We start from the raw sequence: 144,179 nt of genomic DNA on the forward strand, positions 1-144,179 counted from the left end.
TAACATACACCTTTCATTGGGTGCATGCCAGTTTGTCCTGTTTCCACACATTCCTACCTTTTATGTTTTATCCTGTCAGTATACACAACTGCCATTGGTACATCTCAGGTAGCTTAGTGGTATGTTATTGTGAAGAGTGTGTACATGGTTGCTTGTTCTAATCCTGGCAGTGGTATTTTACCTCTCAGAGCAGGCACTGGTAGTGCAAGGGTGATTAATGCACATTTCAGCGGTTGTGTGTTCCACATGTTTATTATTCTGTGGAATACTATCTATATATAAAAGCTGTGTTTAAGGTACACTATGTAGCATGTAAACATCTGAGAAGATTTCTGTCAGGGATACTCCCCATTATTTGGAACTACATCCCTGATTACATTATACAAAACCCCTCACTAACACTGCAGGGAATCCCTGCAGAGTGGGTGGGGAACTGTGGATACACCACAGGGATCCCACAACTGGCTCTGCTCCACAGAGTGACAGTTAGTTAATCGATGGTGTGGTGACAGCAGACACTTTTTGCCTATGCTTATGAGTGGCCTCGGGCAGTTAGGTATCCACCTACCTATGTATCTATGAACCTATACATACAGCATGGACATATGCTGATAGCTTAATTTACTGTTTAGGTATTGACTTACCTTGTGCCAATGGCAGTTGAGTGTAAAATAGTTGAGGGCTACCTATGTAGGATGCACACAGTAGACCACTTATACATGACAATTTACAGGTGGTCGTGTGTGTGTACCATCCATGTTTGCTGTGTGTGCAGGTGGAGAAGGGTGTCAGTCCATGAGTGCCTACACTGTCAGTGTGTGTGCTATACATTCCCTCTTTGCCAAGGCATGGGCATTCTGGGCATGCCTCTGTCTGCCTACTGGGGCTAGCACAGGGTGTTCATGGTCTGAGTCCCTCTGTGCCTGTGGGTCCCTTGGCAATGGTGGTGGGCTGTGAGGGCCTTCACCATTCTGTCCATGCTGCAGCTGTTTCCGCAGGATCATATTGTGTAGCATGGCACATACTATGAAGATGTGGGCACATGTGCCTGGAGAGTACTGCAAGGCTCCACCAGATATGTCCAAGCAATGGAACCATGATTTCAGCATCCCAAACACGTGCTCTATGATGATTCTGGTTTCTGCATGTGCCTCATTATGGCGTTCTTGCATGGCTGTGTGTGCATTTCTGATGGGAGTCATCATCCACGGTTCCAGTGCATAGTCAGCATCTCCCACCAGGTGGCCATATGGGATGTCCCCCCGGCAAATACCTGATACAGCTGTGAGGCATGCCAGATGTGGGAGTCGTGATAGCTTCCAGGGTTGCCAGCACACACATCCATGATAAAGCCCTGGGCATTGCACATGACCTGGCAGTTGATGGAGGGGTATCCCTTGTGGTTTATGTAGCGCCTACCCTGTTCACCAGGTAGTGACTTGATGTGTATGTGCATGCAGTCTGTTGCTCTCAGTACCTCCGGGTAGTCTGCCACATGGTGGAAGAGATGCATATTGCTGGCCAACTCCTCCTGCATTTGGGAGAAGTATATGTGCTCATTGGCATGTGGTAACATGACATCCAGGAACAAGTGGAGTACCCTGGATGCTGATGCCTGTGAGATCCTCATGATACCCCCAGTTGGCCTTTGGAAGGTACCTGTGGCTAGTATTCTCAAGCTTACACATACCTTCATGTCCCCTGGGATGGTTTCCCCTCTGTTACTTCTGGCTCTGAGGCGTGGCCGGCACAGCTCAACAAGTTGCTATATGATGTCCCTGTCCACCCTGTAATGCTCTACTATCTCCAGATCATGTAGCCCCTGGTAGGTTACCCTGGGTCTGAACACTCTTCTCCTCCTCTGGTGCCTGAGATGGTTGTCAGCAGCATCCTCCACACCACCGTCAGTCTCCAACACATGCTGGTGAATCAAAGCTATGGTGGCCCCTAACATGCCATCCTCCACCCAGGTAAAGTCAGTAACAACTTATCTCTGTCCTCAAGAACCTATCCTTCTCACAATCAGTCACCAACTGGTTTCAGAGTTACCTGTCCTGTCGCCAACAACTGCTGTATGCAGAATGACATATCCTCCCCAACTACCACTTGTCTGTTCCCAAGTTCCCATCCATCCCCCTACTCTGAATAAATAAATAAATGTACATATTAGAAGTTCCTGTCTGTATACACCAATGGTGCAGAGTGTCTGGGAATACACAAGTGTGTGTGGGGGGCTTTCACACCTTATACTATTATGCAATGGATGCAATGGATGATGCTGGTGTAATTGGATGTGTATGTGCAATTCCAGCTGTGGGGTATCTTAATTATTGGTTTTACAGCAGGTGCTGCTATTGTGGGGCCTTTGGTGTTGACTTACACTTGGCTGCCGTGATTCATCTATTGCCCTTTACTTAACTTTTCAACCTGATTCCCCTCCAATTGTCAGGCATGCATCCAGCTGCCAGCTTTCACAACCCAGGATTGTGTTGGGAAATGTGTTATGTAGCTGATCTACTGCAAGTTTGCTTTGTTCTGCTGTGACAGTTCTCTTTTCTTTGCTGTACAGCACCTCCCCTTGTTAGCTGTTGTCAATGGCCCACTGTGAGTTCCTAAGTGTTAATTACTAATTACTAATTTGTACTCCAATTACCATGCTGCAGCATTTCCTTTTTGTCTTCCCATATCCTTCCTGTTTCAGCTGTGGTGCGCACCATACACAGCCGTTTACCGGATTTCGAGTGCATTTTCATCCATGTTCACATGCACTTTTGGTTACCTTCTGTGCTCTCAGCTAAGCAAAGCTATGGCTACTTCCACACCCCTATCCTGCAGCTTTGCTTAGCAACAGGCAACCTGGATTAGCAATGATCCAATGTACTTACAGCTACGGTGGTGCACCCCACTCTTGATGTCATGTTTACCTCCAGGCCACTCCTCGGTGTTGTACTGCTACATTGTGTGGTACATCCTTATGCCGGTGGGGCATTTGCGATTCAGTATTACTTGACTAATTTGCATGGTGTTGACTACTAATTCCTAGTTACCTCGCAGAATACTGTCACAGACCCTTAGCAACCCTTGTGACATGGTTGTGGTGTAACATGCGTGCCATTGACTATTATGGGAAATTCATGAATTGTGTTACATTACAGTTTTATGACATCTAAATATATTTTCCTTGTGATCCCATTTGGGCACAGATGCACTGCGGTTTTACTTTGCATTAGTGTGGCCATGACATTAAATGTTATTTTTTATGTGTTGTGCATGTTTTTTTATGGCATTGGCTATATATTTAGCCATTGGTGTATATTAACATTATAATACATAAGTTTGGTCCGCTTTCATGGCTCCGATTTTATGTTTGAAAAAATGTAAACCATTTTTTTGGTTTACATTTCTTCATGCTTATGCTACACCTGCACCACTTCATAAATCGCTATATACCATCATTTGCATGTTACACTGCTGTGCACGGGGTAATTAGCATACATCCGCCGGGAGCTGCGCAGCTCTGGAGTACGCTAGTAGTGCACGTGGAAACAGCTCCTACCTGAATCGCTCGTCAGCCATATTTGGCACTAGATCGCCGCCGCTACTCCTGCGCCTGGCGCAAGCTTCATGAATCCTGGGGAGATACTTTTAATGTGCCAGACAAAAGAAATGAAACCTCACAAACTTTCTGCAGAATGACAATTTCATTTATTCAAGTACTCTATGCTAAGAATCTTTAATTTAAGTTTTAACGGTTTATTACATTTTGTGGAACAGCATTTCCTGATGTAATCAGTTTGAAGTGAAACAAAGATTATACTTGTTCTGTTACTCTATGAATGCTTCATATTAAATATGACAAACCATGGGAAGAAAATAAACAGTTGTAAATATGTTTCCTCTTTTATTTATAATGGCATTGGAAATTCTATGGTAGTAATTTAAACAGTTAAATCTGTTTTATTCACTACATTGTTCAAACAAGCTGTATTAGAAATTCACAGTGACTCAGGTGAAATAAAGAAAATATTGTTCTTCACTATGTTGCATCATAAGTCCCTTTGCAAAGGCAAATAATAAATTAAATCTGCACATGGGAAACTATGTTTTCTCTCGACTGTGATTTTATACAGGGTATAGCTAGTTTTAGAGCCCTTTTAATTTTTTTGTTCATAAGAATAATTATAACTGAGCTAAAAACAGAGTAACATGTAGTGAAAAATGTTCGCATATCTGAAATTTCTGGTGATGCTTTCAAGATGCACAAGGTATATAGCCAAAATATATTATCAACGCCATAGAAAAAAATGTACATCACAACCATTGTAACTACTCCTTTTGCAACACGGCCTTCAGTGGAGTCGCTTTGGATTCGTGAAGAATTCAATGTATGTTTCATATTTCGGTTATGCCGGTACAGAATAAGAACAATAAATGTGCTTGCTATTACCATTAGAATAAGAAACAGAAAGTCTCTGAATATACGAACTGCTCCAATGGTCATGAAATACGAATAGTTTGGGAAAATAATAACACAGTATTCTAAATCTACTATGTTTTCTGATTCAAATGACTCTGCATCAGAATATGAATAGGGTAGTATCCAAACATAGATGAATATGTTGAAACACCACAAAAGTGAAATAATTTGAAATACTCTTTTGAGAATATTATTTTTAAAAATTGTTATTTTACTAGAATGAGGGAAAATAATAATTAATTGATAACAGCTAAGTAAAGAGGTAATGCAAATAGACATGCCTCTTGTAGAAAAGAAACTGAATATTACAATCATGCACTCAACATCACTAAACAGTCTGTGCAATCCAAAGGCTGTGAGACACTGTGGGATAGCCTCCGAAAGTATAGTTATCACATTAACAAAAGCAAGGTTTGTGAGGATGAGGTCAATAGGAAGTAGTTTCTTTGTGGAGATCCTTATGTGGGCAAACAGTATCAAAATTGTTAGATTCCCAGGTATTCCAATCACTATCAATATAATGTATCCCACTGCTTCTAGGAGTAAATGTAGCTCCATAATCAAAATATACCAGAGCCAATAAGGAGAAAGAATGCTTCATAATGCTGCAAAAGAAAAAGACACAAAATGTCAACCATGGAATGAATTGGATTAGCAACTTTAGATGTTAGTCACAAATTCAAACAGTATTTAGCAAATGTTATCAAACTGCCATATTTTACTTAAAGTTACTACAATGTGAGCCATACTTCTCAACTGTTGAGATTTAATGATGCCCCTAATTTGTGCTTGTACTTTTGCTACATCTTTCCTTAAATTAACAATCATTTGATAAGTTCTGAGTTACTAGTGCCAGCATTTAAAAAGTGTGCCTAGCTTGTTTTTTCCCACTTATAATTGGTTTTGTCTGTAACTCTAGTTATAAAACTTGATTTAAACAATGTGTTATAGTTACTGTCAAATAAATTGAATTTACTTGAAATATAAATGTTCTGCTTAGAAGAAACACACTTAAACAGGGCCTGTGCTAATATTTTTTGTTTGTTCCAGAAATTTTACCTTGGTAATTAACTAGCATGGAATTATTCCACATTTCCCTGTATTACTCATTCATACCCTCCCTTCTTTACTTCCTTCCGTCAATGTCCTTTTCTCCTTCCCCTATATGTATGTTTCCTAAGTTTACTGTAACAAAAAACAAGCTTCTCTGTTAAATAAGAAGCAAACAAACCAGCTCCATGGCATAAAGGGATGATGAACAAAACTCTGATCAACATGGCTAAAAATGAACTATAAACTTTAATAAAACAGAAAACATAAAATAAAAGGTAAGTGCTTTCACAGATACTCAGTCTGCTTCTTCTGGCCATAGTCTGACACTGTGAAGAGACATGAGAGGTGTAGAATAAGTGGGAGACCTTGTCCACAGGTGAAATACCACTACTCTTATTGTTTTTTTCACTTACCTGATGAGGCGGGGGGGGGCAAGCCCTATCGGGGTTCTCACTTCTGGCTCCAAGACCCCAGGTGTCCAGGCACAACCCGCTCCGGGGACAGTGTCAGGTGGGGAGTTTGACTGGGACAGTATACCTGTCAAAGAGTTATGTAGGTGTCCTAAGGCAAGCTCGGGGAGGACAGAAACCTCACATGGAGCAGAAGGGCAAAAGCTCGCTTGATCTTGATTTTCAGTATGAATACAGACCATGAAATTGGGGCCTCACAATCCTTCTGGCTTTTTGGGTTTTAAGCAGTAGGTGTCAGAAAACTTACCACAGGGAAAACTGGCTTGTGGCTGCCAAGCATTCATAGCGACATTGCTTTATGATCTTTTGATGTTGGCTCTTCCTATCATTGTAAAGCAGAATTCACCAAGCATTGGCTCGTTCACCCACTAATAGAGAACGTGAGCTGGGCTTAGACCGTCATGAGACAGGTTAGTTTTACCCTACTGATGATGTGTTGTTGTGATTGTTATCCTGCTCGGTATGAGAGGAACCGCAGGTTTAGAATTTGGTGTATGTGCTTGGCTGAGGAGCCAATGGTGCAAAGCTACCATCTGTGGGATTATGACAGAATGCCTCTAAGTTAAAATTCTGCCTAAACATAATGATACCACAGCACTGTGGATCTGTGGTTGGCCAGGGATAGATGGCCGCATGCTTGACGAGGAGCACTGCTCATCACTGGGTCGGAGCATGGACTGAAGGGGGCCGCCTCTCTCCAGCAGTGCACAGCATGTTCGTGTGGAACTGGGTGCTAAATCATTCCTAGACTAAATGAAAAGCATTTAAAAATCTGACAAGATCCAATCATTGAAACACATGCAGTTAGCTGACTCATGAATGAATCAACCAATCCGGTGTTCACTGTGGGCCAAGCCCCCAAAAGTGTAATTCAATGACATGGGGGCAGGATTTCAACACTGGCTTCAATGAAATCATCCCATGCAATCCTGGTGGAAGGTGTGCTTGTAAAAGTAGTATCCAACATAGCTCATGGTACTTTGTTATATTATTTTGATCTCCACCCCACACATTCAGCTAAGTCAGCTTCAGCACAAAAACTTGAATGAGTGATCACTACCTTTTCCCAATATATGCTTGGACAGGGCATTAGCAGCTTTCATTTTATTTATATCATTTATATGCTCCATGAACCGTTCTTTTAGCATGCAATTCATTTTGCCACCATAGAAGGCTCTGCAGGCCGCACAGTCTGCATAACAAACCAGATCTTTACTCTTACAGTCAGCCTAAAAGTCTCTCTCTATTATAAAACCAGTACTGGGTTGCAGAAATGAGGTGTTTGTTAGAATCTATTTACATGCTCTACAAGTGTGGCATTTAAAAGTCGCTTTTCAATCTGAGTGAACTGTAGTTTATGTCAAGTTATTCTGATAGCATAATTGTCATTTAAGGGAAAGGTTATTCCTGAAACAAAACCTAGGAGAATCATCAATAACCTTTCTGATGTCAGGATCAGCTTGTAAAATAGACCAATTCTTTTACAAAATAGTACATAGTATGTTCACATCACTCAAACAGGTGATCTTGGGGACTGGAAGCGCTTGTGCTATACCCCTGTCCATCAGAAAGGCAAAGTAGGACATTCCTATATTAAATCTATTGGTACCCATCTATGTGTGCCCATCAAACATCATGATTTAATTTGAAGGATGCTAGGGTGTCCAGCTGTTCTACTTACACAAGCAGTTTTTTCCAGAAGTATGGTAGGCGTTGGGTAATAAATAAAACTGGAGAGACAAATTTATGAGCTATTTAACTTGCAAAGATACAGGAGATCAAGGAGGACGGTGTCCCTAATGCTTTAGAAAATAAGGCATACATCACCAGGTAACAGTTTATAAGAAACTGAATAAGGGGATAGCACTTCAGGGCTTATTGGTAGAATGGAGAATGCAGATCAACTACCTTCTTGGTTAGGAACTGCTGGTGACTTTTAAGTTGCATAATATGTCTTAAAAGCTAAACCCCAAAGGAAAAGTTGTCCTAAATAATTAGTCTATTTAGGGCTGCATAGCAAAGGAAATTAACTTCCCTTCACCTCTTTGACATGTGTTTAGGTACTAATTGTCCTAAACAGCAAGACTTTCTGACTACTGCTGCTACACTGCACTTGAAGGAACGGAAGTGTATCAAGCTAGGTTCCAAATCAACTGATAACCAACTAATGACTAACACAAACCAAACAAAAAAGAACCAGGGATGTCAGGAACCAAAACTAAACCTAGAAAAAAATACAACTAGAAAATGTATTAAAAAACATTATGCGAACTTACCTCTAGTATTAAAAAAATATGGTTACACAAATAGTTCCTATTAAACTATGTATGACTTCAGCCTTAAAATGCTACCAATAGAAATGTGGTCATTAAGTCCAGGGTCGTGGGTGGCATTTAACCTAAGTTGCCATTGTAATTCACGAGCTCTATCAAATCTTCCCAGAGACCTCCCCTGGGATTTTTATCAACATGGTCTAGGCCAAAAAACAAAAAGAGGTGGTCAGGATATTGGATCGAATGCTTAGCTAAGGGATTATTGACATTTTATTTCCTAATGTCCAAGACATGTTCGTAAATACATTTTGTTTAAATTTTCTTTGAGATTTCCCCGCATAGAAATTGTTGCATTTCTGGCATTTAGCCAAATAAATAACACCTACAGAATTGCAGTTACAGTGAAAAGTAGCTTTAACTATTTTCTTATTGACCAGTACGGATATTGCCAACAATATATTTTTGCACTGGTTGCAAAAAACACACTTAGCAATGTCAAATTTTTTATTGGTAGCAAAGAGGACAGTGGCAATGTCCTGTTCTCAAATATTTTTCAGGGACTTCCCCTTACAATACACAGCAACTGGTCTCACACCTATAATGTTTTCCAATTTGTTGAAGACAGAAAAAATTGTCCAGTTTCTCAGTAATATTTCTGTAATTAGACAACAGTCAAGGGGAGTATTCTAAAGTGGAAGCAATATTATACGTTTTGTCTTTATTAGCTGAGGTACCAAAAAGGTTATTCACAAAATTGTAGAAACTTTTAAATAGAGGTACAATACTGTCCTCATGCCTCTTCTGGATGACAATATTCTGAATACCCATGACCAAAGGAATGGGATAACCCCTGGCACAAAACATGTCTTTCAAAGAATGGCATTCTGAAATGAATTGTTCTTCCTCTGATACCATTCCCGCCAAATGGATGAACTGTCCCTTGACAGTGCCTCTTTTCTGATGTTCGGTATGGTTACTGTTGTCATGTAAGAGGCTGTTGGAATAGGTTGGTTTCCTATACGTGTTATTTATTAGGCTAAATGCCAGAAATGAGAACATTTTTATGTAGGGAAACCCAAAGAAAATTTAAACAACATATTTATGAACATTTTTTGGAGACTGGAAAACAAAATGCCAATAATACCTTAGCTAAGCATTTGATCAAACATCCTGGCCACCACTTTTTTGTTTTTTGGCCTAGACCATGTTGATAAAAATCCCAGGGGCGTCTGTAGGAAGATATGATAGAAGCTTGTGAATTACAATGGCAACTTAGGTTAAATAGCACCCATGAGCCTGGACTTAATGACCACATGTCTATTGGAAACCTTTAAGGCTGACGTCATACATAGTTTAATAGGAAATATTTGTGTAACTATATTTTTAAATACTAGAGTTAAGTTCAGATAATGTTTTTTTATACATTTTCTGTGTGTTGTTGTTTTTTAACTTGCCGCTTAGTAAAAATAAAAAAGAAAGTACCCAAAGCACTTGTAGTACACACTTTATTTTCATTTAGCGCTTTCATCTGCAAAGTGTTTGGACTTCTTCAGAATGATAAAAAAATAGCACAAAGCCAGCTTAAATACTATTGAAAATCACATGACTAAGTCATTATTAACCTATTATTTCACTTAGAGGTACCATATTTAAATTACTTAAACATTTTTAATTTTGATCCTATACTTTTTTAAAAAAAATAGATTCCTTTTTTTAAAAACAATAAAACAACATTAAAAAGACATTAATAAATAGCAACTATTTCTATGTATGTATTTTTGTCTAGTTACCTTAAGCTAAAATCAATGTTTGTTATTTAGTTAAGTCTTTTTAATGTTGTTTTATTGTTTTTAAAAATGGAATCTATGTTTTTCTAAAAAGTATATGATCAAAAGTTTAAAAGTTTTAAGTATTTTAAATATGGTACCTTTAAGTAAAATAATAGGTTAATTACGACTTAGTCATTCATTTTCAATTGTACTTAAGCTGGCTTTGTGTTATTCTTTGTCATTCTGAAGAAGTACAAATACTTTGCAGATGAAAGCTATAAATGAAAATAAAGTGTGTACTACAAGTGCATTGGGTACTTTCTTTTTTATTTTTAGTTAGATTTATGCTTTTTTTGTTTTTCTAACTTGCCACTTAAGGCATAAACTTTTGCAGTCTATTGGTTGGATTTATCAGGTGATCTTTGTGGAAGGGTATTTAAAACTTGGTTTTTACATTTGCATTGATTCTGAAGAAAGAAGTCTGTATTAGTAATGGACGAAAGCACTAAATCCCATTTTATTATTTTTTTCTATTAAAAAGTTGTAGTTTTTTCTCAGTTTAGTTTTGGTTTCTGACATTCCTGTTGCTTTTTTGTTAGGTTCTAAATCACTGACTACATTAACATTTTTGTAGTGGAAAATTGGCGATACTGTATGTTGAAACAGAGAAAGAGTTGTTTACCAAATATGATAATGTTGCACATTTCCACATTTAGTTTTACCCCTTTACCCATATAACACTTGTTTTTGAGCGTTAGTTCCTGCTGTAATGAATGTGTGTCAGAGGGATATTTAACATTAAAACCCAGATTTCAGTCATTTCTAGACTTAATGAAACAAAGGTAATATTTCTTAGTCTAAAGAATTGAAAGTAGATGACAAAAAAGGGACCATCAATACTTACTTTCATTCACTGTGTAAACAGGATTACCACTGTCGACAGCAATTGTAACTCTGAAGAAGTTAACTAAATTGAGTAGGCAAGATAATACTTTGACAAAGCCAGACTGATGTGGGTCTAGCCTGATATGGATTTTGACATCATATTTTATGAAGCCAGATATGTCGAGTTCCATGGCTTTGCAAATCAGACTAGTCAGTCTAATGGGTGTATAGTCACCTGTATCAGTGATAGTGCTGCTCTTGTATAAGGGCATCATCTCTTTGGTGCACTATACTTCAGGGACAAATCATTAAATAAGCATGGGTTAAACAATTTAAGGAGACGCTCCACAAGGATACTTGTGCTATTTGTTAGGATTCAAGGTAATTAAATCACATATTTATTGAAATCGTAAAACCTTGCTTCACTACAAACTGTTACCCTGCATAGTTTAGTTTATCGTGTACACTGGTAATCTGAATTTAATGTCGATTACATCAAGGGATGCACGGGAATTGTTTCATCAGTTAACTGCTAGCAGGGAATCCATGTGGGTTAAGATGGTAAGATAAACTATGAAAATGGAAATGGAATACTGAGGCTCACTTTTTGTCAAATAGTCATTCACATGTCAGTGTTCTCTGTTCTATTTTAATTTATTTTTAGTATAAACCGAAGTGTTTGATAATATTAAAGTGGTGAACATAATGTTACTATTTCAAATGTTTTATCTTATCAGTATTGTTGTCACCCTTCTGGCATACTAAATACACAAGAATAATTATTTGTCAAAATTAAAAACAAAAGTATCAGGATTCATATAACCTGTTCTGGTTGTGTTTCACACTTAAGTAAGGGGGCTTCTAGTAGACTTTCAGTTTCTGGTCTCTAAAATGTGTTCAGAACTTAAGGAATAGTATCAATTGTTGAGGAATATCACAGGGGATTAGAGAATAAAAAAAAGGAATGGATAAGTTTTCCTCATTTTCATCAGACTCAAAATGACAGCAAACAAGTGTGGGAATGACAAAGAAGGAAAGTGGATTATGATTGGACAGATAGGGATGTCAAATCATGTGAGAGTGGCATGACCATCTGCAAGCTAAGGCAGAAAAGAGTCTCCAGTTCCATGAAGATGATAACCAAAATAATCAAGTACTAGGTTATGTATCTGCTTGCAGTCCTGCCTCATGTTTTCCGCATATTCCATAGCAGAGATGAAATATGAAAGAAATGTGAGAGCTGCATTATTCTCATTGTACAAACAAGGGTGCAGATTCAGTACTGCTAACTACATACTTGTTATTTTTACATCTCCAGAAGGCAAAGTGATGGAAAAGTTTATAAGCAAAAAAAAAGTTATGTGTTTGGATTACATTAAAATGCATGAAATGAACCAGTGTGGATTTTCAACAAAAATATATTGCAATATTATCCTGATTGAGTTCAGTGCAACTAAGTTCTGACTGAGCTAGAGACACATGCCAGCAGAAACAGTCCATCAAGAGTTTAACAAGACATTCAACAAGGTTCCACAATGAAAGCCCACTGAGCAACCCTATGGCATACCTAGTAAAGAAATGAATGATTAAGGGATTAGACATGTGAATGGAATACAGCTTATAATGGGTGGAGGAGAGAAGTACTCTGCAAAAGGGGTGACTAGTGGTGTTCCTCAGGTGTTCTTGCTTTGTTCCATGGTCTTTGTGGTATTCCTTTGAGACAAAATTATGGGCATTAAAGAAAGTATTAGCCTGGCATTGATCTGTCACACAGATGAGTAAAGGATCTGAATATGCCTTAGAGACAAACCAGGATAATCCAGTGTCTCAGGGTACTGGAGGACTAATGCAGGCTAAGTTTGGACTGAATGGATGCTGCAGACTCAGATATCCTGGTAGAAGGAGGTGTTGTGATCCACTAGACCACCAATCCCAATAAATGAACCAAGAGACTGTTAGAGGCAGTTATCAGATCAAGTGGCTCACATAGCATGTACATCAGGGGACCATCCTTGGCATGAAAAAGAACCCACAGGAAAGTGTTTAGACTGTCATGCAAAGAATAGGACACACTAAGTATGGTAGTAGTTTAAGGGAAAGGAAAAAGAAAATGCAGGTGATATTCAAGCAAGATTATGAGGGAACTCTGAAAGAGTTGAATTTCTTCAATACAAAGGCCAAAAGCTATTAATTTATTTACTGATATTTGAATATCAGAGAAGTTCAACTGGGTAGGTTCTCACTTTCACTGAAGCCTTGTGAAGAAAAGCTCCAAGGTATTACAAAAACATTCAATGAAAATAATTTTACAATCTTCAAAAATATTGCAAAACATCTACAGTTTAAATAACTATACCAAATAACACAATGAAAAAACACTGTTTTAAGAATAGATACAACTTATATCACAAAGATTTAATATTTAATGACATTTTAGACAGTTTAAGGAGAAGGTAAGTAGGTATAATACAAACAGAAATTGCAGTATAAAGTGATATTAAAACAGGGTTGTGGCATATTTAGAAAGACAGAAATTTATTGAATTAAGGACGTTTGTGAAGAAGGGAGAGTAAGGAGGTGTGAGATAGGAATCGGTACTTATTCATATTTAGGGATGTGGTCAACTTTTAGGTAGGAAGTCGTTCAGAATGGTTTTAAAGGACTGGAGGGAGGGTATTAAGCTGCTGTTTGTAGGCAAGGAGATCCAGACCTTAGAACATGGTATGACTGTAGATCATACCCAACCAATTTGATCATTTCGCAAAAAAGAGAGCAGTTTTTAGCCATTAGATTGAATGACTGATTTGGAACATAGTTGTAAATAATGGTATATAGTGCTGGACACACATATTGATGCTGGATAATTTTATAGATGGTAAAAAAGCTGTGTATATGTAAGCTGATGGGGTAGTTCTAACCAGTTTAGGCTTTTTAGTGTTATACACTGGTGGTGGTGGTTCGATCCTCAGCTCGGGTGTCTTCTGTGCAGAGTCTACATGTCCTCCCTGTGGTTGTGTGGGTTTCCAACTGGTGCTCCAGTTTCCTCCCACATCCCAAAGACATGCTGTAGGTGGATTGGATGCTCTAAATTGGTCCTAGGCATTAGTGCGTGCATGTGCGTGCCTTCTCTGGAAGGTTCGGCACTGGGCTGGCAACTCAACACAGTAAAACTCCACTGCCAATCATGAGCAGACAGGTGATCCACTGTGGAAACCCCTAACCAGGAAAAGCTGAAAGAAGAAGAAGTGTTATACACTGGTGGGTTGTGAAAGGGGTATTTGCTGCAACTTTAGCCACTTTATTATAGCATTGTTCAAGTTTTGATTTTTTGTGTTGCCTGGAGGTTAATAAGGATGGCGGTGCCATAATGTAGTGAGGGGAGTACGTAGGTTGTGGCAAGTGTAGTTTTAGTTGTGTTGTTGAGAAAGATTTTGACTGTGTAAAACATCCCTAGTTTTTGGTGATTTTTTTTTTTTGCAGTTTTGTATATGCAGGCCAAATTTAAGCTAACTATTCGAAATGTCAGGACCCGCTAGATTGAGTCCCAAAATTCAGTGGGAGTGGTGCATGGAGAGTTTAACTCATAGGTTCATAGGTTCATAGATTAGTACTAAGCTAACTGCCCTTGCGAGCCATTTTAAGCCTAGCCAATTATCCCTTATGAAACTCAAACCCTGCACCTTGTGTTTGTAAGGCAAACACCTTAACCATTAGGCCACCCTCCCAGAAAAAGAAGTTTTATGGAGAAAAGCGATTTTAGTGAATTGTTCTTCTCCTGTCTTTTCAGTCTTTCTTTACAGGTTTTTGGCACTCGACATTTCAAATGTTGACATTTCAATAGGAAGCCCAAATTTAAGATTATCCTCCACTATCATCTCTAATAATTTGTTATGAGAGTTGACCTCAATGGTTGCATTATTAAGAGAGAGAATTTTAAATTTAGTTTTTTACTTGAGAATAGCATTTGGGGAAAAACATGAGCTGTGATTTTCAAAGTCACATTTTAGTGGCTTTTAAAGCTTCCTGAGTAATTTTTATAGATGTGCAGGTTGGCAGGTGTTCATATGAGAGTGGAATCATCTGTGTATAGTATTATGGAGGCCTGTTGTGTGGATGTGTAGGTAATGATAGTGAAAATGTGAAAGAGGAGGTGACCAAGGACAGAGCCTTTTAGTACATTGTTGGGGGTTCCTATCGTGTGATCGAAAATTGTAAACGGCAAACGCGTATTGAGTGAACCCGATTGGTTGAAACGTCGAAATGTTACACGTGTAACATGGAAATCGAAGTAAGGAATATTTTCCCTTTACTTCAATGCAGTACGATCTCGGAGTAAGAATATTTAAGTAGTGGGGGTGTGGGGGCGCAGCCCTCCACATTGGGGGTGCAGGTGGGCTTGCCCCCCTGCCTACAGTGTTTAGGTAAGTATAGTTTTTTTATTTTTATTTTTTTATTATATTTTTGAAATTTCAAACATCGCTCATATGGTGTCGACCATATGGTGTTCGATGTTTGAAACTTTCAAAAATATAATATAGACCCCATTGGTGGTGACTGTGAAGCATGGTGAGAGGGTGGAGTGACATTTTTACTGACTGATACCTATTGGACAGGTAGCTTTGAACTACAGTAAGGTGGCATGAGAGAGACATAGTGAGGACATTTGAAGGAAAAGTTTGCTATCATAAACTGTGTCAAATGCTTTAGACAAATCTAGTAATAAGGAGAAGGCAAGTTTGTCATTATTTCTAGCTTTACTGTCAGAATCTATAAAGGATATAAGTGTAGTGTTGGTACTATGGGAGGGGGTGGAACCCATGATGTGTGGAGGATATCTCTTCCTACACAGGATAGCTTCAAATTTGTTTTGAACACATTTTTCAAGTATTTTAGACAGGGGAGATGAGATTGTTATAGTTCTAAAGTTAACACTGTTGAATTTCTTCCTTTTTATAGGAGAGTAATGAGAGGGGAAATACTGGATTTCTGAATGGATAGATGTATAAGAACTGACACAGGATAGGCAATGCTACTGTCTGCTATTTTAAGGTACTTGCTTGGAAGGTCATCAGTCAAAGCTGAACATGGTTTCAGTTTGTTTAAAATAGTTTTATATAGGATTTAGGCACAGATTTGAAGGTGAAGGTGGATGTTCTGATATCTGGCTATTGGGCAGGATTGTGATTCGATATTGCAGATTCATTGTTTAATAATGCTATAGTATCTAGTATCTACACTATCTATGAAATGATAGTTGGATTCTAGTTTTAGAAGTGAGTTATTTAGAAAGCAGTTAAGGTTGAATTTCTGGCCAGGATGTAAGATTTCTGTAATGGCTGACCAGAACTTTTTACTAGTCTGAAAGATGTTATAGTATTATTTTGTCTTCCTTTACTTGATTTTTAGTATGGTTGTGAGAATAATGCAGTTTTTAAGATTTGGGGGTATTTTACATTTTTGCCATTCTATACATGTTTTTTTCTTTAGCTTGCATTCTGCTCTTTTTGGCAAGCCAAATTGCAATATATGTTTTTAGTCTGTTCCTCCTATGAGGTGCAAGGCTAGAATATTTAAGGAAATGTGTATTGACTTCATTTACAGCATCAACTAAGGGGGGATTTTAGGATGTTCCTGTTAATAGATGATAGTGTGATAAATATTTATGGGTTAAACTTGGACAGGTTGTGTGTTGTTTTATAAACATTCTGCTTAAGTGGATGTGAGAAGTCTGGTTGTATAAATTGGTAGAAGGTCACTGAGAGAGTCTGACATTATACTTGAGGTGGTGAGTTTGCTAGGGTCTGATACTAGGACTCAGTCTAATAAGGAATTTGATGTCTTGATATTTAAATGAGATTTGGGAACAAACACATTGATTATGGGGTATCTTCTGTTGGTATGGAGGGTAGGTGAGCAAGTGGAGTGGGTGGCTGGGGTAGGAAGGGATTAGGTAGGGATTGTAAACTGAATGTAATTAAGTATAGGTAGGGAAAGGTTAATTTGTTGTAGGATGGAAGGAGGAAGTGAGGAAGTGTAGGGTGGGACTTAGAGAAGTTTTGAGTATTGGTAGTTGGTTAGGGAACACATTTTGGTGTCATTTTGTTGCCCACCTGGCCCTCCCACCTTTTACAGGAGTTGTTATGATTGCTTTCTTGGGTGATGGGTGCTTGGACAAAGAAGAGGGGCAGGCCTGTCCCTCTTCTGTTGCCCCTCTGATGTTTATTTTGGTGTAAGGAAGTTTGGAGTGGTGAAAGTGAGTGGGTCAATGTTGCTTTTACATGGTGGTTTTGGATGGATGTAAGGAGTTGGGCTGTAGGTCAGTAGTTGGACTCTGCCTGATGTTTAGGAATAAGTGAGTGGAGGGAGGACACTGCTTATTCGGGAAGGGTAAGCAGAGGCACGCGCCCCTGATGGATGGTTAAAGGATGTTTTGGTAATTTGGTAAACAATAAATGTATGATGCATTAAGATTTGTTTGTGAATTTAATAAAGGTCATCAAAGGTATTTTAGTGTGTTGTCTCTTTATTCAAGAGGAATGTAATAATTTTATGTTTTGCATTTCAGAGTTTGCCATATCAAATAATATTGAAATTGACATGTAACAGGCATGATAGATGCCTGAAGTTATGACAGACTATACCATCATTTCAACATTCACTAATGCCATATCTATTTTAATGTTAATTACCAAGAAGTCATTACATAATTACATGAAACAGCCATATGATGCAAGGAGAATTCTACATTTAAATATAATTGGATTCTACAAAATAATTTTCTTCTCAATCACGCCAAATAAACAACAGATATAGTTCAGATAAATTGGCTTTTGGAATAAAACTGTGTTGTAAGGTGAGTAAAAAGATCATTGGTTTGACTGATACATAATTTATTGGCTGGAGTTAGTGAAGATTAATGATTATGTTATGTTTGGGTGTGAGTTAACTTTGGCTTCTCAGAAAAAAAAAAAAACAGATCATCATCCAAGAGTCACATCTTTGTATTTAGGAAATATTTTCTGAAGTATGTATTAAATATTTCAGAAAACAGATACAACTATAACAAAATTACTCAGTAATGCAGAATCAGTCATGCACTTCACTGAATTTCAAAGTTCTAACAAAGAAATGTAAGCAAATGATCTTTGTAAGAAATGCATAATAATTGAATCATGAAGCAAGGCAATTCCATAACTACTTCAGTTTTAATTAATGTTGATATCATTTGCAGGCTATCTGACTAACTATGTGACTTTTACCTTTGAATGACTTTTTAAAAATATATTATTTCAATCTACCTTTCCTCATCTGATGACACATTTGACATATTGACTAGCCTGTATGAATCATTTCTCTTTGCATTTGGCATATAGGGTACTATAACTCTACTATTAGTGCTTCTTTAGTACTGCAGGCTTTGAGTTTATCCTGTACTAGTTATAATGCAGTTCTTCCTGCACTTCCAGTATTTTATTACAGTTCTGTCTATTTACTGAGTAGCATATTCTGATAAACAGACATCCATCCTGTACCTTGGCTTTACTAGTACTGTGGTCACTACCATGCAGCTGACAGTGACCACAGGCCTACAAAAAGTATGACAAGGGTGAACAGCCCTACATGCAAACTTCAGAAGCCCCAAAAGTTCCATGACTTCCTTAACCCTCACTTTATCCCTAGCTTTCATCCAAGTAATCTTTTCATTCAAATGGTTTATATTCTCCCTCAGTAGACAAAACACTCCATGTTCTATATCCACCAGGAATCCAAGGAAATCTAATGACTTTGCTGGACCTTCCAATTTACATCCAGCCAATGGGACCCCCAATTCTTCATGCATTCCCAGAAACTCTCACATAGCTGCCAATGCTCCCTGATGCCCCTCGTCTGCCAAAAGGAAGTTATCCAATTGATGAACAACCTTCTGATTATCCAGCTGCTGCTGCCAAATCCAATGTAACTCCAAGCTAAACTTTGCAAAAATAGCACAGGCTATTGAGCAGCCCATTGGCATAGCCTTGTCAAAATGAAACATACCTCCCACCACTATGCCCAACAGTGGCCAATCCTCCTCCTGTACTGGCAGATGACAAAAAGCAGATACAATGCCCACCTTCACCAAACATGGATCCTTAAACTCCCTAATGACACATACTGTGGCATCTAATGATGCATAACTCACCTTAGCCTCCTCTGCCAAAATGAAGTCATTTACAGAGTTCCCTTCAGGGTAAGACAAATGGTGAATCAACTGAAATTCACCCAGCTTCTTCTTAGGCACCAAGCCCAATGGTCAAACCTTAAAACTGTCAAATGAGGGGGGCTATCAAATGGACCCAATATCCTATCTGCCTGACACCCCTTCTCCACCAGAGCTTCCAAAATATCCCCTCCCCTCCTCACTGATCTCAAATTTTTTCCAACTGTTTCATCTCCCCCACCTTAGCTTTAATAGAAAATCCCCTTGAAAATCTCTCAGTTAATTCCTCTACCACTACTACATGTGGATATTGCTGCAGTATTACACACAGAGCCTGTACCCTAATGGGAAACTCTATCCCCAAGACTTCCTCTTGCTCCCCACCTTTCTGCCCATGAAAATACCCCTACCATGCATACTTTGAGGTCCCTGAAAAGCTGCCATTAACCCACTCTGAAGAGAAGAGAATGAAACTTGGCCAGTCATGTTACCCTCTTGCCAGCCACACTGCACAGCTGGGTGGGAGCCTGCACACTTTGAGCAAGTGTGCAAAAATGTACATGCCTACCATGAACATCTCCCCATGTTAAATGCCCAACACACTCTAAACCCCTCTCCTCCTATCTTACTCCCCTTACTAGCCACACTGACACCATCCATCATAGTGGCCAGCCATATGTCCAAGTGCCTCACCTCCGAATGCATGGACCAGTCAACTGCTTTCCTCTTGCAAAATCTTCGGTCATACCACAACCAATCATTATCACCCCTGAACCACTACGCCTCCCATATTGTCAAAAAGTACACCAAGAGTGGCAGGGCCAATGTACTATCCTTCTTCAACCATACTACCATATAGTAGACAAAACCCAACACCCAGTTCTCCCACATTCTTGGCTGCATTTTACCCAACCATCTTCTCCCAACAGCAGCTAAGGCTGCTAGGAGGTCTTTACCATTCGCTGTTTTGGTTTCAAGCAAATGCTAGAACCCTCTGTGTCAGTTATAAATATCAGCATACTCCCCTTTCCAGATCTTTTCATTATCTTTCAAAGGTATATGAGGAGTCAAGAAAACTGCCTCTCCCCTGCCCCAGCGCCTGTGTAGCAAACCAATCACCAGGCCAAAATCTGAAATCCAGCTCCACCTCCTGCAAGTAGGAACTGAATTTCCTCATGGACAATATCAAACAAGCACCACCCAAGTTTGAGATATCCAAATCAGAAATCTGCTCCCTGAAACAGTGTTCCTCTTCACCTAAACTCTGTAGGCCCTCAAAAGTACCTGCACAATCAACTTGACTTGACCAGCTAACACCTTCACCCAGGAAGAGTCCTTTTTGCCCCATATCTGACATGCCTACTGAATCTTACAGTAATAGAGCATTACCTGTAGAAGCAGCATGTGTTGTGTCCACAGCTGAGGCCTCTGCTGCCATCATATTGCTGGACTCCAACTGACATGTTTTCTTCCCTGCCTACTTGCCGTTCACTGTTTGCATTCTGTTATGACTGGTTTGGCCCTGCTCCAGTAGCACCCTAGTCTCACTGCTTGCATCTCACAAAAAAATGTCCTTGACCTGCACCACAATATCTGTCCATCTCTGGCACAGCGTTTGAACCTCTGCCATTGATAGCAGCTGTCCAATAATGCACCCTGCAACGAGAAAACTATAGAAAACATAATAACAATTTATTTATTTATTTATTTATTTTTAGATATACACTCGCCTTTCTCCTGTTTGCACCTCTGGACTAACCACCACCTCTACGCAGAAGTAGCCACCCCCTCAAACCCTAAAAAACTGTTGGAGCTCCCCCCCAAGGAATAAAATTTTTAGCCCTGGAAAAACAATTACTCATAGCTTCCCCCCTCCAAGCATCCTCCAAGCACACACAACCTTGCTTAGCATCCCCCAATGTAGGGCCTAACATAGCTCCACTGAATCAGAAATAAACTCTGCACCCTGTATGTAAAGACAAAGCTCTTAGCAATATGATATCCCATCTCCAAAAACTAAAATGCTGGTATCTTCTTCTTCTTTTTTTTTTTACTATGAAACCAGACTATACCCCTACATCACCAGCCTACCTGTGCAAGAAGTGTGGCAACACCTGACCAGTGAGGAACAAGACCCTAAGAGTTTACTAATAAGCTCAACTAGGACAGTCATAGTATGACAATAATGCTGTATTCCAGCTAGCTCCTCCACAGTTAATATGATTCTGGTCTATTTACTGTAGTTCAGCTAAAAGTCCTAATACTGAAAGTTTGACTGAGCCAGACAATGTGGAACCCCGAACATACATAAACTTAAAAAGTTGCTATATTTACTGGGTTTGCGTTACCCTGCAAAGGTACCCCCATCACCCCACTACAGCAATCCTGTCGGCCATGTGTCAGTCACAACATAGTGTACAATGCTAGTAAATATCCAGGTGACAAAGGCCATAGTAGGAGATGGCAGTATGATATTAATCCACCTCGAGCTTCAGCAGTAGCAGACGGTAGCAGACTGCAACATACAATTGAACAAGTGAGCTTACCATCTCTGCCCTCCCCCTCCCAACAGTTAACAGCATACTGTGCATGTGCAGTGCTCAGCTGTTATTTGCAGGCAGATCATGGCCGGCTGAAACACCAGTAGGAACAATCCATGTTCTGCTAATTAAGCATTCCAACATGAATCCCAGCAAAGTCCTGCACCACACGCAAACATAAGGGCCAGATAACTCCTGACAGACCCCCCGCACAAGACTCGATGAACTCACAAACCAGACTAGCACCACCATCCATACTGCCACAGAAACTTCTGCTTCATCAGTCACTACAGTCTCACAATTCATTCTAAATGCAAAAAATGGAGCTGAATGAATACCAAGAATAAACAAACCAAACAAGGCATGAACCGGGGAAAAGGAAAGAAAAACCAGCATGACTCCATCGAGGAATGAATCGCTTACCCTCCAGTGCCAGCAAGTTAACAGCAACTACTACAGCAATATTTTATAGGTACCAAGTATTTAACAAAATATATATACAACAATGACTGAACCACACCATGAAACCGGTTGATTAGCCCACCTCCCAGCACCCGTTGACACATGCAAAAAAAAAAAAAAATACCCTGTCTCAAACTGTACTCACATCCTTTTATACCAGACCACATTTCTTACTGAAAGCCCCACCATAGCATTGTTAGTCCAAGGCCTACCTGCATCAAAGTGCCTACAAGGTTGCCATGGACGTGATGCTTGCATTAACAAGATCACACCAAAATGTGCTCCCGCACCAACTACCAACACCTAAGAATTGCTTTAAGTCCCACCCTACACCTACCTCACTTCCTCCTTCCATCCTACACAGAATTAACCCTTCCCTACCCAGACTTAATCCACCCCCAGTTTACAATTCCTGCCTAATCTCTTCCTCAATACCAGCCAACCCCCCCCACTTGTACATCTACCCGCTCCCACTGAAGTTGTCCTGTGACAAATTTGTTTGTTCCCAATCCTCATTTATTTTCAAGACTAGCAGAAATAAAATAAAATATCTTGTAACACAAAAGCTCTGTACTTTATACCCCTTGTATAAGGAAATACTATATCTATAACATCTCCCAGACTACAGATGCCAAATGTTTCTCAGTCACATTTCTCCTTGGAAGAAAAAAAGAGCTTACATGTTGGATTTTTCTTCTAGCATTGTTAATCTCTACCTGAGTCATGGACAAGTTGTGTCTCAGAGAGAGAATGCATCTCATTTCTAAAACTAAATTTTAAATGACTGTTTAATGCAATTAGTGATTCAAATTTACAATTACAAATGTCTATCCTATTTCTGATATAATCTAGAGTCTAGATTCTAGACTGTACCTTGACCAGTGCTCAAGGACATAATGGAAACAAGAAGTGTATTGTATTTACATTATTTTCCTGAGACATGCTAATCTAAGCAGGAAGCAGGCTTTACCTTTCTACAGTGGTCATTGAATAAATTCTTTCAGCACTGGAATACCCAGGATATATTTTTCACTCATGCTCTCAACCTCTGCATTTCTACTGCCCCCTCCACATTAAGAGTATATGCACCTTTCTGATTCAAGATTGTTTTTATGAAATCAAACTTAGAGAACAATATATAAAATCAGGAAGGGCAACTCCATGAAGGCAGATTGTATACCCCTAAATACATTTCATTTGCCTGTTTAATATTTGTCCACTCCTCAATGTAGTCCTATCAGCTTGTCACTTTCTGTGGTGCCTTTCCTATACTTTGGAAATATACATTTATCTTCTGCAAAGGAAGAGAACAGTAAAACATGCCCATTTGTAGAACAGTATCAGATCTGAGCTCATTGGCTAATGTTCTGAAAAAGAGGTGCTCTACCACTTTACATGCGACTAGGAAACATTGATTTATTTGATATATATCTAAATACACACACACACACACACACACACACACACACACATGCACACACACACACACACACACACACACACACACACACACACACACACACACACACACACACACACACACACACACACACACACACACACACACACACACACACACACACACACACACACACACACACACACACACACACACACACACACACACACACACACACACACACACAAAGAAAAGAATATATATGCTGGCATGGATGGATACCTCTGTCATAAATACTTCATAAGCAAGCATTTCCTTTATCCAGAACTTAGATCTTATATACAAAGCATGCATATTCTTAGCATTACATAAAACAACTCAAACAGTAAACGCTCAGTTAGCCAGAACTCAAGCAACCAGCACTCTCAAGTAACCAGCAAAAAATAAATAAATAAATAAAAAATAAAATACAGTATAATTTTCTTGTGTTGCACTTTCTGCCCCCCCCCCCCGCAGAAACATATTTTTAGAGTTTTAAAGTTTTAAAAAGGAAGATAGGAATAAATACCCTCACTCCCCAAACTGAGAACATGTCAAACCAAGCAAATAGTACAGGGCACAGTATCAGTCAGGCCTAATTTTAATAGTAACTCTCAAGCAACGGGAAACTAAAGTTATCCGATATCTACCAATTCCCACGGGTGCTGGTTATCTGAGAGTTTACGATACTATTAACTGAAAAATGTTGATATTCTGTGCTGTACACTTTGTTCTACCCATTGCTTTGCTCCTGTATGGGAAATGCACTCTTATAAGGGCAGCAACACTTAAAATACATTAAGCTGACAATCAGAATTATAAACAAATAAAAATTATTTACTTATTTATCATAGGATCATAAGAGATTACTAGGTTATTGACCCAGAGGTCATTTTAAGCCTAGCCATTTCATCCCAATATAATAGCATAGAAATGCTAGTCAATACCCAAGACTGCATTAAGTGATGACTGCCCATGTCCAGGAGATTTATGGACTCTATCCCTGGTAAGAATTTACAGTGCCCCACCCATTCATCCAGGTTTCCCTTGATCAGTGTCATAGAGGTGCTCTGTTTCACATGAATTGGTAGCCTGTTCCAAAGACATGGCAGTCACTGGGAAATAAATCTGTCCCTCCGGCGTGTCCTGTTTAAGTCATAGGCAATATTTACCTCCCTGGAATGAGTAGACCTAGTCCCATTTGATTTACAGATATGCAGCAAGTTCATTAGGTTTGGTCTGAGATTGCTATGTAAGCCGCACATAAGTCTCCCCTAAGAAGTATATATGATACAAAGTATAGTGACAGGGACTTTAGATGGTCAGTGTAAGACACATGCTGGAGCCTCTAGATCTTCTTTGTTAGTAACTTCTGAGGTCTCTCTGATTGCTGTAGGTTCTTAGTATGGTTCATGCCAAATGGGGGTTATACTGAATTATTTGTTTAGTTAATAGGAATAGATGTTATTTAATCCTACTTAAATACACTTGTGTGAACATCTATTGGAATTTCATGTTTGTTACATTACTTCTAATAACATGTTGTCACTATTTCTAATAACATTTTATACCAGTTATGCAAACCACAGATAGAGCCAAAATCTAATTTGCACATTTCTTCTTATTATTTTAATGTATTAATTGGTAAAAAGGGAAAACCCTATGTGAGGTGCTATTTATAGGGAAAGCTTGTAGAAATAAGATAAAATATTCCATTATACACAACATTAGTATGACAAGTATTTGAAACATAAAATACTATTACACATCGTAATATCAAGGAAAAATGTAAATTCCAGAAGATTAAGTGAAACATACATAATAACAGAAGTACCAATTGCAGGCATAACTTGACATGCACCATGTATGGCATGATATGCAATTAAGAATTATATATTTTGTGTTATGGATTTAAATTGTCAATTAACCCAACTTCATCATCAGAGACATAAAACATGTGAACTTCAAATCACAGCATCACTTTACACATGGAAACCAACCAATAACAAACATGATGACCACACAAACCAAATCTACAACAATGCAGGACAAGAGGAGAGAAACTGCAGGACTCAACACCTGATCTCCATGGCAGCCACAACTGTGACTAGCTTTCTCCTCACTTGGCTAGATACTTCCCACTTAAATCTAAATAGCACCTCTGTTTTATCATCATTTACTTTTTATAGAAATACTATCAACAATCAAAGCTGCCCTCCTGAAATTCTTATTTGTTGGCAAAAATACTAACATCATCTTTGCTACACCAGCATGGCCCTGCATGGCACATGGACATTCACTCTATCGATGGAAAGATTAGTTACATCACATGCAAGCCCTGAAATGTAGCCACCTTCTCTAGTATGGTCAACCATCAATAGTATGCCTATCTTAAAGGAAAGCCAGAAGGGGAACATACTATCTGTTTAATTTTTGTTTGTTCTTTCTTTCTCTCTTTTTATATATAAAAAAGTTTATTCCTCAGCTATATACCATTAACAATCACTTGATGTAGAAATTGCCAGTAGCCTGACTATAACTATCCTGCCTAATCCAATCCACTCTATTACCTGCTGTCACTTGTACTGCCTCCTGCACACAAAGCTACCACATAGGATCTAGCTAAGAATATCCAGTACACTGCTCCTGACTTGTTTGATAAGTACTCCCTGTCACCTGGCACACCCCTCACTCTCCCATTGTCTACCACACACACACACACACACACACACACACACACACACACACACACACACACACACACACACACACACACACACACACACACAAGCCCCACAGCAATGTTCTCTCCCAGCGTATGGGCCAACAAGTGTGTATGCTACACAACTATAGTAAAATTCTGCCTGTCCACCATAATAAAGATGACTTACTTACCTCAGTTATAGAGCCTCACCATACCTGTCTCCCTTGTTGGTTTCTTTATGCTGGCAATGCAAGAAGTAGACTTCAAGTTCAAAAATTCCTATCTCCCACCCTTAAATATATTTCCTTCTCCCCTCTTCTCCCTGACTAATGACACTCCATCATAAGAATGACAGTTTCCTGCTACCCCTTCTACCAACTGAACCTTCTCTTACCAGTCACTATGCTACATCCTGAACCCCGATTCCTACTAACCTCCATTTTTTCCAGGTAGGTGTTCATGTACAAAAATGTCTGACCAGTGCAAACACTAGAAATCACTGACATGTTTATTGCAGTTTATATATGTATAGCTGTATTTTTATCTATATTTATCTATCAGCTTCTATAGGGAGATACTTGAAATTGTGTTCTGTTCTCAAATATCTAGCTTTGAGTTTAGGGGATTCATTTCTGTATGGAGGCAGTGGATAAATTTTACAATTTGATATTCCATTCCAAAATTATTTACAACATCACAAATGTCATAAAGGTTTGTGTAAGATGTTCAGAAGGTTGGAGATTATAGTAGAACTATAAATGTGCACTAGACAAATAACTGCACAAAAGCAAGTGATACTCAAACACATCTATACAACACATATAATCAAGGCATTACTTGTCCATGGGGGATTGAACATTGACTACATTCCAGACATACAAAGTTCAATTAGCAGCTCATTGAATGGAAAACGTAGGCAGATGAGGAAGACAGTGATAAGCAAAGGCCAATCCCTCTACTCTGGGAGAAGGAACTTCTGGTCCAGTAGCATCACAGCCCTTACTAATGTGGCTGGGAGCACTTGCATGCATGGGGAAAGGCATATGATGCCCTCAGTGAAGCTGGTGTTCATCACAACCACCATGGTGAAGACTTGGGGTCCTAAAGCATTGTCTGACCCCCCCAGCTTCACAAAGTGAATCAAAGAAGACTTTGGGTCTATCAAAACTAAAAATCTCTGATGGCTATATCACTGCTGGTCTCTGTACTCAACTATCAGCCTATGTCAAATGAGTTTAGAAACAAGTTTTAAAAACAAAGTATATTTTCTTTTCCAGCTCTAGTACTAGAACAAAGCTTTAAATGATGTAGAATTGTCTTATCAAGTAAGGTCTGCATGAGACATATTCCCCTTACATTACTAGTAGCTGTTTCAGACAGAGTCGAACAGTTGTCCTGTGGCATTAACATTTATTAAAACATTTGCTAAGTTGGGTGAGAAGTTGGTATAATGGTTAAGGCCTTTGTCTCACAGATGCGGTTCAGAGTTTGATTCTGACCTCTGGTTATTGATTATGCTTGTAATAGCCTGCAGATTGATAGCCTTGTACTTGCCTATGAACCTGCTAACTGAAAAAGTATTGATTAGAAACTGGGACTATCACATGCATGAAATGAAGACCGAGAATGGAAAAAATATGAAACAGAAAATCACATATAGAAAGTACCAATGGAAAAATAAAGACTGTCCAGTGGGCTAGAGTAGAGTTTGCCTTAAAACTGCCAATGGCACATTACTGAAATGTGCGCTTGGATGTACTTGGTCATTATTGCCTTCATACTTAAATCAAAAAAATGTACATCCACACTAATGTTTCCTACAACTCATCTATGGCAACTGCAATACTCCACTCTATTGCTGGGATTGTCCCCTGTGGGTCAGCTTAGTAGGCAGTATTCATCAACACTATCACTGACTGGACTAAAGTCTTCTATTAAGTTTATCTTAGTTGTATGGCTAATGACAGGACAAAGTTAACAATTTAAAATTGTATTCATTTGTTTGCTTCTTTGCTTATTTATACATTTGTTAATTGGGATAGTTTGATGGAGTCACTGTCTCTTTTACAATGGAGGAAAGATAAAAAAACTCCAGATGTGAAACATTTGTAAAAAAACAGTACAGTAGTGTGTTTCATCAAAGTTACAAATTATAAAAACTTGAACTTCAAAATTCTTCAGCTGGGAGAAAGGAAATTCACCCCGGGGATCACATCAGTCGCCCTGCTAGACAGGGGTCCAGGGAAGTAAATAGTGTGGGAAGAAATAGCCAGGGAATTGTTATGGCTAGGCTTGTATAGGCCCTAGGGCTGATAGCCTAGTACCATCCTATGAACCTATGAACAACAGTAATGATATTGAAGAATGTATGTGAAAAAAAAATCATGTGTTGCAATAAATAAAAAAACAATTCAAAATTGCAGTCATAAACATTGCATGGAGATGTTACTTGTAAGAGACATTAGCACAGTGCAGAATTTATGCAGTATAGATTAAGATTCTGTAAAGAGAATTTAACATGTGCCGAAGCTGTTTTGTGGATTCATGCCTTATTTTTATTGCTAAATCCACATATAACAATAGTAAAACAACATCAGTTCTTGACTTACAAAAATAAATGAAGCATAGAAATGGTTAATAATTATAAATGATCAAGAGTGGGAGGAGATGAAAGATTCAAAGCAAAAATGATAAATTAAGAAATTACAAGTAGATTGAATGAGAAAGGGTTAGCGGGAAAAATAAATTATAAAAGCTCTACTTGGTGTTATGTTGTAGATCAGTAATGAATTAGGAAAGTGTGGTGAGTGTTAAATAATTTACGTTCTGCATGAACAGTACAACTTTGTAGTTTGACCTTGCATTAGATTAGTTATGAATGTAGCAATGCTACTTCCTATAAGTGTTTTTAGGTGGTAGGGTGTCCAAAGACTGTGCGACAAGTGCAGAAAAAAATAATCTCCAAAGTCATTATTTATATCTGGTTTTGGATTGCATATATTGCTGGTATGTTTATATTTTATTTTTGTATTAGATTGGTTTATTAAAGGTTTTATGTACTATTACGAGTTGGGAGAGAGCTGAAGAGTTTTGAAGTTCAAGTTTTTGCATTGTATTTTCGAATACTGAACAAAACAGTGGATGTGAATAGGGAGTAGGAAGTAAAGTGTTTGATCAAGCATTGGTCAAGAAGTCTCTAATAAAATGATTTTGATTTATAAAACATTTCCAGAGTTTGGATTGCATTGCTCACTACATAATCTGTATATCTATGAAACTTCAAATTTGAGTTAATGCTTATCCCAGGACTTAATGTGTGAAACCAGTTCAATTAGATTATTGATAAGGATAGTAATGGCAAAAAGTAGATTTTTCTGTAGTTTCAGGACAGAATAAGTTTCATTTTTTTTAGCATTTATAAGCAGTCAAGAGCTTGACAGCAATACTCAAAAGTATAGAAGGATTTTTGTATGAAACACTGCAGATATGCCAAGAAGGCTGCATTGTTTATGAAAGCAGAATCATCAACAAACAGAATGAATCATTTATAAGAACGTTTTCTTTATGGAACATGTAAAAATAAATCCCATGAGAAAAATGTAAAAAACTGGTACTTCATCACAGAGAACTAAAATAATACCTACTTACCTGAATTACTCTTTACTCCTGGACTACATCTCTTCAGTCTACACTGGACTATGGCTAACTGGCCACAATAATACATATATAAACTAATTAATTTATTAAATAAAACACATAGTGCTTAGTGCATGCTTAGTAGTCATTGCATAAATAAAGTCTTGGGTGGCTTTGATAGTAGTATGAAGGGTAACACGTATATCTAACAAATATAAATACATTTCAACAGACATTCCACTTCACAGGTGGGACTCCATAAAAAAATAGAAATACTCATATTCTTTCTAAATTCACATAACTAAACCAGTGCTGTCAGAATCCTTTCTTGTTGAAACACAAAACAAATTGTTTAGCTCTTTATTTATTTTTTTTGTACAAACAAAACTGATTACACCATTCAAATGTTTGCTTGTTTGTATATTTGCTTGTTTGTTGTTTCTATTGAAGAAGATCTAATTAGGACAAGACCATCTTAGGGAGAAAAGCACTATGACAAATCAAAGTTACAAAGTGCAAGTATAAAGCAAACAGTTATATATTTAAATATAGAAGTATGCGTTACTGCACTGATACACAGAATAAAGAATAAGGTCAAAAAACTCAGGGTTTTGTCTATTAAACATGAACACTGCATCGGTCTTCTTTATATTTGTTGACTGCTCCATGTTGTATGGATCATAGAAGAAACAAAAATACTCTTATTCTTTGTACCTGATTTATGATTTATTTAGCCATACATCATGAGTTCCACTGTCTCTCTCTTAAATGGGTCACATAATTCTCTAGATTTCTCTACTCTTAATAACTTTCCCACCCTGCCATATGCACTTTTTTTTCTATACACCTTACATACATACATACATACATATAAATGTTTCAAGCACGGGCATTAAATACTTTCTAGCTTGCCAATATGCCAAAACACTTGATCCCATAAAAAATGTACGGGCTGTTCTTAAAAATATCTAAACTAGTACTTGCCTTAATGTAATTTGGTAGTCTGTTCCTTAGTTACTTGGTATTATGCAGATTTCTGCCTTCCTGAGATTCATTCTGTTGAGTTCATTTTTTGACTAATTCTTTTTTAAGTTATCTGAAAGATTAAAACCCAGACTTCCTCATTGCATTTTATTCCGCCTTGATTTCGACCTGAACATGAAACTGCATTCGTAATTATCCATATTTAAACCCTGGCAATATTGGTCATATGAGATACATTACTTCTTCACATGGGCACTCTAAGAGACCTTCATTTTTAAATTGAGATTCCATTTCTGTACTGTGAATTCATCCCATTCTTTATTGTGTATTTCACACTATATCATTTCATCTGTGTTGAGTTTATTGGCATCAGCTTACATGGTGTGTATTATGTATTTATTTATTTCAGGCCTTTAAGTAACTGGAAAATTAACCTTATGCCAATGCACAGCAATATTAATTCATTTTATGGTATAAGTTTTATCCATAGGCTTTCAAATGAGGTAAATACATCACAGTACTCAACAGATGTAAAGCAAATAACCAGCTCTTTATAGCATACTTGTCCCTCACAGCAGTGCTTCAAATAATTCAAATTTATATTAATAATATAGCTCTTCAAAAACTTCAGATGTCCTGTCATTTTCTTTACTTTGTCTACAGTTTTTTATATGGTAAATATAGGCTTACAGATTAAATAGTTCGCAAAATCATGCATAATGAGGCAGAATGAGCAAATTGGTTTTACAGACTTAATTGGCATTTCAAGCTTATGTCCGATTCATCTTAAAATTGATGTAACAACACATATCACAAAAAACATATGTAATTTAGACATGGTATACACTTGATTTCATTTCCCCTTAGAGCTATTTGCATATACACTGGTAGATAATCTTTTTGTAGCTATAGGAAAGTAAATGGATACATCCTGTAGCAGTTATCCCAACAAACAGGAACATTATAAATGAGGAAGTCTACAGTCTGCTTGTCAGCCCTTCACTGAACATGTACAATAACTACTTAAATCACAATCATGGATGTCCTGCAATGAAGTTATGTTCTCAAAATACAGTAGACAATGATGGAATTAAAATGCTTAGCATATTCTATAATTTCTATGATTTATTGATTAATATTTCAACCTACAATATCATCAGAAGGGGTAGTGTATCTTAAGAGAAGAAAAGGCAAGCTGTATTTGTTTTAACTTTTATCCAAATATTTGTGTGACATTGCCCAGCACTTAAAATATCTGCATGCTCAGTTAAAGCAATATTATGTACATTTTTACTTTTGTGTAATATCCTGCAAAATGCACATACCAAATTTGTTCTTACCATCAGTTCATTGTAGAGCTGCTCATGTAAAAGTGCTCCAGGATGTGTATTCATTACACTTGAATTAACAGTAAATTATGCAATAAAATTCATCCTGGAAACATACATATAAAGAAGAAACCTCATAACATTTTATAAAATATTAAACAACAGTATTGGCATTCAAAGAACACTTAGTGTACTCAAAGTACTGTTTATATAACTCTACTGAAAACACTGTACAAGGCATGGTTCAGTCCAAATTTATACCATGTCTCACTGCAATTCCTTTAGGAATCATTCAGTTAGGTGATGTAATGTTATAATTGGAAAGTACAGCCATTAGCAGTTCTCATACAAAATGTGTAAATGAAGCAATTATTTTGCTTTTAACATAAAAGCACATAGTGTATGAATACATTTAACTGGCAGATTTAAAAAACAAATAGTCTGATGTTAGAACTTATCGATATAAAACAATATTTTTCTGGTTGAAAGAAGACTGTCCATAGGCACATAGCAATTTATGAGCATGTGGAGAAAAGTAACTTCACAAAATACCACCACTCACTGAAAATGTAATTATTTTATCAATGCAACACCAAAATAGTCTTACATAATAATATGCTTTTCTTATCAAAATGCAAGAATGATAAGAAAAATCGCTTTTTCAGAACTTGGCAAATCTCAAGCTGGAGGTCACCCAAAGAAACCAATCTTTAGTGATTTGTTTTCCGATTATTATTATTTAGGTTTCCTGTCATTTGAATTAATTTACTTCACACAAGATATGTATTCACATTCACCTTTGTTAGCAAGCATGTACCATGTATGTTATTTACACATTTGAACTTAAGCTAAGCAACATTCTTATCAGGCTGTCATAATTAGAAATGTGAAAATGCATAGCAGTAAAATGTATCCTGCTGAAGAATTTATTTTAAAGTCATTGGAAATTAAAGAGACTGATTCTAGTGCAATGTCACTGGACACCACACAGATTGTGTCCACAGCAGTGCTGTACTAGGTCAAAGCAGAACCTGGCTGGGGAGTTATGAACATTTCACATATGATACAGTAGGCTAATTAGATAAATAATTATGTCATCCCAGATGTGGCAGTATGAGTTTACGTTAACAGTTTAAAGCTGCATTTGCACAATCTGGCGATTTACATTCTGACAGCCTATTAGCACTAATGAATGAAACTGTACCAACAATAATGCAAGCATTATTTTGTTAGAAAAAAGCAAATACCAGAAATAATGTTTATAAAAGTATGCACTGTTTTATGATATGTTTAGAACACATCTTTGAATGCTGCAGAGGTAGGCACGCAATATATTTGCATTATGACTTTTAGTACAGATTTAAAAAATAAATAATTATAAAATAGTCAAGAGATCAGAATATTTTGATAGTACCTGACATTTATAGTTTATTGAAGAAAACAACAATATACAATCTCTGATAATGCACATTTCAACACCTTGAAAAATAAATTGTGATTCAGATGGAATAACAGCATATTCCAAAGTTCACTTTTATACATTTCCAACATTTTGCATGTGAATTCTTTCTCATGAATCAGTTAGCTTGAGGGCTTTGCCCAAAATTCAGAGATTTGCACTCCAAAGAAGGGGAATCATTCAGAATACTGAAATATCAGATTTAAATTATATTCCCACATTCAAACCTATGGAGCTTTGTTCCAAGGATAATAATAAATGTATTCTTGAACATGTATAATGTTCACACTTCATCACCTACCATATATAGCAAGCTCAGGGTCCGAATAGAGATAAGATAGAGGTCCAAATAGAAAGATGCTAAAATCAGCAAGCAAAGGAGGGAAGTATTGCTTGATCTGAATTCATCCTCAAGTCTTGGTGAGTACCCTCATGAGGTGGACCTTCGTTTTACAAAATCTCACCAAAGCGTCACTGAAATATAGACAATACTTTATATAGTAAATATCATGGAGGGAAGATGATTACAAATAAAAAAGGCAGTTGGATGCACAAGTTCCAGGATAAAAAAAAATACCCAATCTTGGTAGGTGCACTGATGCCAGGATTGTAGAAAATGATAGTGTAGAATCCTCAGGACATGCAAACATTCCTATAATGGAGTTAGGCTTGGCTCAGGGGGAGGATGGTCCCCTATTGTAGAAAGAAGTACTAGTCCACAAAAACTGACAGGCCAAAAAAAGAACCATAAAGATGATAGAGTGAACTATAAGAAAATAATCATGTATTGTTACTGTTATGCAAGAAATCCAGAATGTCCAGATATAATATATTCAAAAAGATTAATAGAGAAATTAGAAGAAAGAAAGTTGCTTGCACAAGAACTCTCAAAAGCTTCAAATGCAAATGTGTGCTTATTAATAAAACAGATTCATGAAAAACATAGAGACCAAGAAAGTTTGGACCATTTGGAAAAAGAAGTGACTCAGGAAATGTAAAAACTTAAAGAACAAAACCTAAAGACTTTTGAAAGGTATAAAAAAGAAATATAGACATTTGAAAGAAAGAGAGATCTAATATGGTGGGATATTTTATGCAAAACTAATCATTACAAAAATATAGCTTCAATGATATTTGAAGAGAAGTATAGACAAAGGCACCCAGATATGGAAATTTTCACAATACAAAAAAATAAAATCACAATTGAGGATCACAGAACAGAAGATTAGTAAAGTTGAAAATAAACAAATAGCTGAATTTCTGAAATTTATTTTATTTATTTTATTTTACATTTGTTGACCAGGCTAGTCTAACTGGATATATGTCCATTTTCAGTGGAGGCCCGGGGAGATAAGCTCCAAGACAGATAAATGAATAACTTAGTAATCAATACACACAATATGACTAAATAAAAATATTCATAATAAACAATGCAGATTCCAGGTACAACAAGAAAAAAAAATGACTAACTAGCAGCATTCATTGTATACAATGCATATTACAGGTTACAACATACAATTCTGTGAGGACAAAAACAAAGTACTTATAGTGCAAGAATGCATATACTATACAATATGCAAGTATAATGCATAAAAAGAAGGACTATAGTCAAAAGAGAAGACAGGTTAATTATAAACAAATAAAAAATAGAAAAAATATTCTTCAGTAGGAAGTATTTAGAGAAGACTGGATACAGTGTACTTTAGGAGGGAGTCTGTATTTATTGGTAAAATAATATATACTAGTTCATGAGTAGTCTGGGATAGGTAGAGCTAAGTTTAAGCAGATGGATAGATGCCTAGTCAGGTTTAGTACAAGGGCACAACCAGTGTGTTCTAAGGTAAAGTTTAAATCTGTTTTTGAAGAGTGATAGAGAGGGAAGAGAGGAAAGGTCACTGGGGAGAAGATTCTAGGTTTTCCGACAGCATTGGAGAAGAGAGAATCCCCAGCCTTGTTGTTAGGTTTAGAGGTGTGTAGAAGATGTTTGTGTGAGGAACGTAAGGACTTTAAATTTGTATATGGGGTGATGTGGGTAGATAGAATAGGAGTACTGGAAGGTTTACAAAAAAAGTTTCATGGGCAATGGTTAGTTGATGGAATTTAATCACATTTTGTAGCTCAAGCCATCCAAGCTGCTTTATATTTATGCAATGGTGGGTTCTGTAAGGGTTTCCTGTTGCAAATCTAGCAATGTTATTATAGGAAGTTTCCAGTTTGCTGAGGTTATTTTTAGAAAGGTTAGTAAAAATAGGTGAGGCATAGAGGAGAGTAGAGATTAGATGAGTGTGAGCTATGGTTGTACCACAATACCTGTAAAGTGAAGGATTTGGTGTACAAAGTCTAGCACAAGTTATTTTATAGCATGAAGGAACAATGACTCCCCAAAGTAAGGAGAAACAGGTGAAGTATGAAACATCTGAAGAAGAACTATGGGAAAGAAAAAGAGAATTAATAAAGTACGATATTTCTGCAAATGAGAAAGTAAAACTAACCAATGCAAACTTTAACCCCCCACCCACTAACTAAACTGACAAAGTTAATAGTCATTTAGAAGAAAACCCAGTCATGGCAATAAAACAAAAGGTTAACACAATAAAGTCATATGGAAGAAAGACTAATTTGTTGTTAAATAAAGTCATGATGGAGAAGTGTAAAAAGTGGAAGAATCTACGTATGGAATCGATAGATTACAAAAAAGCATTTGACAGCAGCCCACACTCACGAATAAAGGAGTGCTTACAGATGTATAAGATACACCCTGAATGTGCCAAAAAGCCAAAGAAAGAAAGAATATAAGCAGCAGGATCAGATTAGAAGGCAAGAAATGTAGAAAAGCCATAAATATAGTTGCAAGTACATACAACTTGAACAGTTTATGTCAATCAGGATCTGACACAGGAATGGTTAAAGAGAGGTGAATTTAAACCAAAAGAAGAAAAGTTTATATTAGCGGCCTGGGAGAGTGGACTATGTACATAGTTTACAAAGTTCATTGAACATGTGAAAGAAACAGATAAATGCAGGTTCTGTAAAACAGAACTGGAAACAGTTACACATGTTGGTGCTGGGTGTGAGACATTAATAGCAGAAGGCCTGTATACTATATGACATAATGTTGCAAGACTGCTTCATTGTGTTTTGTGCAAACATTACAATATCGAAGCATCTAAGAAGCACTCGAAACGTAAGCCACAGAACAATATAGGGAATGATGATGTTTATATTACATGGGGTTACAAATTACCAACACTTCAAAAAACAAGTTATGAGATAAAGAGATACAGTAGCCTGTGAAAAGATGATAAAAGCAGCACTGATCACTGAAATTGCTACACCCAGTGATTACAGTGTCTTATGTACAGAGAGAGACACAAAGTCATAATATCCCAGGATTTGTAGGCAGAAATGAGGGCAATGTGAAAGAAGGATACCCAGACAGTTCCAACATCAATAGGAGCAATGGGTCTCATAAAAAAGAATGTACAGTCTTATTTAGATATGCCACCAATACATGCATAACTTGCAGAAGGTGTCAATTCTGGGCACATTGGGGTGCTGTGAAGAGCACTTTTTGCTAATATCAAAGACTGAATCAATATCAATTTCATAAAGATTAATCCTACTTTGATATAGGAATAGGATCCACTCCTGTTATAGGTTCATAAGTTCATAGGTAGGTACTAGGCTATTGGACCAAGGGCCTACGTAAGCCTAGCCAGCAAGGTTCCCTGGCTTACACCACTCAAGAAAGTTATTTTCCTGTGACACTGTCAAGCAGAGACACAGAAGTGATCCAAAGCAGGGACAGATTGTGTTTTTAACATATTATGTTCAACATATTATACTGCATTATATCATTTTTATTTTATTTTTCATTCATTTATTTGTATGTATTTTTTTTATGTCATTTGTAAATTGCTAGTACTATTTATTAGGTTAGGTAAGTTGTACGAATATGTGTTATACCTTTAAGGGTGAATACTTTGAAATCCTTTTTTCCTCTTAATGAGTATCAATTAAGTTGTTATTGGTTGTATATATTTGACCATTTTGTGATGTTATTTTGTCTGAAGAAGTTAGTAAATTAAGGCAAACAAAAAGCACTTTACATTAAATTATTCTTCCCGTGTGTTCGGGTTGCTGTTTTTCATAACATTAGTTCATCTGTTTATTTGTTTTTGTATTCTTTCTTGTTTTTTCTCTACAGGAATCTATCCCTCCAGCATGTCCTGTTTATTGTGGTGACAAGGTTTAGGTCCCTAGACCGTGTAGCTCAGCGGGATTGGGATTTCTTTAGGTGTAGCATGTCCAACAGCTCTGGGTTTGACATAGCTTTATATGTTAGGCGGAGATCACCTCGGAGTAGGTGATATGCTACGGAGTAAAGCTAGAGTTTTTTGAGACGGTCAGTGTAGGGCATTTGTTTGAGACCAGTAATACTCTTTGTGAGGTACTTCTGTGGCCTTTCCAGCTGCTGCAGATGTCTTGTGAGGTACATTCTAAAAGGGGCCTTGTACTCTATAATCAGTCTAATGTGTGTCGAGTAGAGAGGAACAATGACCTCTTTTTCCCGGATGAGAACCGTTTTATGATGAGGTATGCCATGTAGAAGGACTATCAAAGGAGAGACTACTGTCCACCTGGGTTCCAAGGTCTCTTACCACAAATTCGGTATTAAGTAGATTACTGCCTATGTGGTAGTTCATGGGTACAGAGTTTTTACCAAAGGGGATGACACTGCACTTTTTGGCATTGAGCTTGAGGCCATGGCTCTGACCCCAGGCATCTGTCTCAGCGAGGCCCTTCTGTAGGATGTCCACATCATTTGGGGACTTGACTATGGCTCCTAGTTTGCAGTCATCTGTGAGCTTCATTAGCCAAAGGCCTTCTGTGTTAGCCTGTACTTCAGAGAAGTAGATACCAAACAGGAGAGGTCCCAGGATAGAACCCTGTGGTACTCCACTTGTCGCTGCTTTGAGGTCAGATTTGGAGTCTGCAACTTTTACAGTGTGGGTTCTGTCAGTAAGCCAGTTGGAATCCCATCTTGTGACATAGGGATTTATACCTAGTTTAGTGAGTTTAGCTATAATTCCAGAATGGGGGATGGTGTCGAAAGCCTTGGCGAAGTCAAGATAGGCTGTGTGAACCACCTTACCCTCATCTACGGCTTCGGTGACTGCCTCAAAGAAGTCAATCAGGTTCAGGAGGCATGATCTGCCTTTCACAAACCCTAACTGGATGGGATTTGGAGTTTGGAGGTTACCAATGTCTTTGTTTATGAGTTCCATGATGACACGTTCCATGGCCTTGCAGACCAGGCTCATCAGGCTAATAGGTCGATAGTTCCTGGGATCAGTGCTGGCTCCCCCTTTGTGGAGTTGGATAACTGTTGCTGTGCACCATTCAGTGGGCACAAATCCTGATGCGAGGCTATTATTGAACATGGTGCTTAAGTGGGGAGCCAGTTCATTCTGAAGTTCGTGTAAAACATAGCCTGTGATGTTGTTTGGTCCCATGGATGCTGTGTTTTTGGCTTTAGAGAGTGCAGCTTTTATAGGTTAATAGGTTCATAGGTAGGTACTAGGCCATCGGCCCAAGGGCCTATGTAAGCCTAGCCAACAAGGTTCCCTGGCTCACGCCACCCAAGAAAGTTATTTTCCTGTGCCACTATTGAGCAGAGACACAGAAGTGAACCTGTGTAGTTGTGATTACAGGGACTCTGCATTCTTCCTGTATAGATATGGGCCCTTTAGGGGTGGGGGGGTTAAAGTTTGCACTGAACCTATCTTCCAGGATGTTGGCAATATCAGTTGGTTCTGTAATTTTCCTGCTATTGTGCTGTAACACAGAGCAGATCTGGGTGTTGCCATCAAGATTCTTGACATAGCTATAAAATGCTTTGTGGTTGTCCTTAGAATTAGTGGCAATTTTGTTTTTGTAGCTAGCTTTGGAGGATCTTATAAGGGATCTCATCTTCTTACTGAGGCTGACCAGGGAGCTCCTCCACTTATGGGATTTTACTCTCTTTTGCAACAGTTTCTTCTTTCTGTTGTACAGTTTGTTTATGGCAGGGGACCACCAGATTGGCTTCCTTTTTTTGGAGGATAACATCTTGGTTCTGTTTGGGATAGCATGATCCATGCACTCGTACAAGTGCTTATAGAGTGCATTTGTGTAGGATTCAGCAGTCATAACTGTATTGTCCATCTGCATGGGTGTCATGAAGTTCACCACTTCTGTCTTAAGAAGCATGAAGTTGGCTTTGGAGAAAATTTTTATTGTGGTTTCTTTAATGGAGGGGGGGTGTGGATATCAAGGGTGATTAGCTTATGGTTGGATCGGAACAATGAGGAGTTGACTTCAGGTGTGGAACACTGGAAACTCATGTTGGTAATGACTAGGTCTAAGATATTGTTTCTCCTGGCAGGGGTGAGGATAAGCTGATCTGGGGCATTGGAGTTTATGAATTCCAGATGACGTTGAGCTAAGAAGTTGGTACACGAGTAGTTTTCCCAGTTAATGGTGGGGTAGTTGAAGTCGCCCATTATTAGGGTGTTTGGTTGAAACCTAATATTTTCCAGTACATCAAGAAAAGAGGAGTGGGAATCCTGGGGCATGGTGGGGGATCTGTAGCAAGCTACAATTTGGATTGCAGTTTTGCCCAGAGTTAGTTGCACTTGGAAAATCTCGGATGCATTATGCTGAACAACTAGCCAGGAGGTGTGGATATCCTTAATGAATATGGATACACCTCTGCCTTTGGTATCTTGGTCCAGGTTACATGGCTGAAAAGTGTGGTATGAGTTATAGCCTGGTAGTGCAGGGATGCTCTCTGGAGCCTTGAACCAGGTCTCAGTCACTGCACAGATATTGATGTTCTCCATTTTAAGGAGTGCCTCGAGTGAGTGCATTTTGAGATTTAGACTTCTAGCATTGAGTAGCATTACCCTCAGTTTTTGCTTGCCTGTTCCTGCTACTGTGGCGAATTTGTCATTTGACAACTAACCTCAACTGAGTGCATTTTGACTTCTAGCATTGAGTAGCATTGCCCTCAGTTTTTGCTTGCCTGTTCCTGCTACGGTGGTGAATTTGTCATTTGACAACTAACATCAACTAACCACAATCTTAATTACAATTACAAACCATTTACTCAGCCTGTTTGTTCTAATGAAGGCTACTGCTTATCAACAAACTACATGTCAGATCATCCCCCTTTGAACTAAGACACATCTCCACTGATGGAATCATATTGCTAACTTCATCTTAAAAACATTAATAATTAACATTAAAAATGACATTGTGATTAGAGACTGGGTAGCATGAATTACATTTTTTGTCCCCTTGAAATTTCCCTTTGTCCACAACTAATCCTTTTCTTCTCCTGTTATACTTAGAACCCATTTACTCAGCCCGTTTGTTCTAATGAAGGCTACTGATTATCAACAAACTACAGGTCAGATCATTAATATTAATATTTATAGAGATACATGTTTACTGGTATGAGTCTCGCTAGCATATTATTAGGTAATAAGGGGTAGCCCTATCTCTAACTTGAGTATAAGTACCCCCTTGGCTATGTCTGATCTGGCATCTGGAGTGAGGTGATTAGAGACTGGGTACCATGGATTACATTGTGATTAGAGACTGGGTAGCATGGATTACATTGTGATTAGAGACTGGGTAGCATGGATTACACAGTGATTAGAGACTGGGTAGCACAAATTAATTTGTGATTAGAGACTGGGTAGCATGGATTACATTGTGATTAGAGACTGGGGTAGCATGAATTACATTGTTGTTAGAGACAAGGAAGGACAGATTACATTGTGATTAGAGACCAGGTAGTACAGATTACATGGTGATTAGAGACCAGGTAGCATGGATTACATTGTGGTTAGAAACTGTACAGCACAGATTACATGGTGATTGGAGACTGGGTAGCACATATTGCATGGTGATTAGAGACCAGGTAGCATGGATTGCATGGTGATTAGAAACTGGTAGCATGGTTTACATGGTGATTAGACACCAGGTATCATGGATTATATGGTGATTAGAGAACAAGTAGCTTGGATTACATTGTGATTTCAGGCAGAGTAGAATGGATTACACTGTGATTAGAGACTGAGTAGCATGGATTACACTGTGATTAGTGACCAAGTAGAATTGATTACACTGTGATTAGAGACTGACTAGCATGGATTACAATATGATTAGAGACTGAGTAGGATGGGTTACATACACATTATGATTAGAGACCGAGTAACATGGATTACATTGTAACTAGTGACCAGATAGTACACTGTAATCAGAGACTGGATAGCACAGAGTACACTGTGATTAGAAACCAAGTAGCACAGATTGCATGGGGATTAGAGATCAGGTTGCACAGATTGCATGGGGACTAGAGGCTGGGTAGCACAGATTGCATGGCGATTACAGACCAGGTAGCATGGATTGTACAGTGATTAGAGATCAGGAAGCACAGATTACATGGTGATTATAGACCAGGTAGCAAGGATTGCATGGTGATTAGAGACCAGGTAGCATGGATTATATTGTGATTAGAGACTGGCTAGCACAGATTACATGGTGATTAGAGACTGGGTAGCATGGTTTGCATGGTGATTAGAGACCTAGTAGCATGGATTACACAGTGATTAGGTACTGGGAAGCACAGATTATGCATTGATTAGAGACTGGGTAGCATGGATTACATTGTGATTAGATGCAAGGTAGCATGGATTACATTGTGATTAGAGACCGGGTAGCACATATTACATGGTGATTAGAGACTGGGTAGCATGGATTACATGATAATTAGAGACCCGATAGCATGGATTACATGGTGATTAGAGACCAAGTAGCATGGATTAAATTGTGATTAAAGATGGTTTAGCATGGATTACATTATGATTACAGACCAGGTATCAAGGATTGCATAGTGATTAGATACTGGGTAGCACAGATTACATGGTGATTAGAGACCAGGTAGAATGGATCACGTGGAGATTAGAGATCACGTAGCATGTATTACTTTGTGATTGGAGATTTAGCGGCATGGATTACACTGTGATTAGAGATCAAGTAGGATGGATTACACTGTGATTAGCGCTCGAGTAGGATGGATTGCACTATGATTAGAGACAGACTAGCACAGATTACATTGTTTTTGGAGATCAAATAGCATGGATTACATTGTGATTAGAGACCAAGTACCATGGATTACATTTCTTGAGGACTTTTTTGACTATGATTTCAGTATGTACAGTGAATATATTGCTGTCTAAATGCAGGCCTGGATAATATTAATATACCTATCAATATGGTCATCAAGTTTTAACTTATATATTGATGAGGAGGATGGCTATAACGTTTTAATACAGAGCAGGATACTGGATGACAATCAACAGCTGCAGGAAAAGTATTTCATACTACTTGTTTGTATTTATTATACACACATTTTTTTTAACATTTCATCACTTCACTTCATGTTATGCCACATGTTTCCAAGATGCTGTTCACATAGTTTCCAAAATGCACAGTTTCTTTTCAGGGTGTTTAACAAACCATGCAATTGCTCTAATTTTGGTACAGTTCTCAGCAGTAAGTGACATGCTTTGTTCTATATCCAGGGCTGTTTCCACAAACTGCTGTGGCACTCACACAGACTTGCTTTACTTACTGTGACACAATTCTGAGCCCTTGCATCTTGTGAACAATTATCAGTTTGATGGAAAAGCAGTGAGTGAAAGAGTTTAACCCTTCCAGGTAACAGAACTGTCAGATCTGGAACTATATCTTTTGTGGTGGGCCTTTTTTATTGCAGTCTCATTTGTGAGGTTCATTAGCTATATGATCTGTTATTACTTCTCATCAATAATTTCATATACATTGAAATTTCAGATTTGGTTTTCTACACTGCTTCTGTGTACAACTGTTGCTGTACTATGCCTTATTTTTTTTCTACACAGTTATAAACCAGTAATTTAAACAGAGCAAATATAGAGGATTTTTTTGTAGGAGTGATAAAGTACAGAGGATATCCACCAATGATCGATAGCATGTCTGGAATATAAATTAACTTTTGATGAGTACCAGGAGTATAGATCAACAACTAATATATACACTACAAAGCAAATGCATGCCTTTTCACACATTGTTCACCTGCATCTAGCATGATGATAAAATTAAAATATATGTGGTTTATTTATTAACCATAATCAACTTTATTCTATCAAAGAATCAATTCATTTATAAATAAATGAAATAAAATATTGTCTACTATAAATGTAGGAAATTAATCTCAGCATAAATAATAAATTATGAGCCCTGAATTTATTTCCAGTGTTCTACAGTACAGGATTTTCCACATACTGCACAAACCAACTATTTTCATTTTCCAGTTGTACCCCCATTTTCATTTCATTGTGCAGCAGAAATATTATAAATCATCTGCTCAATAGACCACAGGAAAAGGGACATTTTTGGTGTTTTCTTCACTAAAATTTACATACTTTTTAAACTCTCTTCTTTTACTGTGCATGTTTTTGATACATTGTAGTAGAGTGATATATGTTATACTAGGCTTTGATGGGTGCATTGTTTGAATATGTTTTAGCAAAATGAATTTCAATTTTGATTACTAGGATTTAGTTCATTTTGTTTAGAATGCAATTTGTTAATAGGGTAGTCTGGCGAGAGTTTTATTTTATTTTTTCAGTATTAAGATTTTCATTTTAATAATTTAATTTCTAGGGATTTAGGTCAAGTAGTAAGTGTTGTTTTGGGTGGCTAATTGTATATATTTTGTGCATGCACTGTAAAAAGTGAATGAAAGATTTAGTTGTTGTTGTAACAAAAATCTGCAGACAGTTTAGAAAAAAATAAATAACTAAATAAGTTGGAGGGAGATATCTGAGATAGACTAGGCATTCCTTGCATGTGTGTCTATATGTACAGCATGTGAAACTTTTTTTTTTTTTTTTATCATAGCATAAATATGGTGTGTTGGGGGGATATCTAGTAGAGCAGATGGCATGCCAAGGATGTCGATAAACTATGAAAGAGGAACCCAGAGTGCTGAAAATATATCAGCAAAGTGCTTCAAATACTGATTTCTTATCACTGCCTTTTTCTGAGGTCTACTATATATATATATATATATATATATATATATATATATATATATATCTTTATCCGTGGTTCGCCTCACAGCAAGACGTTGTCCCGTTCGATTCTCAGCTAGAGCGTCTACTGTGGAGACATGCGTGAATGGAAGTACCTTCTTTGAAGGTTGTGCGTTAAGGCCGGCAACTCAGCACGTAAAAATCAACTGCCAATCATTAGCAGACCGGAGTTCCACTGTGGCGACCCCTAACCAGGAAAAGCCGAAAGACACACCAACAATATATACATATCTTTACTCTATATCTATCTATCTATCTATCTATAGATTTATCTATATATAAAACCTAAATATATTTGTAGCCAATCTAGTCATAAACATAGTATGCAGTTTAATTTTTGTATTTGTAGCCACCATACAAAGGCAAAAAAAGGGTATTAATGGTACACAAGTGGGCTCAGTGCACACTGGTACTATGCAGAGCAGTGCAAATAAATGAATCAAACAGCTAGTTAGCAACATACATTATACCACTCCATGTGGCTATTGCACACTGTGCTGTGCTCTGGTGTCATCACACTCAGTAATTCATTAATAGATGTGACAGCACAGCTAGGATTATTGTCATGCTGTCGTGACAGTTTCTGCTACCCAGTGTTTGGGGACCATCATTTTGTGAGATTGTGGTTCAAAGATATCTATCATATGTCCCATCTGTTTTATTAATTTGGTGCTTGCTTGTTGATAAATTGGATGATAACATGGTTATTTCCAAATCTTTATAATATGTTGCATCCTTTAAAGGTAGTGATGTTAAATACACTGATTTATTTAAATTATATTTTTGGGAATACATTTTATTGCTTTTGCCCATGCAGAACTTTATGCTGATTTCATTAGCCCAATCTCCTCTGTTCAATTTGTGAATGGCAAATAAATTCTGGGCAGTAACAGATTTTACATTCTTCAGCATATTTGTTCATCCAGCAATACCTTTTCTTTTGGAATTGTTGAAAAGGAACCAGAAAGAATGCGAAGTGCAGAAAATTCACTAAGAACTGCATACTAGTGCACTAGGAGGTCGAAAACACAATGATACTCAAGAAGTCAGAAATAATCCAATAATCCACAGTTCAAGTAAAGGATGGAAACGACTTTAATTGCCACCAAATATTAAATGTTTATCAACAAGTTATGTATGTAAAAAATAAACTGATCATTCACCTTGTATACAATAAAATGACTTCATCAGAATTTTTTTTTTATAATTTTATCATTCTTATCTATAAGTGTGACATTGGATAATTTCCAAGAGCAGGAAACAGCTCCAGTTTATAGGAGCTTATTAAAGATAATGTGCAATACTGAAGCAATATTATTATTTATAGTTAAGAATAATATAGCAGGCAATATGTGATGCCCCACAGATGAGGCTTTATTATAAATATTGTTTAAAGTTTTGTCTAACATTTCCAAACACATTGTTGGACAGACAAATTCCATAAACCATTATGTCCTGTAGAATCTATTTAATATTTGAAGAATATGTACCTTTACAGGCATTTACCGAACATGTAATTAAAGTTTGCTGCAGTCTTTCTATTATCCCATATCACAATTCCATTAATAACTGCAGAACATATGTAAGATCTACAGCTTGTAACTGAATTTTTTTCTTAATTCTTTTATGGAATTAACAACAAGTTTGTTTTCATATTTTAGTTTTTCTGTTTAATTTTGCATTATAGTATTGCATTTAGAGTTCTTTTAATTGCATATGTATGGAATGCATTGCATGCTTTATTTTTCTTCTTATGTGTAATTTAACTAATTTATTATTCTGCTGCAGTGAATATATAGAGTTTCTATTCTTATAGTTGTCTACAACTTCATCATTACTTCAAAAGGTCTTGCAGATTACTGGATCCTTAATCAGTTTCTACGATAGATATACATTTATGCCAGTCCATATTTTGATGTTAGCAAACAAGTATATCATAGTTATATCTTTTGATTGGCCTAATGTTATGCGTTTTTAAATTCAGCTGAAACATTAAAGAATATTGATCAGGAGTTCCAGACGGGGCACTTACTCTAAATTCTGAATTAAGATAGGATTATCCTTTGCAGCAATAAACAAATTACTTTTCTCTCTGATATTTTTATAGACTGTGTCATGCCAAGTCATTTATTTATTTTATTTTTTGCCTTTAGTTTACTGGGATGGTTCAACTGGGTACTCAGGCTCATTTTCAGTAGAGGCCTGGGGAGAAAAGCTCCATTAGTGTTGTAAAAAGTGTTACAAAAATTACAAAGAATTCACAGAGAGGTAACTGTAGAAATGAGGTTTTAGAATCATCTAATGGGTAATACGATCAAGGCAAAGGATGATACAATTTGATTTCTGTAGGACTGTTATACAATAATAAACATGTTGCATTTATATATACAGCAGTATACAAATTTCATTTACAAAGAAGCAATGCATAACAGTATATAATTACAAATATAGATATGATTTATTTACATTTACAGGATAAAGTAGGAGAGGTGGGATATTAGCGATTGGTGATAGTATAGATATCTAGGAGAGACAGTCAGTCAGGGTGTGAACAAAGAACAGAGCCAGGAGGAGTCCAGGTGCTGTTTTAGGTTGTGCTTAAAGCAAGCTGCACGGCTGTCCTGCTTTAGTAGGATAAGGTAAGGAAATCCACTCTCTGGTGACATAGGATGAACACAGTTAGTCTCCAGATGTATTATGGGATCTGGAAGTGATTAGCAGGCTTTGATTACTTGAGCAAAGGCAAAGTGGTGGGGAGCAGTGCTTGTGAATGTTTTGTAGAGAGGGTCATGTGTCTGGCCTGTGAATTATTTTTCAGCAATTGGAAGTTAAGTAAATATAAGGTGATTAGGTAGTTCTAACAAGCTGAACTTCTTTACTATTAAGCAGCAGTGTGTACTGTAGGACACATTAGCTGTAAACTTGGCTATATGGTTAAAGCATATCCTAATGTATTTAGTAGCATGGCTTGAATATTGGTTAATATGGGTGATGAATACAGAAGGGAAGGGAGAAGGCAAGATGCTGTTAAGGAGTTCCTTGATGAGTCCATGAGGTAGGATTTGTTTCAACTGAGGAAGTCCAGTTTTTGATGAGTTTTCTGTGTGGCCTGAGTGATATGCAGATACAATTTTAGGTCATTGTATTTTATGACTCCTATTAGTTTAGTAATCATTACAGTTTCCATGGTGGTGTTGTTTGTTGAAGTAAAGGGTATATACATTGTTAAAAGATCTGGGTGCAAAAATAATTACTTTTTTGGGACATTTCAGATTAGGTGATGATCTTTTACCCATAATTCTATGGGAGTGAAGGAATCCTCAGTCATTTATTGAAGTAGTGGAAGGGTTGAGGCTGAGTAGATGAAGATGGTATCATCGTGATGCTATATTAAGATGGCAGGTTTGCTGGCTTTATAAAGGCTGTCTCTGAAAATATTGAAAAGTAATCAGTCTAGAACTGACTCCTGTGGTACTCCAGTGGAAATAGGGAGGAAGAGGGATATATTCTGATTCCATTTTATGGTCTGTTGTCTGTTGGAGACATAGTTGCAAAACCAAGTAAGAGCTGAAAGAGACAGTGATAGGGAAGATAGTTCACTGATTAGGAGTTGGTAAGATGCTGTGTCAAGTGTTTTTGACAGATCTAGGAACAGGGAGGATATTGGGTTATGATTGTTTCCTTTGATATTTATGGCTTCTGAGAAACTAAGCAGCACTGTTGCCATGCTGTGGTTTGCCAAAATCCATTCTGTGTGGGGAGAGTAGCTTGCTGATTCTGAGATGGGATGCAGTATATGCATCTTTCTAAAATTTTGTACAAAGGGGAGAGAACTGCAATGAGTTGGTAGATGGAAAATTATGTGGCTGATCCATCTTTGTGAAGTGGTATAATATGTGATTTTTTTTCCACAGAGAGTGGGTACATACTTTTCTGTGATCTATTTGAGCATTGAGATGGGGTATGCCAGGACATCAACAGCCGACTTAAGGTACTCGCGTAGGGGTTTGTCAGCAGTTGATACAATAGTTTTCAGTTTTTGAAGGTAATTTTTGATATTTGAGGTAGATATTTGGGGCAAAGAAACCAGGGGAGTAGGGGGTATTTTGAGTATTGTTCGTAGGGATAGAGAGATGGTAGGGGGATTAGATTCTAATAGAGAGAGATTAGATTGAATCATGTGCTGAATTGTGTGGCTATGGGGTCTGCGTCATTGTTTTTGCTAGGAGAAGGGATGGTAGTTTGATTGAGTTATAGTAGGGTTGTAGGGTTTTACGGTTGCCCAAAATTAATTGTGATTGTGATGATATTTGCCTTGAAGTCAGTAAAAGAATGCAGTTTTGTCTAGTGTAGATCATTATGTGTAATGTTTCTGTTGAGCCACTGTAACTAGATAGCACATGCATACAAGTACTAAACAGGTGCAAGATCAGTGCCATTTTCTATAGTCAGACAGAGTGAATGCAGACATGAATGGAGATGCACATGCAAGTGTGTCTGAAGTAATGTCTGAATCAGTTAGCTTAAATAATTATTCTAATTACAGTTCCTGACAATGTTTATGTACAGTAAATATCTTGAACCCCTACACTGCTTCATTTTCTCTTTTCAATACACAAGACAAATGACATGGTGTCAGAAGTGGGATCCGAAGTTGAAGCAAAACACCAGCAATGAGGCACATGGTTAGAAGTTTAGGAATATACCAGAGTGAGCTCATAAACAGGTCAGTGGTTATTCAAAGGTACTTAAAGTCATTTAAATGATTTTTCAGTCACTAAATATGAGGCGAAGCATCCAAAAACATTTGAAATAATTACCAAGATAAATACTGATAAAAATAAGTACAAAAGTGTTTGAAATAACTTCTGAAATGTTTAAGATGTGCAAAAAGGCTTAAATGACCAATTATTTTCACAATGTACTACTTTTTCACATTAACTAAAACTATTAAAAGTGTCAGAAGTTTCTGGAATGTTTGCAGTGATTATAGTGTCAAAGTGAAGCTTTTTGAAAGAGACTGTCATGCATTTGTGCATAATTACAAGTACCTGCTCTACGCTTATGTTTAAATGTATTTTGTTGATATGGCAGAGAGATTTCACAGATCTAAACCAAAAAAAAAGTGCAGATTTCATGATTTGAAAGATGTGTCGATAAAGGACAGACATGTGTGTGATGTTAATAATGATGCAGTGAGAAAGATTTTGCTTTGAGATAGTGATTTAATGTTGAGGAAAGCTATAGAGATTTGTCAAATATACGAGATTACAGAAAAGTGCACAAATATGCTGACAAACAAGAAAAGCATGCATGCAGTGTCTACTAGTGTGAATGTTGATAGTGTGGGATACAAAGCTAAGATGAATAAGAGATGTAAGCTGAAAAATGTGGCAGTACCCAATTTTAACCATAAACTGAATGGGGTCACAGCACCTAATCGTATTGCTAACTGTCATTGTGGAGACAACCATGAACCTAAATGAGAAAAGTGTTTAGCTTTTGGACAGCAATGTCACAAATGTATAAAGTGGAATCATTTCAAAAGGCTTTGTAAGTCTAAAGTGGCACAATCCTGTAGTAAAAGAAAAGATCCAAAGAAGGAAGTAGATCAGTTAGAAAGCCAAGAGCCAACTTTTTATGTTGATGGTGTATCTGTGCTTGATGAAATGGTCAATGCAATAAACTATCAGCTAACTGGTAGTCTGGCAGCAAAGGGCAAAATATTTTGTACTGTTCCGATTAATGAAAAACCTGTAGAGCTTAAAGTAGATACTGGATCCAAGTGCAATTTTATATCAGCACAAATGCTTGCTAGAGTAAAAGCTTGTGAAAAAACTTGATTCAGCAAAGTATGCAAAACTTATTGCTTATGGTGGTGAAGAGATTCAAACTGATGGTGCAGTAGTTCCCCAATGCCATTCTGCTGTGAACAATTATGACTTGCAGTTTTACATAGTCAAAAGACTTGTGCAGTCATTGTTACGCCTCCAAGATATTTTGAGACTGGGACTCATTTCATTCAATAAGTCCATCATATCACCCTGAACTACCAAGACAGTTTTACCCAGAATATTCTTTGTGAATATGCTGATATTTTCAAAGACAAGACTGGCAAGATATCAGTCACATATTCAATGAGGTTAAACCATGAAGTAAGCCCAGTTGTCTGACCAGCAAGGTATTACAAAGCTTTAGACTGAGTTCTTCAGAAACTGACACATGTTATCAATCAAGGATGGCCAGTGTGACAAATCAATCTACCACTTGATGTCCAGAAATATTTTCCTTACTGAGATGAGCTTATAATGGAAGACGGTATCATTATGAAAGGTCTTAAAGTAGTTATTCCTTCAGCGTTACAACAGCAATATATACACATCTTACTTCATGTGCACCCAGGTACTGATTCTACCAAAAGAAGGGCAAGAGCCATAGTATTTTGGCCTTTAATGTCAAAAGATTTTGGGAGGAAATTCTACCATGTTCTATTTGCAATAGTACTAAATCACACCAACAAAAAGAACCACTTCTGCTAAATCAGATTCCTGAACTACCTTGGTTGATGGTTGCTACTGATATTTTCAAATGGAATGGTGAGCATTACTTAGTGTTAGCAGACTCTTACTCAAATTGGTTTAAAATTGACATTCTTCCTAACTTAATGTCCAGCACTGTCATTACAAAATTGGAGAGACATTTTTTGTGCATGGTAGTCCACACAAAGTTGTATCTGACAATGGTACACAGTTTACCAGTCACCAGTTCAAGAAATTTGCTGAGTCTTAGGACTTTGTCCATGTTACTAGTAGTCCTGAGTATCCACAGTCCAATGCATTAGCTGAGCGTGCAGTTCAAATTATAAATGTCTGTTACAAAAATCCAAGAGAGATGGTACCAATGTTTTTCTTAACCTACTCAATCTCAGAAATATTCCGGATATAATTTGCTTGGCTCACCTGCTCAGAGATTAACATCTAGACAGGCAAGAACAACCTTGCTGATCAGTAAACATCAGTAAACAACTACTGATTCCAAATGCTAAGAACAACAGAGTGGTCAAGATTTAAGTTTTGAAGAAATATCAGTCACAAAAGTTGTACTATGATAAACCTAGCAAACCTCTTAGACTACTAAAACAAGCAGAAATTGTAAGGATGCAATCAAAGGATATGACTGAGTGGGAAAAAATGTTTGTGAGGAACAGTGATCCTATATTGATTGATCAGAGGGAAAGGAATTTGGAAGAAATAAAAGACATATACTTCCAGTGTCTGAACCAATGATGCAGCAGATTGCCTGTGCCAAAACTCTCTTTCTCAAAGCAACCTTACAATTGTTCTCATTTTGCACAATAGTGTATTTTCCTCAAATAATGCTGATGTTACCCATGAAGTTCCTAGTGAGAAAAATTCCCCGGAGACTGTCCCTGTTGCTAAACCCAGTCAAAGCTTTTGTGTAACTAGATCAGGTAGAATTTCCAAATGCAATCTAAAATACACCACAACTTGGGCTTGAATTTGATTGTTATTAATACTGAAATGTTGTCCAGCAAATATATATATATATATATATATAGAGAGAGAGAGAGAGAGAGAGAGTCATGTCCTCCTATTGCATGTCGAACAAATCAAACAGGGAGGATGTAGATCATTATGTGCAATGTTCTTTTTGAGCCACTGTAGCAAGATTGCATGTGCATGTAAGTACTGAGCACGTGTAAGAACAGTGCCATTTTGTACAGTCAGCCAAAGTGAATGCCGGCATGAATGGAGATGCATATGCAAGTGTGTTTGAAGCAATGTCTGAATCAGTTAGCTAATTACAGTTCCTGACAATGTTTATGTACAAAATATCTTGAACCCATACACTGTTTCATTGTCTGTTTTTAATGCATGAGACAAGCAACATCTAGTTTGACCTGCTGCTTACATCGATTTCTAAGTTGTGTAAAAATTTGCCACTTTGTTGTGTTCTATATTTACACAATGTTCTCCAAGCTCCGTCTCTATTTAGAACCAAAACTAATCCACCAGGACCAACTAACAACAAAGTAAAAAATAAAAAATAAACCAGACCACCAAGGTCAGTCGCTTCGCTTTAATGTAGAACAAACGAACCAAATAACTAAGTGCTTTCGCCACGTGGTTCTAAAATGGAACCTCTAGTATCTTTTGTGGAAACATGGTCAAAGGTGGTGGTTGACGAAGCTGAACATATTTTAAAGGATTCCTGGCATTGCTTTAAGAATTAAAGTAACTATGTGTTTTTGACTGTGGATGTTATTAACCTGTTCACTGTGATACCCCATGATCAAGGTTTAACCATGTTTTATAAAAGTTTACTTAAAATAACTAAGTTAACTTAGTTTGACAGAACTAAATTAAACCTATTGGTAGAACTTCTCGAACCAGTTTTAAAAAATAACTATATTAGCTTTGAAGGGGAAACATTTCAGCAAAAAACGAATGTGGCAATGGGAGCTAGGTGTGCCCCTGTGTTTGCAAACCTAGTTCTACTTGCTTGGGAGAATTCCTTTATTTTTCCATCTAAACACATGGAGAAAATCCTGCTATATAATACATTTCTGGATGATATACTCATCCTGGGGAAAGGGGATGACACCAAAATTGGGGAGTTTATTGAGTACCTGAATGGTATGACAAACTTTTTAGGTTTACACTTACTTGGCATAAAGATGAAATTAATTTTCTGGACATCACTTTAAAAAAATCACCACAAGGGTTGTGTAGCAATATTTATAGAAAGGATACCTATTCCAACTCATTGTTACATTTTAATAGTTGCCACGCCTACCATCAAAGAAAATGTATACTAAAGGGGCAGATGGTGAGAACATCTCTCCTAGTAAGTGAAAACATGTTTTTTTAAGGAGGACATTTTTAAATTGATTGGTATGTTTCTTTAGAGGGGGTACCCAGTAAGTTATTATTAAATGTCAAAAAAGAATTATGAGAAAAAGGGAAAAGGTTTACATCCCGATTTTGAGAAATGAAGTAGCGGTGGTGCAGGATGAGGTAGACACCAAGAAGTCTGGTAATGTATTTGTGTTGAAATATAATTCATTAGCCCCTCAACTTGTTTCTAACTTGAAAAATGGATGGAAGTTTTGTTTAAATAACACTACAAAGGACATTTTAGATATAGAACCACAGATAGTTTATGGTAGGGAGAAAAACTTAAAAACATTCTTGAAAGTAATTCTGAGGGGATGAAATACAAAGCATCATTAATGACAAAATGTGGCATGTGTAGGTATTGTTGATTTATAAATGATGGCCCATACTTGCGTGTAAAGGATTACAAATTTTCCATTTCATGCCCTGGGAAATGCAATTGTAACAGCACCAAACTTGTTTATGTGGCAACCTGTACAGCCTGCAATGATTTCTATGCTGGCAAAACCATTTGCAGGCTGCATGATAGAATCTTGGAACATTTGAGATGTATTAAGAACAAGAATGAGCACAATGCACTTTATTTACACAGTAAAAACTGTGGGAATTTTAAAAAGTTTTTAATTTTTGTGGTAGATAGAGTGTATAGTAGTGAAAGTGGGAGTTAATGCTAAAGTAGAAGTTAAGGAGTTACAATGGCAGCTAAGGCTGAATGTCTTGAACTTGCCTGGGTTAAATGACAGCACTACCCTAATGCCCGTTTTAAAACTTGGGGCTAACAAGATTTAAAAGTTAGGGTGTATTTTGTTTTATATAGATATATCTATATATCTATATATATATATATATATATATATATATATATATATATATACTTTGAAAATGTTTTTAACATTTTATAAGTATTTTATCCTGCCTTTTAATTTCTATGTTACCATAGTGTTTTAAACATATACCTTTTGAACATGATTTAGGTATTGTATTGATTTTATTATTATATAGTTCAATGTGTGGTCCTTTAAGTGGGAATGATATCTGTATGATGTCACAAGTTCACTACATTTGATTAGTTTCTGACACTGGTGTTTGTTATTTAAAAATCTGTTTGTTGATTGACCAAATGACTCTGAAGAAGCCAATGCTTGTACCTGGTGAAAGCGCTTAGTTATTGGGTTTGTTTGTTCTACATTAAAGTGAAGCAACTGACCTTGGTGGTCCGGTTTATTTTTTAATTTTTCCATCTCTATTTAGCATGAGCTGTTTGGTGTCTTTGCTGAGCCAAAGAGCAGGGTTACTTTTGGCTCTTTTTGTTGCTCTGGGAGCTCACTCATTTAGTATGTTAAGGGATGTTGTATTGTAATGAGTAACGGCAACTAGTAACTTTTTCAGAGCATTCAAAACTAAACACTGTAAGAGACTTTCCACCAGGTATTTTCAGTGGAATAAACATACAACAATATTCCTCAGATCTTTTAAACTTAGTAAATCAAGTAGAAAATCCAATCCAGAATACGTAGATCAGTTCCTTTATTAGTAAACACAGACGAGCGATCCACAAGACTTAATGATTAATACATTTAAGAACAATTATGTCAATAGTAGTTGAAGTGGGAGTGGTAAGGATTCCACTGTAAATACAAATCATTCCAGCTGTAGTAAAAGCCAACCCATACTTGTTTAAATACCATGCGGTTCAACATTTCAAAAAATCGCAGAATATTTATTGCATCCTTATAATGCAAAAATCATAAAATAAAATTATGCTTTCACTATATTAATTTACTCAACCATTTTAACTAAAATCACTTTTGGTTCTTTGTCAGGTCTGTGCACACTAGAAATTTCAAGTTTTACTGTCTAAATGTAATTGTCAATCAGAAGTACGAAACAGTTCAAACTACTAAAAAATCTAACTCATTTGTATTAACAATACCTAAATTCAGTTCTAAGAGCAACAAACTTGTAAATTATAAAACATGGAAATATGAAGATAAAATGTTACAAAATCTGTGTTTAAATAGTATTTAAGTCTTATTTAAGTGTTATATGTTTTAGGTAGTTAGACAATGCAAGCTTCATATGTAAACAATGCATGTGACATTTTGTCCAGGGGAAACAGAAAAAAATGCATGACATATGTTCCCATTTAAAACCTATGAGTTTAAAATATAAAAACACAAGATGTGCACAAACTAGGAGTAGAGAGGTGTAGTTTCCAGTGTGTATCAATATATAAATGTATATTATAGGTGTAGCAATAGTTTTAAATTCACAGTATGATCGATGTCACAGGACCTTTCTGTATGCGCAAAGGGGCTATATTTTACAGTATCTGAAAACAAAATGAAAAAAAAATATGTCAAATAATTATCATTTAAATTCTACCTACATTTACAAAGCAGAACCAATGGAAAATGCATGTATATGTCCAATCTACCCCCAAAAAAGAAAAAAATGGTAAGAGTATTGTAAATGTATATCTGTGAGTAACTCTAAGGCATCATCAAAAGAGAATTAGGTAAAGATATATACGTGTGTATGTGTGTGTGTGTGTGTGTGTGTGTGTGTGTGTGTGTGTGTGTGTGTGTGTGTGTGTGTGTGTGTGTGTGTGTGGTATATATATATATATATATATATATATATATATATATATATATATATATATATATATATATATGGGTCTACTTCACTTCACCGACATGCCACAAAGCCAACACCCAAAACATAGAGACCAAAAGACCGACGACGCAGATGATCGACAAGGTGAAATCCCGACAGCCGAAACACCGACATGGGAATGTGTGAGTGTGACTCGGTAAGTGTGCGATAGTGAGGGATTTAGGGTTAGGGAGCGGACAGGTAAGTGTGCGATAGTGAGGCATTTAGAGTTAGGGTGCGGGAAAGGTGAGTGTGCGGTAGTGTCGGACTTAGGGTTAGGGTGCGGGTAAGGTAAGTGTGTGATAGTGACAGACTGTAGTTTTAGGGGCGGGTTAAGTGAGTTAGGGTTAGGGTGCGGGTAGGGTGAGTGTGCGATAGTGACGGACTTTAGGTTTAGGGGTGGGTTAAGTGAGTTAGGGATAGGGTGCGGGTAGGGTAAGTGTGCGTTAGTGTCGGACCTTAGGGTTAGGGTTTGGGTTAAGGTTAGTGCATATATAGTTGTGTGTAACGTGTAGTTTACGTTTTGTGTGTCGGTGTTTTAGGTGTCGGTGTTATGGTGTTCGGTTTTGTGAGTTGTCAGTATTGTGTGTTTTCATTTGTTTGGTCTCGGTGTTTTGGGTGTTGGCTTTGTGGCGTGTCGGTGTAATGAAGTAGATCCATATGTGTATATATATATATATATATATATATATATATATATATATATATATATATATATATATATATATAGACCCAGGGAGAAATGCTCCAGATGCTTTTCTTTGGAATGTGGGAGGCGACTGGAGTACCGGAGGAAACCCACACGAACACAGGGGGTACATGCAGACTCCACACAGAAGGCACCCCAGCCAAGAATCAAGCTAGAGAACATCTTGCTGTTAACTGACAGTGTTAACTGCTGCACCATAATACCACTCACAAAATGTCATTATAGTCAAAGATCCATATCTAAGTAGTAACAGTATCTGTCTAAGGAATATATATGTTATTAGTGTCAGTCAGTATTGTCTGTATTAGATTCAGAAATAAATTAGAAATAAATCTAAATATTCCTAATGTAAGTTAATACTTTTAAAATTCAAAAGTGACATTGACAAATGAAAAATGAATCAAACAATTCAAAAATACAACATATAAAAATAATAAAAAATATAAAAATATAATAAAATAAACAAAACATAAATACAATAAGCAGTGTGTAAACTTTGTGTTTGAAATGTCCCATATAAACCATAACACTGTGTGAGACCAATTAATGAGAGATGCACTGTGGTAATTTTCAAAGTTTCAGCACCCTTTTCAAAGAACAATAGTAATTCATTCCTGGAGGACAAAGGAGTTCAGCCTGAGTTACCAAACTAATATGTGTCTTTCCAGGCTGCTGTTGACATCACCTTTCAGAAACTCAGGATGTAGTTTCTCAAGTATCTGGAACTTGAAGCTAGTATGTCTCTTATGAGTGATCAAATGCTTAGAAAGAGAATTATTATAAGCTTTAGCTCAAAATTCAGCAAATTGTCTTGAAATTCATTTTAGTTTGTTCATGGTTTTTCCAGTATAGAAATCTTCACAACTGTCACACTAAGCCCTGTAGGCAATGTAAACTCCCCACCAACATTAGTTTTCATTTTTTTCTGCATGTATGAGCATATAAATGAATCAGACCAATAAATAAAAATTTACCCACCAAGGGATGAATGCTCCGTAGCCAATAAAACAAAAAGAAAATGTAATAAATAAAAATACTCAGGAGCAACCCAGCACAGAGCAAAGTCTACAACATATAAGTATCCACATAAAATACAGTCTCCAACAGTAGAAGTTGTATGATATAAGATAACCAAATGTGTACGTTCCAAATAGAATAAAAATCCTTTATTCCAGACACATGTGAAGGTCAGCGCTTTCTCCAAAAGGCATTATCAAACCATTAACAAACAAGTTGCAAAATCAACTACTATCTGTTTTATAGCCAGCTGGTAATTAGATAATTAATACAAATGGTGTCATCACTCATCTTAAAGTCACACTCTAAAAAGTAACACTGGTGTGTTCTAAAACGTTCATTATAAACTCACATAGTAAAACTTTATATACACACAAATATATCACAATTGAACATAACATGATTAAAAACATAAAATATAAAATGTGTGTAACAGTAACTGATGCATAATATACACTAGTTCCCAGATCTATTTAACTACTAACTTCCTATTTTTTCAAAATAGGTTTCAATGGAATTTTATTGTTCAACCCTGGGCTAACATGTGCTTTAACTGAATTATCCTTTTAATTTCTGTTCTTTTAGTGTCATTCCTAACATCTCCCCCCTAATGCTGGGGATATTCATCTGAAGTACCATGAAACAGAATGTGTGTTCTACACCTAACTCAAGAGTATGTTTAGATAAGGCATTAGTGCTAGAACAGATACGTATCTGATATAAGTGTTCTCTTATCCGATCTTTAAACCTTCTATCAGTTTTGCCTACATAAAATGCAGGACAACATGTGCACAATGCCAAATAAACTATGGGCCAGATTTATGAAGGCTTGCACAGAGACTAAGAGTAGTGTAAGACTCCAGACACCAATATGTCTGTAGAGCGATCCAGGAACAGCTGGCAGGGGCGTGCATGAGAGCCCCTAAAACAACTCTTGCAGTGTTAGGTTATGCAAATTACCTCATTTGCTGCTGAAAGCTATGCAAATTAGGTAAATTTGTAATCCAGGAAACACTAACCTGTCCGAGTAAGAGTAGTGTTATTTGCAGAAATGTACTCGGTTGGTAACTGAGTACCGTTCTGCAAATAGCAAAATGGAGCAAAGACAGCTCCAAATAAAGGATGCATCCAGTTGAGGAAGCATGCCAATGGCCAAATATAAGGCCATTGGCATTTATATGTGTTGCAAAAAAATAAAAAAATATATTTGTTTCCCATGATCCCCTATGTTTAAGCGTAGCGCAGCGTTGCGCAAACGTGTGGCACTCTAAAAACCAAATAATAAATAAATAAAAGCCAAAAATAAGCATATTATTACAAATATCCATCTGCCATGTAAGTGAATGGCAGGCTGAAGACAACATGGCTACTGAGTAGTGGTTGCTAAGGGGGGAAGCTCAGTGTGAGAGATGTAACCAAGCATTAGTAGGCAATTCTATGCAAATGAGAATAAGGATAGTGAATCCCAATTTTCCCTGCCATGTGAACCATGTCCCTAGAGTGTAAGAGTAGGATTAGGGGAGTATCAGAGTAGTAGATAGGTGACATCATGAGGGGGGGTATGTATCAAAGACTGTAAGCTTATTGGAGCAGAGTGGCATGTATTTGCTGTGAGTTACACAGGACTGGAAGAGGTGTGTCTACAGGTGTCTAACTGAAACCAAGAAACTGAAGGCGTATGCTGTGGCTACAACCAAAGTTTCTTGCAAAGATGCTTACACTGTGTGCGCACGTGTGCGCAGCTGCACACCTGTCTAAGCCTGTGTGCACATGTGTGCACCCGTGTAAGCCTGTGTAAGGCTGTGTAAGCCTCTGTGTGTGGATGTGCATCCCACTAAATCTGTGTAAGCCTGTGTAAGGCTGTGTGCATGCGTGTGCACTTGTGTGCCTGTGTTTGCCCTTGTTTGCACAGCGCCGCCCGCTGTGGAAACAGAAAAGGGAAAAGGAAGGAAAAGTAGCAGTAGGAAGTTAACCAAGGAGAACTAGCAGAGCTGCCAGGTGAAATCAATCAGAATCAGCCAATTACTCAGGCAGTACACTAGCCCAGCCCAGCCCTGCACTTAAAACTCTGCAAACAACATTCCCCCAGGTTTTACTCAGAAACACTGCAACACTGCAGTATACAAAGAGAAGTGAAAACTTAAAAAGCTTAACTGAGAAAAAAAATGTTAGGGGCTGCCATTGCTATTATAAGGCAACATGTGCAAGATGCTGAGGGTGGTGCCATTGCGGATGTTGCTGAGCAACCCACAGTAAGGAGACAGAGAAGAGTGTACAGACCCAGGGTAACCTACCAGGGGCTACATGAGCTGGAGATAGTGGAGCACTATAGAGTGGACAGAGAGCTCCTGCAGAAAATTGTTGAGCTGTGCAGGCCATGCCTCACACACAGAACCAACAAAGGGGAACCCATCCCAGTGGAAACCAAGGTATGTGTTGGCCTAAGAATGCTAGCAACAGGTACCTTCCAGAAGCAAACTGGTGATATGATGGGGATTTCACAGGCATCAGCATCCAGGATACTGCACCAGTTCCTGAATGCCATGTCAGCGCATGTTGGTGATCATGTATATTTCCCCAATTCCCGTGAGGTATTGGCCAGCAATATGCGTCTCTTCCAGCAAATAGCGGAATACCCTGAGGTAGTGGGTGCAATTGACTGCATGCACATCACGTCAAAGCACCATCTGGTGAGCGGGGTAGGGCCTACATCAACCGCAAGGGCTTCCACTCCATGAACTGCCAGGTCATGTGCGATGCCGAGGGCATAATACTGAATGTGTGTGCTGGCTGCCCTGGAAGCTACCATAATTCCCATATCTGGCATCTGACACAGCTGTACCAGACATTTGCCAATGGGGACATCCCTAATGGTCACCTAGTGGGGGATGCTCGATACGCACCATGGCTGATGACACCCATCAGAAATGCACACACACCTGAACAAGAACTCCATAATGAGGCACACGCACAAACACGAAATGTAATTGAGCATGTGGTTGGGATGCTCAGGTCATGGTTCCGGTGCCTGGACACATCCGGTGGAGCCTTGCAGTACTCACCAACTACATATACTGAAATTGTCATGGTATGTGCCATGCTACACAATATGATCCTGCGAAAACAGCTGCATTAGGAAGAGCATGGGGCAGGGCCAAACAGCCCCCCAACATTGCCAAGGCCTGCACAGGCACAGCGTGACTCAGAGGAGGAACCACCTGAGCCTGCCCCAGTGGGCAGAAGGTGGCGTGCCCAGTATGCCCTGGCCTTGGCAAAGAGGCAACGCATAACACATACACTGGCTCAGTAGGAACCCTGGAAATGATACCTCTCTCTGACTCGCACATAAAATAAAAGGGATGCCTAACTTGCACTACCTGTTTCCAAACATGTATATGGAGTGTAGTATGTGCATCTGACATAGGCAGCCCTGCAGCACCACCGGAGGCATGATTGCCATGTTTTAAGCAATATAAAACAGTGCTAAGCAGCATTTAGAAATATTTAGTATATGTAAACAAAACTGTCCATGCTAACTACCACAATGTTGGGCAACATTGAGCAATGTTGACCGAGGTTGGGCAAAGTCGTGCAAAGTTGAGCAAAGTCAGGTAAACATGCTCATATTTGCTCTACTGTTCCTTAACCAGTCAGCTCTGCCCAGCATGAAAATAAAAAGCAGTGACAGGGCTCGAACCCAGGATACTGTGCCCTATAGTCACAGTACTGAACCATTAAGCCATGGTAGCATTTCAGTGGCACAGACACAGCAGGACAATTGTACAGTAATGCAATCACAAACAAATGCTATATCATGTCCCTAAAGAGGCATATGGGTAACTTCCCTTACAGGCTTATGCAGACAGAGAACATCAGGCCAGGTGGTGTGATGTGGGTAGTGTAGGCTATAAAGTTGCAATCTAATATACATGATACTGGACACTAGGATCTGTAGCACAGTAGCATGCCTCAAGCCAGTATGACAGGCAACAGTACAGACTGAAATGGTGTACGGTACATAGCAGCGCAGGCATAGCAAATGTGTATAAGTGTCAAATGAAACCCTCATCCTATGTACACCCACAGTAACAAGCAAGCGTGCCCCTGGGTAGAAATGTACAAAGAATAGCTGCCTCCCCTGTATGTAGTAATGTTGATAAGTCTATGCAAAGTGTCTCATGGAAGACCTGCAGGCACAGCATGATCCCTGTTGATCTATGACACAAAGTTGATCCCTGCTGTAAAGACACAGATTGACTTTCCATACACATATAGTATAAATGTCTATACTGGGTGTGCTCACACACTTATGCCAAATACGGAGGTGATAATAAGGGATCTATGGACAAATGTGGATAGACATCTCTACTTCCAGAAACACATTCACAAAGTTGTCAGAAAATCATGCTATGTGTTCACATAAACTACCAAGGTCTGTGCATGTAGGTCAAAGGAGGTTCCCAGTACTCATCAGTCATCAGACCCATCAGAGAGTACCACAACACACTTGCGATGAATCAGACTAGGCACGTTCAATAGACAGAAAGACCACTGAAGTACCCTAACAAGAGAATTACTGGCCTCAAACAGTTGCCTCATACAACAAGACTGAATGTAACCCAATCTGTACTCTGTTGCATACTGTCTACTCAGGAGATCTCTGCCAAAAAGACAGGACCATGTCATGGCTACACTTAGATCTGTACTGAGTTGCAGCTCAATGGCACTAAATATACAGACCCAACTGATATTGCCAACATCCTGGCAGATAGGATCACTGTTAACTGTACTCCCCCTCACCCATGAAAGAGCACACCTCTATAATGGAAGACTGCAAGGTTGCTGTCATCATGGCTGCACAGGTAAAAAACACTCTCCAAAGCCAGTATCACAGCAGCCATGGGACCAGATAACTTCACAGGCTGTGTTCCACACAAACCACAGAACTAACAGGCACCACACTGACGTACCATGTGCAGTTATAGCCTCATCTCATGCTTTGTGCCTGTTGAATGGTGCACAGTGACAGTTATCCCACTACACAAGGGTGGAGACACCACGGACCCCAGGAACTAGCTCCCCATCAGCCTGATGAGCCCGCTCTTCAAGGCCATGGAATGTATCATCATACAACATATAAACAATTACATTTGTAATCCACAAACCCTGGACCACAACCATGTTGGGTTTGTAAAATGCAGATCATGTCACCTAAACCTGATAGATGACATTGAAGCAGTCAACAGAACTGTCGACAAGGGTAAGGTGGTTCACACAGCCTATGTTGATCCTGCCATGGCTTACAACACCACCCCACACTCTGGAAATATAGATAAACCCACTAAACTAGGTATAAATTGCTATGTCACAAGATGGGTTGCCAACAGGCTTAATGACAGAACACACACTGTAAAAGTAGCAGACTCCAAGTATGACTTTGGACCAGTGATGAGTGCAGTACCACAAGGTCCAGTCATGTGTCTTGTCCTGTTTAGTATCTACTTCCCTGAAGTAAACTTTAACATGGAAGGTCTGTGGCTACAGATGTTACCAGAGGACTGCAAACTAGGAGCCATAATTGTAAACACTAAAGATGTGGACATCCTGCAAAAGGGCCTCACTGAGACAGATGGCTGTTGATAAAGCCATGGGCTATATCTCAATGGCAAAAGGTGCATTGTCATCCCCTTTGTTCAAACCTCTGTAGCCAAGAACTACAACATAGGTGGTAGTATACTTAACACTGAAAGTGTGACAACGGACCTTGGGTCACAGGTGTACTCTGGACACAAGTGTGATAATCACATCCCCACAGTAGTCAGGAAACCCTGCTATGTGGCACACCTCATCACAAAATGTGTCTCATGCAGGATAGAAGAGGACATTGTTCCCCACTACTCATCACTCACTAGAACTATAATAGAGTACAATGCCACTTTTGCTATGTACCTCACAAGACAACTACAACTGTAAAGCCTGCAGCAATACCTCACAAAGAGCATTAGCAGCCAGAAATACATGCCATACACAGACCATCTCAAAATGCTCCATCTGTACTCCCTTGCATATCACCTACTCAGATGCATTTACTGCCTAACATACAAAGCTATGTCAAACGCAGAGCTGTTGGACAGGCACCACGTAAAACACTCACAATCTCCCTGACCTTCGTACCCAAAACCACGAGTGAAATACAAAAGGAAGGGGTGTACCCATTTACCATATGGATACCCTCACCTTCAGGTTAGTGGCACAGCATGAGTCCTTGGAGACCATGCAAGTGCAACTAACATTGGGCAAAGATGCTCATCAGATTGTAGCCTGCTACAGATCACCTACCTTGTCACAGGAACCTCACTCAGTATTCCTGAGAACAGTGGAAAATATAGAGGTCCTATCAAGCACCATTATATGATGTGATTGATAGGACCTCTATCAAGCACCATTATATGATGTGATTACAACTACCCAAATAGTGAGCGTGAGAATTACTTGTGTACAACGTCCTTTGCTCAATGTTTCCTAGAGTTTAAAAGCTCTAACACCCTGGAACATCTGGTCACCATTCCCACTAGAGGTGACACCATACTGGACATGATTATCACCAACATGGGGTACCAGTGTTCCACAACAGACATAAAGCCCTCGCTGGTAATATCAGATCATAAAGTAATCACACTGGACATCCACATCCTGCCCCCTCACCCAGTAAATGAAACCACCATGAAGACATTTTCAAAAGCAAACTGCATACGTCCCAAGACAAAAGTGGAAAGTTCCAAAGACCCTTTGCTGTAGGATAATGGTATACAATCTGCCGAATCAGTTATAAGTGAATCCTATGAGCATCTGCAGGAATGCATGGATCGAGACATCACAAATAAAACCATGATGCACTTCTCCAAAAATAAGAAAACAATCTGGTGGTCATTGCCAATAAATAAGCTAGACAACAGAAGGAGGAAACTAACACCTGATAGAGCCACCTTCACTAAAGGAAAGGCATCACTGAGCATTATTAGGAAGAAGCAATGATCTCCATAAAATAATTCAAGGACACTTTCAAAAGACAAATTGCCAAGGACTGTAAGAATGACAACCACAAAGCCTGCGGTAACTATACTACACATGTAGGTGTCAACATCCAAATATGCTGTCAGCTACTGACAAATGGCAAGGAATAAACTGAACCAACTTTCATTGTCCACATCCTGGGGGACAAGTTCAGTGCAAATCTCCTCCCATCACCCCCAAAAGGGCCTGTGTCCATCACGGAAGGATGCAGATCCCCAGACGTCATGGACATGCAGGTAAGGACAGCCATCTCCAAAGCCAAGAACACAGCATCAATGGAACTGGTTGGTGTCCCAGGCTGCGTCTTACACTAGGCACAAAAGGAACCACACCCTCACCTACATTCACTGGCCAGATTCAATTGTACCACAGGGTATGTACCCAAAGAATGGCATACACCAACAGTCATCCAGCACCACAAAGGGGGTGCCACAACAGAACCTGGAAACCATTGCCCTATACATCTACTCAGCCTGGTCTACAAAGCTATTGAGCAAAATGTCATGGAACCCATAAACAGTGACATTGGGGACCTGCAGACACTGGACTCTACACAACCCCGCCTTATTAAAGGCAGACCCTGCCTCCTAAACATAGTTGACTTACAACAAACAGTTACCAAGGACATAGATGGAGGTGAAAGTAGTCCACACAGCCCACCTGGACCTCACTAAGGACTTTTTACACCATTCCCCACTCCATCATCATGGACATGCTTACCAGCCTGAACATCAACAGCTATGTCACAGGATGTGTGCCCAAGTGGCTCACAGATCAAACACACATGTTCAGATTTCCGGGTGCCATGTCTGACACTAAGACAGTCACAAATGGCATCCCACAAGTCATGGCCCTGGGACCCCACCTGTTCAGTAGACACTGCTCAGTGGTCCAGGCAAGCATGGGAGGAGTATGGCTGAACAAGTTTGCAGATGACTGCTAACTTTGGTCCATAATCAACTCTATGGCTGACACACACATCCTCCAGAAGGGGCTTACTGAGACAGATACCTGGTGTCAAAATAATGCCCCAAGAAGAATGGCAAACAATGCATAGTCATCCGCTTTGGCTAAAACAAAGTGCAAAGAAATTACCACATAGGTGGTACTCCAGTATGTATGGAGAAAGTCATGAAGGCCCTGGGTCACAGTTAGATAGTACACTCTGCTGGGATGATCACATGGCCAAAGTGTTTAGACACTCCTTCTATGTAGCCCACCCAATGTCACCTAATGTAACCCACTTTGTTTAGTCTGATGATGTCACCAACCTACAAATATACCTGTGGAAAGTATAGCTCACAGTAATGTGTATAGCGCATCATGTAAATGCATACTCCTGTAGTATCATAAGCCAGTTAGGTAAGGGTTAGAATCCTGCACTTGACAAGTGTGTGTGTGTCTGTTTGTGTATGATCTCCATGGAGAGGAGCAACCTTTTTGGAGAGTAGTATTACACCTTAAAAGTGTTATACCGATCTTTGTCAGGTCTGATGATGTCACCATCCTTCAAACCTACCTGTGGAAAAGCGAACTCACAGTAATTTGTATAGTGCGTCATGTAAATGCGTACTCCTGTAGTGTCATAAATCAGTTAGATAGGGATTTGAATCCTACACTTAAGAAGTGTTTGTTTGTGTGTGATCTCCTTGGAGAAGAACTGTCAGGTCTGATGATGTCACCATCCTTCAAACATACCTGTGGAAATAATGTGTGTGTGTGTGTGTGTGTGTGTGTGTGTGTGCGTGTGTGTGTGTATGTGTCTGATCTCCTTGGACAGGAGCAACCTTTTTAGAGAGTACTCATGCACCTTAAAAGTGTTATACCAATCTTTGTCAGGTCTGATGATGTCACCATCCTTCAAACATACCTGTGGAAATAAGAACTCACAATAATGTGTATAGCGCATCATGTAAATGCATACTCCTGTAGTATCATAAACCAGTTAGGTAAGGTTTTGAATCCTGCACTTGACAAGTGTGTGTGTGTCTGTTTGTGTGTGATCTCCTTGGAGAGGAGTAACCTTTTTGGAGTCTACTCATACACCTTAAAAGTGTTATACCAATCTTTGTCAGGTCTGATGATGTCACCATCCTTCAAACATACCTGTGGAAATGAGAACTCACATTAATGTGTATAGCACATTGTGTAAATGCATACCCCTGTAGTATCATAAACCAGTCAGGTCGGGGTTTGAATCCTACACATGACACCTGTGTGTTTGTGTGTAATAACCTTGGGAAGGAGAAACCTTTTTGTAGAGTAGAAGAACACCTTACAAGTGGTATACTTATCTTTGTCAAGTCCGATGATGTCACCATCTTACAAAAATACCTGTTGAAAAGAGACATCCCAGTAATGTGTATAGCGCAGTGTATTAATGCGTACTGCTCTAGTATCCTGAAGTAGTTAGGTAGGGGTTTGAGTCCTGCACTCGTTGAGTGTGTGTGCTCTGTGTGTTGGGCACTGTTGGTCAATGTGTAGTGGGTTTTGCTTTTACTATAGTATGACATGTCAGTATGCATTGCACATGTGAGGTGGCTGTATGGCAAATACATATACGTACGTTACCTCAATTATTGCATGTGTGTGAACCCTGCTGTCTCCAAGAACACAACTGTCAACTTTGCCAAACTGTGCTGCTGCTTCCCAGACATTAGGTCACATCTGTATGCTTGTGACAAGGCCAGCCACTGCAGTGATCCCTGGCCGAGGTCATCCGTGTCACACACACTCATTACAGTTACTATTGAATTGTGTGAGTGAGGGTTTATGGCTGAGGTATATGTTAGACCGGTTCTAACACAGCAAAGTTTGTCAATGATGGCTATTCATTATAGGTGTACAACAACCTTTGTGGATATGCATGCAAACCCCTTATTGCTTATATGATCCACCGAGGTATTTCAAAAAACCTTAGGAAATGTGATTATTAAAGGAGTGATGACGTAACACTTGGTTGCATGTACACATCAGTACCTGTTCATCATGTTGGTGGCTACTACCTATGTGGTACTGTGGGAATACTATGTTCCGTAAAGGTGGATGACTATGCTTAGTTTGGATAATACCTTTACAGCATGGGTTTGACAACAGTTATCTGTCTGTATGGTACCTTTGTGTAGGATGTGTGTGTCATCTGGAGAATGCATTATAGGCCACAGTATGCATAACCAGATGTGGACGGGCATATCTCTACTGTGATTGCTCGTACCTAAGAGAGCTATATGCCAGACAGGAATGGCCTCAGTAATGGGTGCAGGTGAATACCATTGGTTACTGGCATAGTATAGTACCTGAAGGGTACACATTTTGCTGTGTGTCCTACAGCTGTGTGTCAGTTGTGAAGACATCATCTAACGATTGGTTATGGTCAGGCTGTTGAAGTTATGTATACTACCAGAATGCAGAACAATGACAGATAGTAACAGTATCACCCACAACACAGTGTCAAACCATGTCATACACACATGTGTAGTCAGGATCCGAAATGTGTGTAGTACAATGCATACTGGCCACCAATACAAACTATGTAGTGTTACTGTCACCCTGCCCATGTGTCCAGTATGCACATATATGCAGACAGTGCACCTCCACCATGTTCACAGATGTACACCTACAAATCTGTGCTACACACATCCCACACATACTGTCCACTCTCTAACACATGCTGCCAATACTACACACATCAGCCAAGTGGCACGTGGGTGGACAATACACTATTTTAGCTAACACTGGTGTATACAATACTACAATGACATTCATGGCTTTAATGCATCATGTCTGCTCAGCTACACCTTCAAGCATATCATTACACTCTACTGATGACAACATGGTAACATTGCTGTACTGCTATAAAGTCACCCTGTGCATCAGCATCATGGTAGCCTGTTCCTGCATCAGTGTTACAGATGACAGGAGGTGGCACAGGTTTCATCATATGCACAGGGTGTGTTGTTGGTTTGCCAGAGACCTACAGTGAGCCATCCAATCAACATGTATGTGTGTGTGTGTGTGTGTGTGTGTGTGTGTGTGTGTGTGTGTGTGTGTGTGTGTGTGTGTGAGGGGCAAGAGTACTGCTATGGGCCAATGTTGATGTAATGTGTGCGGGTATGTGTTAGCCCTAGGTGTCTGGTTCCTGTGTGTGTGTGTGTGTGTGTGTGTGTGTGTGTGTGTGTGTGTGTGTGTGTGTGTGTGTGTCTGCATGCACACAGTTCCATCATGTGGCTGCCATATATGGGTATTTGTGGGACAGCCACAGAATGTACCTGCCAGGCTTTACAGATCACAGTCTCTGGCCATGGATACGGTACCGGTGCCTGGCAGGGGTGCTACTGAAACTATCAGGTACTAAGTCAGACTGGGTACTATCCCCAGAGGTATATGGACATACACTGGACCCAGGTCCCTGCTGGGACTGTCCAGAGCCATGTGCACGTGGTCTTCTAGGACGTTCTGTCGACAGCCCACCCCCAACAGTGCTGGGGCTGGTACTGGCACTACAGGAGCGGCTGTGACTTGAGGGATGTCCGTGGCGACTGCCAGCTGCTGATGTTACTGGCATATGTCCACGTCGATGACTCAACTGCCCTACACTGTCCTGACACATGGAAATGACATTGCGGAGGACATCTAATGTCTCTCCCCAACGTCTATCTGTGACTTCAGTGTAATGACGGATGGCACCTGCTAGGTCATGGATACTGTCAAATTACGGTGGTGTTGTGTGCCCTCTGTGCCCTTAGTCCCTGTCTGGTGTACCGTTCCATATATGCCTGTGCCTCCATGACAGCCTGGAACATGCATGACGTTGTCAGACCTGTGGCACGTCTGCCAGTGGCATGATGAGCAGCAGTGCTCTGTCGAGAATCCCTGGACATCTGCCTATGTGGTATCCTTCCAGACATCTGGGTATGGCTGCTGTGTTAGGATGCATGTGCCATGGATACCACACTGTCCTAGCCAATGCTGGCTGTATGCTGTCCCTCAGCTAAGGGCACTGGTGATGGATGTGTTGGCAGTATGACTGTGTGCATGGATGGTGTGGACTCTTGTGTACTGTCGATTGGTGGCCCAACGACAAACCCTGGCAAACATGCCTGTGCCTCAACACACTTACCATCATCATCACTATTTTGCTCAGTTACATTGGTTTGCCCGCTGCATTGAACAAGTCCAAAGTTAGCACCTGTGAGAGGAAGACAGGAAACACACTTTACGACCTGTACATGATGTCGGCACACATGCACACATGCACACATGCACACATGAACACATGAACACATGCACACATGCACACATGCACACATGAGCACATGCACACATGACACATGAACACATGCACACATGCACACATGAACACATGCACACATGCACACACGCACACATGAACACATGCACACAAATGCACTCCTCACTAAAACAGACACATATACACCACCAGCAATCCAGAACATACTCAATAGCAGGTGATGATGGGGTACAGTATCACAAGGCAAACAGTTATATCACACGTGTCAGCATGCAGGACAAGTGTTGCTCAACTGCATGCAGTGTGGGTGTAGACAGCCCTTGCTAATAGCAGTATACATGGCTTTCATGCATGTGTGTTGTTTTTCAGTGACCGGCCTTACCCTAGAATGCAATATGTACATGGACACAACATTGCTGTGCAAGTCCTAAAAGCTCTGCAATGTCTTGTGCACCATCACTCACAGGTATACATACCATGGCTGGATGTGTATCTGTGTGTCACATAGATATCCATTTCTGATTAGTGCGTCTGTGTCTTTAGCAGATGATTGTGGACACAGGTTTAGCACATGCATGCTATGTATACACACAGGATGAGTGGTGCATGTATACCTGATGGAATACCATTGCTCAACATAGCCATTGTACAGTGGTTATGGTGAGTGTAGGACATATTGTGGACATGCCAGTGCCAGCCATGACATGGCATGCTACAACACAACTGCAATGTTAAACTTCACACATACACGGTGTGTGTCATGTGACCTATACACTCAATAGCATTACATGACATATATGTGTCACTTTGTACAAATGGTGATTGCTATGCATAATGTGTATTGGTGCATATGTTTGCAAACACACAACATTGAGGTGCATAGCAGTTAATGCTATGTGTGGTACTGTGGTCACTGTAACTGGATGGGGTGTAGTACCATGAGCCATCATCATGCAGCATCATGTGGTCACTCAAGGCTACTAATGTCTGCCAGACTGGCACATACCATGCTGTACCAGAACTGCAGTACCATGGCGACATTCACCATTACACAGCCTCTTGTTACATGGGTTTGTAAGGTGCCCAATAGGGAGCATTGCCTAACATGAATGTGTTGTGTGTTGGAGAGTGCTGCACTGCCCCATGAGAGGCCTCTACCCCTCAGGTATATTATGTGTGCTGTGTGGATGACATTTGGGATACTGAAGTGTGACCTTACAACATGTGTCTGAATATGCCATGTGTAGCAGATTAACATGTACTGCGTATGATGGAGTTGTGTATGTCATGTGAATGTGTATCAATTGCCTATCCAATGTCCACTATAGTGTAGCCACAATTGGCTGGGATGCTCTGTGTATTGCATGTGTTTGAGGCAGCCACTCACGTTACTGAGATGTGCATAGTCTCACAGCAAACATGCACAGCATGCATTATGCGCAAGTGTGTTACATGTGTACATGGCCTACACCTCACCTATGACATGCACATTTTATTAGCAATATTAAATGTAGAACATACTCACCAGCATGGTTCTGCTGCCTTGCTGTTGCATCAGAGGGACATACAAGGATATGAAACAGTTTGTAAGTGGCAACAACTGTGGCATTGCTACTGTGGCTTTGCAATCTTACAGTAGCACAATGGTTGACGGTCACAGGCCTACACATCATGTTCCAAATTATCAGTATTGAACAACACCAGGCTCCACATCTTCTAACTACACAGTACACATCTCACATATTCATGATCTAACAATAGAGGTAACAGTAGTCTACAGATATGCCAACTTACCTACACGCTCCATGTGAACTTGCTGGGGGGCTCCGGCCTTCATGATGATGCATGCGTGCTGTTGTTGTTGTTGGCTGGGAGCCCCCAGGCTCAGGAGCAGCTCCTCCACTCTGTTGAGGGGGGGATGGGTGGCAAACCCACCACCTGTGGCAAGCTGTTGCCTACGGACATCAGACGCACGCAGCTGGACATGTCTGAGTAAATCACTGCAGTGATGTCGTACCTGCTCATAAGTCTGGTTATGCATGCCTATGTCATTTATCCTACGGAAAACATCTTGGCACAGCACAATCCACTCATGCTAGTCCTGGCTGGTTATTGAAAAGAGCAGGTTGCACTGTTCGATGAGACAGGTTGTTAGAATCTCATCCTCTGCATGGCTGTATGCAGGATTGCAATAGTGGGACATGGACCTGCAAGACAAGGAAACAATATGTGTGAGCAAGTCATGTGGCACACTTTATATTCTACAGTACAGATATCACTGAACTGTCATAATTAGCAAACTATTGTCTGTTAGAGGATACACACTTTCATAGGTTCATAGGTTCATACTAGGCTATCTGCCCTAGGGCATTTATAAGCCTACCAGAGTGTGATTGGTTTTCACCACCCATTTTAAATTAATTTTGCTATGCCCTTTTTTAAGGTTAGTATACTGTGCCTCTGTCTAACAGTGACACAGAAGTGATACCTGGGATAAACCTACGATCTCCCATCCACTCATCAAGATTCCTCTTGAAGAGAGTCAATGAGGGACTCTGCCTAACCTGGAAACCAGAGTGGCCTAGTGGGCTAATGGACTATGCTATAGTTACGATGGTCCTGAGTTCAGTACTTGGCAGAGGTGAATATTTTAGCCTAGTACTAACCCATGATGAAGTTTTAGGGATTGGGAGGATGGCCTAATGGTTGAGGTGTTTGCCTTACAAACACAAGGTGCAGGGTTTGAGTCTCACAAGGAATAAATAATTGGCTAGGCTTAAATGGGCAGCAGTTAGCCTAGTACTAACCCATGAAACCCATGAACCCCATGATGGATTGGGATTTTATTCCAGAGTGAAGGGAGCCTCTGGGTTATGAATCTGTCCCTCCAGCATGTCCTATTTATTTCAGTGCTGAGGTTCAAGTCTCTCAAGTGCATAGCTCGATGGGATTTGGATTTTCTGAGGTGCAGCATGTCCATTAATTCAATGTTGGACATGGCTTTATACATCAGGCACAGATCGCCTCTGAGCAGGCGGTATGCCACTGAGTAGAGCTGGAGTTTTTTTAACCAGGCAGAATATGGCATCTGTTTGAGCCCTTTGATCCTCTTTTCAATAACACATATCACTGCTCAACCCACAACTGACTGACACTGCCTGACACACTCTATATATTAAAACATTTTCTGCACAGCAACAAAGATAAACCACTATGTAAGACTATGCACCAGTATATGGCACACTGTATGCGACACAATGCACCACCTAGCTACAGTAGGTATATATCCAGCTAATGCATAACAAAATATGTAATCCATTGCAATGATTGTAATGTCCAGTTGCACTATTACCAGTATACCACACTAGTTGATGGAAACCCCCTGCCTACAATATGTGCACATTCATGAATATAGGAGGCATACTGCTTTACTAGACTATACATGTTGCTAGATACACACTTATATCCTGTAACACACATATGACCGGGGCATGTTACAGGCATACCCACACACACATCATACATACATACAGGACACAGAGGTATGGCAACCAAGATGAGCTTTACGTGTGTACCATACAGTACTGTGTGTCAGTGCTTATAAACCCTTATTCCTGAGGTATGTAATCTGTAAGGACTACAGGGAACACACAGAACAGCGTTTCCAAGCAATGTGGACATACACCATACTGTGCTGTTTAGGCTTACAGCTTCAGGTAGTACTACAGTTCATACAGGGGTTTGATTCACAAGCAGTACCAATCAATGAGCATACATGTACTGCTTCATCCTTCAATGGCACACCCCAGTTAACACAAGGGGACTACATTGGACCGTATGCCATACAGATTTTTCTGGCTAGTATTAGCATACACATCTTTTGCTGGGATCAGAGCTAGGACACAAAATACCATGACAGAAAAAATTTTGCAATAAGCTATCCTACATATACACAATTGTGACACATTCACCATCACACTCAGTCAATCTCACATAGCAATTATTGCAACAAGTACATGTGGATGTGTATTGGTTCATAGGTAGGTTATAGGTTATTGGCCCTAGGGCCTATAGAAGCCTAGCCAGATGGTACCCTGGCCTTTGACACCCAAGTAATTTAGTTCCATGTGTCCCTGTCAAACAGAGCCACAGAGGTGATTCCCGGGGTGTAATTCCTATCTCACATCCAATCATCAAGACTATTCATGACGGTTGCTACTGAGGAGCTTTGTTTGCTATTGCTAGGTAGTTTGTTCCACAGTATGGGATGCCTCTGAGATAGGAATATATCCCTTCAGCATGTTCTGTCTATGGTGGTGACAAGCTTTAGGTCCCTAGAGCATGTAGCTCATAGGGATAGTGATTTGTTTATGTGGAGCATGTACAACAGCTCTGGGTTTGACATAGCTTTGTATATTAGGCAGGGGTCACCTCTGGGTTGCCGGTATGCAACACAGTGTAGCTGTGGTTTGGTGAGATGGTATGCATAGGGCACCTGTTTGAGGACAGTATTACTCTTTGTGAGATATGTCTGTGGCCTTTCCAGTTGCTGTAGATGTCTTATGAGGTAAATACCAGAAGGGCCATTGTACTTTATAATGGGTTTTGTGAGTGATGAGTAGAAGGGAACACTGTCCTAATTTTCCCGGGATGACACAGCTTTTGTGATGAGGTCTGCCATGTGGACAGATTACATGACTAGTGTGGCACTGTGATTATCAAGGGTGAGACTACTGTCCACCTGTGTCCCATGGTCTCTTATTACACTGTCAGTGTTATGTTGACTACCACCTATGTGGTAGTTCATGGGTACAGAGTTTTTAGCCAAAGGGATGCGAATGTATTTCAGACATTGAGCTTCAGGCCTTTGTTTTGTCACCAGGCATCTGTTGCAGTAAATGTGACTCTGTCTCTCCCTACCTATATCTATATATGTGTATATATATATATATATATATATATATATATATATATATATATATATATATATATATATATATATATATATATATACATATATATATATATATATATATATATATGTATATTTATATATATATATATATATATATATATATATATATATATATACATATATATATATATATATATATATATATATATATATATATATATATATATATATATATATATATACACATACATATAAACATCCATTGGTGTACATATAGATATACATATAGGCACATATACAGTCCACTTGTCATGGTGGAAATATCAATTATGCGAAGTTTGGGAGGTATACAGTTATGTAATGATATTGCACAGTCTTGTGCAAAATGCATTGAAGGTGTTCTTCAGCCCATGTGGCTTTAGCAGGCCTCACTGGCTGCGACACTGCAAACCTGACAAATCACACCCACAGCGTTTAACCACCACATGTCATATACCAGCAAACAACCATTGTCCACACTACTGTACAGAACACAGATGACATGGTTCAGATGTTTGACATTTAATGCTGAGCTACATGCATCACAGTTATGTCCCACTGCACACAGCTGCACACTGATTTGTCCATGGCAGTATTTATGCAGGGCATCTGTGCATAGATACGTACTGCTGCCACATATTGATGTTTCAAGGTATGTAAAGTGCTCTTCAAATACATCTACTACATGCCAGTAAATACATATCTGTTACAGACCTTTCCTTTGTATGTGTTTGCAGTTTTCACTTTGTTGTATCTTTGTCTTTATTTTAGATGTTTATTGTTTTAAATTTTTTTTTTCCACTGGTTTGGTTGGGGGTGTGCGGCTCTCTCTCTCTCTCTCTGTCTCTGTGTGTGTCTCTCTCTCAGCATCTGCAATGGGATGATTGCAAGTGTGGCCAGTAGGTACAGCCTGCTTTTATAGGTATCTGCACATGTGCATGTGATGGCCTCTGCACCAATTGGTGGCCACCATTTTGTAATTGCATACAGCCTGCTGTGTGGTAATTGCAGTACTCACTGTCATAGCAACCCAATGCTATAAATTGCTATGTCAGGTAGGTGTAGCCCTTTCAGCTTTCCAAAGTGGGGCCCATTCTTGTTTGCTGTGGACACTGTTGTGTAAGTCAGAAGGTTGGTATACTTCTTATATGTGAAGCTAGGGGTGTAGCCAGAGATTTAAATGGTGTACTCAGACGTGAATGTTGCCACTTTCACTACACAGTTGTCAGTGTAGATTTGTAATCACCCCCTACAAATACTAATGCTACATACATGGATTTATCTGGTTTCTTTTCTACTTATACAATTAACTGCCATACAAAAGTAGTTAATGAGATGTATTCATTTGGCACATGAACTGTTTGTGAACTGCTATACTGTGAATATTAATTTAGCCACATTTGAACAGTTTCTGCTTTTTTAGTGTTGACATTAGCACAGGCTGCTCAAGAAAATTGGGCAAATTTCAGTACTGAGTATGCCTACCTACATCCTTGGTAGACCCTGAACACACAGGTTTATTGTACATTTGGGTAGGGGTGCAGAAGGACAGAGAGCATTATGTATTAATGTGTGAACTTTATCTTGCTGGACTTAAAGGGTTGCTGTGTACCTGTTAGTTTACCAAGGCAAGTAGTCTGTCTGCATAGCTCCCAAATGTGGACCTATCCAGATGGTAGCCAGAGGTTAGCCTGCTATTCTTTGTCTGTGCACCACACCAGTCTTTTCAGCACTGGAACAATGGCATTGTCACAGTTGGTTGCTACCAGTACATGGCTACATCCCTTGGTATTTCACTGTTGTACTCCTACATAAGGGTTTGCTTCTGGAACTCCTTCCAAAGCTATTTACAAAGTGTGTAACAGCAGAATAGCTGATATACCTTTGTGTTTCTACCTCTGCCAGGCCTCTCAAAAACTCAAGTACATATTTGAACAGACTCAGGGAAAAGTAGGTAGAAGTGAGGTACCCCTTTACAATATTAGAGACATTAAGTTGGGACTTTGAGAGAAACAGAGCATATGGATTAATACACATTTCCTGAAGTACAAGCGGTGTCCAACTCTTACTTATTATCATTATTCATTAAGTGCAATTCACCACCTTTCTGCCCAATGTGTCCAACTCTTACTTATTATCATTATTCATTAAGTGTAATTCACCACCTTTCTGCCCAACATGTCCAACTCTTACTTATTATCATTATTCATTAAGTGTAATTCACCGCGTTTCTGCCCAACGTGTCCAACTCTTACTTATTATCATTATTCATTAAGTGTAATTCACCACCTTTCTGCCTAACGTCAGTAGCTTTCAGAGGGATTCAGACTGACACAGCTAAAACCTGTCTCAAAATCAGGGACATGCCTGAAATGTAAGTCACAGTTGTGAAGTATGGCCTCTGCCCCAATCAGATATGCTAGTGTTTGTCCTACTATGATACTGTGTGGGGGTTATTAAGTGCTTCTGTAACATTATTTCCTGCTAGTATGGCTGGTTCTCTTTTCACAGTCATGTAATGCAATTCCCCAAGAACTGCTGGTAAGGATCCACAAAACAGGATTTGTGTTATCTTATTTCTATTTGTCCTTTACATTCACTCCTTCTGATGCATGATATATTGATTGCAGCACCAATTTGTTGTATGTTTACCATGGCTCAGTGGTACTTTATGCAGTCTAGTGTGTCCAAGTTCTGGGGTTCGAGACTGATAGAGGTATTTTATTTTGCTGCTGAGCAGAACAAGGGCCCTGACATACAGACTGACTAAGGCACTTTTAAGCAGTTGTAAGTGGGTTTGCGCGACGCTTAGCAATACTTAGCTAAGTGCACACAGGTGCACACTCGCGCAAACCCACTAACTACTGCTTAAAAGTGCTTACTCCCGCTAACCCCCCGCTTATTTCTTTGAAAGAAAAGAAAATGGGGAAATAGGAAAGTGGTAAAAAAGGGGCACAAAGATGGAATGACAGTAGGGAAAACAGCTCGGGATGTGCCGGACAGGTGTAGGGAAGGTCCATAGCTGCCCATTTCTTTAACAGCAACAGCTATGCATATACTAATAATTTGGATGGAAATTTGAAACCTTCCACCCCTGAGAGAGGGGTGAGGACAATGAAGTATGTTGTACTGCCAACTAAATTTCAGTTTATGTGTCCAGCAGACATGTCTGAAAAATGGGCAGCTATGTATGGGGCATAATATTTTTGTGGAGCAGATTGCCCATTTTTTTTCAGGTGAGAGTGGAATGTGGGGTAGGGGAAGTAGGTATATTTGGGGAGGTAGGTTGGGGAGGTAAACAGACAAGACAAACAAGATGCATGCAAGGTGGAATATGACACATGAGGTGGGTGAACACCATTGACGGGGAAGGGTGTTTGGAAATCGCAAGCCCATGAGCCCACAGATGGCAACAGTGGAACTGAGATCCCCACCCATGGGCAGTCACCACTGCACCTTCACAGCCTGGAGGGTGGCTGTGCTGGGGGCTGTGTAGGAGGGGCAGGCTCACCCGTGAGTCATGCCACTCTTGCCTCGAGCTGGCATAGAGGATCAGTGACTGAATGCTCGATCTCCCTATGCACCACAGCCCGGACTGTTTGGAAGGTGATAGGTGGCCCTCCTTTAGCCACGCTTGCATGGGTGGGATGAGCCCCATCCCCTGCAGAGCTTCCACCTGAAGGTGGCACAGGACCAATGGAGGAGGGGGTCCCGGGCTGGGTACTGGACCTGCTGGTGCCAGGTGCCATAGCCAGCTGAGGTGGGACAGGTGGGTCCGCTGGGACCGGCCTTCCCATACGTTCTATGTTTAGGAGGATTTGATGACAATATGGGTTAGTAATAGCCAACAGCATTCCAATTTAGTTGTAACAGCATACAGTAGTATTCCCATTAACCCAACACACCAGAGTTCCAACAGTTGAACAGCAAGCATAACACATGCATATATAGAACAACAGTGGACATTCCAACAGCATGCAGGATTGATTGGTGGCAACAGGCCACCAAGATTGTGGTATGTGAACAGGGCACATGCATCAAAGTAAATGCAGATATTTATAAACCAATAGGACATGTGTCACAACAAATGTTATGAGATTAGACATACCCATTGAGGTGTGGAATTGCATTGTTTAGGCACATACAGTAGGGTGTAAAAGATACCTCCATTAACAACTTATATATACTTGTAGTTTACACTACATTCCTACTGACTGCAGTTATATATCCCCTACATATATTATTACACTGAGCAATATCTGTTAAATTGTAAAATGGATTTTGCTAGTTCTTGATATACCTGATCTGTATCTGACATACAAACTGTCCTGGATGCAGATGTTACTGCTACATATTTATATATTTCATTTATATTTAAATATCTACATGTCTATATGTGTTCAGGTGACATTATCAGGTATATGTTGATAGCCCTCTACATTTCTAGCAGCACACTGACATTTCTGGTGAACAGAATAACAAGCTACTCATGTGCCAGATTAATCTGTACATGCCGGCCATGAACTGACAGTTGAGGACTGTATATATGCTTAACAGCTACTGGCACTCCCTTCATTCACTTTATATGGACCTACCCATGTGTGGGTTGACTGCACTTACTACAACAGTACTATTTCTATAATGCAAGGGTACAACAACATATCAAAGAAAGTGACATGGACACACTCCAGGAATTATACCTTTATTTATTACATTACACACTTTTCCAGTGGCTCTCTCATTTATTTGATATATCAGTGCATGCAGAGGTCTTTTATTCAATACATATTGTACCTTTATTAATGGGTTACAACACCTTTTCATGCTGTCTCCCTTATTTTATATAACAGTACATGCAGAGAAGTTATTCAACACTCATTATACCTTTATTAATGGGTTACAACACTCTTTCTCAGGCTCTCTCACTTCTTTTATATGACAACACATGCAGAATAATTACTAACCTGCCTGGTGGCGCAGCTTTAGCAGCCTATCTGCATAGGCTTGCTGATTCGCAGTACGGACCCCTGCAGCTGTGAAGTAAATGAAGGGATATTGAGACATACCTATACATAAAATGGACTACTATAAAAATTCTTACATACTTCATTCCATGGCTACATACTCAGTAGTGGGACATTTTACATTTGACGGGCCTCCTGTATCCGCTGGTTCAGTCGGTCCTACTTGCGTCTCTTCAGGTCTGAAAAGTGGTGTCTGACCTGCTCACCAGTCCAAGGGATGCCTGTGGCACTGGTGAGATCATGTGCTAGACGGTTCCAGGCTTCCGCTTTGCATTCAGTGCCCTGAAACTGGCCCTGCAGGAGTCTTGCATCATGATGATGGACGAGGAGCCAAACCACTACTTTTGACTCCTCAATGCCCCACCATTGTGCTCGAAAATGAGAGCCCTCTCCAACACCGGCCATACTGTCTGCAGATGGGAGCTAGAACCAGTTATGGCAATTATTCCTGCTTATGGAGCTTAAATATGCCTCAGTTTCCACACTTATTTGTGATTGGCTGGTTTTGAAAATTCTCAGCTAAGAGCAAACCTGCTTAGCAATGGGTAAACTTCCATTGATATTTATGAGTGTGTTGGAAATGCATCCATATTTAAAGCTGTCATGGCGTAGTGGTTTAGTACTGTGATTATGGTGCACAGTATCCTGGGTTCGAGGCCTGCCATTGCTTTTTATTTTACTACTGGCCAGACTGGCTTGGAGGTGTGGCTGTGTTTAGCCGACTTTGCTCAACTTTGCCTAATGTTGCTCTACGCTGCCCAACATTGGCCAATGTTGCGCTAGTTAGTGCGGTGCACAGCTCCACGTGAACATGTTTTGTTTGCACTAGTTGGCGCGATGTGCAGCTCCGCGCAAAACTATTGCAGTAGTTATAGCACTGCTAAGCTATGAGCAATTGTACTTAACTGTGCTTAATACTAGTAAACTTTGCTTAGTAGTGCTTCACATTGCTTAAGATATGTTACTTATGCATTTATCAGTATGCATGACCATTCCACATGCTTATATATATATATATATATATTAAATATCGTTCACTACCACATAGGACATTTCAATGCATTTTACTGTGACTTAAAAGGTAAATGTCAGGAATTCTATTTATGCACACATTTCCAACAGAAAATAAGTAGGGGAGTGGTGGGACTCGAACCGGGAATGCCTCCTCTTTGTGCAAGGGATCTAACACTATGCTATTGCTATTTGGCTTAATTTGCATATAAATAGTTTATTATCCTCTTCGATGTCTACACTGCTAACTGTAGCTAAGCAATGGGCAAACCTGCACAAACACACGCAAATACGGGCAGCTATATTGGGAATAATAAAAAAAAGGAACCCTTTATATTTTAAACTTGTACAGGGATTTATAATGTGGGGGAGTGTATTGTTGGGTATGTGGACATTTGAGCATACTTGCTCATTTCAGTTGACATTTGCAGTTTAGGCACTTGCAGGGGCATGGATATTTGGACTGCTTGGCAGTCTGACATGCCCTCTGCACTCGTGCATGCTCCGTGTAAGCCTTAGATTTGAGTCAGCACGCACTCATGAATATGCATGATGCACTGACATCAGACCCTTACACTGCAGTGTCCTGTTTAAGACTTAGTCTTACATGGAGAATTAGTGAATCCCGGCCTATGTGTTCTGAGTTGCAATTAGCCACTACATTGAATTGGTAACAGTGTACTGTAACCGGATGAACAAACATATTATGTTTGTAAATAAAGGGACAGAAATTGCAGTTATTACATGGAAATGTACCAATTTTACAGGAATGTTTAAGGACTATGTTGTCATTGGGATAGCATAGTATCCTATGCAAATTTTTCTTATATTTAAAAAGGAATTGGGGGTTCTCTCCCTCTATTTCTTTAATAGCTGGATCAGTCATCAAAACATGCCAATGTCTATAAATAATTTTTCTAATGTCTGCAAAGTCATGAGTATAAAACATAGAAAATTTCTGAATTGTCTTCGCTCCATTGTCTGAAATAGCAGGACTAGATGATGCAACATACCATTTACTACCAGAGTCAGAAAAATAAGGACTTGCTCTCTCATTTCTATGTTCCTCAATGCTCTGATAGGTGTCATCTATTTCTTGCTCATTATATGATCTATGTAACAACCTTCTTTTCAAATCTATGAGTTCTTCATTATATCCCTGTCGTGTTGGATTAAGCCTAGATGCTCTAATAGCCTGTCCCTTAATAATATTATTAAAGACAAACCTGGGATGCATGCTTCGTCTAGGTAGAAGGGTATTCCTATAACAAGACTTCCTAAAAACACCGGTATTAAGTTTACCATTACGCAACCTCTCTGTATAGACATCCAGATAATTAATATCCTCATCATGCAACTGATGAAGTTAGTCGTATTTGCATATGTTTCTTTATGACATTGTTTTGAATAATAGTAAATGTGAGTAGTCTTTCACTAATGAGACAAATGAGAAGAGGCTGCAGTGAATACTTATAGAACCATGAAAGTGCCTGGTCCACCACACAAATAGCAGAAGGAACCATGTTCCAGAGTGACCCACCAACCAAAAAAGTGACAAGACTAGTATCTACGGAAAATCTTAGCAGATTCCCAAGTCCTAACAACAGAGACAGAAGATTGGCAGAGCCTAACAAGTTTAACAACGATCTGGCAGTCCCCTGCCACCAACTTAATGAGAGCTACGTACAATTTAATCAGAAACAAGTAAAACAAAACTCGTGATGTCATTGGGCAATGTCTGCTTGTTTGGTTATACATTGCTACAGAGAGAAAACTGAAGCAGACTCCGATCATAGATATAGAGTTAAACACAACTCACTGCTTTTAAAAGTAGCAATTGAATTCCTGGATGGTGGACTCATCTTCTTACAAGAAGTCCTTCACACATATTAATAAACAAACACAAAAAAAGAGGCATGATGAATTTCAGCAGTTTGATTCATAATTTCCTTTCAGAAGAGGGAAATTTCACTTATTTTGATGCTTTTGAAACTACTTTTTTATGCAAATATTGAGAACGAATGACAAGTTTCCTTATGACAAAACCGGTAATGAGGTCGAAGAAGCTGTTGCTCGTTTAACGGAAAAGTACCAAATAAATTAACTGCTACACACACTAATATTATGTAACACAAAATATAACCAGAACAGAACTCCAAATCCCCCATTACCACAACCTGTAAACATTACTAAACCCACAACCACTTTCTTTTTGGTGGCATGTCTACAAAAACATCAAAATATCTTATTTATTTAAATGTATCTGTTGCAAGCACAAATGTTAAAAGAAAAGCATCAACTTATTGAGCATCTATCATGACACATCTGTCCTCTAAAGTGGCACGTAACACATAAAATCTATTTCTGTGTTATAGAAGCTTAACTACCTAGTCTATGGTTATTCAAATTAGTGTAGAAAGACAAGTTACTGGGACATAACTTTAAGCTACCACAGCAAAGTCTTAACACCAGCCTATACCCTGTTCAACAGGTTGGCACGAAGGAGAAATCACTATTAAGGTTCTTCAACAGCATTTTCTGACACTGGCTATAGCAAAAGACTGAATACTCACTAATAACACCCAGAGACCCTGTGCATCCTTACCTGATATACTTTGGTTACAACTTACAAGCAAAAGTCTTTAGTGTGCTGTTTCCATGGTTCAACTTCTCTTACTCACTAAACTATATTTTAGGTTGCCCTGAGTACTAGTAGAAGTCAGGACTCTTGCATTTCATTGCAGATAGTGCATTATATATATAGTTACAGCTTGTGCATCTGCCACCTGTCCTCCTGCTCTGACTGCTACAAAATGTGAACAAGAACAACTGATTGTAAAATCTTTAGTTTTCAATTGTAACTTTGCAATTTGCATCTATTCTAGATTAAAACTATTAGTAATTAATATCGGCATTTGGCTTTGCACTGGCAGACACAGTGACAGTTTCTATAGTAGGCAATGTTGCAATTATAATTAAGGTGCATTTTTTTTTGTATTATTTTTTACTTACCTACCTGGCGCTGCCTGGCTGGGACTGGGTGCATGCAGAATACGGGTGGGTGCTGGGTGGACTGGGCAGTCTCTGCACACACATTACAGAACTTGAAGTACTTTGACAGAACTTAATAAAATTAAATTGTTGTAAACATTGTCAATAACCCTCTGAACAGCTCTGCATCTCCAATCACTGCTGTACTACACTGCTGCTGAGTGCTACTAATACTATTCCAGCCTGCCTCCTGAAGTTGACGTTATCACATATGGCCCTGCATGCTAGCAATGCATGACGATGTCAGCTGCAACTGCTACTTGTAAAAAAAAAAAATTGAAAAAGAAATCAGGAATTGAAGGGGTCATGTGGAAATTTGTGGCACCCCATTAGGGCACCCCATTATTTTCCCCTCAAAACCAGAAAATACAGAGGAATTCAGTATGGTTGAGAGGTATGATGTAAGAGTCTTAACCAGTTGAGCTTTAGTGTATTGATAGTTCATCCATCTTGGGGAAGGGATGATTTGACTAAAAAGTATGTCTACCGAGGCTTCTTCCAGTATTTCTCTAACTTCCAAAACTGATTTCATGTAATTAATGGGAGTACGGTTTAAGTCACTTGTTCCTATATAGATTACAATCAGATTGTATTTTAGTTTCACAGCTAGAAACTTAACATTGATCATTTTATTTTTGTTTATATTACCCCAGTGTCTTACTTTAGACTTAATCATTGAATCCCCCAAAATTTAAATTTATTTTCTATTTTTTTTTATCTTTTGAGGATGGATGTTTTCATTGGTTAATACTATTTTTTGAGATCTGTTTCCTTCACCACAAAGTGCTCATTGTTTGAGTCTTCTATTTTTAATTTATGTGTTGATTGTCCATAAATTTATCTTATCTTATGTACTAACACTGGCTAGCAATATTTCTTGTGATCTTCTCTCTTCTCCCCTTTTATCCTACATTTATTTATTTATTTTATTACATTTTGATCATCCACACTATTACTTTCACTCAGATTTATTACTCTCCCTCTCTTTTAGACACCAGTTTTTTCCAAAGTGTTATTTATCAGGTAATCATGAATATTCAGTAAGTCAGTTATTCTCCTTTTTAGCAATGTTGCAATTTATAATAATGACGTCTACTAATTTAATTTACCCTTTGTTACTGTGTGTTTCTATACTCTTTTGTAGAATTATTTCTGGAAAGAGGCAATGACATTAGGTTCACTTTTTCAATCAGGCTCTTTAAAGGAGTTCTTTTTTATTAACATTAATAGAAGTCCAGATTTCTCTAATTCAAACAAATTTCCACATATGTACATTTATTGGAGCCTCCTCCCAGTTAACAAGTACAATGTGACCACATTGCTTGAGGATAACACCTTGTGAGTGTTCATTTACACTTCTTATAATATTTTATCAAGTGTGGATGGACAAATAATACAGGGGTGTATATGTAGTTACAATTTATTATTGTTTGTATTAAATTTTTAACCAATCATTTTGCTATTTTATTTTATTATTTTTTTTTACTGTGATGGGGTGCTAATACACTTTGTTTTGCTCTTGACCTTTTTAATTTTTGTAATGTCTTGTAGCATATTCTTTTTATTTTGCCCTATTTTTAATTCATCTCTTTTAGTTTTTGAACATCCATCCATCCATCCATCACTCCCCATTTTTGTACATGGGTTGCAGTATCAGTTCAACAGTGACATTCATCTACAGCTAAGGTTTACACTGCCAGATGGCTAGCTCTGCCATGGTAGTTTATCCACACCACACACTTGCATGCTCACTTACAACTATGGCCAATTTAGAGTGTCTAGTCCACTTACTGCATGTCTTTGAAATGTGGGAGAAAACCTGAGTACCTGGAGGAAACTCATGCAAATTGAGGGAGGACATGCAGACCCTGCACAAAAAGCACCCCAGCTGAGAACTGAACCAGAGATCCTCTTGCTGTGAGGTGACAACACTATCTGCTATGTCACTTCTTTCCATTTATTCATAAATTCAATACTGCTCTTAGGACCGCATCACTACCACATGTGTAGCTTACTTCTTCTTTCAATTTCTTACTTTCTAAAATAGAGTTCAATTCAAATAATTTCATGCAGTTCATAAAGTTTAAGGGGGTTAAATGTTGTGCACTTGTTATATATACCAAAGCTACCACAAAAATGCATTTGTTCTTGATCAAATCTTCCAAAATGTATGGATTCAGGAAATCCATTTTTAATTAGAAATTGTTATCTAGTAAATTAATCTATGTGCTTTAATAGTAACTATTTGTGTGGTTAGTTAAATATAACCTATAAGTGATCCATTATTCACTGTATAACTCCACACTATAGTCACAGGTAGTCATGTTTCTTTAATAGTAACTATTAATGTGGTCAGTCAGTTAAGTACAGCCAGATGTACTCACTTCTTCATACTGATTGTATGTCGTCATAGGTTAAAGTTTCATAACAGTGTGCTAGAGTCTATTCCTCAGGGTGAAAATAAGAATGTGCACAACTTCAACAAATCCAGATCAAACACCACACACTTGACTGGAAGAAATATCCACAGACATGCATTTAGTATGCCAATAATATCATATTATGGATCAAATCAATGCCAGATCTATGATTCAATGCCAATCAATAGAGATTCAGATTTCTGTTAAGGGTAAACATTGGAAGAAGCCAAAAAACAGGCCATTAAAAAACACATGCAGTCCTGTAAAATGCCCAACCAAGACCAGTGGCAGAAAGGATATGCAACCAGCTGGCTGAATGCTGTCAACAGTGCCATGGCAGTATTCAGCTAGATTCCAGTGACTGAAGGGAGCCATGAAACCTACAGGACCCTAGGCTGTGGCCCCAAGCCTACCTGCAATTATTACTGGGCAGCCTACCTAGAGAAGACCAAGCTGTCTGATCCTGAACCCCTCCAGGCCAGAGCTACTTCCTTACATTTTACCTTCAAAGTTTGCTGTTCCACCAGAAGCAGAAGGCTTTATCCTACAAGTCATCCTTCCTGCAAGCACATCGATCAACCTTTCCATTTTTTTTAAGGCTACTCACAAATAACTGGGTTCCTAATGCAACAGGTGAACTCCATCATTACTGTAGAGTTCTGATGAATTGATATTAATATTAGTGTGATGTTAACACCCATCCCAGCTCAGCTGACTGGTGCCTAGAGAATCTTAATCAGAATTCTATCCCTCTCAACTGCTTGACATTATTTTCTCCTTACCAGAATAGTCCTGGTATTACATCTGATCACACAAGCTTTATATTTGTCCATTTCTATCTGATCTGACTCAACCATTGTCCACTATTTATTTTAGATAAATAGCAATGGGTTACTTGCCATTATTTCCCCTATATGCAATAGAATTACGTTTGGCCCTGGTGGGGCCTCAGTATATTCTGTCCAGCCAGGAGTCGCCTCCACTGCATTACTCTCTTTCCCTGCCAGTGAACCAAATTTTTTTCATTATTGATGCCCGGGTTTTTCTCTATCTCAATTCACTGACCATATGATACACTAATAAATGTGGTAGAATTCATACCTCTGCTGGCTGTTTCATAACACCTGCAAAACAGAACAATAATTACAGGCCATTATGATCTGACATATCTTTTATACATATGCATTTCTAATGACCTAAGCCATCCATTCAATACTGGATGATTCTTTTGCACAGATGTGACTCAGCCCCTATTCTAAACAAATGTGCTGTTAGTTTGTTTCTCTCAATTATTAGCCTACCAATGGCCTTTTGTAGGACTGCTCTGAAACTGGACAATAGATAAGAGAGCACTATCAGTGTTAAAGAAAAAAAAAAGCATGGCATCTCCATTCAGATGTATACCATGAAATGTTCTGATTCATCTACATGTATATCTCCTTGTTTTGATTGGGGGCTTGAGACTTTTCATACCCCATTTCCCTAACTGGTCTGTCTTGCTCTGTCACATGTATCCATATACTGTCAGCCTCCAACTTAATATCCCTGGATTCTCGCACCCATGAAGAGCTGTCACATTTACTATGCTGCACTATCTCAGATATCTGAAAAGCCACACAAAATGCTATTAAGTATGCCATCCAAAATAGTTATTACTCATATTTCCAACTATATACTTCTCTCAGAATTACCCAGAGACATAAAAAATGCTCAGTCCAATAGGATTACATTTGCCCACTCCCTGAATCCATTCTCACCCAACCTTGGAGAATTTTTCTAACTGCAGACACTTGCACCATGTCCTGCCATGTTCATACTCTTTTGCTACCAATTAATTGCTGACACATGCACAGAGGCTTTAGTTTATACCACATCCCTTTTCTTTGTTAGTCTGCCTTTCCCTACTATGGATCCCAGTGCCATCTGTTTCTGTACTATCACTGGGTCCTCACATACAGTTATGGTTGTCACACTTGCTGTGTTAAACTCTCTCCAATATATGACTTGACCCTGAGAAGACCAATAACCTGTTACTTGGAATTATAACAGCTTGTCCTGTGAACTGCTTAGTCATTTTAGTACCTCTTGGTGGACACCCATGTTGTTTGGTTCTATTGCCAAGTGCTCATGTTCACCTCTTGGTTCTATTCTTGATTACCCCTTATTGTTAAGCATACACTAACTCCCCTTCATCATCCCTCCCTCTCTCCTTACTATTCTCCCATATTTTTTATTTTATTATGACTTAGGTAAATATGTACATATATTTTGCTTTTGAAACATTTGTTTGACTGCAACAAATATGATGACCTCCATGTAAATGTAGTTCCCTGTGTTCATTATATATGCTTCCTGTATTAATGTTTACCTCTGTGTACATGCACATTTCCTGTATATTCATGTATTTTATAAGTTAATAACATGCTGATGTATAATTTTCTGTTGCTATTCAGGTAACAGAGTCTAAGCCTGCAAATGGTCATTTGAGATCAGTGCTTTACCCTGAAACAAAATACAATATAATACAGTAAATACAATCTTAATTTTTTTCTGACTTTGATTACCTGTGCTGTGTCTTCAAACTCATGGACCCATTGGTAACAGCTATTTCTTGCAGTGTACCCCTTGCACTGCTACTTTATCTCCTACTCTCTCTATCAGACTAAAATGGTGCTTAAAATTGTGCTACTGACATGGACTATACCACTTTATATACAGTTTTTCTGTGCTATGACCTTGCTCTTGTGTGCTGCACCCTCCCTATAATTCCCCAAATCTATTTACATTCTGGCCCCAGAGTGGATTCAAAATCCCAAAATCGATTTGATTCTTGCAGTGGTACCATTCTTGTGAATTTGTCCCAAAGACAGCATGAGAAAAGCAGTGGCCATACCCATACTTTGAAGTGTGCCATGCTCTTAGTAAGAGGGGCAACCCAAACAGGATAACAGTATTTCACAAACAATGAAAAGGACTAGAAGGTGAAGACAAAATAATATAAGGAAGTCTGACTCTGATGGTGTCTATGGAAGGTGAAAGCACTTAGTCATGTTTTGCAGCTTGTGTGTGAAGTTTTTTATTACTTTTATTAAACAGATTCATTCCAGCTTTTGACTGTTTGTGGAGTATTTTTTTCTTTCTTAATATAAGGAAGTACTAAAAACAATTAGGCAGCATTTCCCCACACAGATCAGCTGAAAATATAGGCTGCTACACACACCCCATGTGCTGTTCCTGTAGAGTTAGTGCTTGAGGAATGGCTCAGTAAGTAAGGTAAACGTGATCTGTAACTGGGTTGTAAGTACAACACCCACCCCTCTTCATGTTTCACAGCAAGTCTCTTAGTAAGGGGTAAAAAAATAAAACAAATAAAAATAGTGGTTCCCGTAGTCTGAAAATGGACTACAAGTCCATCCCAAAATAATACAAGAAAAATAGCAATAAGGTAAAAATTCTCCACACAGGCTCTTATACACACCCTGTTTTGTTTCTGTAATGTCCCTGCATGAGGAGGAGCTTAATACGTAAGAGGAATGTGCCATGTAACTGGGATGTAACTGTAAACACCCACTCCATTTCATATTTCACAGCAAGATTCTTAGTAAGAGGAGTGAAAAACAGAACAATTAAACAGTAAAACAACCAACCAAAAAATAAACTGCAAATCCAAGAAACAACTGCCAGGAACCGTCAAAAACAGATTTAATCACTCTCTAGTGAGAGTGATTAAATCTGTTTTTGACGGTTCCTGGCAGTTGTTTCTTGAACAATTAAACAGTGTTTACCAAAGTCCTGAAAAAGACTGGAGAGTGAACACAAAATAATATGAATAAAACAGCAATGTGGCAGCACTTCTTCACATGTCTGCTGAAAACAGAGGTTGCTATATGCACCCTTTCTTGTTTTCTCTAATTTCTTGTTCCTGTTCAAGAAGGACCTCAATAAGTAAGGCTAACTTGCCTGGTAATTGTGCTGTAACTACAAACACCCACCTCAGTTTCTATTTCACAAGCCTCTTAGCGAGAAACATAAAAACAAAACACAAAAAAAAAAATCAAAATACCTCAGGATTTAACATACGTGGAATGAAGTATCCAAGTACATGGCCACAGTTCTCCCCCGGCAACATGCCATGCATATTAATGATGGTGTGCTGCCGAGGGAAAGCATAGGAACAGGGATATTGAATCCATGTAGGGTGAAGTGTAGAGGCTACCCATGGTTGTGGATGCCTGGTCAGATGTTATGTACAGGGTGAGGCTCCCTGCAATGCTCTTTGCTACTGCTGAAATACTGTGAATTTTTTTTAAATGTGTAATAGTTTATTTTTATGATTTTTTCCCCTCTGTGTAAGAGAGAAGCAATGCTAGGCTGTGCTCACATATAGACAGCTGACACCTGCTACACATATAAAACTATAAAACAGATGCAATTAATTATCATAATTACATTTTTTAATTGCAGTTTGCACAGTGCAGAGCGCCACAGAGCTGAGTGTTGCTTACATGTACATAGCCGACAACTGCCAGACATCTAAAAATAGAAACTGGATTTGATTAATTATATATTTCTGAGTCTGTTTAAGCATGTTTGCGTGGTGTGACACTGTGCTCAGCAATGCTGACAGGTAGCCCAGTTGTATATGTGAAGGTATACTAGTTTTCATAAAATCCAAGTAGCTAAATGGGTAGAGTTACAGCTTCAAGCTTAGTAGGTTTAATTTTAAAAACAAATTTGTGAAATATGGCACTGCTGCACTGAGCTGAGCACTGCTTAAACATGCAAATGGCTACTAGTATCTGTGAGGTACTAAACTTTGCCAAAACCTTGGTTGTGCGAGTTTTCTCATTGCTTAGCAGGTTTGCACACTGCTAAGCTACGTGGCACTTTTTTGAATATTGTTCGATGACATGTAAGGGTGGGAAAACAGCCTATATTAGACATAATAGGCAGGAATTCGACACCATTCTTTGGAGTCTGATTATCTGAGGATATGCCAGGTGGTGTTGGGAGGGTCCATGCTTATGGGTGCAGAAATTGGGTGTGCAGGAGTCCAGGGTCTTTTTTGGGCTCCTAGTAAATAATTATGAACCCAGGTTAATGCAGGGCAGTTGCCCTGGCTCAGAATGTAAGGCAGAGGTCTGGGATCAGTTGGCCAGGGAACCTACCAATGCTACTGGTATCCCCCGCACTGGTGAGCAGTGTTGTCACCATTATGATAACCTGAAGAGTAGAAAGAGGGAAACCTTGGGCACCTTGGTCCAAAAGGCAAGAGCTGGGCATGTCCCACAAATATGTAAGTATGTTCTCCACTGTTTTATCAAAATTAAAGCTGAATGTCTGCAAAACTGGTATGCATAATGGTGTGATTCTCTCCCAACAGCCGCAGCTGAGAGAGCTCACAATGTTGATTCCCATCCTGGGTGCCTGGCCAGGTTGCACTGTAAGTGTGTTAAGTACTGATTTATTATACTAACTGTAGTGCAATAGGCAAAGAAGAGTAAAACATTTGCTGCAATAAAGTATATACAATAAAAACTGTAGTGCAATAAATGGGTTAGTAGAACTGTAGTGCAATAAATGGGCAATTAGAGCTGTAGTGCAATAAAAGAACAATAACAACTATATTGCAATAAACAATAACCAAAACAATATCAATAACAGTAAGCAAAAAGGTGTACAGCAGGATTGTGTTGTCATAACCATTGTAGTAGAGCTGTATGCATTGCTTGTCTATGGTAAGATTGCTGCAGTCAAGTGTAGCACTGTCTCCAGGCCAATATTCATCACATAATGCTCTCTGTTCCTCCTACTGCAGGCAATAAAAGTATATGGGTGAGGTAACCCACTCTATGGGCAGATATTGTGTGTGGACTTCACAGACATATATCAGCAATACCAATAAAGTGTTAAGCATCATTGTTGAATCGTAAATAAATCTGTCTAAATATTTCCAGTATGGCTGTATTCCTTGCATGTCTGTACTAAATTGCTGCAGTTAATTGCTACATTATTTGCAGATGCCCCTTGCATTCACAGCTATTGGTTTCTATTCCCATACCTGCCAACTAAGGCGTAATGGCTGTATAGTTTATTTACTGTCCACAAACATGCCTCTCAAGTGTCACAATTTTTGTAATGTAATTAAAACTGCCTAATTCGTCTGTCACAGGATTACCAGAAAAATGATTACCTGGAATACAATGTATTACCAAATCTGCTTACAGAACACCTTGGTAGTTATATAAGTCCACATTATGTGAAACTGTTCTGTGTAGTTGTGTACCTGCATTTGTTATTGCTTGGCCCATACTGACCTATGCTAACAGCTTGAGAAGTATGTATGTGTTATATCAGCTATAGGAAAATTGTAGTTACTGTACTCAAAACTGACACTACACACCTGTATATTATTTATTATCAGTGTTTCCAGGGATATAGTCTGCATTGTCAGTAATGGGATGTTTCTCTCTCTCCCCCTACCCCTTATTTTCATTTATTTATTATTGTCATTTATTATTATTATGATTTAATATTAACATATTTTGTTAACCTAATTATATTTTGGAAAATGTGGTTGATTATTGTTATGTTCTATTATGATTCAATATTAGCATATTTTGTTTAATTATATTTTAGAACATGTGGTTGATTATTGTTATGTTTTATTATGATTTAATATTAATATATTTTGCTAAACAAACTGTTTTGTTGGCCTTATGGTTTACTTCTTACTGGCATGCTGTTAACATACTGACTGTTATATTACTTAATGTTGTGTAACACATAATATACATTAATAAGTATTTGGATTAATAAATATGATGTTCCATTCTGTTAATACTAACAATGGTTTGATTACTACTAGCCTTAACTTATATACTTAATTTCCCACAGCACGCCAAGTAGGCCAGTTCCAGCTGATACACCTACCTTGCCTCCTCTGGTTGTGGCACCGAGTCACAGCATGTCTGGGACCCAGACCAGTGGTTCCCCTTCTGCTGCCCCTGCACTACCTGAGGTGTGGGTTAGTACTGCCCTATGGGATGGGGAACTGCCCCCCCCGGGACTGGTGGTGGAGGAGGTTTTGTCACTCAGGCTCTGAAAGCTGCTGTTTTGGTGCACATGATAGTCTATTGTGGGTTTGATTTCTGCCTGCACTGGATTGAGGACATGCTGGCCAACCTGGTGGGTCAGCCTCACCACGGTGTCCAGTCTCCACCACTGACACCTCCGAGACAGTGATGGAGCAGTGCTGACAGTCCCATGGGTGGGGATGTGAGACATGTTGCTGCCTTGTGGGGGCACATGGGACTTATATTCCACAACACCCTCCGTATCCAAGGTATACACCCCCCTCATGTGTCACACACTGACCATGTCTGCTGTCTTGTCTGTCTGCAAATGCATCCTCACCTACTCAACTTATTGCCCCCACATGTACTTATGTCCCTAACCCAACACTGCACTTTCACCTTATAAAAAAAAAAAATCGGTACCTGTCCCCAAAAAAAAATATATATATATATATATATATATATTGTCCCATACATAGCTCTCCATTTCACACACTTGTCTACTGGACACACGTAATTTGGTCCGATCTGCTTGACAACGCACGTATATTGTCCTCACCCCTCTCCCTGGGGTGAGAGTTCAATGTCATGTACACACATTCTGTCAAAGTGTACAGTTGTTGCTGTAAAAGAAATGTATAGCTATGGATCTTTGCTACTTCCTTTCTGCACATCCCTACCTGTCTTTCACTATGTTTTCCCCCTGCTTTCATGCCACTTCACCACTTTTCTATCTCCCCATTTTTCTTTTCTTTATATTTTTTTAGCGTGAGACTGCACAAGGTGCTGCATCTCACAGCTTCCCTAAGCTCACCTAAATAAAGCTATATTGACTATATATAATTTTAAAATTGTAATACACAGTTAAAAAATAAACAGCTGTCCCATATTTCAAACCCAAGACCATTGCACCTGCAGACCACTGCATTAACCTGCCATGCCACACAACTCTTAATTAAAACATGTGGTTTAAGCAAAACATAATACTAATTGCCAGTTACAGTCATTGTGTTTCAGCGAAGTTGCACATCATGTCTCATCGTGCAAACTTGATTAAAAAGTAATGGAAAAAATGGGAATGCACCTTAGACCCTGGTGCAATTGTACACCACTAGACAGCCAAGGACATAATAATGCATGTAAGTGAGGGCTGTGGTAGCAGGTGAATGTGCCCTTTTATCAACAACATGTAGAAAGATGCCTGCTAAGGCATTAATGACAAAATACATGTTTAACTGGTGCTCTGGTGCAGAAATACATCCATATAAAGCCATGTGCATACTGATGGATGTAGAAAATGTTTGTCACAACCTGTATGTGTGCACATATAACTTCAAGTACACCTGCTGTAGCTGTGACTCAGTAGTTCAGTCTGTTAAATTCCTTGTAAGTGGTACATTTTGCCACACACAGTTCTATGTTCAAATCCAGTGGTGAATAGCAGTGGAATTGCAGTATTGTGAAGCCAGCAAATAATGACTGAGTCATGCACTCTTTAGCCACACAGTGCATATCAAACGAAATGTCTGCATTTTACTGATGGAACTCATAGGCCTACAAATAGAAACACACTTCACATATCCCTATAGCAAAATTATAAGTGCATAAAATGTCACATCATGCATTAATATGCATTCACAGAGAAATTCAACTCAGATACGGCAAATGACGGCCACTAATATCAGAGTGCACCATACAATCCTTTCAAACTCTTAGTGCCGATTAGTACAGCTGCACACCTAACATACACATTTGAAATACCTGTTTGTAACATGGACTGCCCTCATACATGCTCCAGATTACTAACAGATGTTAACACATGGCCTGACAGTTACCCAAATGGTGGACATATAGTTATATTTATACCCCATGTTGCTCAAGGACACAACAAACATGTGGCCTAGTACTCTGTTAGTGATACTGTTCCCAAACATACTTACCTTAAACACATGTCTTAAACGGACTGGAAAGGGTAGTCTCACTCTGGCTCTGCCTCTATAACATGGCTGGCACAGCTACCACAGTTACTCCTACAGCTTGTTGTCCTCCAAAGTGTTCACACTTTCTGCCTATGTCTATTACCTGCAGCAGCAGCTGCAGTCTGTAGCACACCTTTCTCTATATAAAAGTTGTTGCTACAGATCTACCCTTTGGGATCAAGTACTCTCCTCACTAGAGTAATGTCGAGCACAACATATCAGAAAGGGCCCCAATCTACATGAAGGCCTTATATGTTGTACTGTGGTTGCATATGATTGGCTGATAATAGTACAAAACAGCTGCGATGGCTGCATTTAGCATTTCAGAACCACAGATTGGTTATGAGGCAATCACCTGCTGATGAAAAGCATGTTAAAAAGGCAAGCGACTGGCTATGGGGAGTCATTCTGTATAAGATTTTCCTCACAAAGAACACACATATGCAAAGTATTAACTATCAGCACATATCAGCAGAGGAGTATTGCACTCCATCAGATATGTAACCATCTTGTTTACATCAGGATACAGATGTCTGTCTATATTTACAGGGAATAGGGATTACAGCATTAAGCCTTTCTTAGAACTTTGATAATGACATGTCAATGATTTTCAAATTTGTTCAAGGGTGGAATGTATATTGTCAATGTGGCACACTGGAATAGTGTAACTCTCCCTTTACAGTGGTTGTAATAGCACACTGCTATTTCTTTGGCACAGTTGGTTTGACATAATATCAGGGGGTTGCCCCTTGGAGACACACTACAATAGACTCCAGTGCTAGCTGTATGAACATACACCACTATCTGTCATGGCTCACATGGGAATACCTGACTACCTTTAGTATCCTAGTTGTATCCACATGCTTAGTATGTTTGTACACTGTGGAATATGACATGTGTGATCAATCAGTGGATATTGCCAGCCATTCTGTCCTTGCTGTATCTCTAGGTAGTGTATTTCCACTTATGTGACGCTGACATATATTCACATGTTGTTTTCTTTCAGGGGACATATATGCAAGACACCATGCAGCTTTCTTGGATGCAGATAATGAATTAATACTGGAAAGGATCCATCAACACCATGAACTCCTACTGTCCAGGGGAGGGCATAACAGACAACAGTGGGAGGCATTGTGGGCTGACCTTGTCTGTGATGTCAATGCCACTGGTCATCAGAGCAGGACATATGAGCAAGTTTGACACCACACAATGGACATGATCAATGCCACATGCAGAAGAGCAGCAGATGTAACCAAGATCATGGTGCTACTGGTGGAGGGCCTGCAGTGCAACAACCGTGTTCAACCACTGAGAAATTCCTGTCAAATTTAGCAAATATGACAGCTCCCAGGTATCCATCACACCCTACATTGTGGATGTGGGTGCCACAGTGTTCACGGTAGAGGAGCGTGCAGATAAGCTTAGTTTGATCAGCATTGCAATACTGTAGCATTCAGTGTTTCAGGGTGTACATAGTCTTATGTGGGTGTTAGGCCTATCTGTTTTGGAGGGGGGAAGGGTTTCAGTGCATTTGACTGTCATGCTCAGATTTTGACCAATATAACAATTAATACAGTACCTACTATAAATGTGAGATATAGTACCTTGTGTTGGTATATTATCTTGTGTTGGTGCAACATGCAGTGGTACTGATATTACCTCTACCTCAACTTTTCACAGGTCCGTCAGGTATTGGCCAGGCCTGTTGTGCTGCTCCTGGTAAGCGTGACATTGTTTTGTTATAGATGTAGGTTTACAGCAGTGTAATTCCTAGACTGTCATCCCAGGCCTGCTGCCTGCATTGCTGTACTGTTGGCATGATCACCAACTGCACACATATATTCTGACTGTACACATGTTAGACTCATACCTGTGCCTTGTAGGTGTGATCACACTGATAGATGTGACTGTATTGTCAGGACAATACACAGTGTCATATGTGTCAACTGTGCAGAGTCTATACAAATGCCAACAATGTACCTCACTGTTGCTGATAAGATTGCAGTGCAATGAGATGTTATTTTCAAGTAACTACATCTGTTAGTGGGAAGAGTACTGTCCTCATGTCCTACTATAAGATGTTGGGTTTTCAACAGGTCTGTCATAGTGCTAACAGTGTATATAGCCTTACATATATCACAACTTAGTACTGCAGAGGATAATACTGCAGCTATTAATGTACTGCTTTTCCTTTCTTATCACAGGTGACTGGGGGAGGGCTGTCTCTGCCCTCTACACAACCTGATGTCAGTGTCTCCTAAGATGCTGATGATATTGCTGGCCACAGTGTGGCATAGGTGGGAGTTTTGGGGGCTGAATCTGTCCCAGAGGTTAACAGCCCTCGTCTGTCCTCATTGTCACCACACACAGTCAGTATGCCACACATATCCAGTCCCTAGAGGACACAGATATTGGACAGTAAGAGGGTGAAACATTGAACAGGAAAGTGTGGCAACTATGGCTCCAGTGAGTGTAGACACTGGCCATAACCAAAGAGCTGATGAGGTCCCACATAAATAGATTGACAGGGGTGCTTGTAGGAGGCCTGTTGTCCATCCACCACCTGTTGCAGGTGTCACATCAAGAGTCACTAGGTGCATGTTTCAGGCCATCATGGAGGCACAGGCACATTTTGAATGGAATGCCAGACATATGCTTAGGGTTATGGATGCAGCACAGTCTGACATCCATGACTGCTGGCACTGCAATGGGGACACCCTGGATCAGTTCAATGATGCAGTGGACAGAAGGTGGGCTGAGACAGTGTCTGTTTTGGACCACACATTGTCTGTGCTGGAACATGTGGATGGAGCTGAGCATCAGACTCTTGGACATAAGTCAGCAACCCCCATCTGCTGGGAGCCCAACTCACTGTGCACAATCATACTCTTGTTGTGGCAGTACAGCCAGAGATACAGAGGGCAGAATGCTGTCCACACCATGACATGGCAGATCATGGGCTCATGGCCCTGGGTATTCTCGTGGGAGACACGGTCCCAGTAAACAGCAGTCACCGTCAGGTACTAGCACCTCTTCTGACCTTGAGCATGGAGGTGCCAGTACAACTCCTGGCAGAGCCAGTTCCCATGTTTGGGGCCAGAGATGGTGAATTGACAACTCTACCAGGTACAGTCCAAAGCTGTCCAACATGCACACATGTAGGGCTAGCAATGAACTTGACTGTGTACATGCACACACTTACACATCACTGTCAAATGCAGGTCACCTATAGACACACACACCACCTTTCTATGGTCCATCTTACCTGCTTCCCTTCCTGACTCACACATGCTGTCAAAAATGTGGGTCAGCCTAGGTCTCCTGCACCCCTATACAGCACCCTGTGCAAGTGATGCTACCTGTGCCACATCCCTGTCATCCTTGCCATCAATACAGGGAAATGAAGCTATGTGTCAGACACACAAATTGACTATATTAGTTAACATGTACTTGTGTAATGCAGTGTTGTTTTGCCGTGCCACTTGTTGTGATTACTGACAGATACAGTATGCTGACATTTGTCACGAGTATGTCACATACTTTTTTGTACCTTATGTTGTATGTTGTTGTAATGGCTGTACAATTACACAATGACAGGTGTGTCATGGACCTGTTTATGTTTCTATTTCAGGATTCTGTTGGGATAACCTATCAATACACAGTGGCAATAAAGCAACACAGGATGGCATGTCAGCACAGCAGAAATATGTCTTCAGCAAGGTACAGCACTATTAGTGCATGGCTCCATAGGTTAATATGTTAATAACAGGCTAACAAGGACAATGCATCTTTCAGCATACTCATGCATCCCTAATTTGTGAAAAGGTCTGCTACCCTTGATAATTGTCATCAGGGGTTAAGGAGCTAGCACATCTACAACCTATGTTGATAGAGATGACCCATCTACAAATATCCAGTGTCCAGAGCAGACAGTTGCCCAACACCAGCTATGATTGATGTGTTCTGCATCCCATTGTGTAACCTGCACATGATATGTGTCACAGCAGATGTGTGCTTCACATACATGGGGGCCTGTTTTATGTAGGATGTTCTGTCTGTGTTCCATACCTGTTTCTACAGCATGTACTATGTATATCACAGTGATGTTGTAGGCATGTAGAACAGATGAGACATGCATTAGTCCTAACAGGGATATACGGGAGGTACACAGTGGGATCCAACACCTCCCTGTGTGGAGCCTTACACATCCCTTAAATAGCATTTAGTAGACAGATGTACGGTCATGACACAGACTGCATAGGACTTGTTATCTACACTGTGTATTGGTGTATGATGGAACCTTTGTGGCTGCTACAGTTGTATGATTTGCCTGTGCAGTGACATAGCAAGGGTGCTGCACACAATGATAGGTGTGATGACTGCCAAATTCAGTACAGCAGTGACAGCCTGGGATTTACATCCCAAACCTGTCAGTATAGATTGTAAAACAGTGAATGCATCCTCCACATTTTAACGACCAGTGAAAGTCAAAGGCTACCTTACTCTCTGTGTCCATAACTCCATGTGTAATGACTCAACTGTGTGTGGTGTGCAGACACTACAGTATTTTGCAGGGGTGGATGACTTCCCACAGGATAATATTGTACAGTCATTGGCATTTAGTCTTTCTCAGTGGCTCAGAAAAGAACTGACTGCGCCTTAGAACATCCTGTTGGTTCTGTGTGGGATTCTGTAACAGCTCCTAATACGCAATCACCTGCTAATGTACTCAGTCAGTGGTCACTGACAGTAGCTGTGACTGCAGAGAAGGAATAAGTAGATGGGATACACTAATAATGGAAGATGAACTCCACTGGTGAATGGTGTCACTGCAGCATAGGTCTCCAGTGCTATCTTCCCAGACTATGACTGTCAGACACTTTCCTGTCCACCAGCTGACATAACATTCTATACATGACATACACTGTTTCCAGCAAGGCTTGCTGACCTAATATTGTCATACAGTCATACGCTTTGTCAGGCCATGGCTGATGGAGTGAGGCATATGTCCGACATCCATTGCATAGTGTAGCAGTCAATGGGCTCCTCTGGTTATAGTCAGTAGGCATGATCTGGCCTTGAGCAAAAGTAACAGTGTTTGGTCCAGTGTCAGTAGGTGTATGACAATGTTAGTGCTCATATCTATGCTAACTCCTATCATGGAATTTCAGGTGACATGACTCAGAGATTGGGTGACAGTACTTGACACCACATGCTAGTTGTCCTCTGTGCAAGTAAGTATTGCAGTTACTTCCAGCATGTTGCAAAAAGAGAGTCATGCAAGGTTTCTGTACTGAGCACAGACAAACACGTTAGGGAATTATAATATGTACACACTGTGTTTAGTCATGCTGCAGCTCACTTGTCTAAAGGATGGTCCTGGTCCTTACCTACAATGCTCTGCAGCAATACCATGACATCCACACATGGGGAACCAATGCATTGCATCGTGTGTTTACCAATATGGGTGACCAGTACAGCCCCCAATGTGAGCTCCTGCTTGGTGGGATCTGGCCACAGACCAGTCTCCTTAGATCTACCAGCATGTACTCCGCTCTTGCAGACAATACAGATATATACGTCAAGAAAGCCATTTCTTACCTCCTGTGGGATGGTTCACATAGTGTGACTGCACCTCCCCCTTCAGATGGGAGAGGCACATATGCAGAGCTGTACACCCATGCATTATGTCAGCAGCATTGCAATTGCATGAACTCAGCTGTACATGACAGGAGGGACACAGGCTCATCATGGCTCAGCAAACCTGACTGATGGACAACTGCCATTAGTAAGCTGTACAGTAACAGGTGGACAGAGTTGTGTGACAGTTGGGGTGAGGGTATCCCACCTAACATGGAGGCAATAACTCCTCATTTAAAAGAAGAACATAGTGTTGTGATGTTGTGTAGACACAGTAAGTGATAAAAGCAGCCACCCACACAAAACAGAACCACAATACACAATGTAATTACATGTGTGACCTCAGAGGACAGGTGCAGATTGTCAGTGACCTCATACGTCATGATGCCACATATTATGGGTCTGTACTCATAGCTAATTTGTAATCCCACACTGTCTGCATCAAATATAGTCCCTTGTCTCCACCACATGTGAAAACATGACATTCCTACAACCTGTCCCATAACTTCCATATTTACAGAGCAGTTCATAATTGGCCTTTCATTGGAAGATACACAGCATTTATTGCACATGCTAACATTCCAGGCTGCATCACATGTGATCTGATAAGGATTACTAACACCATTGGGAAACTCTTGCAATCATACTGACACCAATGGCTGCATATCATCTGAGTGGACAACAGCACACTGTTATACCCTTGCAAAGAGGGGGTGCATCCAACTGAGCAACATAACTATACACCTCTTTGTATAAGCATCCATATCTGTATGCCCATAGGGGCAATCATCATGGAAATGATCAGCACACATATATGTGATCAATGCACAGCTGACTGCACACAGTCTGGATGTGTGACTGGGGAGCATGGCTGTTACATGTGGTGGACATTTCCAAGGCAGTCTCCAAGGACCTGGGTGAGGTTAAATCAGGACATACAAACCACCTAGACTGTGCCAAGTCATTTGACTATATACCCCACTCAGGCAACCCTTACCAAGCAGCCACTTAGGCATCCATGATACTGTCATTGCAGGGGTCATTAAGTGGCCCATTGATGGCACACATAAGCAACATAGGGACATCCACCTCCAGTAGCTGATCTGTAAGCAGCACTGCTCAACAGGGTGCAGTCCTGTGTCCTCTACTGCTTGGAATCCATTTAACCACAATACACATGACTACTGACTGAATGTGGCTAACAATGCTGGCTGATGCCTGCAAATTTTGAGCAGTCATAGAGTCTCTGTGATTTATCACTATCCTGCAAGAGGGTATTATGAACACATGACCGTTGACATACTAATGGCCATAAAATCCATGCAGATATATATGTAGTATAATTTCCATCATTAGACCTTTGTACCTGGTACGTAGCACATCAGTTGCAACATGTAATGTACTTTCTCAGGGGTAAAGAACTGGGTACACAGAACTGGCAACACAGGTCTACACCTAAAGTGCCTCAGATCACCATGTCTCTACAGTGGTTTGGCAGGAATCATATGTCATAGCTGAGGCCACAGTCACTTGTAAGTGACATATTCATAACCTCCAAGTACTCTTCCCTCAGCATGCCAATATATGTGTGCAATGGCTATTTGTTTATGTACATTTCCAAGCAGTACTGGCAATTACACACAACAGTATGGTCCCTCACAAGGACACTTCACGTCTCCAGGATGTGTTCAATGGGGGTCATCTGCAATGAGTGTCATTGTCACCTCTGGAATATAGACTACTCAGAGGTGATCTGTGCCTTGCATAGGAGGCAATGTGTGACCCCGCATGATTGCATATGCTGCCTATCTGTAGGAGACATAGTAGATGGATAAGTTACTGTAAGGACATTAACCTCGTATGTGATGTTAGTACTACATGCTTGTGGGACAGATTTGTTTAGCAGACTTAATCACACACTTGAAACAGAACCCTGCCTAATGACACACAGAGCACCTCAGTTTACCTCAGCACATGTCATCTGTATGATTGGCTGGGTGACTGTCATCTCAACACAGGGTATCTGCCTGTGTCTTTCTTGGACTGGAGCAATATGTGCTGATCATGTGACTATGGGTATAAAGATGTCTATGATTGTGAGGGCTGTATGGTGATTATGCTAGTGAAGTTCACACATCCTATGTACAAAACACACTCTCTAAAGCCAAGAATACAGCATCCATGGGACCAGATGACATCCCGGGCTGTGTACTACATGAACTACAATATGAACTGGCACCTCACCTAAGTGTCATGTTTAATCATAGCCTCACCTCAGGTTTCGTGCCCACTGAGTGGCGCAGAGCTACAGTTATCCCAATCCACAAGGGGGGGATCCACCTTGGATCCCGGAAACTACCGTCCCATCAGTCTGACAAGCCTTATCTGCAAGGCCATGGAGTGTATTATCATGGAACTTATAAACAAAGACATTGGCAACCTTCAAACACTGGACCCCACCCAGTTTGGGTTTGTGAAGGCGATCTTGTCTCATGAACCTGATTGACTTCTTTGAATCAGTCTCCAGAGCCATGGACAAGGGTAAGGTGGTCCACACAGCCTATCTAGACCTTGCCAAGGCCTTTGACACCATCCCCACTCTGGAATCATAGATAAACTTACTAAGTTGGGCATTAATCCCTATGTCACCCAATGGGTTGCTAAATGGCTTACTGATAGAACCCACACTGTAAATGTAGCCGACTCCAAATCCAGCTCCAGACAAGTGACAAGTGGAGTACCTCAGGGTTCAGTCCTGGGGCCGCTCTTGTTTGGCATCTACTTCTCTGAAGTACAGGTCAACACTAAGGGACTCTGGCTAACAAAGTTTGCAGATGACTGCAAACTGGGAGCCATTATTGAATCCCAAATGATGTGGATACTCTACAAAGGGCCTTACAGAAACAGATGCTTGGTGCCAGAGCCATGGGCTCAAGCTCAATGCCAAGAAATGTATTGTTATCCCTTTGGGAAAAACATGTATCCATGAATTACCATATAGGTGGCAGTACACTAAACACAGAAAGTGTGATAAGAGACTTAGGGACACAGGTGGACAGTGGTCTCACCTTCAATAACCACATCACCACAACAGTCAGGAAATCCTTCTATGTGGCACACCTCATCACGAAGGGCTTTTCATCCAGAAAAAAGGAGGTCATTGTCCCACTGTACTCATCCCTCATTAGACCCTTTATAGAATACAACGCCCCATTTGGTATGTACCTCTCAAGACATCTGCAACAACTGGAAAGGCCTCAGAAATACCTCACTAAAAGAATCACAGGCCTAAAGCAGATGCCCTACGCTGACCGCCTTAAAAAACTCCAGCTATACTCTGTCACATATCGTCTACTAAGAGGCGATCTCTGCTTAACAAACAAGGCCATGTCAAACCCAGAGCTGTTGGACATGCTACACTTAAAGAAATCCCAATCCCTCAGAGCTACACGCTCCAGGGATCTAAACCTTGTCATCACAATAAACAAAACATGTTGGAGGGATAGGTTCCTGACCCAGAGACTCCCCAGACTCTGGAATTGATTGCCCATACATGTCCAGCAGAGTGCCTCTTTGGACCTCTTCAAGAGGAACCTTGACGATTGGATGGGAGAAAGGAAATTCACCCCAGGGATCATGTCAGTCGCCCTGCTAGACAGGGGTCCAGGAAAGTAAATAATGTGGGAAGAAATAGCCAGGGAATTGTTATGGCTAGGCTTGTATAGGCCCTAGGACTGATAGCCTAGTACCAACCTATGAACCTATGAACCTATGGTTCCATAACATGATGTAAAATGCTCTAACAAGCTCACGCACAAACATGGCTACATTGAGGCTAGCACAGCTTCCAAACATTGTGTACAGGATGTGCAAAGGCAAACATGTAGTGCAATTTGTCTAGCTGTAGATAAGAACACTTACCTATACAATGGTACACGCTACAGATCATAGTAAGTGATGCACACAACACACCTCATGTCTGCTAGTACTATCAGTTTAGGACATATTATGCTTGATGACATCAGTAGGCCTTGTTGTGGTCAATACTTTAGTGGACCATATCACATGCTACAAACAAAATGCTGCAAAGCCCTTCCTACATCTAAGTTACCAAGGTATTCATACTCATGCCATATGGACATGCACACACAACAAATAGCCTGGAGTGAGATTAGAACCCCTACCTATCTAGTCTTACATACTATAGCTCACAATATTTATTGCATGAGCCACGGCTTAAGTCTAAAAACACCCTCTCAGCTGGTAGTCTTAAGGTGGATGACATTATATAACCTTGTAGAAGATGGCAGTTTGGAAGCCAGCAGCAAGTTATAGGCCCGAAAAGTGTATTGCAGGTGGATAGCCCATGAGTATCTGTCACTTGTTTTATAGTGGGGTATACATACACACACACACACACACACACACACACACACACACACACATTCACCAAGTAGCCTGGACTGAGATTAGAGCCCCTACTTATCTAGTCTTATACAATATAGAGCATAGTACTATTCACACATGCCACAGGTTAAGGATGTTGTGTATATGATTGCAGGCACAGTACTTGCACATTACACAAATTAGGCTTGTGTTGAACAGCATCTGTGTACTGCAGAGTGATAGTGCTTTGTACTGTTACCTGCATATAGTATCTTAGCAGTGAGATAACTGTTAATATCCTAGCTATGTGTGTACAGTTACCAGTATGGCCATATGTGTCTGTTTGCACTTAGATAGGCAAACCTGTGGGCAGGAACAATGTGCCCTGCCCATGCATGCATTGACAACATTATACATTACACCACCTGCTCACCTATGTCTGTCAAAGTGGTGACATCCAACAGGCACAGGTGTCTGTAGATAAGTGGATTATGTACTGTTGCACCCTTAGTTTGGATCCTTTGATAAATAGTATGGATGTGTGATAGTGCAGATTTATTCACCATGATTAGGGTATGTAGGACAATACAGACATCTACACATATATTTATGTACATAACAGGGATGTATATATAAATGTAACTGTGTGTGTGTGTGTGTGTGTGTGTGTGTGTGTGTGTGTGTGTGTGCGTGTGATATGTATATGCATTATGTAGATATTTGGGGAGAGTTTATGTATCATTTTAATATATGTAGCTATATTTGGCACTACATAGAGATAGATATAATATGTATGTGAGAGAGAGATAGTGACAGAAGTACATGTATACATATGTCTATTTATAGACATATCTACACATAGTAGGTCATTTTGATGAAGGAGCAACAGAACTGAGCTCTTTTTAACTGAAGGGGCATCGGAATTGCATTAATTTTAACTAAGTGCATGGGCATGCCCAGTGGGACTGTCAATACTTATAAACTGACTCTATGCCACACCTACCTGTACTCCAGTTTGGGATTTTGTGTGTTACAGACAATAAGATCTGTCCCTGTTTCTGCAGTACTGCACTTCACTCATAATGTCCATGGCATTCCCCAGCTGTCTGCTGTACATAATATGTGACTGAAGTTCTTAATGTTAATCCACACACAGACTAACAGTCTATGAAAACACCAACATAATAATACCTCACATGCAAAAGATGTAACTACTTCCAGATTAGAACCATCAACACCATCACCCATGCTAGCTGCCCTAGTCCACTGAGCCACACAGGCTGCCAGACAGAGAGGAGTCATTCAACACACAATCAACAGCATAAAAATGTAGGTTGTTATTCCTTCATTATGTGTGATGTACAGTATGTGATTTTGTTCTATGTTACAGCCCTGAGATTGCTTGGTCTACTTATATACCATTGCTGACTTACTGTTAAAGCAGCTATTTGGGAACACTGCTGTGTTGGCATGGAGGTACAACAGCACATGATCTGCTGGGATAGACAGTAGTCCAAATATCATGTGACCCCACTGTTTAACATCTCCCTTGACTAATGTATGAATATTCCAACCATGAGGCCTAGTTATTATTAGGGAACACATACTATTGGACTGGGTACCTGTAGTCCCATGTGGATGTTACTTCCTTCCACATAGCCCACTATATTTCCTTGCATTAATGTAGCAGAGCCATACATATGATACCATATTATAGTAGTCATTACAAGTAGTGTGTAGATTAGACACTTACCTTGCAAATACAGCAGCTGACAAGACTGTAGTTCAGGGCTGACTCTGTATGATGCAAGCAGTACACAGCCAATGCATGGATAGGTACAGGTTGTGTGGGTTGCCTGGCATCAACAATTTTAATATATGTATTTGAGTAAGAGTCAGGTGTCAGTCCCTAGGGCCATAGGATGTCAGTGAATGTGCTATGCATTGTCTCTTAAACAAAGCCAGGGAATACTGGGCATGCCTACGTCTGCCTACAGAGACATCATCAGGGGGTTCCTCCTCAGAGTCCTCTTGTGACTGTGGCTGTGGTGACCTAGCTACTGTTGGGGCTATGTATCCTTTCCCTTTGCTGATCCTGCTGCAGCTGTTTCTGCAGGATCATATTGTGTAGCATGACACATACTGTGAGCATATGTGCACATGTGGCTGGAGAGTGCTGCATGGCTCCACCGGATATATTGAAGCACAGAAACGTGACTTCTAAAGCTCAGACACATGCTCTATGATGTTTCTAGTTTGTCTGTGTGCCTCATTATGGTGTTCTTCCATGGGTGTGTATGCATTTCTGATGGATGTCATCATCCACGGTTCCAGTATGTAGCCAGCATCCCCCAGTAAATGGCTATGTAGGATGACCCCCTAACAAACATCTGTGATGCATGCCAGATATGGGAGTCATGATAACTGCCATGACTGCCAACACACACATTCATGATAATCCCCTGGGCATTACAAATGACCTGGCAGTTCATGGAGTGCTACCCCTTGCAGTTGACGTAGAGTCTACCCTCCTCACTGGGTGGTGACTTGATATATACATGAGTGCAATCTATGACACCCAGTACCTCAGGGTAGTGTGCTACATGGTAGATGTGTTGCATATTGCTGGCCCTCACCTCAGGGGTGAGGGGGAAGAAATGTGCTCACTGGCATATGGTAACATAGCATTCAGGAACTGGTGGAGTACCCTGGATTCTGATGCCTGTGAGACCCCCATCATTTCCTCAGTTAGTCTTTGGAAAGTACCTGCAGCTAGTATGCTAAGGGCTACAAATACTTTTGTTTACACTGGGATGGGCTCCCTCTGTTGGCTGTGGGTCTGAGTTGAGGGTGGCAGAGCTCAGTGAGTTCTTGTAGTATGTCCCTGTGAACCCTGTAGCACTCTATAATCTCCAGCTCAAGTAGCTCCTGGAAGATTACCCTGGGCCTGAACACTCTTCTCCTTCTCTGTCTAGGCCTATTGTCAGCAGCAGCACTGATGTCAACATCTAGCACATACAGATGTAGCAGACCTGCAGCAGCCCCTAGCATTCTCTCAGTTAAAATTTCCAAGTCTGTACTCCAATGGTGCAGAGTATGGGGGAAAAATCAGATTGTAGGGTGTATGCATACTTTACAGTGTTCTGCTGTAGGTGCTGACTATGTGATTGGCTACATACGATGCATTCCACCTGCCTAGTATATCATTAACATAATTTAATGGTCCTAGTTTAAGTTAAACAGGGGTCAGCACTAATTAATATGTCATTGGCTTTTAGATACACTCAGCACTGCAATGCGCCATGCAAATGGGCACCCCATAGGTAAACAAAGCTTTGCACTTAAGTATACACCTCCCCGGACTTCCCCACTCAGCATAGCAGTGTGCTGTGGAAACACACACCCCTTAGCCAAACAAGCTTAGAAGTTAGTGCACCCCCCCCCCCAAAAGGACACACTCACAGCATGGTTACGCACAGTGCAAACAGATGCAGATAAGCTGAAATAAGCTTAGAAGTCATTGGACACACCCTGCCCTGATGTCAGCTACCTCCTCTGTAAACAACAACATGGTTCTTTGCCTCCATGAAGGGGATATGCGGACACGATTACCCCTTTATGCTATTCAGTAACTCCACCTCATTTGCATAGGGATCCATACTCACAGCCTGGAAACTACATGCTTCATAGCCCTACCACATTAGCAACAACACCAATGCACCATTGCAGATACTCCATGCAAGGTCCTGTAATACATTTCTGTCACATAATATTATTTTGTTTTTCCCAATTATTTTTTATAAAGCATGTTTGCGCACTGTGGTGTGCTGTGCAAACAAGCCCAGATAATTAAAAAAAAATTAAATTAATTTAACTTATTACTTTTAAATTTTCAGACACACAGGAGAATAGTTTCACTCATATCTGTATGTAGCATGCAATTTCTGTCCATATATCTACATTTTACAACCCCTTTTGTCTGTCTACACTACTGTACATGGAATTTTTCTGAGTACATTACAGACACTGACGTGGTATCAGAAGAGTTGTCTGTCTGCTTGCTGGATTGCTCTATGTGACTCATTTGCATGAGGTTATGAGGTGATTTGAATGCCATGACTTCCCATGTTGATGTGTGCATGCGCGCCGCACAGCAGTGTTTACTGAATCTGAAACCTGCTTACTTTCATGTAAGCAGTGTGGCGTGATGCTTATATGGTAAAAAACACTGTGTAGGCTTTATTAAATTCCCCCATAGTGTTTCCTCTAGTCCTGAAAAGGACTTAAAGGTAAACACAAAATAATATAAGAATACATATTTCCAACAACAATAAGGCAGCATTTCTCTGCACAAATCATTTGAAAACACAGGCTGCTTATACATACCATCTCTATAAACCTTGCATTATTCCTGCTGAAAGAGGATCAGACTGTAACTATGAACACACAGCCACTTCCTATTTCACAGACAGTCACTTCTTAAGAGGAAAAACAAATGCAAAACAGAAAAAAAAATAAAATAAAAAAAATGTTTCCCCTAGTCCTTAAAAGGATTGCAGCATGAACATAAAATAATATTAGAACATATTTCAAGCAGCAAAGAGATAAGACTTCTCCACCCAGTTTGGTTGAAAATGTAGGCTGCAGCTATACCTTTCTGATGTCTAGTCATATGTTTCCCCATTGTGATCAGCCCATCTGCAGCTGGTGCAGTGTTGTGATTGAAGTACTATACTTGGGGGGGGGGGCAGTTGCATGCATAATTTATGCATGGAGCTCTGTGGCTGCACAACAGAGTAATGCTATAGACAAGGTCTTTTTTTTTCTTCACTTTTTTATTCATTAACCAGAAATGTCTTTTCAGAAATGCTCACACTTACAGAACAGCTGTAGAGAAAAGTTGTATGACTTTATTTGTGTGAATAAGCACAAAGATTTGAAGCCCAGGTACTTGCAGACATGACATAGTTATACAAAGGATAACATGAACTGCAGGTAGCTAGGAGTACTCTATACAAAATGCAGCAACTGCGTGATAAAGGAATGTGGATAACTATAATTATGCAAATTAAAGGGAGTGTAAGTTTTTGTCACTACTAAAAAAACAGGTCACAGAAGAATAACAACTTTTCATAGCGTACAAATGTGTATGAAGAACCTGGTTAAAGCAAACTCTTTCTTATGCCTAAAAAATTATAGTAGTCCACATAACCTAACTACCACATTAACTTAGTTAATTAACAAGTAAATGGCATTCTATCAACTCTGAGAAAATGCCTAATGTTTACAGCAAGTGAGAAAAAAATCAATTATGAAAAAGGAGAGGCAGGCTGTGGGGAACAAAAGGAGTACTGAAATGGGAGAAAAGGTCATGTGAGTTTTTATGATATGGAGATGAGAGGATTACATTCTAAATTAGAGTCCTTATTCAGTGAATACAACATTATAAAGAGGATCTAATTGATTCACCAATCATAAAGTGTTTATTATGTATTTGTTACAGGGATGCCAAGACATTCACCTCAAAAACACAGCTTGAGATGTGAATGTAGCCATCCATGTCGAGAACACGTAACAATGTTACAAATGGAGATATGATCATAATTCCTTGTAGTATACAGAGATTTATTTGTTCCACTTACTACTAGTTTCTGAAATGTAAAATAAAGAAAAAAAAATAAACAATGTATTGTGCCACCTTTGAAACCAGGTAAGGAAGTGGGGAAATGGTCTGCATTCCTCTAAGGGAAGCAGTTTGTTTCATAGTAGTGGTTGTAATGTGGCAGACAGCAGGCAGAAATGAAGTAGAAATGAATCTATTTCATGTTCTACTTCCGCTGTTTCTTGGCTGCCACTGTCAGCTTTTATTGCTAGATGCGATCTTAATGGTGCAAGGGGGATGCTTGACAATTGTCAAGCACCCTTCTAAATATATATTTTTTTAATATTGGATCTCATTCTTGAGTAGAGCTAACCGTTGTTAAGCACCCTTCTAAGTGTTGCTAAAGTTGGATCTTGCTCTAGAGTAGAGCTGACAGTTGTTAAGCACCCTTCTAAGTGTTGTTTGGATCTCACTCTAGAGTAGAGCCAACAGTTGTTAAGCACCTTTCCAGGTATTGCTAAATTTGGATGTTGCTCTGGCACCCTTCTAAGTGTTGTTAAGGTTGGATCTTGTTCTGGAGTAGAGCCGACAGATGCTAAGCACCCTTTTAAGTGTTGTTAAGGTTGGTTCTCCCTGTGGGGTAGGACAGAACCAGGATGTGATTTAACTGTTTTTGGAGTGTAATCACAGTACTCCATGCACTTTACAGGTGATTATGATCAGATCTCTGTTCATAACTAACTTATTATATATTTGAGACTTGGATAACAAACAATTCCCCTTGACAACAAAGTTTAGGAAGCAAATCTTAACATCTATGTTGAGAATTTATAGTAAAAGTTTGTGATTAGTAACCCAATCATAATTCTTTGTATTGGCAGGAACTTTAACAACTCCAGTAAGTGAAGTTACAAGAAAAGTAAACAAAAAAGGAGAGCATAAGAGCACAACATGTTTCACCAGTATTTAAAGCTGCAAACCACTTTAGCACTGTAAAACAAGCTGCATGCCTAAACAAAGATGACCTTTGTAAAAATAAAGGCTTTAAAAGCTATTAGACACATTGTTCTGCTGCACTTTCTGCTTATAAATGTGGCATAGTGAAGTTTTAATGCTTTTTATGCCTTTGTTCCTTCCAAGCCATTATTATCTGCTCTCAGCCCTTGTGGCCTAATGGTTAAGGTGTTTGCCTTCCAAACACAAGGTATAGGGTTTGAGTCACACAAGGGAAAATTGACTAGGCTTAAAATGGCTTGCAAGGGCAGTTAGCTTAGTACCAACCTAACCGAAGAGTATATGACTTGATTTTAACAGTGTCCATAACAAGCTTTTGGAAAGCACTCAAGCATTGTTAAGGCTGGGATTTGTGAATGAGACATCCTTAACAGGTTTATATTTTTCACAAGATTTGAAGAGTATTTATTTCTTGCCATGTTCTACATTTATGTAATCTCATTATTCCACGATGTAGGGAATCATTAGTGACTGACTTAACAGAATTAAGAGCTGAAGATATACAGTCAGTTTACTCATACCAGGTGAGTAACAATACAATACTGTCAGAGCAGCAAAAATCAGCTGTACTATTCTATTTATTTATTTAGTGGCATTTCATTACCGGGAAAGTCCACTGGGCCAGGAAAAGCCCATTTTTGGTAGAGGCCTGGGGAGAAAAGCTCCAAGATTGTACATGACACATACCATTTTTAAGGACATTTTACAAGACCTGCATGAGATCATTTGTTTGAAAGAAATATTATACACAAACTCAATTCAATTAGATGCATAAGTATTGTGGTACAATTATAAAGGAAATCAAATATTTACAGTAATGGAGTAGTGGTTTGAGTGACATCAATACATTTTAGGTAATACTAGAAATAAATGAATTATAAGGTATGGACTGGCTGAAAGACAGCATTGAATTAAAGTACTAGATAAAATTACAGAAATTAGAATGCATGTAAAGGGAGCAGACAGGCAGAGGTAGAAGGTGTTTAGGAGAGGTATGACGGTTGAGAATGGAAGTAGTTAAAAGGAATATGGTAAAATAACCTAGTGCAGGGGAAAAAAAAGATATTAGCACATGCTAGAGGAGGAATGACTAAGTTCAGTAGACAAATTAGGTAATGGCAGAAATTGAACTGGAGCAGTTACATATCCAGTTGGTGAGATAGTGGTTTTGAAGAGTGGTTTTAAAGTATTTAGGATTATTTTTAATACTGCAGGCAGGGAATTCCATTTTTTAGCCATTGTCCAAGAGTATAGTAACTATCCTGCTGGTAATTTAGGTTTAAGGACTTGTAGAAGCTGCTATTTTTCCGAGCGGTCCTGTTGTTCTATGGTTATTTAAAATTATTTCAGTACTTCCTTTGACTCTAAACTACACTTTATTTTACTTTAATTATGTTGGAAGCAATGCATATAGTTTATGTGTTTTGCTGCTGCATTATTCAACTCAGTCTAAAAAAAATAAGTAATTATCACATCAATACACCCTAGAAAATTGATGCATTAGTTAGGGACCTGGAACCTATGACAACAATGAACTGTCCTTCATTTGCCATGTATCCATTATTTTTAAGAAAAGTTTTTTTTGATTTCACAGCTTATTAGAATGTGTATGACATCCAGATACATGGATGTGAGCATTTCACTATATTCAGAACTTATCATTGTGCTTCTAATTATGTGTAATATTAGTCTGTCTACCTGCATGTCCATGATGCAACAGCTGGGTGTTAAATGTGTAAGTGTCTGTTAAAATAGTCTATATGTTGTCTGCACATTGTGTCTGGAGATATGGAATTTCGTTCAGTTTTTGCACTTGTGTGATTTCTGAATGACAATAAAGTTTACTTTGACTTTGACTTCTTGTATATGTTGCTGACTTCAGTATGTACATGTCAAAACACTTGGTACAACTTAAGTGACTACAACACTTTCTCATCAAAAACATCAATGGCATAAATCATAAAATCTATAATGACCACTAACAGCCTTGTCTCTTTTCTTAGTATCATACAAGGTACTGAGAAGTAATCCCTACTTTGAGTTCAGTGCCTCGACAAACAGTATCCTTTTAAGCCTACTGTACATCTCACAAGTTCAATGGTGACATAAATATCCACCTGAGAGATTTTACTCTTTTCTGAAACATAAATATAGCAAGCTGGAATGATAGGTTTATATATTAAAGAGAAGAGCACTTCTTGGGAATCTTCTTCCTCTCTACATAAGATAAGTGTTTCTGTGACTGTATTCGAATGTGGTGTGGACAAATAGATGAGAAACTGCAAATTCACCAGTTATCTGGCACAATTGTTTCTTATGGACAGGGGGAATATGTAAGTGTTCTGTCAGCTCTGAGTTATTCATCCTAAAATATAAGGGCTACAACTTCATGTAAATGCATGCCTATGCTTTTAATGATTCTCATGGTTCAATAGTCTAGTAACTATGTATGATCTATGAGGCAGAAATCAGGATCATCAAGACCACTTCAACCATGAGACTGGTCACCAGCAGTGTATCCCAGGGCTATTTGCTGGGCCCACTCCTGTTTGACTAATGTTTAAGGCATCTGGCTCAACAAATTCACAGCTGACTGTAAATTTATAGGTTTATAGAAAAATATTATGTTAATTGCCCTGAAGGGCCATTTTAAGCGTAACCAATAACACAAAATCAGAATTAAACCATGTATCTTGTAACTATTAGGTGAAGACCTTAACCATTATACTAAAGCCATTACTCCCCCCAATACACCATCTTGCAAGATGGTTTAACACAGACAAATGACTGGTGCCAAAGCCATGGCCAAAAATCCAATATCAAAAATGCATTGCAATGGCACGGATCGGGGAACATATGTAGAAAGCAATATGGCCTTTGACCAACATGTAGCTAAGATGGTAAGAAAATCATTCTATGTCACTTAAATTCTAGGCAAGGGTATGGCATCCAGGTCCATAGGAAGTTATAGCACCACTCTACTTAGCCTTATCAGACCAGTCATTGAATACAGTGCCCCCTTTGGCATGTGTGTAACCAAACACTTGCAACAGTTAGTTTACCCACAAATGTTTCTCACTAGGAGAATTCAGGCATAACCACCCTGTTCTACAGTGATTGCCTAGAGAATCCTTCTCTGTAGTCAGTCTCATACAGGCTGATGGCAGAATATCTTTTTCTGGCAAACAGAGCTTCCTCAGAACAAGCCCTGATGGATCTGTTGCACATGTGCAAAACAAACAGCACCAGAAACAATAGATCCAAGTATCTGAACTTCACTTATGACAAAAAAAAAATGCTGGAGAGACAAATATATATCTCAAAGGATCACTCCAGTATGGAATAGGCACCCCATTCATGTAAAACAAAGTCTATCCCTGACCCTATTCAAACAAAACTTTGACAATTGTATGGGAAATCTTAAATTTGCTCCCAGTCTGGCCCCCATTTCCCTTAGGGACAGAGGCCATCAATAAGAAAATAATTATCCTAAATAACACTCCACCACACAAATCCTTAGTTCCCTGTATACTAATATGCCCCCCATATAGATGTCCATGATACAAAAGACAAAAAAGGTTTGGGGTGCTGACTAGGCTTTTAAGGGCCCTAGTGGTTGTTAATGTAGTAACAGCTTAGTAAACTATGAACCTACAAACTTATGAAAGTAAAGTGATTACATGTGCATATATTGTTACTATTTTATTTATAATAAAGTAGATATTTCACTGATAAGTCTGTGAATAACAAAACTTTTCTGTGCATTGTACTGAACTGTTTATAATGGACAAGAAAAGCCTTTTAAGTTGATGGGATTATTCTTTGTTAAATGTTATTGTTATATGTAATGCATATTTCTTCAAGGGTAATACATTTATTTGAGAAAAATTGACACAAGATTAAACTTGCACATGAAAAATTACATTTTCTTGTGGTCTTGATTCTTTACACACTAAGGCTGATATCAAGATCTTTTTCATTTTTTGGTTGGTAAAAATTATTATAATTGAACTAAACACAGAGTAACACGTTGTGAAAAACACACGTACATCTGAAATTTCTGGATGTATGCTGGCACTACATAATGTATATACCCAAAATATATTATCAACACCATAGAAAAAAATATACAACACTACCATTGTAACTACTCCTTTTGCAACACGGCCTTCAGTGGAGTTGTTTTGAGTTCTCGTAGGCTGAAGCATGTGCTTTATTTTTTGATTATGTTGATACAAAATAGCAACAATGAAGCTGCTTGCTGCTACCATTATCATTAGGAACAGAAAGTCTCTGAAGATACGAATTGATCCAATGGTCATAAAATACAAATAATTTGGGAAAATTATGACACAGTATTCTAAATCTAATATGTATTCTGCATTAAATGAGTCTGCACCTGAATATGAATAAGGTAATATCCAAACATAGATGAATATATTAAAGCTCCATAAGAACACAAGGATGTGAAACTGCCTTTGGATAATGTTCTGTTTAAAGACTGCGAACATACTCGAATGTGAGGAAATTATAATTAGTTGATAACAACTCAGTAGAGCTGTAATGCAGATTGACATGCCCCTTGTGACAAAGAAACTGAATATTATGGCCATACATCCCTCATTATTGAAAAGTCTGTGGAACTCAAGAGCTGTAAGAAGTTGTGGGATACTTTCTACAAGTATAGTTATCAGATTAACAAAGGCAAGGTTTATGATGATGAGGTCAACAGGCAAAAGCTTTTTTGAGGAGATTCTGATGTAGGCAAACAGTGTTAAAATTGTTAGATTGCCAGGAATTCCAATAATTATCAACAGAATGAATCCAATTGCCTTCAGCATAAAATGTAAATCCATATTCAAGTCCTTTATATACTGTCGCTGTTTCCGTAGAACTGCAAAGGAAAACAACAAATAATATCAGGATAAAAATGTTATGATTTAGTATTGTTGTACCTAAATGACAAATGGAAGCTTTGTTTATATGCAATATCACAATGAATTCTCAACCTTACTTCTAGTATCACATGATGCTGTTGAACGTTCATGACCTATAGTGTTTTCCTATGTCCTACTAACAAACTATAAATACTCTTTGAAGTAATTCTGCTAATGTACGATAATGCAAACATGTTTACTTTAAATTCCTTATTGCCTTCTACATGCTGTAAGTTTTCATTTCAATAGACTTTCTAAGGGATTAAAACATAAATAAGTGGTCTCCATAAAATTTGAATGCCATCCTTGTGTCCAAAAAAGATTTTCTCCTAGATCTCTTATTCTCCCCACATCCAAAAGTCTCAAAGCCAGGTGAACTGTGAACTTTAAATTAAAAATAAATAAATAAACAAATAAATAAAACAGATGGCCAAGTACCATCCAGAGAGAACATATATTGTAAAATTCAGAAATTCTCACAAACATGTTTTCACATGTAACCTTCTCAAATGAATTACAACTCACGTAATTTTGCCCCATTAGATAAACTTTTAAAATCAGATGATCAATTAACAATGTTAACGATGAACACATTTACTCTTAAAGATACTATATTCAAAACATACTAAAATGCATAATACTTTCTTAATGAAATAAATTATTTTGTCTAAGTACTGGTTTCAAAGAAACACTATTGTTTAATCTTGGTTCATATGTGGAATTAAAGGATAATATTCAGTTCCTTTCCTTACAATCAGTATAATTTTTAAGATCTCTACCTCTTTGATTCGCTAGGATTTTTTTCTAAAAACAAAAAGTTAAAATGATGCTCCTTCCCTTTTATTTAGAATATGTCATGCTATTGCATTGTCTTTTCTTTCCTTTTAGCCAATTGTTCATATATTCTGTCTTTCAAATACAGGATAGAATGCATTGAGCTTAGTAATCCACATTCTTTGTTTTACAGTCTACATAATGCTTAAATAAATTAGCATCTGAAGTTCTTGCATGTTTTAGAAACAACATGTATGTATATACATACAATAAAAACAAGCGCAAGAATCTGTCTAGTTCCAATCTTACCACAGTGAGTGTTTCCACACCTACGTCTAAGTATATAAAAATTAAACAATTCATATATTTTCCACACCTAATTCTAAGTATATAAAAGCTGATATGTTTAGCATTTTGTTAAAATAGTTCAGATTTTTTTGTTACTGAGAATAGCTTGTCTGTGATGAATAAAGGCATGTTGCTTTGGATCACTACCTGGATTTCATAACTTTTGGAAGAATTAAACAATACATATATTTTACACACCTACTTCTAAGTATATAAAAGCTGATATGTTTAACATTGTTAAAATATTTCTGATATTTTTGTTACTGAGGATCGTGTGTCTATGACAAATATAGGCTTGTTGCTTTGTAATACTACCTGGGTTTCATGATTTTTGGAAATTATTGTGACTGAGCTCATCAACGAAGTTTTAAAATCACTAGTTTATCTATTTTTTATTTACATATTTTATTTACAGTCCCTACATTTTTGTGTACCTTGCCTATCAGACAATACTTCTGAATGTGTCTTCTGATAACAAAGTTCCCTTTTCTATTTTTTTATCTTATAAGTAAACCTAGGGCATTTCCTACAGTTCCAATTATACGACTGTCTGCTTCAAAAATATGCCAATTCATCTTTAATATTTTGCATATTTCTGTAGATTCTTTAGTATAATTTAAAATAAATGAACATTCTATGGCCTTATCTCATTTTTCTTTGCTGCAGCAAATTCATTGGCATGATAGAAGTAGTAGTCATCATTTTTAACTCAAAGCTGATATAAGTATTTTATATATGCGTATATATATATATATATATATATATATATATATATATATATATATATATATATATATATGGGTGTGTGTACACTTGTTTTAATTGTTTCAGTGCTATTTAATAGTTCTGTGCTACATTTATTGCTTTAGCTGACTGTATCCATGTTTTTCAGCCTGCACTTGTTAAAAACTCCATCTGTTTGTTACTGTACTGTTTTTAGGTTGTTTTAACAGTATTCTGATATTTTCTAACCTTCTCTGGTACTGCAAAAGCTGTTCTGAGTTTGCCAAATTTCTCCTGAGTCTGCCAAAATATTTCTAAGTTTTGCAAAGTTTGTGTGTGTTGTGAACATTCCTCAGGGTTAGTGAACTTATTTCCAAGGATTCCTAATATCAGATGAATTCTGACCTCTGTTGTAAACCATTTATCTGATTGGCCAGTGGATTTAACTCTGTAAAAGCCTTGCATCCTGCTGGCATAAAAGAATTACATTTTTCTGAGGATGTACTCATTTATTCAAAACTTCCTTGTGCCTGGCTTGGACACCTGTGACTACAAGACTTGTATTGTTTCTGAATCCATCTGGCTCTACAAATCTGAAATAATTATTATTATTTTTTTTTGCACTTGCTCTAACTGTTTCTGTACTATTTAACATTTTTGTGCTGCCTTTATTAATTTTGTTGAATTTATCACTATTTTTTAGCCTGCACTTGTTAAAGAAACTCCATCTGTTTGTTACTGTACTGCTCTTAGATTGTTTTAACGGTATTCTGACATTTTATTACCTGCTCGTATACTGCAAAAGCTGTTCTACGTTTGTCAAAGATCTTCCTGTGCTTGCATATAAGCAAACCTGTCCAGTTTGAAATCCTCTTTGGAAACACTATCATAGTCTCCCACTGTTCACAGCTACTCAGAGAGCTGCACGTTTGTGCAGATAGTGGTACCACTGCAGGTCATCTAATAGTATAAAACTAAACCCTCACACTTTGCCCCTTAAATGACTCTTCCCTATTCCTTCCCATCTAGAAATAATTTTATCTTGCCCTACATAGCATAGGCTAGATTAAGACCTGCTGAATCTAGTCTGTTTGGTATCATTGCTCTAAATCAACCATCCTACATTAAGTTAAGAGGGCCACCCTGCACCTTTGTAGCAGAAGTGTGTAGCTCAGGACCCATCTGAGTTGGGGATTGCTGAAGAAAGGCTTAGTTTGGGGCTTTCCCTTTAGTAGTTGTGTTACAAACTGTTTGGATATACTGTATATAAGCCTTGCATTTGCTCATTGCTGTGCACTGTGCAACAGGGTTTAGCATAGCCCTGTATAGATGTAAATGCCTGGTAGCATTATTTTTTCTCTAGAGACCTTCCAGTAGAACCCCTCAAGCTTGCCTGCTGAGCAAAAGGCAACTTAGTTGTGCTCTAAGCATTGTCACAATTATCATCTACAACCTACTATACACCCACTAACTTTGCTACTCCAAGTCAAACTAGCTCACTACTTAAGTCAAAGTGATATGTCCAGCTAGCCAACTTCCTTCCAAAATACCACATTCAGAACAATCCTGTCACAATGGATGGACATTTTCTCATGCTTTCTCTTGGCAACTTGATTGATATGAGCATCTTGAGGCAATGTGGCAACTGCTTCATGTACACTGACAACCATTTACTCCTAAAGCAACCTAACACCCTATGTGAGAGATGCAAATACACTGTGTCAATTCTCTCATGTAAAAACTAGACATCTAACAGGTTGTCAGCACACGTGATTCACCTCTCACATAAGCCTCACCTCACCTCTCACACAAAATAAGGTTATGACACATGAACCCACATACATGGAGGTACTCACTAAAAGCCTACCAAAAGAACAGATACCTCACAAATGCACACCACCCACACTCACCACTAAGAAAAAACAAACTATCACACATATCAACACATGCACCCACATCTCATCAAATGTCTTGGTCATAGGCGAATCCATAGTGAGGCACATAGATTTCCCCCTCACCAGACTAGACAAGTAGAAGGTGACAATCAGCTGTCTATCAGGTTCCAGGATCTGACAAATCACACAATCACACAAGCACTCAACAGCAAGTACCATAATGACTCTGTCATAGTCCATGTTGGAGTGAATGAAAGCTCTAATGTCAACAGAACTAGGCTGAAGACCCGGAAGTTGATTGGAGAGGAAACATAACATTTCAAGGAATTACTCATGGCTCTAGTGCATCAAAAAGAAGAGGAAATAGGTGAAGTTGAAGAAGTATGGCAACATCTCAAAACAGCATGTGCGAGGATAACAGAACACATATGAAGCCATACCAAGTATGGAAATAAGATACTTAAGGAAAACTGGTGGTGGAATACAGAAATCAATGAAGTCATTAAAAAAAAATAAGAAATGCAGGAAAAAGTGGAGTCTGAAAAGATGCGCCAGGCTAGGAAGAGTACTGACTGGCTAACAAAGACACCAAGAAAGGAGTTGCAATATCAAAGAACAAGGCATCAGAGGCATTCTACCAGCTTCTGGAAAGTGCTGCAATAGATGACACAAGAAACTATATCAGGTTGCAAAGGAAAGACAGAAGGATACAGAACACAGTCAGGCACAGACACCTTCCATAAATGATGCCAGCAACAACCTGCTCACCATTCCACAGAACATTAAAGCAGATGTAAGGGGTATTTTCAGCAACTTCTGAATGAAATGAACCCACAAAAGCTGCACTTTCCCATACACCGCTACAACAAAAGCAGAGGAGAAGAAGACCACCCTAGAAGAACTAAAAATGGCACTAAGGAAAAAGAAAAGGCAAGCAGGCTCAGGTAAGGTCACAGCAGATGTGATAATGACAGTTGGTGAGATAGGGGAGAAATGGCTCCTGAGGATACTCATAGCAGTGTGGAAAAAAGACATATCCTAGATGAATGGAGAATAAGCATACTAGTCCCAGTGTACAACAATGAATGGGACATCCACAGCAGTGGGCAGTAAGGAGACATCAGACTCCTGTTACATTGCATGCAAGTTCTGGAGTGGATGACTGATAAATGTATATGCAGATAACTAGAAAGTAAAATGGGTGATGAGCAGTTCAGATTCAGATCAAGATGCAGTACAACTTGTCAATGTTTGCAGCAAGACAAATAGTTGAGAAGAGGCTTGACATGTGGACTGACTCCAACTAAGCATTCCTACACTTGGAGAAAGCATATGACAAGGTCCCAAGAACGCTGATTTGGGCAGTTTTGCAGTTGTTTGAAGTTCCAGAAACATTGGTATAATTAAGTCAGGCTATATACAAAGACCCAGTGACTCAGGTATGAACAGTGTTTTGTCTCATAGAGGGATTTCCAGTGGAACTGGGTGTGCATGAGAGTTCATCAGCTTTGAGTCCAGTACATTTCATACTAGTGACAGACTACATTAGCGAACAACTCTCCAAAAGCAGCGAGCAACACAAATAACTGAAAATAATCTAAGTAAAAAAAATATATAAGTAAAAAAATAATTAAAAAATGCAGTATCTGTCACTAACAGATACTGCATTTTTTACTTATACATTAGCAAACAGGTCAGAGAGGAGATAGAAACAAAGTTGCTGTATGTAGATGATGTGGCATTACAGGCAGATTCTGAACAAGAACTTGAAAAAAGGATAGGGGAATTTAATGTAAAGCTGAAGGCACATGGAATGAAAATGAGTAGAAATAAGGCAGTTCTCATTGCTGCAAATGGGGAAAATCAGAAGAAGCTGGGAATAGAGAGATAAGGGAAAAGAGTGGAACAGGTTACAAGGTGGGATGGATGAGGAGAAGGGAAGTCTGAATGAGGAAGTCAAAGCTAGAAATAAAAGGTCTGTAGCCAACAGGCTCATACTGTCAGCGGTAATGTCTGCCAGAAGAATGGCAAAGAAGCTGAAAAATAAGATGTACAAAACAGTGGTGTGACCAGTACTACTGTACAGTACAGAAATCTGGGCAGTAAATGCAGAGCAATTAAAAAAGCTAGAAGTAATGACTATGAAGTGCCTGAGATTGGTGTTAGGATGCACACTGTGGGACAGATGAAGAAATGAGAACATTAGAGTAGAAGCCAAAGTAGCTCCAATTGCAGAAAAGGACAAAGAGAACAGATTATGATAGTTCGGGCACAGGTGCAGGAAAGCAGAAGACAATCTGGTGAAGAAGATATGGAAGAGACAGAAAGAAAACAACAGCAAATTAGAGCATCCAGCAAAGAGGTGGATGGATTGTGTAACAGAGGACCTGCGACAGTCAGGCATGAGTGTTGAAGAAGGTAGGAGAGTGATATTGAATAGAGAGAGATGGTGACAGTTGACATGACACACTGACCTCGTATAGAAAAATGGGAAAAAAGGTTTGATGATAATGAAGGAGTGTCCTCTTGTTGTGAATGATTGAGCGCTCAGGCATGCACTTGAATGATTCATCATTGTCCATGAAGTAGATGGGATAAAAATCAACACCTCCAAAATAGAAGCTTTGGTTCTGTAGAGGAAAAGTGTGATTACTCTCTGCAGGTAAGAGAGGAGTAGCTTTAGTACATGGAGGATTTCATGGATCTGTAGGCCTTTTTCACAAGTTATAGTAGAGATGACTAGGAGTGTAACCAGTAGATGGGTGCAGATGGGTGCAGCAGTGTTAGTACACCATGTATCATAGTACTAGGTGTTACCATTGAGGGGGAAGGACAAACTTCAAAATACAGTAACATAATTTAGAAAGCAGCTGTTTTGGCTATTTCCTATTGTTTAATCACAAGCACTTGATCTTCTTAGAACTTTCTTTTGATGCCTCCTGCTTGAAAAATACTTGGGATTTCAAAAGTTGAGACGGAGACTGTTGCAACAGGTTACTAATTCTTCTCTGCCTTCTACATCTTGCTTACTGCAACCACAACACACACTATGTAACTTCTGAACATTTAATGAAAGGGGAAGGCATTCTTTGTATAAAATCATATTTAAAAAAGTATCTAGACATATTATGCAATGGATTTAAAATTAATATGAAGATATCTTGATAAGACTCACAAATTGCACAGGTTTTGGATACTGAATGTAAATATTCACATACTCAATCTAGTGTGAAGGTTATTCACAAAACAAGAAACATACTAACTTTATACTTTTGTTTGGCTACTCTTTGGTATAAATAATAAAATCAATGCACTTGATGAATGTGTTATTTTTTTTTAAAGACCAGGGTCAGGCCATGACTGAAACAAATGCATATGAACAAATTCATTATACATCTATAAGGGCACTTATCTGATTATAACAGAATAAAACAATTCAAGAAATAAATACTTGAGATGCAAGTATTTTACAATTGCAAAAATAAAAATGATATAGAGTGTTACTAACAAATTAAGAACAACATTGGTAGGCTTCAATCTTTTGCCACTATCAGATCTTAATTGAAAAGGAAAGCAACATTTAAGGTACATGTTTGTGAATGACACATCTAGGTCAGTGTTTCCAGTTAAGGAGTCATCAGTTTATATGGTGAAGGATCAGTTGCAGTTAAGTTGTAGTTAAATTTAATACAGCAAGATCAATGTTACCACGAGGGCAACACATCTATGAGGGCACATTGCAGGAATGATCATTTTACTTTATTAATTCTGGCAAACCAGCCATGTTTTTCCAGCCATAGTAAGCTCCTGCATAAAACAAGTAAATATTTCACAGAAGGGTTTTGTTCAGGGGATATATAAAATAGAAAATTTTAATTTAATAGAAGCTATATTTGTTTGCATGTTATGTATGCATGTGTGTATTTTTGTCTTTAACATTTTTAACTAGATAAGGAGGCTGAGCTCAGTTACCTTTTCAGTGATGTCAATGGTAATTTAAAAAAGTTAAGTCTAGCTATTAGTAATCAAATATACAGATATGTACAATAGGGAAATTATACATGGCCAACGCTGAATGTAATCTAAATCTTTCAACAATGGTGAGTAGGTGTGCAACATAGGTACAGCACACCTAGAAATTACACAAAGCACACTAAATATTTTCCTTTTGTTTTTCCCTTCTCAAAGTTACAGAATGTCGAACTAGTGTAGTGTTGATAGGTGAAAGTACTGCTGTAAACATACAAATATAAAGAGGACTTTTATAGTAAATGGGCAAGCACTAATTCAATGTGCTGAAAGTACTGAAAGAAGACATTAGATAAGTAGAAATGCAGTATTGTTTAATGATATGAAGAATAACTTATCAATGGCATTTTCTATTTGCAGATATAGATAAAAAAGATAATTTCAAATTAATTCAAAATCATGATGTAGATCTGAAAAAAACAGCTTTTCTGCAGAATGAACAGGACATTTGTTGACCCTATGATTAGTCATGTGATTATTAGCTACTGAAAGCAAGTGTAAGGTTCTGTGGTCATCCATTTCACCCATCAACATTATCATCATGTTTAAAATGTCTACCCATTTCATGGTATTAAAACAGAAAGTATCATATCACCAAACATCTATTTATTTAGAGTGTTTAAAATTGCATTAATTGTGCTAACAATTTGTTTTTCATTTGTGATTCAAGAAGACCAATTACTATTTTATTTCATGAAAACGTCAATTAAATTATTCTTACACATAAGTGAATAAAAATAAAAATGTATTTAATCATGTGATTCCTAAGGATAAACGAGATGTGAATACATTGAATTTATCAAACTATGCATGGCCTGACATTTTGTTTACTGTATAAACCCAGAAAATATATGGTTGTCTACAATAATATTCTTTATAAAACTCATATTTAATTCTTTATTCAAGGATAATTACAATTTTGTATGCATAAGTATTGTTTTCCTAATTAGCTGGGCCATTATTTTTAAAAATGGAACTATATTGCACAGAAAATATAACTCCAATGTATATATAAAAAGTACTTTGAAAGTATTTAATAACAATACTAATGTTTATAAAAGGCGTCCGATGTTTGTCAGAAACAATATAAATGGCCTATTCACATAAACATTTTTATATAAATTAGGACAATAAGCAATTTCTTCAAACACATCTTACATTTCACATTTGAATCTTGCTTTAAAACAATATTTATAAAGAAATTAACTTGACCGGGTGTAAATTTTAACTCATTGACACCTATGTAGTGTGGAATGTTGCACCCCTAGCAGCCTACACGTCTTGCTTTCCAGATTATTTTCTGAAAAAAAACAAAACACTTAAAAAGCATAAGATAAACAAATGTAAACATTTTGTAAAGAATAAAAGTTGTTAAAACTGTATAAATAGCAAAGTTATCCTTAAGGTGTATTCTTTACTGTGATAATAGTGCATTCATAGTATTTTTCATAAATACTGTAATATGTATTGATGTACACAAACCCCCAATTTTATTTTTGTAAACTTTCAGAAAGAAGTTTACATATCTTGAAACTTTGCAACCTAGATATATTTTGCTATAACATTTTGGTTAACCAGACATAAGTTGTCTTATCTCAATAAGAAATGTTTCTATATACGCATTCATGTTTATTGAGATATTTACAGAAATATGAAAATGTATGCTTAATTGCATAATTACCAAAACAAATAATTCTGGATATCTCTCAAGCTGTGCAACTTACAGAGCAAATATAAAAAATAGTTTTCAACAAAATCTAAGGTTTCACTTAATATCATGCAAGAGTTTCTAAGTCACTCGGTTTTGAAGTATTAAGTTTATATAGACACATTGCTTAATTTCACAATTACTAGCAAACAGCTAGCAATATTTAGAGTACTGTGTAATATAAACCAGCAATGCCAGTGAAATGTTGTGTCGCTCATATTGGTGTTTCACACCATACACATTGATAACATGTAGGTCTCTCAGTTGTGAAAATATGAAGATAAATTTGAATATATGAATAATAAGTGACAAAGAAAAATCAATTTCTTCACTGTAGGACATCCTAGACTACCAGACTTGGTGTTATTTTGTTAATAACTCCTTTCCCTTTCTAATACTGCCTATTAGCTGGCAAGTTAAAGAACCCAAACCCCAAAAATGATGTGTATGCTAGAAGGCAACATGAGTATGAACTCTTAAGTACACAAAAAAGGCATTTTAAGCTTGTTAGTTAAGTGCTTTAAAAATTATTTTCATTCATTTTACATGTTTATATAATATCAGAGAGCTTTTAAGCAAACATTTTTGTAGATGCTTGAAGAAAAAAAATCTAGCCAGTACTGGGTTTTGATGATACAAATGCTAACAGGTATATAGTATTTTGAACAGCTTATGAATGAGATCATATGTGCATAAGCAATGATATTCCTGAGAGCTGTGTTTGTACCTGCAATTTTGAAACACTGATATACACGAGGACAAGATACAAATTTCAAGAAACTGCAAATAAGTTATAACATAGCAGGAACAGAACTAGGTGATAATTGCATTAATGATACTGAATACAAATGGATATGATGGCCTCATCAGAAAAGTGACTGAAAATTGCTTCCTAGAGAAAAAGGCACAATCCCTTACATTATGAGGTTGCATTACATTGCTCAGATATAGCTAGAAAAGTAAAACAACTTGTGGCATGTATGCTTAAAAAAATAAAACCATTTGTACCGCAGATATTTGCATTTTGTTGCTGTTTTCCTCTTTAGAAGTGCTACAAAATTGCACTGCTACTTTTCTCTTCCGCATACAAAAGCACATTAAATATCTACAGATATTTATCTGAACCTTTGATAAGTTAATTCTTTGAACTTAGGTTAATAACTTGTAGTCCTACAAAATTACTCCCAGTCTTCTTTTTCTGTTCAGACAAACCATCTACTGTCCTTCAAGAAATGATACAGTATCGTAAAGTATTCCTTTAATTGATCTAATTATTTCATGAAATCATGTGGAAAAAGATAAATAAAAGAAAGTATTGTGGCATGCATGCTAAGTGAGTTTTCTTTCTTTCGTCTTCAGCATAGCATATTAAAAAGCATCAACAATCTACATCTGCACTAGGGAATCACTCAATGATTACTGCAGGTCCTTGCTCGAGAACATGCATAATACAAAATGTTGACACTTCACACAGTCTGCAGTCCTAATAAAGATTTCTAATACATTTATTTAAGACTGGCAATGGTCTTGAGTGTGTCAGAAACATTCACACTGTGAACATAAAGTGTGAACCATAAAACTATCCCATTACTAAAATTAAACAGGTCATGGAAGAGAAACAGAAATACCTAGTTGGAAGACAAAGGAAAAATACTATGGCTAGTAGCATACATGTGAAATCAGTGCAACAAGCAATGACTACAGGCAATATAGTCTAAATACTGGTTCCACAGTATGACACTTTCTCATATCTTAGAACATTCCAGCCCACTTCATCAGAAATCATGAATTTGCTCTTTTTATGACCATAGCTACAATGAATGTTTTCAAGCTCAAACAGTTTCACTAGTAATTGAATACATTTTAATTTTCCTACTTTTACAATTCAGATGGTTGCTGAGCAAAGATAATTATTGTCCAATGATGAAACTCTTCCTTTCCTAATTATTCAAGAACTAGGTATGTGATCTTCAAAACACTGCATGTTAGGAAAAAGAATTGCTGTGTAGGGACAAGTGAGATAATCCTTTTACAAACATATTCCCCTGACTGAAGAATCTGTGGCTATCACAATATTTATCCTTATACTATTACATTTAGAGTCATGTTTCAGTCAATGACAGGTGTACTTCACTGTTGCATTAAGAGTAGTTGTGTCTCTGGCTTCGAAAGATGTCATTTTGAAAAGATACTGCAAATGAATTCAGCATAATAAATTTTATTAGTCATGGCTAGATGAAGTAGCATAGAAATGAATTCGGCACATTCTTAATTTCGCCTGAAAAAAATAAATAAATGCAATTGCAAAGTGATTTTATGGACAGTCAAATTAAGCTACATGCTACATTACTTATTTATAATGCCTGAAATATTATTAATTCTTTTGGTACAAGGATTTCTTGCAAATGAAAAGCCAGGGCTGTTTCATATAAAGGAAGCAATGGAAATAAATCTACCACAATTGTAAGGAATGCGGATGACTCCCTTCCCATACCAGCATGGCTGTTTTGTTGAATTGTTGTATATTTTTACAGATTAAAATAACTAACTTTTCTTTATATAAATGTCCCCAATAAAACATTGTAAATAAAGAATTTGGAAATATATATAAATGCTGTAGTTTTCCTAATCAGAGACACTGGTTGCAATTAAGTCATTGCAGGATAGCAACACCTCCCCTTGTTTCTGTAGTTGCAGGTTTCTGACAACTGTAGGTATCTAATATAGCCTATATGATAGACAGCAAAACTGTAGTGATATTTGATATCTGTGTAGACCTGCTAAAGAGATATTAAGTTTGTTCATATATTATTTATTTATATTGTCATAAATGCTACAATTCTCTAAATATCTCAACAACCAAGAATACAGACAGATTTGTTTAGCATCATATGAAAGCTCATAGAAGGATCAACAAAATGCTACTGTCAGTATATGTGTAGTTTGAGAGAACATTGAAATATTTAAATCTGTTTACAGAATATTATAAAATTAACATTTACTGTGTTTATTGAGACACATAAAATCCAGTTTTAAACCAAGACTCTAATGAATAGTACCATCATAAGGATTAGTTTGAAATGAATTGTTAAGCATTTATATATAATTTTAGAAACTTTTGTGGCTTTAGATAATTTGTTTAAAATGTGAGAGCAGCAGATGATTTTGCCAAAAGGCTCAGGATTCAGTCATTGGATGCTAGACAACAAACCTGCAAAGCTTCACTGGAGTGAATGAAGTAATAGTCTGATCTAGCTCCTATTAAAGACTGTTTCATAACAGGGCTGACATTCTGCAAACCTTCAACACAGAAGGCTTTACCCTTACACTGCTCCTGAACTAATACTACTATCTCCATATTCACTGACCCTTGTGATTAGGTTATAAATACTTCTGTGAAAAGACCTTCTGATGTATAAGTCATACTCAGGCAGAATTCTATGAAGTAATCAAAAAGACAATGAATGAATTCCATATACTATCCTGTATTACTTCAATAAAATTACTACTATTTAAATTGTATTTGAAACAATTTAATATTTATTTTGAATTTATTATGTAAACTGAAGCATGCCACCTTCTAAAAAGCAACATTTTGAAAGCTCACATTTGTATATTTTAGGTCATTTTCTATTGCAGCTGTATTAATTTATGCCTTATTAATGTTCTAATTTTCTGGAAGATCTGCAAAGTCTCTGTTTCTAATTTACATCTCGTAAATGGATTATGCATATACCTAGATTATTTCATTTCATTTATCTATGTATTCTATGGTCTACACTTCCTACTTTGCATATGCCTGTAAATTCACATTTATCTGCACTTTCTATGCTAACATTTAATAGGTTTTCTTCCATCAATCATTCATCTACTGTCTCCTCACTTCCTCAGTTAACCAAGTGGCCTCATCTGTCTTATATTTCTTCAAAGTTTTCAGACTGAATGTGATTTTCATAATTTTAACATAGCACATAATATACAGTGGGTTGTCGAAATGGAATTTTTGCCTCAGGCACTTGTATTCATTTTTTTCTACATGCACTCTGTGTATCAGGATTTTCAGTTTTTGGAGAATACTTTCAAAGTTTACAAAATAATTTTATCATTTAAATTTGACCTCTGTATAATACTTAATTTCTACTTTATTAGCAGTAAGAAACTGTATTAAACCTTTCTTTTGTTACCTCATGTTGCCACCTAGAAAGGATCCTTATTTCACTCTGTTACCCATGGTTATTAGAATGTAACTATATCTTCATGAAAACACTGAGTATCCCAGAAGTTATTGAAATTCACTGTGTCTTCTGTACTGAAATTTGACAAAATACTATATTACTACATATGCTTGTGAAAAGTAAAATCTGGTCACTCCGCATTTTCATTAGAATTCTCTAATAATTTGTTAAATGCAGGCTTTTAGAATAGCTAATTCTGTATCATTAAACCAAATAAATAAATAAATAAATACAAAGAAATATATATGTGTAATGAACAAAGTGGAAACTGTATATTTTTTATTGGAAGTAAATTACAATAGTCAATACAAATCATACAGGTTTGATAAATTACATGATAATATTCATCTGTGTGCTGGAATCATATAGTATACAACTGAGATAATAATTTTATAGATAATGACAAAAGTCATGGACATTTGCATAAGTAGCTGAGATGAACACCAGTATTCTGAATGAAATGTCCTCGCTGCTTGTCTATAACTTGTTGCAGATCTGGAGTAAATACTTAGAGATATAAAACAAAATATCTGCAAATGCTCTGGCAATCTACTGTATACAGTCTGTGCTACTATCATCTATCCTATGTTAGGTATGCATTTAAAATTATTAATGTTAAAATGAGTAACTTCATGACTCCATTACAAAATGTATAATTTTTAGTGCTACAAAAATAAACGATATTTTATTCTGTTTTAATAGAGAGTTTGAGATTTTTTTTAGCTTTTAACCAATCATGCTCCTTCATCTCACTGTATCTACTGATCCAGTTTCTAGAAAAATGTTATACTGGCAATGCTGTTATACCAAATAAGTGCAACACTTAATCAGGAAATAATCTTAGAACTCAATGCAATGACATTTTAAATATCTATAACAACTATTTAATTACCATCATTTCTTTGCAGAGTGGTTAGAGTAAACCTGATACAGGATAATTTTTCATTGAGACACACACATAATCAGTCAAATAAAATAAAAATACTCTTTTTGAAGTTATGCATAGAGTAAAAGAACACTTACAGCTGTGTGATCAAAGTTGATAACAGTCAAATAAAGGAAAATAAGTGCCTGTGCACATGCTGTAAATGCATGTTTATCATTGTAGTGAAGTTATTTATTGGTATATGTAATCATTCTAAAGATAAGAGAAGAACATTATGCTGCATGAGGTGTGAATCACTGCAGATTTATAGGGCTGATTATTAATTCCTTTAGGACTTCTATAATTGGATGATACATTATGCTGATTTAAAAACAAAGAGATTAACAGGTCTCACTTGAAAAACATAAAAAACAAACATGAAGTACCAAGTTCTGATGATTATCTCTGCAACAATGAACTTTTAAATATACTCAATGATGTAACACATCTTTACTGATACATTAATACTAGATTAATGGGACATTGTAGTACTTGGCTGTAAGGAACGGACAGGCTATTAGCACACATCAGTATACAAATGTGAATGAATAACATTTAGAGACTTTAGAAGATGTACTACTCATGAAATAAATATATTTTGTTTATCAAATCATACAAAATGATTTTGCCAAAGAAGAAGCAATTTCCTAATTTATGATGATGAAAATTGGTTGGGAAAAGTCTCTCTTCATAGCAAATAATCTTTTCTCCATGTCATTCATAGGCCATTTCATGTTTGTTAAATTTATCAATTATATGTCACATGAATTTACAAAGTGGTATCTATTTCATTTCAACTTGACATTCAGTGTAGTGTATACAGTACATATATGGCATTTCTTTTATTTTTGGTCCAGGCATATACTGTGGAGATTGCACATGAAATAATTCATGTTTGTTTACTTAATAAACAGATAGAATGGTGAGAAAACACTTTCAGTCATAAAAGCATTACAAAGACATACAGTTACAAAGGGGGCTGCAGACAAATGGCTAAAATATCTATGGATAAGCATCTGAAAGCAGCAAGCAGTATATACAGAGAAGACCAAGAATGCACATAGAAGCAAAGGTGATAATATACAAATGTACACAAAGTAACTAGAAAACCTTATAAGCCAATGTAAAAATTTAAAATAATTTATACCTTATAAGCCAATGTAAACTAATTTCTGACTGGCACTCCTATTCACTGTAGTTGAAACAGATAACACAAGTGACTATGACAAATAAAAACATAATTGTAAAGTGAATTAGTCATCTGTGAAAGTACAAGTAGAGCTTACAAGTGCAGGTAATGACCATCAGAAATGATAGTGTAGGCAAAATGAGGTACTGATAACCATAAAACATGGGGGCACCTGGCATTTGCTGGTGAAATAAAACAGACCACAGCAGCCAACCATAAAAGCTTGTAAAGACCTCACTATGTCCAAAGGTACTCAGTACAAAATCCTTCTTTAATACACATGCAAGCCAAACATTAAGTGCTTTCATTCCATAAGGAAGGAACCTCTTCAGAGCATTTTAGACAATAAAACCAAGCAATTAAAAAGCTAAACATCATAAGCACATGACATACTCTAACAAATCACCTTGTCATAGCAATTAAATATTAAAACTGAACAGTTAAAAACATAATTTGCAAAACTTAAACAAATAAATGTGAAATAAATAAATGTACAATATTATAAATGCATAAATATTAATATCACAGTCTAGAGACTTGCATCTTAAGAATACTGTTAATAAAAATGGCTTAATTTAGTCCTGGTAGCTTGTTAGCTTCTAACTTGAGTTGCCATTTTAATTCAGCATGTTCAAGCTTCAACTTCCAATGGCCACCCCTAATATTGAAAGACAGTTATTCCAACACAAAAAATAGAAAGATTTTGTGGTCTGGGCAAGAAAATGTATGTCTGTATAAAGCATTGCTCTCATTTAATTTTCTGACATCATATATATGTTTGTAAATATGACATTTCAACTGTCTTTCAGTTTGCTCTATATAATAGAAATGACATTGATCAATAAAAGTGAGGTAAACAACCCTAGCTGAATTGCAATCATGCATATAGGCTAATTGAAATAAATAGCAATTAGTCCTAAGGTATAATGTCTGCCCCCCACAAAAATATATTTACATTGTGGGCAATGTCCTTGTTATAGTATTGGAATCTCAAGCAATGTTGAGACACCAGTAAATGGAAATCTTCCCTGAGAAGCATGTGTAAACAATCTTATGTCTGAATGCCACTGACTGAAAGCATGAATACAAAGCTGCATGGAAATACAATGTCTGGCTAAAAGGGCATCAACCAAGACAGTGCTTATGAATAATTCCTCTCTTTATCAAGGCATAATTATTAATATAAATAAATATTTATATTGAAAATAATTCCTCTAATAATCACATGTCAGACAACAGATGCAAGTTAGCTATAAGACTTTGCAGGGTTTTTTTAGAATTGTTAGCTCAGCTACTTGTTAGGAAAAAATAGAATGGAAAGGTCACAGCAGCCTGAAACAAGGGTCACATACTGACACACACTGATGTATTGTAACAGCAGGAATGGCTCTTCTATTAGAAGTTGTAGAAAACATGTATTAATCAGTACTTTTCTATTTCTATCAAAACATTTGTAAATTATATGTGTAAACGATGCAAATAATGCAAAATAGACGATTTGTAAAATGTACATATATGCCATAAACATCGAAGAATACGAAAATGTATATTATTCTAGTTCATACATTATCTATAGAATGAATGACAGCGGAAGATGCTGTGCCTTGCATATACATGCTGCAAATCTGCAGATTTTATATGAAGTTTTTATTAAGCTTTTGTATTGTATTAATTTCTAAGTTGCAAATTTTCATTAATTCTGAATTATTCAACAGTAGCTATAATGTAAACTGCAGCTGTAACAATAATAAATACTCTTTCTCATTAGAAATATTATGATAAGACAATTAAGCAGTAAGAACATATAATGACAAAGCAAGCTGAAGCAAGAAATGATTACTTTGTACTTGTTACCAAAAAAGGAAAACTTGTTGTATAGCAATTCTACAAAAATAGCCTGCTGTAACACTTTTAAAATAACATGTAAAACAACTTTTAAAATAGTTGTATGACCAACTTAGGATACAATCTATATCTAAAGAGGCAGGACTGACTGCATTTGTCAAGAACTGTATAAAAGTGTTGTACTCACTGGTGTATGTTGTCATTCAGTCAGTAAACTAAGTCAGATACATGATTTATCAGTCAGTCAGTCAGCTAAATTAGTTAGTCAAGGAATAATAAAGATTGTACTGACCCTGGGGTGCCTTGCTTTGCTGATCATTTATTGTTCTTGTTCTTCTAACTGCCTGTATTTTTTCTTCATAGGTGCAGTGTTTGTAGATACTTTTACAGTCCTCATGTAAGCATCCCTTTTTTGGATCTGGTAGAAGCAAACCCAACACTGTTAACTGCAGTCAACTCAAACCTCTCTTTTAGGTTTAAGTGTTTTTTGAAAACAAAATGTGGGCTAGCATACAGAATAGAGTGAATGTGAGCATCATGAGCTATCACTTTCCAGTTGTCGGACATTATTTTCTTAATTATATGAATCCAAGAGCCATACTTAAAGACCTTTGTCTGCTCAAAAGTAGAGGGTTTTTCACTTACTAATAGTTCACCAGGACTTTACCTAACAAAGTTGCAAATCGTTCTTCATGCTTACTACAAACTTCAGTTTTAATATTCTGAAGCATGTCAGCAGGGTGCCTTCTCTCAAAGAGCATCAAAATGAGGCTATCTATCTCTGCAAGAAATAGAATGCCCTCAGATATAATTCTAGAGATATGTATCTTTGTCCCTTTACTCAGCTTCTTTTCTGAGAAAATGGATGGTTATTCTTAAAATGTAAAACATTGTTGGAGTGAGTTGGTTTTCTATGAAGGGTAGACACAAACTTATGATTAATTTTATCCTTAACTAAAGTCTTCTTCTTCTTTCTTTTTCTTTTGACTGCCCCCATTGGGGCTTGCCAGAGTGGACCATCTGTTACCATTTCTTCCTGTCCTCTGCCTCTTGCTCTGTCACACTAACCACCTGCATCTCCTGTCTCACTACATTCATAAACTTTATCTTAGGCCTTTCTCTTTTCTTCTTACCTGGCAGCTCCATCCTTAGCATCCTTCTCCCAATATACCCAGCACTCCTCCTGAGCACATGTCCAAACCAATGCACTCTCACCTCTCTGGCTTTGTCTCCAAGCCGTCCAATCTGAGCTGACCCTTTAATATACTCATTTCTAATCCTGTCCATCCTTGTCACATCTAGTGCAAGTCTTAACATCTTTAACTCTGCCACCTGTAACTCTGACTCCTGTCTTTTGATCAGTGCCACCATCTCCAACCAATACCAATGTCTAAATAATTAATGGACTCAAATGAGTATGAAAAAGTAAAACTTAAAAAATGGTCGATGTATTAAAAAACTCCACAAAACTTTCTCAGACCACAAAGATGTCATCCAAAAAGTGACAATAAGTTAAAAAGTGGCAAAGTCTGCTTTAAATATGATAGTGTGCTCCCAAAACAGAATATAATATTAGCAGACACAGGTGAGCATGCTGCCCCCATGGCAAAGCTTGCCAAAAAATATTCACCTTCAAAATAGAGAAAATTATTTGACAGAACCTTATCCATAAATTCCACTAAAATGTTAATGTTATTAGGTGGAACTATGTGCTGAATTAAGCAGGCTTCTCTAAACCATTCTAAATCCAAAATATGGGAAATGGGTGAGAATAAATCAAAATTGATAGTCACTAAGATCCATGACTCATCATAATGGCTTTGGTTAATACTCCTTAAAAGTCCAAAGATTCATGTAACACATAACTATGATTGTTAAAAAATATTCTTAAGAGACCCATCAATGTATAGTGCCATATGATGTGTTTTGGAGACAGCTGCAGAAACTATTGGATGGAGAATGGAGTTGTGTACAGGTAACGACCATCAGAAATTATAGTGTAGGCAAACTGAGGTACTACAGGTAATGATCATCAGAAATGATAATGTAGGTAAAATTAGGTACTTTTTGAATAGTCATGAGTGTAAATAGTAGAACAATAAGGATCCATGTATAAGGTTAAGATCTGAAAGGAACACAGAAGCATTCATCTATTGAAGTTCATGGTTACCAGAGGAATGAAAGATGTGGTGTATATAAACAATTTATCTTTAAATGGTGGGAGACAGTCTATCTTCCATAGTTTGAGACAAGGAGAACCAGAAAGTGGTAATGAGAGAGAGAGAGAGAGAGAGAGAGAGAGAGAGAGATTTTAGAGAAGTCTTTTTCATTGTCTGAGAGGTTAGCATTTAGGTAGAAGAATGTAAGAGCATCATCATTACATGATCTGAGAAACTTCTCAGAGGAGCCAATGGAAAACGTACTTGCCAGCAGGAGGTGGCAATGAAAATGCAACAGTTTGTGGAATAAAGACTAAAGATGACTACAGAGGTTAACAGAAAAAAATGCCTAAGCCCAACAAAAATAGAGTAGGTTCTCCAATATCAGAGTGTCTTTTCTTGCAGCTAACTAGGATAACAGACATTTCCAAAACTTGTCTACAGCAATTTGATGTCTTAGAGCTAGAGGTTAAAATAGTGAAGGAGCATTTCAGTATCCATCAGAAATGCTGGACCTGCTAGAATAAGTCCCAACACATAAAGACTTAATGGACTAAACAATGAGTTTCATATACTAAGTCTAAGACTGATATTTTTAGGAATAATCCCTCATTTACAAGTTATGGGGATCTCCAAGTCAGAATATATAAGTTTGGTGACACTGAGGGGATGAGTGGGGTTTGCCCCCTTGAAGAAAAGAACTTTAAAGGAGAACAATGATGTTCAAGATTTACTTTTCTCCTGCATTTCTTATATTTTTCTCCAGTGTGCCAGCTTTTGGCTTTTTGTCTGCTGACATTTCAAGAAGGAGATGAGAATTTCAGTTCTGAAATAGATATAGTCTTACCCATAACAGTGCAAGTCCTAAATGCAAGTAATTTCTTGACTTTGTGTATAAGCATGAACTCTATTAAAATACCAGGGTTAATCCTTTATGTATATGTGGTAAAGGATATGTCAAAACAAACCACCATGTCAACTGAAATTATAAATATAGATTTCTGGCTAGAATTGCCTAGGCATGATAAGGCCTTGCTGTGTTTAATTATGATTGCTGCCAAAATAGCAATTGTCCTGGCCCACTTCAATAATGCACATGGATGGCATAAGACATTTGATGACTTTTATTAAATTCAAACACAAGTTGATATCTTTATTCAGAAAACTGTAACAAAATAACTGTAACATAACATTATTACTAGCATCCACCAGGGCAGTGTACCCATTCACCCTCTTCAAATAAGCAGCATCCATGCTCCACTTACTTATTCTTATCAAGCAGCATTCTGCAGCTCACTTTGATCCCAAAACTCAAAAACATCAACACCATCACCAAGAGGGGGAACAGACGAGGACAATCCTCTCTCTCTCTTCTCTGCCATCCAGCCTGACCCTAGGTAGTTCCCCTTACTCTACCCAAGAAATTTCACCATATCTTCTAAAAATAATCTCAAAGGTACATTAAATAAATCTAAGCCAATGTCACTCAAATGCACCCCATCAGATCTAAACCAAACAGGATCCTTGTCATCAAAATCCTTATGGTCTATCATATATATGCCCAAATCTCCCAACTGCCATGCCAACCTATGAGTAACAAACCTGTGGGCATGCTCAAAAGTCTGAAAACTAGCAGCATTAGTCCAACTCAAATGTGGCACTATCTCTGATCATACTATACATACTTAGACATAGCGTTTGCATATTAAACAAATCCTCCTTTATCTTATCTGACAACTCTTTCTTAGGAATTATTCCTAAATCATTACCACTTAAGTGTATCAACAATATTCAAGGAAGACCTAAACATAACTTTAACACTTCAGTTTCATGCATAAGCTGAATCCACCTAAGACTTCTAATCCCTTGCCAACTAACTGACAATCCTAATCGAGACAATCCCAAATTCTTTCCATCTGTCCTAACTAACTGCTGCCCATTTCTCCCTCCAAGTGGATATAGGAATTGCCAAGATGACAATCCTATTTCCTGAAAGACAAAAAAAAAAGAAAAAAGATTAATGCAATTGAATCCATTATGCAATATAAGATAAAAAGGCATTAGAAGACCTTCTCCCCTCTCTTCTAATAACCTCAATGGATCTGCCTTCCCTTGCCAAATCCGAAGCCCTGCTAATGTGAAAAGAATGAGCAGTAAACCACTCAGCTGGAAAACCCATACAACAAAATGAACCTTCTTATTACCTGTACAAACTGATTACTTGTTACCATCCATCCATCTCTTGAGTGAAAAAACAAATCATGAGGACTCCCCATCTCAGTCCACATAAATTCTGCCACCCAAAATACTGGACAAAGCCCTGCATTCCTTCCCCATCCTCTCAACTTACTCCCTATCATCCAAGAGTTTTGTGAAGTCATGCAAACCAGCTACCTGTGCAAATATACTAATTGCTGCCAAATCTACCTTAACAGTTTGTACTGTCTTACCTTGCCCCCAAGCTCAAGCCAAGTAGCGAAGCAGTAACTTCTCTCACCAAACCCCCTCTTCCTCATTGACACTACTTCCCAAACTACAATACTATAAATCCTAAGCCCCACCCTAGATCTACCTCACTTTCTCTAAAGTCCTGTTACCAATTAACCCATCACCACCCAAAGCCTTACTAATCTGTCCCATACCACTATACTTAATCCTTCTACCCTTTAATACACTCACCCCCAACTTTATTTAACTTATTCTAACACTCCTAAAGATGATCCTGGACAAAATGCTTTGTCCCAAATGTCATTTACTAGAAAATGTAAATTAAAATCTAAACCTACTATGTTAGAAGTAGTGAATATATTAACTGAGATAACACAAGTGGAAATGGGATCTTTAGAAAAGGGTAGGACCAAACTACATAGGAAAAATGGGAATTGCGGGAACAATACATATAGGGAAAGAATTAAGTTTAAAAGAAAGCAGGGCTTAAATGAGCTATGTAATGTTCGACTGAAAATGATTGGGTAGACTATAAATGATGTATAATGTCTGCAACTGGGGGTGTGCCAGTATGTTTTTTTTTTTTTACTAAATAATTTTTATTTTTTTTGTTTGTAGACAAATTATGATACAGTAAATTTAAGTTACAATTCAAAATAAAAGAAAATAGTTAATAACTATAACAATATGTACAATATTTACAGGTGGTCCAATGAAAAGGATTAACCAATAAGGTTATAAAGAGGAATAATCACATAGAACTAGTATAATCTTTACTGGTATATATTCACATAAGTCCATCTTAGTTTATGACATTTCAATTTCATGTAGAAGAAATTCTATCCTTTTGTAATGTGTCTATAAGTATTAAGATTTTATTCCAAGGATTGTCTGTCCAATGTCTGGGAAAAATTCTTTCTTCTTTGACTTTTATTTCTTTTTATGCAGATTCCTTTAATAGAGATATGAAGTCTTCATAACTTGGAGGGACAGTGGATTTCTATTTTCTTGTTATACATTTTCTGGCTACAGCCAGAATAGACCATAAAAGATATTGATCACTTTTACTCATAGTTACTGAGTCATCTACATTCAAAAAAATTAAAGATTTTGTTAGAACAAATTTATCATTATAAATGGTTTGAAGAAATGTATTAATATCTTCCCAGAATTTTTTAATGCAATCATAAAATATATGTATCCAATCTGCCTCACAATTTACAGTACATCTCCAGCATGTGGGCTTTTGGGCAGGGTCAAATTTGTCTATTTTATGTGGTGTATAAAAGGCTCTATGTAAAAATTTCCATGTGAAGATTTTCCATATCTGGAAGTTTGATGTTAGCTTAACTGACAACAAAAGGTCATTCATACCTTCAGATGATAGATTTATTGTCAAGCCCTTTGTTAAAATGTTCACAACATTTTGACCTATTTTGGTTTTATACACTATTACAATTTTGTATAATTTAGATATAGAAATTAGCTTATTATGATTTCCATAAATCAATTCTTGCATATATTTTATGAACTTAGGTATAGTATTAAAGTTTGAATCCTTAATAATTCTACATAAATCACTTGCATATTGTAGTATTTTTTGTAGTTCTGTTCTGTCTATTTCAAATATACTAAACTCATTTATTACTTGTTGGGTGGTTAAAGTAATGTGATTATTTAAGCATTGAAACCAGTAAATAAAGTTTTTGGATTCCCAATTAATGAGTATTTTTTCTTGGATTTTTTCTTTAAAATTCTTTGATGTTTTAAATGGTATTAAGAGTTCAAACCATAATTTTATGTCTGGATTTGTAATTATAAATTTTCTAAATAGATTATAAATATTATTCAGATATGATAAATTAGTGGGCTTTGTTGTTTTATTTTGTAAGCTATGATATAGTACATGCCAAAATATGTTATTATAATTCTCCAAATCCATATTTTTTAATATTTTGTTTTCATTTAAGAAGAATGTTAGATGTAAAATTTTCCATGCGGATGAATAATTTGGATTTACCCAATTTAGTATAAGTTTAATGATGGAAGCTTTAATATACGTTTCTATGTCTGGAAATTTGATTCCTCCCAAGTCCCATGGTCTAATATGATGTGAGAAAGCAATTCTATTCTTTTTTGGATACCAAAGAAAATCCATTAAACGTTTCTGTATTGTCTTTATAACTTTTTTATCTGGTAAAATAGGGATTGCTAATGCTATATAATTTATTTGTGGTAGTAATATCATTTTTATTAACTGTAACCTATCTTCCAAGTTTAATATTAATTTATTCCAGCTATTAACTTGTTTTTGAATTAAATTTTGGATTTTATTATAATTTAAGGTCATGGTAGTATCTATGTTCTCGGATATAAGAATTCCTAGATATTCTAGTGAAGAAACCTTTTCTCCAATTATTTGATATTTATTCAGATGCAAGTCATCTATTTTATTTAGAAGTATATGTTTTGACTTGGATTTATTGAAACAAAGACCTGAAATGGAAAAAAATCTTCTACTTGTTTCTCTAATTCTTGCATGGACTCTTCATTCGGTCTTAAAGTCAGCGATATATCGTCAGCAAATAACATGATTTTAGAATTAAATTTATTGTAAAAGTTAATTCCTTCTATTTTAGATCACTTAGATTGCAGACGCAAATAATTCTATCGCCAGGGCAAACAGTATGGGAGACATAGGGCAACCTTGCTTAGAGCCTTTAGTTATTTTGAAAGCTTCCGAGGTAAATGGACCTAATTTTACATAAGCCAGGTTATCTTTATATATATTCTTTATTAAATTTATAAAGTTTAATGGGAATTCAAGAGTTCCAAAATTTTAAATAGATACTTCCAGTTTACCGAATCAAATGCTTTCTCTATATCTAATGTGATTATAAGAGCTTCTGAATTGTCTCTGTTCAAAGCTTCTATAATGGTTAAAATTCTCTGAATATTGTCATATGTGTGTCTTCCAAATATAAAGCCTGTTTGGTCTTCATTTATGACTTTAGTCAGGGATTTCTTAATTCTATTTACTAAGATAGACATAAAGATTTTATAATCATTATTAAGCAGAAAGATAGGTCTATATGAGCTACATTGGGATGGATCGCTTTTATCTTTTTATAGGGGTAACTAGTGAATATTTCCAGGATGGTGGAGTAATCATTTGAGTCTGAATATCATTTAGCATGTTATGAAGTAGAGAAATTGCTGAATTTGGAAGAATTTTATATAATTCCATTATTATTCCATCCATTCCTGGTGATTTGTTGTTTTTACTTACTTTAATTATGTCTTTTATTTCTTTTATGGAGATAAGCTTGTCCATTTCTACTTTTAATTGGTCAGGTAGTTTTTTTATTAAGGAACTATTAAATTTCTGATCTGAAAATGAAATATTATTATCATTATTTCCATAATGCTTAGCATAATAGAACTTAAAAGCTTCAAGAATATCATTCACATCAGATACCTTTTTTCCCCTTTTTCCTTCATGTATTATATTTATGATGTTATTTTCTAAGTTCTGCTTTTTAATTCTCATTGCTAGATTATGTAAGTGTTTTGGAGAAGTTGAAATTGAAGCAAATTTTAGTTTTTCCAAAGCTAGATTTGTTTTATGAGTGAGGAATTAATTGTATTTTTTATTTAGATCTATAATTTCTTTTTTTTTCCTGAGAATCTATTACATCATAAGAACTTGTATTTATTTCTGTTATTCGTTTTTGTATGTTGTGTAATTCAGATTCCCATTCCTTTGTTTTATTTTTAAACCATCCTATAATCTTGCCATACAAAAAAGCCTTAAGTGTATCCCAAGTTATTATATTATTTGTATCGTTAATAAGATTTGTTTCTAAGAAATATTTGATTTCTGAATCTAGCCAAGGTTTAAACTCTTTTAATTTAAGGATGTAAGCTGGTATTCTAGTTATATTGTTTAATCTTTTGAAATCAATTTGTACTTTAAGAATTAAGGCATTATGGTCTGAGAGGGGACATGGAATAATAGAAAATTTTGTTATCCTACTGTTTAAATCAGAGGAGACCAATATTTTATCTATTCTTGTTTTAGTATTAAAGCGATAATCGCTATGTGTGTAACTTAATTAGTTAGAATCTTTAAAATTAAATGTATCTATTAGATTTAAGCTTTCTAGCCATATTTTGAAATATTTACTTATGGGTGTGAGACGTAACTTTCTTTTATTAGTTGTTTCAGAGTTATCTAGAATACAATTGAAATCTCCCCCCATTATTATCATACTTTTATTTACTTTGTTAATTAATTCTATGTGTTTTTT

At 38.1% G+C, this 144,179-nt stretch overlaps 2 protein-coding genes across 2 annotated transcripts; both read right to left on the minus strand.

The window, feature by feature from the left end:
• Positions 1-4,078: 4,078 nt before the first annotated feature.
• Positions 4,079-5,035, minus strand: LOC122806023 (olfactory receptor class A-like protein 1). Its single transcript, XM_044076263.1, has one exon. The coding sequence runs from the start codon at positions 5,033-5,035 to the stop codon at positions 4,079-4,081; it is 957 nt and encodes a 318-aa protein (XP_043932198.1).
• Positions 5,036-5,037: 2 nt separating this feature from the next.
• Positions 5,038-117,510, minus strand: LOC122806024 (olfactory receptor class A-like protein 1). The gene is made up of 3 exons (XM_044076264.1): positions 117,270-117,510; positions 116,704-117,053; positions 5,038-5,082 (listed from the first exon to the last, which is right to left on the minus strand). Exons 1-3 carry the CDS (start codon positions 117,508-117,510, stop codon positions 5,038-5,040), a joined length of 636 nt encoding a protein of 211 aa, XP_043932199.1.
• Positions 117,511-144,179: the final 26,669 nt, after the last annotated feature.

The sequence above is a fragment of the Protopterus annectens genome, chromosome 7.part0 (genome assembly GCF_019279795.1).
Source record: "Protopterus annectens isolate FY-2018-M chromosome 7.part0, PAN1.0, whole genome shotgun sequence".
In the NCBI taxonomy this organism is placed as follows: Eukaryota; Metazoa; Chordata; order Ceratodontiformes; family Protopteridae; genus Protopterus; species Protopterus annectens.

Excerpts from the sequence above, each read along its gene's own strand:
- LOC122806023 (XM_044076263.1), bottom strand. The coding sequence starts at position 5,035 with ATGGAGCTACATTTACTCCTAGAAGCAGTGGGATACATTATATTGATA.
- LOC122806024 (XM_044076264.1), bottom strand. The coding sequence starts at position 117,510 with ATGGATTTACATTTTATGCTGAAGGCAATTGGATTCATTCTGTTGATA. Across the intron at positions 117,054-117,269 it reads ACTTTTCAATAATGAGGGAT|GTGCAGACTCATTTAATGCA; the intron begins GTATGGCCATAA and ends ATTCATATTCAG. Across the intron at positions 5,083-116,703 it reads TACATCCAGAAATTTCAGAT|CATTATGAAGCATTCTTTCT; the intron begins GTACGTGTGTTT and ends TTTCTTTTGCAG.